The sequence below is a fragment of the Elephas maximus genome, chromosome 17 (assembly GCF_024166365.1).
Source record: "Elephas maximus indicus isolate mEleMax1 chromosome 17, mEleMax1 primary haplotype, whole genome shotgun sequence".
NCBI classification, from domain to species: domain Eukaryota; kingdom Metazoa; phylum Chordata; class Mammalia; order Proboscidea; family Elephantidae; genus Elephas; species Elephas maximus.
Window position 1 is genome coordinate 11,499,965 of NC_064835.1, and position 117,023 is coordinate 11,616,987.

Sequence of the window (117,023 nt, forward strand, 5' to 3'; positions counted from 1 at the left end):
GTAATCAAAAAACTCCCAACAAAAAAAAGCCCTGGCCCGGACGGCTTCACTGCAGAGTTCTATCAAACTTTCAGAGAAGAGTTAACACCACTACTTCTGAAGGTATTCCAAAGCATAGAAAATGACGGAATACTACCCAACTCATTCTATGAAGCCACCATCTCCCTGATACCAAAACCAGGTAAAGACATTACAAAAAAAGAAAATTATAGACCTATATCCCTCATGAACATTGATGCAAAAATCCTCAACAAAATTCTAGCCAATAGAATCCAACAACACATCAAAAAAATAATTCACCCTGATCAAGTGGGATTTATACCAGGTATGCAAGGCTGGTTTAATATCAGAAAAACCATTAATGTAATCCATCACATAAATAAAACAAAAGACAAAAACCACATGATCTTATCAATTGATGCAGAAAAGGCATTTGACAAAGTCCAACACCCATTTATGATAAAAACACTTACCAAAATAGGAATTGAAGGAAAATTCCTCAACATAATAAAGGGCATCTATGCAAAGCCAACAGCCAATATCACTCTAAATGGAGAGAACCTGAAACCATTTCCCTTAAGAACGGGAACCAGACAAGGATGCCCTTTATCACCGCTCTTATTCAACATCATGCTGGAAGTCCTAGCCAGGGCAATTAGGCTAGACAAAGAAATAAAAGGTATCCGGATTGGCAAGGAGGAAGTAAAGTTATCACTATTTGCAGATGACATGATTATACACACAGAAAACCCTAAGGAATCCTCCAGAAAACTACTGAAACTAATAGAAGAATTTGGCAGAGTCTCAGGTTATAAAATAAACACACAAAAATCACTTGGATTCCTCTACATCAACAAAAAGAACACCGAAGAGGAAATAACCAAATCAATACCATTCACAGTAGCCCCCAAGAAGATAAGATACTTAGGAATAAATCTTACCAAGGATGTAAAAGACCTATACAAAGAAAACTACAAAGCTCTACTACAAGAAATTCAAAAGGACATACTTAAGTGGAAAAACATACCTTGCTCATGGATAGGAAGACTTAACATAGTAAAAATGTCTATTCTACCAAAAGCCATCTATACATAAAATGCACTTCCGATCCAAATTCCAATGTCATATTTTAAGGGGATAGAGAAACAAATCACCAATTTCATATGGAAGGGAAAGAAGCCCCGGATAAGCAAAGCACTACTGAAAAAGAAGAAGAAAGTGGGAGGCCTCACTCTACCTGATTTCAGAACCTATTATACAGCCACAGTAGTCAAAACAGCCTGGTACTGGTACAACAACAGGCACATAGACCAATGGAACAGAATTGAGAACCCAGACATAGATCCATCCACGTATGAGCAGCTGATATTTGACAAAGGACCAGTGTCAATTAATTGGGGAAAAGATAGCCTTTTTAACAAATGGTGCTGGCATAACTGGATATCCATTTGCAAAAAAAATGAAACAGGACCCATACCTTACACCATGCACACAAACTAACTCCAAGTGGATCAAAGACTTAAACATAAAGACTAAAACGATAAAGATCACGGAAGAAAAAATTGGGACAACCCTAGGAGCCCTAATACAAGGCATGAACAGAATACAAAACATTACCAAAAATGATGAAGAGAAACCCGATAACTGGGAGCTCCTAAAAATCAAACACCTATGCTCATCTAAAGACTTTACCAAAAGAGTAAAAAGACCACCTACAGACTGGGAAAGAATTTTCAGCTATGACATCTCCGACCAGCGCCTGATCTCTAAAATCTACATGATTCTGTCAAAACTCAACCACAAAAAGACAAACAACCCAATCAAAAAGTGGGCAAAGGATATGAACACACATTTCACTAAAGAAGATATTCAGGCAGCCAACAGATACATGAGAAAATGCTCTCCATCATTAGCCATTAGAGAAATGCAAATTAAAACTACAATGAGATTCCATCTCACACCAGCAAAGCTGGCATTAATCCAAAAAAACACAAAATAATAAATGTTGGAGAGGCTGCAGAGAGATTGGAACTCTTATACACTGCTGGTGGGAATGTAAAATGGTACAACCACTTTGGAAATCTCTCTGGCGTTATCTTAAACAGTTAGAAATAGAACTACCATACAACCCAGAAATCCCACTCCTCGGAATATACCCTAGAGATACAAGAGCCTTCACACAAACAGATATATGCACACCCATGTTTATTGCAGCTCTGTTTACAATAGCAAAAAGCTGGAAGCAACCAAGGTGTCCATTAACGGATGAATGGGTAAATAAATTGTGGTATATTCACACAATGGAATACTACGCATCGATAAAGAACAGTGACGAATCTCTGAAACATTTCATAACATGGAGGAACCTGGAAGGCATTATGCTGAACGAAATTAGTCAGAGGCAAAAGGACAAATATTGTATAAGACCACTATTATAAGATCTTGAGAAACAGTAAACCTGAGAAGAACACATACTTTTGTGGTTACGAGGGAGGGAGGGTGGGAGAGGGTTTTTTATTGATTAATCAGTAGATAAGAACTGCTTTAGGTGAAGGGAAAGACAACACTCAATACATGGAAGGTCAGCTCAATTGGACTGGACCAAAAGCAAAGAAGTTTCCGGGATAAAATGAATGCTTCAAAGGTCAGCGGAGCAAGGGCGGGGGTCTGGGGAACATGGTTTGCGGGGACTTCTAAGTCAATTGGCAAAATAATTCTATTATGAAAACACTCTGCATCCCACTTTGAAATGTGGCGTCTGGGGTCTTAAATGCTAACAAGCGGCCATCTAAGATGCATCAATTGGTCTCAACCCACCTGGAGCAAAGGAAAATGAAGAACACCAAGGCCACACGACAACTAAGAGCCCAAGGGACAGAAAGGGCCACATGAACCAGAGACCTACATCATCCTGAGACCAGAAGAAGTAGTTGGTGCCCGGCCACAATCGATGACTGCCCTGACAGGGAGCACAGCAGAGGACCCCTGAGGGAGCAGGAGATCAGTGGGATACAGACCCCAAATTCTCATAAAAAGACCAAACCTAATGGTCTGACTGAGACTAGAGGAATCCCGGCGGCCATGGTCCCCAGACCTTCTGTTGGCACAGGACAGGAACCATCCCCGAAGACAACTCATCAGACATGAAAGGGACTGGTCAGCGGGTGGGAGAGAGACGCTGATGAAGAGTGAGCTAATTATATCAGGTGGACACTTGAGATTGTGTTGGCAACTCTTGTCTGGAGGGGGGATGGGAGGATAGAGAGAGAGCGAAGCCGGCAAAATTGTCACGAAAGGAGAGACTGAAAGGGCTGACTCAAGAGGGGGAGAGCAAGTGGGAGTAGGGAGTGAGATGTATGTAAACTTATATGTGACAGACTGATTGGATTTGTAAACGTTCACTTGAAGCTTAATAAAAGTTAATTAAAGAAAAAAAAACAAAATTACAAGAAATACTAAACGGAGTCCTCCAGTTAGAAAATCAATAACATCAGATAACAACCCAAGACTAGAACACAGGACTAGATAGGGAAGTCACAAATAAATCAAAGCTAAAATGCTGAAAATAGGGAAACAGAGATGTCAATATGTAAAATATGACAATATTAAAACAAAAAAAGAGGGACTAAATAATGTAGTCACAAATCTTTCATAATGAGAGGAAATCAAGGTGATATAAAGAAATAAAAGATTGGTTTAAACTTAGAAAAACAGAGGTAAATATTAAGTTATCCACAAAGCAAACTAAGAATCCTACACATCAATATAAAAAACAAGAAAAATATAAAGACTCAGTAAATACGAAATCAACAACAATGAAATGGATGAAAACACATAAAGAAAAACGACTCAGCACAGAAAATTAAGTAGAACAAAGAAACTGTCAAACACACACAGATCAAAATGACAGCACTAAACTCATACCTGTCAATAATTATGCTGAATATAAATGGCCTATAAACACACAGAGTGAGGCAGAACAGATTTAAAAAAACCGCCATCTGTCTATATGCTGTCTACAAGAGACACGCCTTAGACTTAAACACACAAACAAAAACTCAAAGGATGGAAAAATATATAAGTAAACAACAATCAAAAAAGAGGAGGAGTGGCAATATTAATCTTTGACAAAATAGACTTTGAAGTAAAATCCACCACAAAGGATAAGAAAGGACACTATATAATGATTAAAGGGTCCATACACTAGGAGGACATAACCATAATAAATATTTGCACACTCCAAAATACATAAAACAACTCTAACAGCATTGAAAAGAGATAAACAGCTCCACAATAGTAGTAGGAGACTTCAACACACCAGTTTTGGTGAAGGACAGAACATCCAGAAGGAAGCTCAAAAAAGACATGGAAGATCTAAATGCCACAATCAGCCAACTTGATCTCATAGACATATACAGAACACTTCACCCAACAGCAGCAAAGTATACTTTCTTTTCTAACACACAGTGAACATTCTCCAGAATAGACCACATATTAGGCCACAAAGTAAGCCTTAACGAAATCCAAACATTGAAATATTACAAGGCATCTTTTCTGATCATAAAGCCGTGAAAGTAGAAAGCAATAACAGGAAAAAAAAAAAAATCAAATACATGGAAACTGAACAACATCTTGCTCAAAAACTACTGGGTTATAGAAGATATCAAAGATGGAATAAAAAAACTCACAGAATCAAATGAGAATGAAAATTCTTCCTACCAGAACATTTGGGACACAGCAAAAGCAGTGCTCAGAGGTCAGTTTAGAGTAATAAATGCACACATCCAAAAAGAAGAAAGGGCCAAAATGAAAGGATTATCCCTAAAACTAGAACAAACAGAGACAGCAGCAAAAGAAGCCCTCGGACACCAGAAGAAAGCAAGTAATAAAAATTAGAGCAGAGTTAAATGAAATAGAAAAAGAATTGAGTTAACAAGACCAAAAGCTGGTTCTTTGAAAAAATCAACAAAATTGATACACCCCTGGCCAAACTGATGACAGAAAAACTGGAGAGGAAGTAAATAACCCCAATAAGAAATGATATGGGTGATATCACAACAGACCAACTGAAATTAAAATAATCATAACAGAATACTATGAAAAATTGTACTCCAACAAATTTGAAAACTTAGAGGATGAGGTGGGGCCAACATGGAGGAGTAGTCAGACACTTCTGGTGATCCCTCTTACAACAAAGACCCAAAAAAACACGTGAAACAACTATATTTATGACAAGCTAGAAGCGCTGAACATCAAAGGCAAAGTTAGCAAATGGACTGAGTGGCGGGGGAGGGAGAGACGACTCAGAAGCAGAGAGGAGTTCCCAGACCTGAATCACCAGAAACCCTCAGTCACCATTCCTGGGGGCGTCTGCGGCAGGCTGGTGGTAGCGTTTGGCTGCAGTTTCCTCTGGGAGAAACAGCCAGCTGCACAGCCTACTCAGACCTCCAGAACCAGAGAAGAACCGTGCTCTCGGCAAAAGCTAAGTACTTGAGTATATTTTACCAGACCACCCCGCCCCCAAGCCGGTTTCACTGGCTGTTGATTTCCCTAGGCCTGAGCCAGGCTCTGCTGAGTGTCCTGAGCCACTCTCCTTGCCTCGGAGAAGGAATAAAACACTTGGCATCAATACATTTGAAGAAAAATCAGATTTAAAAAAAAAATCAGAAAACCTAGAGGAAATGGACAAATTTCTAGAAACATGGTACCTACCTAAACTAACACAGAGATAGAACAACTACATAAATCTATAATAAAGGAAGAGATTGAATCACCCCTGCCCCTCTAAGACTGTAGTACAGAGCCTGTACCACACACTTGATGACCAACTACCTGGACACCTGAGCTGAATCCATACAAGAAAAATGAATGGACGCCTAGGCTTGTATACTTGATAACAGCTCTAGCCATCTGGTGACAGGATGTTAGAGCTTCCAAGGTGAAAATAATCAAGCTAGCTCAATCAAGCAACCTATTTGGGCAGATCAAAACAAAACAAAGCAAGAAGCTAGGATACAGTAAGCAAACATAAAATAAATCAGTACAATAACTTATGGATGGCTCGGAGAAAACAGTCGATACAAAATCACATAAAGTAGCAGACCATGATCGCTTCAACAAGCACTCAAAATAAAGAATCAAGGGATCTTCTGGACGAAGGTGCCTTCCTGGAATTACCAGATGCAGAATGTGAAAGATTAATATACAGAACTCTTCAAGACAACAGAAAGGAGATAAGGCAATACACAGGACAAGACAAGGAACACACAAATAAAGCAGGTGAAGAAATTAAAAAGGTTATTTAAGAACATTATGAAAAATTTAATAAGCTGCAAGAATCCATAGAGAGACAGCAATCAGAAATTCAGAAGATTAACAATAAAATTATAGAATTAGATAACTCAATAGAAAGTCAGAGGAGCAGAATTGTGGAAGTGGAAGCCAGAATTAGTGAGATTGAAGATAAAACACTTGGCATCAATACATTGAAGAAAAATCAGATTAAAAAAAAAATCAGAAAACCTAGAGGAAATGGACAAATGTCTAGAAACATGCTACCTACCTGAACTAACACAGAGGTAGAACAACTAAATAAATCTATAATAAAGGAAGAGATTGAAAAGGTAATTAGAAACGCCCCCTCCCCCCCAAAAAAAATTCTGGCCCTGACAGTTTCACTGGAGAATTCTACCAAACTTTCAGAGAAGAGTTAACACCACTACTACTAAAGGTATTTCAGAGCATAGAAAAAGATAGGATACTCCCAAACTCATTCTATGGAGCCATCGTAACCCTGATACCAAAACCAGGTAAAGATACCAAAAAAAAGAAAATTACAGATCAATATCCCTTGTGGATATTATGGATAACATTGTGAAGAATGGGAATTCCAGACACTTAATTGTGCTCATGAGGAACCTGTACATATATCAAGAGGGACTTGTTCAAACAGAGCAAGAGGATACTGGGTGGTATAAAGTTAGGAAAGCTGTGTCAGGGTTGTATCCTTTTGCCATACCTATTCAATCTGTATGCTGAGCAAATAATCTGAGAAGCTGGACCGTATGAAGAAGAATGGGGCATCAGGATTGGAGGAAAACTCATTAACAACCTGTATTATGCAGGTGATACAATCTTGCTCGGTAAAAGTAAAGAGGACTTGAAGCACTTACTGATGAAGATCAAAGACCACAGCCTTCAGTATGAATTACACCTCAACATAAAGGAAACAAAAATTCTCACAAGTGGACCAATAAGCAACATGATTAAGGGAGAAAAGATTGAAGTTGTCAAGGATTTCATTTTACTTGGATCCACAATCAATACCTGTGGAAGCAGCAGTCAAAAAATCAAATGCACATTGTTGGGCAAATATGCTGTGAAAGACCTCTTTAAAGTGTTGAAAAGCAAAGATGTCACCTTGAAGACTATGATGCGTCTGATCCAAGCTGTGGTGTTTTCAGTCAAATCATATGAATGCAAAAGCTGGACAACGAATAAGGAAGACTGAGGAAAAATTGACACCTTTGAATTGTGGTATTGGCAAAGAATATTGAATATACTGTGGACTGCCAAAAGAATGAACAAGCCTGTCTTGGAAGAAGTGCAACCAGAGTGCTCCTCAGAAGCAAGGATGGCAAGACTACAACTTACAAACTTTGGACATGTTATCAGGAGGAATCAGTCCCTGGTGACGGACATCATGCTTGGAAAAGTACAGGATCAGAGAAGAAGATGAAAACCCTCAATGAGACGGACTGACACAGTGGCTGCAACAATGGGCTCAAGCATAACAACGATTGTTAGCATGGCGCAGGACCAGGCAGTGTTTTCTTCTGTAGTACATTGGGCCGCTATGAGTCAGAACCGACTCGATGGCACCCAACAACATCCCTCATGAACATAGATGCAGAAATCCTCAACAAAATTCTAGCCAGAGTAGAATTCAACAACATATCAAAAAAATAATTCACTCTGACCAAGTAGGATTTGTACCAGGTATGCAGGGATGGCTCAACATTAGTAAAACAATCAATGTAATCCATCACATAAATAAAACAAAAGACAAGAACCATATGATCTTATCAATTGATGCAGAAAAGGTATTTGACAAAGTTCAACACCCATTCATGATAAAAACTCTCAGCAAAATAGGAATAGAAGGGAAATTCCTCAACATAATAAAGGGCATTTAAATAAAACTAACAGCCAACATCATCCTAAATGGAGAGAGTCTGAAAGCATTCCCCTTGAGAACAGGAACCAGACAAGGATGCCCTTTATCACCACTCTTATTCAACATTGTACCGGAGGTCCTAGCCAGAGCAATTAGGCTGGAAAAAGAAATAAAGGGCATCCAAATTGGTAAGAAGAAGTAAAATGTCTTAGTCATCTAGTGCTGCTATAATAGAAATGCCACAGGTGGATGGCTTTAACAAAGAGAAGTTTATTCTCTCACAGTCCAGTAGGCTAGAAGTCAGAATTTAGGGCACTGGCTCCAGGGGTAGGCTTTCTCTCTGTCTGCTCTGGAGAAAAGTCCTTGTCATCAGTCTTCCCTTGGTCTGTGAGCATCTCAGCACGGAAACCTCAGGTCCAAAGGATGTGCTCTGATCCTGGCACTGCTTTCTTGGTGGTATGAGACCCCCAACTCTCTGCTCGTTTCCGTTTCCTTTTATCTCTTGTAACATAAAAGGTGGTGCAGGCCACACTCCAGGGAAACGCCTTTTACATTGGATCAGGGATGTGACATTAAAAAGGGTGTTACAATCCCACCGCAATCCTCTTAACATAAAATTACAATCACAAAATAGAGGACAACCACACAATACTGGGAATCATGGCCTAGCCAAGTTGACAGATATTTTTCAGGGGGACACAATTTAATCCATGACATAAAAGTATCTCTATTTGCAGATGATATGATCTGATACACAGAAAATCCCAAAGAATGCACAAGAAAACTAGTGGAACTAATAGAAGATTTCAGCAAAGTATCAGAATACAAAATACAAAATAAACAAAATAAATATCCAAAAATCAGTTGGACTCCTCTACACCAACAAAGACAACTTTGAAGAGGAAATCACGAAATCAATACCATTTACAATAGCCCCCAAGAAGATAAAATACTTAGGAATAAATCTAACCAGAGATGTAAAAGACCTATACAAAGAAAACTACTGGACATTACTGCAAGAAACCAAAAGATACCTACATAAGTGGAAAAACATCCTTGCTCAGGGATAGGAAGACTCAACAGTATGAAAATGTCAATTCTACCCAAAGGGATCTACAGATACAATGCAATCGCAACACAAATTCCAACGATTTTTTTAAACAAGATGGAGAAATAAATCAACTTCATATGGAAACAGAAGAGGCCCTGGATAAGTAAAGCATTACTGAAGAAGAACAAAGTGATAGGCCTCACACTACCTGATCTCAGAACTTATTATACCACCAAGGTAGTCAAAACAGCCTGGTACTTGTACATGAACAGATTGAGAATCCAGACATAAATTCATCCACCTACGAACAGCTGATATTTGACAAAGGCCCAAAGTCAGTTAAATGGGGGAAAAGACAGCCTCTTTAACAAACAATGCTGGCATAACTACAAAAAAACGAAACAAGACCCATACCTCACACCATGTACAAAAACTAACTCAAAATGGATCAAAGAACTAAATATAAAATTTAAAACGATAAAGATCATGGAAGAAAAAATTGGGACAAGGCTAGAAGCCCTAATACATGGCATAAGCAGTATACAAGACATTACTAAGAATGCACAAACACCAGAAGGGAAACTAGATAACTGGGAGCTCCTAAAAACCAAACGCCTATGCTCATCCAAAGACTTCACCAGAAGAGTAAAAAGATTACCTACAGACTGGGAGAAAGTTTTTAGCTATGACACTTCGGATCAGTGTCTGATCTCTAAAATCTACATGATACTGCAAAAACTCAACAGCAAAAAGGCAAATAACCAAATTAAAAAAAGGGCAAAGGATATGAACAGGGACTTCACCAAAGAAGACATTCAGGCGGCTACCAGATACATGAAGAAATGCTCATGATCGTTAGCCCATTAGAGAAATGCAAATCAAAACTACAATGAGATACCATATCACCGCAACAAGGCTAGCATTAATCCAAAAAACACAAAATAATAAATGTTGAGGAGGTTGTGGAGAGACTTGAACACTTACACACTGCTGGTGGGAACGTAAAATGGTACAACCACTTTGGAAATCAATTTGGCACTTCCTTAAAAAGCTAGAAATATCACATGATCCAGCAATCCCACTCCTTGGAATATATCCTAAAGAAATAAGAGCCATCATATGAATAGATATATGCACACCCATGTTCATTGCAGCACTGTTCACAAGAGCAAAAAGATGGAAGCAACCTAGGTGCCCAACAACGGACTAATGGATAAACGAATTATGACATGTTTACACAATGAAATACTGTGCAACGATGAATCCAGGAAACATCTCATAATATGAATGAATCTGGAAGGCATTATGCTGAGTGAAACTAGATGCTTGTAAAAGGACAAATATCATATGAGACCACTATTACAAGAACTCAAGAAAAGGTTTAAATATAGAAGAAAACATTCTTTGATGGTTACAAGGGTGGGAAGGGAGGGAGAGGGGTATTCACTAACTAGATAGTAGACAAGAATTATCTTAGGTGAAGGAAAGGACAACACACAATACAGGGGAAGGCAATACAAATGGACTAAACCAAAAGTTAAGAAGTCTCCTAAATACAACAAAACACTACGAGGGACAGAGTAGTAGAGGCAGGGGTCTGCGGTCCACGGTTTCAAGAACATCCAGGTCAGTTGGCATGACAAAGTTTATTAAGAAAATGCTCTTCTCTGTATCTCACTTTGGTGAGTTGAGTCTGGTGTTCTAAAAGCTAGCAAGAGGCCATCTAAGAGACATCAATTGGTCCCAAAACACCTGGAGCAAAGGAGAATGAAGAATGCCAAAGACACAAGGAAAATATTAGGCCAAGAGACAGAAAGCTCCACATAAACCAGACTCCATCAGCCTGAGACCAGAAGAACTACATGATCCCAGCTACCACCAATGACCACCCTGAGAGGGCCACAATAGAGACTCCCTATTGGAGTAGGAGAAAAGTGCGGTGCACAACTCAAATTCTAGTAAAAAGATCAGACTTAATGGTCCAGCTGAGACTGGAAGAACCCCAGAAGACATGGCCCCCAGACTCTCTGTTAATCCAGAACTAAAACCATCCCCAAAGCCAACTCTTCACACAAAGATTAGACTGGACTATAAGACATAACTGTATGCTGAGCAAATAATACGAGAAGCTGGACTATATGAGGAAGAATGGGGCATCAAGATTGGAGGAAGACTCATTAACAACCTGCATTATGCAGATGACACAACCTTGCTTGCTGAAAGTGAAGAGGACTTGTAGCACTTACTAATGAAGATCAAAGACCACAGCCTTCAGTATGGATTGCACCTCAACATAAAGAGAACAAAAATCCTCATAACTGTACCAATGACCAACATCATGATAAATGGAGAAAAGACTGAAGTTGTCAAAAGATTTCATTTTACTTGGATCCACAATCAACAGCCATGGAAGCAGCAGTCAAGAAATCAAAGGACACATTGCATTGGGTAAATCTGCTGCAAAGGACCTCTTCAAAGTGTTGAAAAGCAAAGATGTCACCCTGAAGACTAAGGTGCGCCTGACCCAAGCCATGGTATTTTCAATCGTGTCATATGTATGTGAAAGCTGGACAATGAATAAGGAAGACCGAAGAAGAGTTGACGCCTTTGAATTGTGGTGTTGGTGAAGAGTATTGAATATACCATAAACTGCCAAAAGAATGAACAAATCTTTCTTGGAAGAAATGTAGCCAGAATGCTCCTTACGGGCAAGTATGGTGAGACTGCGTCTTATATACTTTGGATGTGTTGTCAGGAGGGATCAGTCCCTGGAGAAGGACATTATGCTTGGCAGAGTACAGGGTCAGCGAAAAAGAGGAAGACCCTCAACGAGGTGGATTGACACAGTGGCTGCAACAATGAGCTCAAGCATAACAACGATTGTAAGGATGGCGCAGGACTGGGCAGTGTTTCGTTCTGTCGTGCATAGGATCTCTGTGAGTCAGAATCAACTCGATGGCACCTAACAACAACATAAGACATAAGACATAAAGTGATACTTGTGAGGAATATGCTTCTTAGTTCAAGTAGATACACGAGACTAAATGGGCAGCTCCTGACCAGAGGCGAGATGAGAAGGCAGAAAGGTACAGAAGATAGTTGAATGGATACAGGAAATCAGAGGGGAAGGAAGAGTGTGCTATCACATTACAGAGAGAGCAACTAGGGTCACATAACAATGTGTGTATAAATTTTTGTGTGAGAAACTAAGTTGAGCTGTAAACTTTCACTTAAAGCATGATAAAAAAATTAATTAAAAAAAATTTTTTTAAGAATGTAACATGGGCCTGAGACCACTGGATTAAGGTGATATTCTTCTACACTAACCATCTACCAGAATCAAAAGTGATTTCTTTTTTGCCCTGACAGGGAACACAACAGAGAACCCCTGAGGGAGCAGGAGAGCAGTGGGATGCAGACCCCAAATTCTCATCAAAAGACCAGACTTAGTGGTCTGACTGAGACTAGAAGGACCCCAGTGGTCATGGCCCCCAGACCTTCTGTTGGCCCAGGACAGGAACCATTCCCAAAGCCAACTCTTCAGACAGGGATTGGACTGGACAATGGGCTGGAGAGGGATGCTGGTGAGGAGTGAGCTTCTTGGATCAGGTGGACACTTGAGATTACGTTGGCACCTCCTGCCTGGGGGGGAGATGAGAGGGTACAGGGGTTTAGACGATGGCGAAATGGACATGAAAAGAGAGAGTGGAGTGGGGGAGCGGGCTGTCTTACTAGGGGGAGAGCAATTGGGAGTATGTAGCAAGGTGTATATAAATTTTTGTGTGAGAGACCGACTTGATTTGTAAACTTTCGCTTAAAGCACAATAAAAATCTTTTTTAAAAGAAGTGGTTTCTTTTTGAAGGAAGATATCCAAAGCCTCAAATTATCCCTACAATACTTTTTACACAATATCTGGCACTCCAAAATAAATAGACATTGAAAAAGTCAAGAATTAAATGACCATCACAAAAATATATCAAATAGAAACAGATCTAAAGGAGGTCAAGATAATGGAGTTGTCAAACACAGATTTTAAAATAACTGTGATTAATACATCCAAGAAATCAAATGACCAGTAGAAAACTGAAAGTTATAAAAGAGCCCACTTCAATATTCTAAAACTGAAAAAATGCAGTAGGTGAAAATAGAAACTTTATAGACTAAATATAGATGAGAAGAGAATTGGAAGATAATTAAGTTCACTTTTGTCAAGGAAAAAGCAAGAGCCAAAACAAAAAAAAAAACTATATAATAAATCAGAAAGAAAATTATACATAATAGCAAAAGGGTAACTACAAGAATTAAGACTAAGGAATTTGTCTTGTTGAGGGGCTGATATCAATTGTGAAAAGTTTAAGGAATTGACAGAGAAAGAAATAAACATAAATATGGGTCTTAACAATTAAGAAGCAACCACCAGAATAATCGAAAGTGTATGTATCTTTTTAATAAGCAGTAAAATTTAAAAAATCAATCTATCTAATGGAAATTTCTTCTTGTTGTGTGCTGTCAAGTCTTTTCTGACTCATAGTGACCCTATATGACAGAGTAGAATCACCCCCATAGGCTTCCCTAGGCTGAAATCGTTACTGGAGCAGATCGCCAGGTCTTTTCTCCTGTGGAGCTGCTGGTAGATTCGAACCACCACTCTTGGTTAGCTAATGAGCCACTATGCCGCTTAACCAGAATGGTTAACAAAAATAAAACACAATCTCCTGACACTCAAGCAAGAAACTTGTAACATGTTACTCTAGAAAAGGGACCTGGATAGGTGGGAGATGGGGGAGCAAGTGTAGGAGAGGGGTTTTTCTCTGTACATTCTCAAGTACCTTCTGAATTTTGAATGTATTACCTGTTCAAAAATAAATTAATTAAACCATGCTCTGAAATGATGTGTGGATAAAAAAAAATCATAATGTATATTAGATAACATTTAGAATGAAAAATATTAAAAATACTACATATGAAAATTTGTGGGCCGCAGCTAACAGGATTCTTGGAGAAAAAAGTATAGATTTACATGCTTAAATTCGAAAAGTGGCTGAAAACTAATGAACAAAATGTCCAACTTAAGAATTTTTTTGAAAGAGAGTAAACCCAAAGAAAGTAGAAGGAATCAGAGATAAGAGAAGTTAGTGATGTAGAAAACAAATAATAATACCGTATATCAAAGCCAGGCTCTAAAAATGTTGATCAATAAAAAATGAAAAACAAAATCACTACCTCCCTGAAAATTAGGAAACCCTGGCAGTTCGAATCCACCAGCCACTCCTTGGAAAGTCTATGGGGCAGTTGGAATCGACTCCACGGCAACAGGTTTGCTTTTGGTTTTTGGTGGCGTGGTGGTTGAGTTCAGCTGCTAACTAAAAGGTCAGCTGTTCAAATCCACCAGGCACTCCTTGGAAACCCTATGGGGCAATTCTATGCTGTCCTATAGGGTAGCTATGAGTTGGAATCAACTCAATGGCAATGGATTTGGTTTTTTTTTTTTTCCTGCAAAATTATATACATTAGTGTCCCTAATTATAATACAATCATAGCCAAAGACAGAGCACATTTTAAGAATAAGGATACTATGTACCTATTTTTGTTAGATATAATTCACATACCATAATTTTCACCATTTTGAAGCGTACAATTCAGTGATTTTTAGTATATTCACAAGGTGTACAACCCTCACCACTCTCTAATTCCAGAACATTTTCATTACCCCAAAAAGATACTCTGTCCCCATTAGAGTCACTTTCTGTCTTCCCCTCCTCCCAGCACTTGGCAATCACTAATCTATTTTCTGTCCCTCCCCTATGGATTTGCCTAGTTTGAACATTTCTTGTAAATGGAAGCATATACCTAGTATGTAGCCTTTTGTGCTTGATTTATTTCATTTAGCATAAATTTTATGTACCTTGCTGTAGTACAAATTAGTACTTTATTCCTTTTCATGGCTAAATAATTTCCATCATATAGATATGCCCCATTTTGTTTATCCATTAGTTACTTGGTAGATATTTGCATTATTTCCACTTTTTGGCTATTGTGAATAATGCTGCTATGAATGTTTTTTTTAATTTTTTATTGTACTTTAAGTGAAAGTTTACAAATCAAGTCAGTCTCTCACACAAAAACTTACATACACCTTGCTACATACTCCCAATTGCTCTCCCCCTAGTGAGACAGCCTGCTCCCTCCCTCTACTCTCTCTTTTCCTGTCCATTTTGCCAGCTTCTAACCCCCTCCACCCTCTCATCTCCCCTCCAGACAGGAGATGCCAGCATAGTCTCAAGTGTTCACCTGATCCAAGAAGCTCACTCCTCACCAGCAACCCTCTCCAACCCATTGTCCAGTCCAATCCCTGTCTGAAGAGTTGGCTTCGGGGATGGTTCCTGTCCTGGGCCAACAGAAGGTCTGGGGGCCATGACCACTGGGGTCCTTCTAGTCTCAGTCAGACCACTAAGTCTGGTCTTTCGATGAGAATTTGGGGTCTGCATCCCACTGCTTTCCTGCTCCCTCAGGGGTTCTCTGTTGTGTTCCCTCTCAGGGCAGTCGTCAGTTGTAGCGGGGCACCATCTAGCTCTTCTGGTCTCAGGCTGATGTAGTCTCTGGTTTTGTGTCCTTGGTGTTCTTCATTCTCCTTTGATCCAGGTGGGTTGAGACTAATTGATGCATCTTAGATGGCTGCTTGCTAGTGTTTAATGTCCCAGATGCCTCTCTCCAAAGTGGGATGCAGAAAGTTTTCTTAACAGATTTTATTATGCCAATTGACTTAGATGTCCCCTGAAACCATGGTCCCCAAACCCCTGTCCCTGCTACGCTGGCTTTCGAAGCATTCAGTTTATTCAGGAAACTTCTTTGCTTTTGGTTTAGTCCGGTTGTGCTGACCTCCCCTGTATTGTGTGTTGTCTTTCCTGTCAACTAAAATAGTTCTTATCTACTATCTAATTAGGGAATACCCCTCTCCCACCCTCCCTCCCTCCCCCCATGATAACCATCAAAGAATATTCTATTCTGTTTAAACTATTTCTCAAGAGAGTTCTTATAATACTGGTCTTACACATATTTGTCCTTTTGCAACTGACTAATTTCAGTTACCATAATGCCTTCCAGCTTCCTCCACGTTATGAAATGTTTCACAGATTCATCACTGTTCTTTATCAATGTGTACTATTCCATCGTGTGACTATACCACAATTTATTTATCCATTCATCCGTTAATGGGCACCTTGGTTGCTTCCATCTTTTTGCTATTGTAAACAGTGCTGCAATAAACATGGGTGTACATATATCTGCTTGTGTAAAGGGTCTTATTTCTCTAGGATATATTCCAAGGAGTGGGATTGCTCGATGTATGGTAGTTCTATTTCTAGCTTTTTAAGGAAGTGCCAAATCGATTTCCAAAGTGGTTGTACCATTTTACATTCCTACCAGCAGTGTATAAGTGTTCCAATCTCTCCACAGCCTCTCCAACATTTATTATTTTGTGTTTTTTGGATTAATGCCAGCTTTGCTGGAGTGAGATGAAATCTCACTGTAGTTTTGATTTGCATTTCTCTAAGGGCTAATGATCGTGAGCATTTCCTCATGTATCTGTTAGCTACCTGAATGTCTTCTTTAGTGGAGTGTCTGTTCATATCTTTTGCCCATTTTTTACTTGGGTTATTTGTCTTTTAGTAGTTGAGTTTTTGCAGTATCATGTAGATTTTAGAGATCAGGTGCTGATCGGAAATGTCATACCTAAAAACTTTTTCCCACTCTGTAGGTAATCTTTTTACTCTTCTGGTGAAGTCTTTGGATGAGCATAGGTGTTTGATTTTTAGGAGCTCCCAGGTATCTAGTTTTTCTTCTGCATTGTTAATAATGTTTTTGTACTGTTTATGGCATGTATTAGGGCTCCTAACGTTGTCCCTATTTTTTCTTCCATGATCTTTATCGTTTTAGATTTCATATTTAGGTCTTTGATCCATTTTGAGCTCGTTTTTGTCCATGGAGTGAGGTACGGGTCCTGTTTCATTTTTTTGCAGGTGGATATCCAGTTATGCCAGCACCATTTGTTAAAAAGACCATCTTTTCCCCATTTAACTGTTTTGGGGCCTTTGTCAAATATCAACTACTCATATGTGGATGGATTTATGTCTGGATTCTCAATTCTGTTCCGTTGGTCTATGCATTTGTTGTTTTACCAGTACCAGGCTGTTTTGACTACTGTGGTGGTATAATAAGTTCTAAAATCAGGTAGAGTAAGGCCTCCCACTTTGTTCTTCTTTTTCAGCAATGCTTTACTTATCTGGGGCCTCTTTCCCTTCCATATGAAGCTGGTGATTTGTTTCTCCACCTCATTAAAGAATGTCATTGGAATTTGGTTCAGAATTGCATTAAATCTACAGATCGCTTTTGGTAGAATAGACATTTTTATAATGTTAAGTCTTCCCACCCATGAGCAAGGTATGTTTTTCTACATAGGTATTTCTTTTTTTATTGTGCTCTAAGTGAAAGTTTACAGATCGTCAGTCTCTCATACAAAAACTTATACACACCTTGCTATGTACTCCTAGTTACTCTCCCCTAATGAGACAGCACACTCCTTTTCTCCACCCTGTATTCCCCATGTCCATTCAGCCAGCTTCTATCCCCCTCTGCCTTCTCATATCCCTGCTAGACAGGAGCTGCCCACATAGTCTCATGTGTCTACCTGAGCCTAGAAGCTCACTCCTCACCAGTATCATTTTCTATCTTATAGTCTAGTCCAATCCCTGTCTGAAGATTTGGCTTTGGGAGTGATCCCAGTCTTGGACTAACAGAAGGTCTGGGGACCATGCCCTCTGGGGTCTTTCTAGTCTCAGACCATTAAGTCAGGTCTTTTTACAAGAATTTGAGATCTGCATCCCACTGCTCTCCTGCTCCTTCAGGGAGTCTCCATTGTGTTCCCTGTCAGGGCAGTCTTCAGTTGTAGCCAGGCACCATCTAGTTCTCCTGGTCTCAGGCTGATGTAGTCTCTGATTTGTATGGCCGTTTCTGTCTCTTGGGCTCATATTTTCCTCGTGTCTTTTGTGTTCTTCATTCTCCTTTGCTCCAGGTGAGTTGAGGCAAATTGACGCATCTTAGATGGCTGCTTGCTAGTGTTTAAGACCCCAGAGGCCACTCACCAATGTGGGATGCAGAATGTGTTCTTAATAGATTTTATTATGCCAATTGACCTAGGTGCCCCCTGAAACCATGGTCCACAGATCCCTGCCCCTGCTACTTTGGGCTTCACAGAGTTGCTATGAACATTCTTGTACAAGTTTTTATATGAACATATATTCGAAATTCTCTTCAGTATATACTTAGAAGTATAATTGCTGGGTCATATTGTAACTCTGTGTGTCTTAGTTATCTAGTGCTGGTATGACAGAAATACCACAAGTGGCTGGCTTTAACAAACAAATTTATTTTTTCACAGTTTAGGAGGCTAGAAGCCAAAATTCAGGACCCCGGCTCTCAGGAAAGGCTTTCTCTATATTGGCTCTGGGGGAAGGTCCTTGTCTTTTCAGCTTGTTTCCTGGTTCCTTGGAGATCTCCATGTGGCTTGACATCTATCTTCTCCCATCTCTTCTTACTTAAACTGCTCCTTTTATATTTTGTAAGAGATTGACTCAAGACATACCCTGGATAATCCTGCCTCATTAACATAACAAATACAATCCATTCCCAAATGGGATTATAACCACAGTCATAGAGGGTAGAATTTACAGCACATATTTTTGGAGAACATAATTCAATCCATAACACTGTTTAACTTTTTGAGGAAGAACAAACTTTTCTAAAACGGCTGTAGTATTTTACATTCTCACTAATACTACCACAAATTTTATTCTAATGAAAATTTTTTTTTTACTGTGCTTTAGATGAAAGTTCGCAGAACAAGCTAGCATCTCATTAAACAGTTAGTACAGATATTGTTTTATGACGTTGGTTGACAACCCCACGACCCCTTCTCAACCTTGGTTTTCCTAATTATCGGCTTTCCTATCCCCTCCTGCTTTGTAGTCCTTGCCCCTGGGCTGGTGTGCCGATTTAGTCTCTCTTTTTTTTAATGGGCATGTCTAATTTTTGGCTGAAGGATGAACCTCAGGAGTGACTTCAGTACTGAGTTAAAAGGGTGTCCAGGGGCCATGCTCTTGGGGGTTCTCCAGTCTCTGTAAGACCAGTAAGTCTGGTCTTTTTTTGTGGCTTAGAATTTTGTTCTACATTTTTCTCCAGCTCTGTCTGGGAGCCTCTATTGTGATCCCTGTCAGAGCAGTTGGTGTATTCTAATAAATTTTTAAACAGGAAATGAATAATTATAAAAAATTATGTCTTCCAAAAGCTGATTTCTTAAGAAATAGAAGAGCTGAACAAATTTGGAAGACAGTTTAATATCAACGTACTAAAGATATATATATGCCTATTGTATGACCCAGCAATTCCCCACAAAAACACATGCGCCACAAATGTGAAAGGCAGCTTTATGCATAATAGTCCCAACTGGAAACAATCCAAACATCCATCAACAGAAGAATTGATACCTTGTGGTATGTCTATACAATGGAATATTACAATGAAGAATATAGCATCTACTACTATAGAGAGTAGCCCTGGTGGTGCAGAGGTTAAGTGCTCTCCTGATAGCCAAAAGTTGGTGGTTCAAATCCACCGAGCAACTCTGCAGGAGAAAGACCTGATGATCAGCTTCTGTAAAGACTGCAACCAAGAAAATCCTATGGGGTAGTTCTACTCTGTCATACGGTTTTACTATGAGTCGGAATCCACCCGCTAGCACCTAACAACAGCTACTACTATAGGTAATCAAATGGATGAATTTCATCAACATGATGCTGAGCAAAAGACGTCAGACACAAAAGGTACATACGGTATGTTTTCACTGAAATTAAAACACAGGCCAAGCTATGGAGAAAGCAGTCAGAATAGCAGTTATCTGTGGGGTGCGTATCAACTGGGAGGCTGAAAGTGGGTCCCTCCTGGGATGTGAGAATGTTCCATGTATTGATCTGCTGATGATTACATGAGCCATAGACTTAAGATTTGTGCAAACTTTACTGTCCATAACTATACCTTGATTAAAACAAAAAACAAAAAACACTCCCTCCAGGCCCAGATGACATTACAGTTAAATTCTTCCAAACATTTTAGGAACCAGAAAATTCCAATCTTATATGAACTTTTTTGGAGAATAGAGAAAGAGACTGTTCTCCTACTAACTTCATAAGGCTTATGTAACTTTGATATCAAACCAAACAATAATATTATGAGAAAGGAAAATTCCAGGCCCATCTTCATTGTGACCATATATACAAAAACTAATTAGCCAACTGCATCTAATAAGGAATAAATGAATTTAACAACACTGGGTTTATTCCAAGAAGGCAAGATGGGTTTACAATTTTAAAATTACTTTAATTCAGCACATTGACAGATTAAAGGAGAAAAAAAATCATATGATCTTCACAGCAGATGCAGAAAAAGTATTTGCTAGAAATCAGTATCCAATGGTGTGTAAAACTCTTACACCCCCAGTCGCTACCGAGTCAGCTCCGACTCAGGGTGACCCCCTGTGTCAGAGTAGAATTGTGCTCCACAGGGTTTTCAGGGGCTAATTTTTCAGAAGTAGATTGCAGAACTTTCTTCCAAGGCAACTCTGGGTGGACTCTATCTCCAACCTTTTGGTTAGCAGCCAAGTGTGTTAACCATTTGCACCCCCCAGGGACTCCTTTAAAACTCTTAGCAACTAAGAAATGGGAACTTCCTAGCCTGTAAGGAGTATCTTCCCAAAACCTACGGCAAACATCATACTTAGTGGTGAAACTTTAGAAACATTCCCTTTAAATCAGGAATAGGTCAAGAATATATGTTGTCCCTGCTTCTATTTAACACTGTAGTTAGGCCCCTGACAGTGGTGTGGGAGAAGAACAATAAGAGTTAGGATTGGAAAGAAAGAAATAAAATATATTTGCAGGCAAAATATCCTACTTTCCATTGGCTAGCCTGATTTTTTTTTTTAGTTTTGCTGCTTATTTGAAAGGTAAACATTCTATTTTGATTATTCTGACGGTTGCTCCTTAATTATTAAGAACCATACTTACGTTTTTCTTTACATTCCTTGTTTTTCAGAATTGGTATCATCCCCTTAGCAAGGTAAACTCTTAGTCTTAATTCCTCCAGTTACCACCCCCATGTCGCTTTCATCTACAATGTCGTTTCAGGACTTTTAAACTGGTTAATAATCACAATGAGCCTTTAGACAGTGCTTATTATATGTGCAGCACTGTCCTAGAAGCTTTTCTAGATTATCTCAATTAGGCTTCACAACAACCCTATGAGGTAGGTACCACAGTTAGGAGAAAACTGGGGCACAGAGGTTAAGAACCTTGCCTAAGTCTCAGGGCTAATAAGCAGCTGTCAGGATTCAAGTCTCACTGCCTCCTCAGATAAGTTGACTCTCAAGTTCTCAGGAAAAATAAGCAAAAACAGGCAAGAATTTTTTTAAAGGGCAGTGAAGTTATTAAAAACTGTAAAACTACAATAATTAAACCACTGTGTTATTGGCATATGAATAAACAACTTATCGTTGGAACAGAATAAAAAATCCAGAAAAAAAGCCCAAATAAATGTGAGACCCCGTTATATGGTAAGTGTGGCTTTCCTTATTAGCTGAGAAAAAGATGAATTTCAATAAATGGTATTGAGACACCTGGCTAATTGGGTCACTAGTTCATAACTTGTACTGAAATAAATTCTAAGTGGATCAAAACACCGAAACACGTAAAATTTAGGTACTAGAAGAAAACTTGGGAGAATTCTTATAATCTCAGAGTGGAAAAGGCCTAAGTACAACATAAACCTAAAAGCCATACAAAATACTGATAAATTCTACCTAAAATAAATTTCTGTATGATAAAAATCATATGCACAATGGATAAGGGTGATGGTTGAACAACACGATGACCGAAGTTAATGCCACTGAACTGTACAGGTGAAGGATGCTGAAATGCAAATGTTTTCTTACATATATTATTTACCACAATTAAAAAAATAAAAATCACCTGCAAAGTCAAAATACTAACTGTGAAGAGTATATTTAGAACTCATGGACAAAGGACTGATTTCTTTAATTAAACATATAGCAAACTCTTAAAAAAATCATTAAGACCAACAACCTAATAGAAAAATGGCCAAGGATAGGAACCAAGAGCTGACAGAAAAGGGAAATGCAAATGGCTCTTAAATGAGATGCTCAACCTCAATCACAGTAAATTGCGATGCCGATTTTCACCTAGCAGACTGGCAAAATTGGAAGTGTTAATACTGTGTTGGCTTTAGAAACTCTGCAAGGTTGGGTCTCATCTTTCTTTAAAAAGAAAAATCAAAGCCAAGTGATTTGTCTCAGGAGCACAGCCAGGGGTGGGTCAGTGTCTAGTTCCTAATTTTTTGGACTCTAAAACCTATGCTCTTCGTCAGTGAATGCTGCTTCCCACACACACTCGCAAGGAAAGGTAATACTTGAGACCTTAAATCAAGGTTCCTCAAGATCAGCAATACTGACGTTTTGAGCTGCTAATTCTTCATGGTGAAGGCTGTCCTGTGCATTGCAGGATGGTTAGCAGCATCCTTGGCACCAACCCATTAACGGCAGCGACACTTCCCCAGTGTGACAACCAAAAATGCCTCCACTGGAGAACCGCTGTCTTAGATGCTCGTACTTTCTGTGTCCCTGGGTGGCACAAATGGTGAAGCGCTCGACTACTAGCTGAAAGGTGGTTCAAACCCACTGAGAGGTGCCTCAGAAGGCACACCTGGCTATCAGCCTTGAAAGCGCTACAGAGCAGCTCCACTCTGCATACACAGGGTCTGAGTTAGAACTAACTCCTCACCAACTATCAACCTTTTAGTGTACGCCAAGAGATCACGACAACAGCCTTATGTGCAAAGGTAGTCACTGTTTATAATAGTGAGAAGCAGGAACACCCTTGATGTGCCACAACAGAGGAAAGATTAAGTAAACTAGGGTGTTCAGTGAATTGCAAAGCCATTAACAATGCCCACCTGGTGATGAGACTTGAAATACTGATGAAGATGAAAGACCACAGCCTTCAGTATGGATTACACCTCAACTTGAAGAAAACAAAAATCCTCACAACTGAACCAATAAGCCACATCATGATAAATAGAGAAAAAATTGAAGTTGTCAAGGGTTTCATTTTACTTGGATCCACAATCAACGCCCATGGAAGCAGCCGCCAAGAAATCAAAACACATTGCATTGGGCAAATCTGCTGCAAAGGACCTCTTTAAGGCGTTGAAAAGCAAAGATGTCTCCTTGAAGACTAAGGTCCACCTGACCCAAGCCATGGTGTTTTCAATCGCATCATATGCATGTGAAAGCTGGACAACGAATAAGGATGACTGAAGAATTGACACCTCTGAATTGTGGTGTTGGCGAAGAATATTGAATATACCACGGACTACCAAAAGAATGAACAAATCTGTCTTGGAAGAAGTACAACCAGAATGCTCCTTAGAAGCAAGGATGGCGAGACTGCATTTTACATACTTTGGACATGTTGTCAGGAGCAATCAGTTCCCTGGAGAAGGACATCATGCTTGGTAAAGTATAGGGTTGGCAGAAAAGAGGAAGACCCTCAACAAGATGGATTGACACAGTGACTTCAACAATGGGCTCCAATATAACAATTGTAAGGATGGCACAGGACTGGGCAGTGTTTCTTTCTGTGGTACATAGGGTCGCTGTAAGTCAGAACCAACTTGACATCACCTAACAACAACCTGGTGATGGAAAATAGAGAATCAAAATTGACCCTATCGCCTTTTTCAAACATGGTTCAAAACCCACTGCTTTAATAAAATATGTAACTACATACACAGGACAAAGTCTACAGTACATTAAAAAAACCCGTTGCTGTTCAGTCAATTCTGACTCATAGGAACCCCACAGGACAGTTGTAGAACTCCCCTATAGGGTTTCCAAGGAGCAGCTGGTGGATTCGAACAGCTGGCCTCTTGCTCAGCAGCTGAATTCTTAACCACTGTGCCACCAGGGCTCCATATTATACAAAGCCAAGCCCAAAATGCTAATAATTATCTTTTGGTGGTAGCATTAGAGGAAACTTATTCAAACTTCTAGCTTACAAATCTTCTATAATATACACACATTATTTATATTCAGGAAATAAGCACCATGAAAAAAATCACAGCACACTGTAGAAAAGAATATTTTATTGAAAGTTTCTCAATTAACAATGGAGCAAAGTACAATTTGACTCAAACCTGTCCAACCAGCCTCAACTGCTAGTGAAAGAACTCAAACACACAGAAGGGGTGGGGGTAGGACCCTTAGGTCCCATTTCGCCAATGTGGCAAAAAAAAGGGGGGGGGGGCAGAATAAGACAGACACTACCAGGACCCCCTTGCCCTGGTAACTGGGGTGGCAGCCCTGGCTCCTGGCAGACGGAATACTGGAGGACAGGCTCCTTGGGCGTAAGTCCTGGTGGGTACGGGGCCCACCCTTCTAGCAGAGCAACGCACGCCACAAGGCCTGCCCTCACCCTCTTACTTCACCGCAAGGTCTGCCTCAGAGAGAGACCCAGGTGGCATTTCTACATTCACACCGAGGTCTCTCCTTTCCCCAGGGTCTTGGGATAGGGGCTCACAGTAGAAAGCACATTTTGGTCAGCCCAGGGTGGTGAGGGAAAGGCTCTGTCTGGGAGGAACAGAATAGCAAGAGAGCAAAGGCGACAGGTGGTTCAGAGAGACCCAGGATACCAGGCTACTGGGAAGATGCCAGTTTTGAGGGTGCCTGCAGGATGCTGGTGCCCCATGCCAGCCATCCACACCGCTGTCCTGGGCCCCACAGTCCACAGGTGGCAGCTACAGGGCTTTCCTACCTCTCACTTCCTGGCTAGGTGGCTGGATTCTCTTCTTCACTTTGTCCCTGCCTACTCTGGCCACTAGGGGGTCTAGCGTGTGGGCTGGAATGGATCTAGATTTACTCCAGCCAGTCTGGATGATATCTGGCAAGGGGCAAACAGCTGCCCATCTTGCACAAAAGCCAAGGAAACCCATGAGGAGAGGAGCCAGATGGGGGGCAGGGGCTTTTCCAAGGAAAGAGAAGACCTTGGAGGGAGAAGAGGGCAGAGATAGGTACTCAGAAACCAAACCTGGTAACCAGAATTCTGTAGACACTGGCTCCTCACAGGCCCCTTGCCAAGCAGGTATGGGACGCTGATTTAGCAGTGGAAGAGGAGGAGGGAGGGAAGAATGGCCAGAGAAGACGGGAGACTCTCCACCATCCCACGACATCCCTCCCACTCTGAGGTCTCAATCAAACACTGCCTGCCATTCTCTCACCTACCCACTAGCAGAGAATAAAGACATAATAGTGATTTTCCCCAAAGTTAGGGCCTGGATGGGAGGGAGCCGGGGGTGGGAGCAGGGATGAGACAGTTGCAGTTTTAACCACAGAAGTACTCCAGAAAGAACGGTGGGCTGCCCTTTCCTTTCCCTTCTCCAGCCTGCAGCTGTAGGTGCCAGGGAAGGAACTGAGCCCCTGGGGGCAAGACCAACCCCTCCCCCACCCTCGGCATGTAATAAATAGAGGCGGTGGGAGAAGGGGGTGGGGAAGACGGGGGAGCGGGAGAGGTGGGGTTATAGTTCATCGTTCTTCGAGTTCTTCGAAGGCCGCTTCTGTTCTGCAGGCTGCTCTTTCTGCTCAGATTCTGTGAGTCGAGGGAACGACACCAGGTGAAACGGGTTAATTAACCACTCCCCCCAGGCTTCCCAGCATACCCTAGCTCTCCCCTCACCTGATCCAGGACCACCTAACTCCAGGGGCTCAGCATCTGTCGGTTCAGATCCTGCTTTTTGGAAGGAATAGGTTAGTCTCTTAGGAAGAGAGGGAGGGGCCTGCTGGAGGGGTCAGCGAACTTTTTCTGTAAAGACCCAGATAATAAATATTTTAGGATTTGTGGGCTATGTTTGGTCTCTTTGCATATTATTATCATTATTTAAATGACTTTAAAAAAAAAATATAAACACCATTCCTAGCTCATGGGCTGTACAGAAAGTTGTGCCTGCCAAAGTTGGCCGACCCCTGGGCTAATGAAATTTCCACATTCCCAACCAGCTTCTCCAACTCACCAGTCTGTACTGCCTCAGGTTCTGAAATGGGCTTTGCATCCTCAGGCTCACCTGGAGGGAAACAGGAGTAACATGTAGCCCCAGGAGGGGAAGGAGGCCCTCTTCCCAGCCCAAGAGAACCTGGAGCCAGGCACCCTACCCTCACCTGGCGGAGGGATGGCCTTGTCCCCCTGATCACCGGCACTGGCATTGAGGGGGGGCTCTGCCCGGGTCCCATTCTTGTCCTTGGGCCGGGGCCGGGGCTTGGCAAACTTGGCCTTATTGAGCAGATACTGCACCTCCCGGTCCAGGGCCATCATCTTGGCCTCAATGTCTTTTGAGAGCAACACAGGCTTCTCTGTGGCGAGGAGCTTGGCTTGCTCGGCCATGGTTGTGTTCTTCCAGGCCTGTGGGTGAGGCCAGAACAGGCTCAGAGCTGGCCATGGAGAGAGGCAACATCTCCATCCCAGATGAACTTGTACCCCCAGCCAGCCTCAAGATCCCTCTGTCTTCAATCACTCTGCCACCTGGGCCATCTGCCCCATGGGAGTAAGCAGACTTCTGAGGCTGGCATTCAAGGTTCTCCACACAGGACCCCCAAACACACCTGTCCAGTTCATGTCCTCTTACTCAGGAAGAACTACAGCTGAGCTTCCCTCAATTATTCCCTTTTTCCTCTCCACTTCTGAGCTCTGACTGATGTTGTGCCTCCAGACCTGACGACTCATGTGGCTATGACCCTTGTTTGAGGCTAATCAGATATGGCCTCAAATGCAAACATCTACATCCTCCCAATTTAGAGGCTAAGCCAGTAGGCAGAGGCTGCTGTGCCTCCATTTCTCCACACCTCCCATGCCATCTAGATGACACATGATGCCAGGAAGTATTTACACAGAGATTACCCAGGTCTCATTGATGACTTTCTCTAACGTTGCCATCTCCACCTCAGTGAAGATCTGGTCCATCTCTGGGATGAGCCGGGCCCCCCTGGAAGCCAGAGAGGAGACAATCAGCCCAGGAGGGAGAAAGCTGGGGAAGGGGCCTGGGGTGTGGGCGTGTGGCCACGAGTGCCGGGAATGGGAAAAGACATGATGAAGCTAATGGGATGATAAAGTCAGCATCCAGGCAGGACTGGATATAAAAGGAAGGGCAAAAGGGTCACTCACTTGAGGAACATGCTGGAATGGTTGAGGAGGTTATCGAGGGCAGAGAGCCGTTCAGGCCACTTCTTGCGCTCTTCCACCCGGAAAAACAGCCCGTGGCACAGCTTCCTCAGCTCAGCCAGCTTCTCCTTCAACATCTGATGAGTTTGGGGAGTGGGAGTGGGAGCAGGGTTAGACCTAGAGTCAGACCCTTGTTCTTCTTTATTGCCTCACACCCCAGATTTTCTCACACTGTCAGACCCTCAGAGAAGGAGAACACTCCCAACCCACCCTCTGTGTCCTGGGAAGGCCCCTCACCGCTGTGGTGGCCCCAAAGCCCTCATCCTCCAGCCAGGTGGAAGCGGCGCTGAGTTTCCCAGAGATCTCCTCACGCTGCTCCTCAGTGGACACCTCCTGGTACTCGGGCTGGTATAGCTTTTCCTAGGGAGGCATACACATCACCCGTGCATGCACCGAGCCTCTGAGGGAAGGCCCACAGAGCTGGCCCTGCCCAAGCACAAGGCCCAGGGAGGGACTCTCGGCCTACCAACCTGGGTCTCAAAGATGAAAGCTTCCAAGCTGTTGGCAGCTTTCTCCCGTTCCTGCTTCTCTAGGTCTCGGACTGTCAAGTCCTGGAGTCTGTGAGACAATGGAGAGGTAGGGATGAGAAGAGAGATGTGTTAGAACTCGGATCCTGGGTCAGGGAGCTCCCTCCTCAGGAGCGTCATCCCGCACCCTCGCATTTGCACACACATTCACTTGAAACCCTTACTTCTGCATCGAACGAGCCAGCTCCTCCTCTGGCAAGTCGGGTAGATCCAGAACAGACAGCTCCACCCCAATCTCCTCCACAGTTCTCTGCTTCCGGGCAGGTTTCTGCTTCTTTTCTTCCTCAGCGGCTGGAGGGGCACCTTCAGGTCCTGCCTCCCCCTTCTCGCTTGGCTTCTAGGAGGGAAAAGACATAGATGTCAGGGAAAGCCTAGGCCCTTCTACTTTCTCCACAGGGCAGGGCTCCAGGGGATCAGAGACAAAGCAGGCAGCTGCTCCCTCAGCCTCTGGGTCCCACACCGGCCTCCATATGCCCACAGTTCACCTGGGCCTCAGACTTCTCCCCATTTTCCTTTCCTGCAGGCTTTTCTCCATCAGGAGCTGCGTCCTCCTTAGGCTCAGGGGGTGGGGGCTGAGAGGTATCCTGCGATGGGGTCTCAGCTTCTTCCTTGAGCTCTGCCTGCTCCCCAGGCTCATCCTTGCTCCCCTCAGCAGGGCCTTCCTCTTCCTCCTGAAAAACAATCACAGACAAACGCACACAGGCAACAGTCACAAGCAGAGTCTATGTATGGACCAGGACTGGCTTCAGCAATGCCACGTCTCCTAGGCTGCTTAGGAGTTCACCGCTCAGGACACCGGTGGAAGTAGACAGAGGACAACTATACGAAGAGTGTCAGTGGGCTGTCTGGACTGTAGCAGTCTAGTTGGACAAAGAGAGATAAGTCTGGAGATGAGAAAATGGGCCTTGGTACCTCTAGTAGAGGGAACAGCTCAGAGTCCAGAGGAACATGAGGGAAGTATGGTTAACTCACCATGAGTGGAAAAGGGAGGGGAGGGCTATTAAGTTCTAGGCAGCTGGGATGTTCACCCCAACTCCTTGCCTCTGTTGCTACTAGCTGCTCCCTAGAAGCCACCCTTCACGCTCCTCTGGCTCCATCCTGGGCTCACCTGAACGGTATCTGTACCATTTTCTTTGGCATCTGATGCGGTTCCCCCTCCAAACAGGCTGGATATGGTATTGCCGAGCTCTAGGAGGAAGAAAGCACAAAGATGCAAAAGGGGGCTGTAGCGGTGACTCCACCTCCTAGTGCAAGGGCAATGCCCTGCCCACCTCCCCAAAAGCACACGTGTGTACTCTCTCTCATACATGCACACACATATGTACATGCTCATCTTACTGGTAAGAGTGGATTCCTCCTCTGGGCTGTCCTCCACCAGAGTCTCAAATACAGACTCCACCTGAAAGCAGGGATTCAAAATGGAGACATTACAGTGCCCTCGCAGGCTAACCCGCCTTTTCTCACAAACACCCTGCCCAGTGGAGGCTGGCATGTGTGCATCTGCACAACTTCCAGCCCTGCTGTTTGTCTCTCACCTGCTTCCTTGTAAAGGCACCTATATCAAGTTGCCCAACCCCTGTGGTTATCAGCTCTAAGGACAGCATCATGGTGCCTCTTTTCTCTCCCAGAGCCCCACTTCTCTATTTAATAGCAGTATAAGCCATTGCCTCACACAGTATGTTCCAAAGGATATTAACCCCCACGACTGTTCTTTAAAAACGGGTTCCACGACCATTCCGTATTTCCCCTGGAGAAATTTACATTACCCGTAAGCACCAGATCCCTGGTTAGCTTTGTTTAGAGCCAAGATTTACCTGACTCCAAAACCCTTTTATCACATTCTAATACCACATGGAAGTGGAACTGGGAGAGGCTGGCAGGCCTGGCCCTCGCCTTGTACCCGGGCGTCCTCCTCTCACCCTGTCTAGGCTCAGCACACCACTCTCGTCCAGGTTGAAGTGGGCCTTGATGCCCTTGGACTCGTAATCGGGATACTTCTTGAAGCTCTCACCCACACCTTTTAGCTTCACTGTGGTCAGATTCTGAGAGCCAAATACCCTGGTTGGAGAGAAAAGGTGAATTAGATAGAACCTACCCAGCCTACCTCCTCCACCTCTAGACTGCAAAAGCTCCTGGCATGAGATGTCAGGGGACGTCCCCAAGGACATACTCAGGAGGGCAGAAGCATGCTGCAGGGAAGCAGCTCACAACCCAACCCTAACCCACAGCCTGCTTCCTGTTTCAGCCCTGCAGGTCTCAAAGCCTCCCTCATCCTCAGTCCTCAGGTAATGTGGCAGCCACGCCCCATCCCCATCCCTAGGACTTCCACCTGCCCCCCTTACCGAAGATCCTCAGGCCCCAGGAAGCCCAGGTCCCCGTAGTTGATGTGGAAGTTGAAATCATGACTGTAGCGGTTAAAGGTGATGACTTTGCGTTGAGGGTAGGGCCCCATTCGAGAGAAGAGCACGCGCTTGTTGTGCTTCAGGCTGCGAACCCCAGGCTCCTCCTCCATCTCTCTTGTGAACTCCACCTACATGGCAGGTGGGCAGAGAGAAGAGGCACTGGAGAACCAGAGCAGGTTCTGGGGTAAGAATGAGTGGGGAATATCTCTCGGCACAAAGGAAGGGACAGGCTAGGGCAGACAAAAGGGGAAACGACAGTTGAAAGGTCAAGGGCGTATCACCTGACAGGCAGACTGACTCACCAGGATGGGGTAGACCACTGCATCCCGGACTACGAACGGCTTCACCTTGAAGGCTTTGCTGAGTGCAGCTGCCTGGTACACAGCCCCCATTGCGGCTGCTTCATCTGCGTTGATATTCTTCCCTAGCTCCTCCCTATGAAAGTACCAGGTTTCAGCACCTGTTCACCCCAGAGCACTTGGCCTGGACTCCCTCCCCTCAGTCCTCCAGTTGCCCAGCCCTGGAGCCCTGGCCCCCAGGCAGAACCAGCCCAGATGGCCCAGCCCCGACACTCACTTGCCCACAGCTTTTAGCAGCACCTCCTGCACTTTGGGTACCCGAGTGGCCCCACCCACCAGGATCACCTGCTCAATCTCATCCTGCAGAGGGGGAAAGAACGCAGGGTGAGACAGCACGCAGTGAACCCTCTTTCTCAGCACTGACTTCCCTTGATATCTCCATTCCCTCCTCCACACCATCCAACCTCTTTCTCTCTCACTTGTCTCCCACCCCCACACCACACACCTCTCCAACTACCCCCTCACCAAACTCATCTCGGCACTCTGGAGTGCCTGCAGCACTGGCCTAGGCACCCGCTCAAACAAGTCCGCACACAACTCCTCAAATTCCACTCGAGTCACTTTTGCTTTGAAGTCCACATCGTCCAACAAGCCCTCAATCTGGAAAAGGATGAGAGGTGTCAGGAGTTCCCAGCCAGGTCCTGCTCTCTGGGTGCAGGACAGAAACTAAGGGACAGATGTTTGGGAGAATGGTAGGAGGAACGGCAAGAGGGGCATGGATCACACCAGGCACAATTAGCCAAGCTCTGGACAGTGGGGGCCTCCACCCTCTAGGTGGGGAACATTTGCCCACAACCGCATCCGTGGGCACCTGAGCCATGTGGTCAACATTGGCGCTCAGGATGGTTTTGAGCCGATTGGCCTCACGCAGCAGTTTGGCCATGGCACGGGGGTTCTCCCGCACGTCCTTCGAGCTCCGGCCCTTTCGCTGCTCATTGAAAAGCCCAGCCAGATGCTCACGCAGCCGGAGCTCCATCTCCAGGCCTCCCAGGGTGCGGTCAAATCTGTTCGGGAAAAGGAGCAGGGAAAGTGTGAGGAACACACAGGATCCCTTCATCTACAACGGGGCCTGATGTTCATCCCCACACGGCACCTTTCCTCTGTTTCAGGGGCCCTGTTTACCTGCAGCACACCAAGTGTGGGCACCTTTCCTCTGTTTCAGGGGCCCTGTTTACCTGCAGCACACCAAGTGTGGGCACCTTTCCTCTGTTTCGGGGGCCCTGTTTACCTGCAGCACACCAAGTGTGGGCACCTTTCCTCTGTTTCGGGGGCCCTGTTTACCTGCAGCACACCAAGTGTGGGCACCTTTCCTCTGTTTCGGGGGCCCTGTTTACCTGCAGCACACCAAGTGTGGGCACCTTTCCTCTGTTTCAGGGGCCCTGTTTACCTCCAGCACACTAAGTGTGGGCACCTTTCCTCTGTTTCAGGGGCCCTGTTTACCTCCAGCACACTAAGTGTGGGCACCTTTCCTCTGTTTCAGGGGCCCTGTTTACCTCCAGCACACCAAGTGTGGGCACCTTTCCTCTGTTTCAGGGGCCCTGTTTACCTCCAGCACACTAAGTGTGGGCACCTTTCCTCTGTTTCAGGGGCCCTGTTTACCTGCAGCACACCAAGTGTGGGCACCTTTCCTCTGTTTCAGGGGCCCTGTTTACCTGCAGCACACCAAGTGTGGGCACCTTTCCTCTGTTTCAGGGGCCCTGTTTACCTGCAGCACACCAAGTGTGGGCACCTTTCCTCTGTTTCAGGGGCCCTGTTTACCTCCAGCACACTAAGTGTGGGCACCTTTCCTCTGTTTCAGGGGCCCTGTTTACCTCCAGCACACCAAGTGTGGGCACCTTTCCTCTGTTTCAGGGGGCCCTGTTTACCTGCAGCACACCAAGTGTGGGCACCTTTCCTCTGTTTCAGGGGCCCTGTTTACCTCCAGCACACCAAGTGTGGCACACTCTACCCTCGACTCCCCCAATACAGCTGACACCTCACGGCAACAGTTCGTCCACCCAATCGTTCAACAGTATTTACTGAGCACTTTTCCTGTGTAGTCATCTCTGGGCGTACAACTGTGAGCAAAAAAAAAGTAGACTCCCTATTTTCAAGGAGTTTACAATCTAGTCTTCGAAAAACCATTTAATGTGAAATGACAACCACCCCATATGTTATAAAAGAGAGATAAATAATATTGAGAGCAGACTCATGGGAAATTTGGGCTATTCACAGACATCAAGGAACTCTTCCCTGAAAAAGTGATACTTGAACTGAAACCTGAGGGATCAGCCAGAGTTAACTAGGTGAAGAGGACAGGAGAGAACATTCTAGGCTGCAAAACAGTTTGCGTAAAGACTCTGAGGTGACAGAGAGGGTAGTGAGTAAGTTGGAAAGAACAGGAGGGCTCAGGATTAGGGACAAGCTGTAGAAGGGGTCAGGGCTAGACAGGTCCAGCTCCACGGGCCAAGGTAAAGATCTGGGGCCACTGAAGGATTTTTAAAGATACGGGTGACAACTCAACTGGCATTCTGAAAAGAACTCTCTGCAGCGTGGAGAAAGAACTGGAGGGAGGCCACACTGGAAGAAGGATGATCTTCTGTAATTCTGCAGGTAAGAAGTGATGGTAACAGGGACTAGATAGTAGTGGTGAAGACGGAGAGAAAAGGATGCGGTCAAGAAATAAGACAAGAGGGGACATCTAGGTCAACTTGCATAATAAAAACCATTAAGAATACATTCTGCATCCCACATTGGTGAGTGGCATCTGGGGGTCTTAAATGCTAGCAAGCAGCCATCTAAGATCCATCAATTGCTCTCAACTCACCTGGAGCAAAGGAGAATGAAGAAAACCAAAGACACAAGGTAATTATGAGCCCAAGAGACAGAAAGGGCCACATAAATCAGAGACTACATCAGCCTGAGACCAGAACTAGATGGTGCCTGGCTATAACCGATGACTGCCCCGACAGAAAACACAACAGAGAACCCCTGAAGGAGTAGGACAGCAGTGGGATGCAGATCTCAAGTTCTTGTAAAAAGACCAGACTTAATGGTCTGACTAAGACTAGAAGGACTACTAGAAGGACCCTGGAGGTCACGGTTTCCAGACCTTCTGCTAGCCCAAGACAGGACCCATTCCCACAGCCAACTCTTCAGACAGAGATTATACTGGACTATAAGACATAAAATGATCCTGGTGAGGAGTGAGCTTCTTGGCTTAAGTAGACACATGAGACTATGTGGGCAGCTCCTGTCTAGCGGGGAGATGAGAAGGCAGAGGGGGACAGAAGCTGGCTGAATGGACACGGGGAATACACGGTGGAGAGAAGGAGTGTGCTGTGTCATTAGGGGGAGAGCAGCTAGGAGTACATAGAAGGTGTATGCAAATTTTTGTATGAGACTGACTTGATTTATCAACTTTCACATAAAGCACAATTAAAAAAAAAAGTTACAACAGTTATAAAAAAAAAACTGAGTCTGATACACTACATGGCTTACAGCCTCATGGAATTCCTCAGAAGGGATATTCAGGGAGTCCTCTGATTTTCAATGTCCCCCAACGTCCTCCCCCCAACTGCATCTTCCCCGTGCTCTTTGGGAGAGGTACTCCACCGTGATTGATGCTTTAGCCAGGAGAACATTCCTGCAGGAAGCAGGAAAGTCAGGTACTTTTGCCCTTCCCGAGAAGAAACCTCCGACCCAAAAGTGTCTGAGCAAGACCCCCCCGCAGCACCTACTTACCCCACTCCCCGGATCTGCAGCTGTGGCTGCATCCCCGCCTCCTTAGTTTTCACTGTCTGGTAGGCCACGATGGTGCACACGGTGCTGCCTGAGCCCATGTCGTAGAACATGATATTCTGTAGACACCAAGGCAACGGTCACGCCAGGGTGCACGCTTGCCCACCTGCCTGCCTCCAAGGGGTTGCCCAAATCTCAACTTAAAGCAGAACAGCTCCTCAGGGGCTGGGAGGAGGTAGCTGTTGCATTTTGCCAGAGGCCAGCATGTACAGACAAGAGGCAAAATGAGTCAAGTGGCCTATGTTCTCCTCAGAATCAGCTGCCCAGTGTGTCTGTTCAGGGCTTCCTGCCTCACCTGGGCAGTGGTGTTGATATCTTTCCGGCGGAAGACACCGTAGCTGAGGGCGGTGGCAGTGTTGTCGTTGATGAGCTGCAGCACTTTGAGGCCAGCCATGCGAGCGGCCTGCAGCACGGCTCGGCGCTCGGCCTGGTTGAAGAAGGCTGGCACAGTGATCACTGCATCCTTGATGGGCTGCTCTACAGAGGACAACAGAACAGGGCTCCTACCAGCTCCATATCTTAGATGAGGGTTTCCCAATCTCAGTACCATCAGCATTTTTTTTTCTCTATCAACATTTTCAGCCGGACAATTATTTTTATGGAGAGCTATCCTGTGCATTGTAGAATGTTTGGCAGCATCCCTGGCCTCTACCCAATAGATACCAGTAACACCTCCCCAGCTGCGACAACCAAAAATGTTTCCAGACATTGCCAAATATCCCTGGAAGGCAAAGTTGCTCCAGTTTGAGAACCATTGCCTTAGACCCCGGGAAACGTGCCTCCACTGGCCCCACCTTGGCCACTCACCTGCAAAATCTTCAGCCAGGGACCGGGAGTAATTTAGAACCATGCCCAGAACCTCCTCAGGTGAGAACTGCAGCTGCCTGCGGGGGTGGGAATGAGGCAGTGAGAGGCAAGAACAGCCAGACACTAAGGCAGGACAATTATGAGCAAATGCCCATGAGGGGCCCATTAGGGCTGCTGAGCCCCCCTTCCCTGGAAGAGCACTCACGGGCTGATCTGGAAGTGCACAGTCTGCCTCTGTGGGTCGACGCCCAGCTCGTGCTCTGGGAAACGGGTCCGGTAAAGGGCCACATGGGGGTTATCTGCCTGCTTCCCCAGGAGCTGCTGGAAGTAACGCAGTGTAGCCTTTGGGTTTTTAATGGCCTGAGAGGAGGTGAAGAAGGAGCAGAGTGTTAGGTTGCCAAGCCACCTTAGCCTGTTTCTAACATCATAGAGATTGATAAGGAAAAAGACTCTAAAGTCTACATCATATCATCTTCTCTGCCCAGCACTCACCATGCTTGCTGCGCTGTCGCCAAAGAATCTTTCATTTTCTTTCAGGGTTACAGTTACTGGGGTTTTTCTCCGAGATTCCCTGAGGAAAAGATATTAGGCCCAAGTGACTAAAAAAGAAGGTTAACGCACTTGCAGTAGGATGAGGACTCAGGAGCCTCGACAACCCCACATACAATCAATTACTCAGATACCCACATCTGCTGTGGGCACTAAGATCACAAACACAATTGGAGTCTAGAGTCTCTTTTTCCCCATTCCCACACTGGGGCGAGTCTCACTTGTTCAAGACAATTTCCATGGGCACTCCAGGTTTGACAATGGCCACCTTCATGGACTCACTGCCCAGGTCCACAGACATTACTGCCAGCGTATCTGAAGAGGAAATAGGTTTGTCAGTTAACACCTCCTCTTCCCTCAACTTCCTGAGGCCCCTCTAATCAAAGCATTATCACTTTCTGTGGAAAAGTAAGATAGCAAAAGACACAGAAGAAAACCCTGGGTGCAGTAACTCAAGCGTCCGGAGTTTTCCAACTCAGGGGCCTCATTTTCCCTTTCAACCACTTATCCCCATTGTTTATTCTTCTTTTGATCCCTCTGGTAGGGTACATACCACTCAGTGCCAACAGGTCTGCCAACAGCACAGTCATCAAGACCCAACAGGCTGTCCTCCTTGGCCTCTGCCTTCTGATTGTGGCTGCCATTGTGGCCCTGAAAAAGAAGAAGAAGAAGAAAAAAAAAACACACCTGTAACTGATGCACTGAGTGAGACAGAAGCATGTCCCAGAAGAGAGAAGCTTAACATTCAAACCTACTCCATTCTCACCCAGGGCAGAGCAGCCTACACCCTATTTCTCCTTCCTTATGAGTACCGACCACTCTCTAATCCCCAGAAGTACCCACACAAAGGTCTAAGCCAAAGAGCATGGGGCCCTTGCCTCCACCACATCCCTAGAGAAGAAACTAGGACAGAAGGAAGGAGACAGGAGCCCTTCGTCCACCACAGGCAATAACTGGAGCACCCTGGCACTGCCCCTGCTGTCAGACACTTGGGGTGCGGCCAGGGATCCCCGCCCAGAGCTCAACTACCTCTCCGCACCTGGAGCTCCCAGGGAAAGCCAGGCTGGGCCTGGACGGAACAGAGATGGTGACGTTGCGGGAGGTTTGGATGGAAGAAGGGCCTGCCTCCTCCTCGGCATCCCTCCTGTTGGTCTCATCCCGCCCCGCTCCCGGCCTCGACAGCCACACAGTCGTGGTGCCTGTAGCGCCAAGGTTCGTCACTCGGCAGGTACCGACCACCCTTGTTCATCTCAGCCTCACCTGAAGAAGGCGGCGGTTTCCACTCCCGGAAACCAGCCCCAACCCACCCTACCGTGTGGGGGCGCCCCGAGGGCCGAGGCGCGGGGCCCGAATACTGGGCCCAAACGGGCAGGCGTCCATGGGGCCCTCACTCCCGCTACCGACCCGCCCCCGGAGCCAGCCCACTGTCTCCGCATGGAGGGGCGGCTGGAGCCCCTCTCCATCCCCACTCCCGCTACCTCTTGCCTCCGTTCCTCTGGTCCTAGCTTTAGAACAAACGCGACAGCTGACGTACCCACGAGGCCGGCAGCGCGCCCCCCAGCCCGCGCCCTTCACAACTCCCCTCGGTTTGCAAACTGTTACATTAGCCACCAACCTCTCGGCGGAGTCTCGCGCACCAGCCGGCCCCGGACGCGGCGCGCGCTCATTGGAGCCTGCGCTGCACGGACCTGCGCCGCGCGCCCGGCCCCGCCCCCGCCGCCCCGGCGCGCGCTCCCATTGGGCCACGTCCCAGGCCCGCCCCTTCCCCATCTCGGCCCCCGGGAGGAGGCAGTGGGGCCTGCACGCCGGTCTGGTTGAAACCGTCCACGTTTGCTGCGATTGGACCACGTCGGGAGCCGGAGCGTCACGCTGTCTCCTCGCCAGCGCCCGTCCCGGTTACTCGGGAAACTGGATGCATCGCTGGGGCTCGGGGTGACCGGTGTCTCGAGCTCAGTCTCGGGCTGGGACCTCTTCGCGACACCTGGGCCGCTCCGGCCTAGAAAGGAAAACGATGGGCACCCCCCACCCCCCCGCCGCCTCCCGCAGCCACGCGGAAGGGGCGCTTGCTTGCTGGTTGGTATTCAACTGCCTTAGGCTTTGGCTGGAAATCAGAATGTCGGCGCTTCGGGCTCCGTTCACCCCAACTCCTCTTTGTTTCATTGAGGAAACTTAGGCCACAAAAAAAGATGTTCGTTGATGGATCGGTGTTTACACAATGTATTAGCGGCGGAATTTGGCCTTGACTCCTTAAAGCCCATTGGTATGAGAGAGGAGTGCGAATTGTAAAGCTCTACAACAACAACAAAACGAACATCCAAACCCGTTTTGCCATCGAGTCAATTCCGACTCATAGAGACCTTATAGGACAGAGTACACCTGCCCCATAGGGTTTCCAAGGTGCGGCTGGTGAATTCCAACTGCGGACCTTTTGGTTAACAGTCGAGCTCTTAACCACTGCTCCATCAGGGCTCCCTACAACAACAAAAGACACTTTTATTTGTGAGGCTATAATTGGTTGAGCATATGTTTCACGCACTGCCTTATTTTTCTGTTCCATTAAATCTTGTAAATCTTCCCTTTTTCTGTTTCTGTCATTGAATTAAAGCACCTCGGGCAGGTGCTTGGCGCTCTTGTTACTTTACAGTCCAGAGCGCACTTTTCTTAAATGCGGACATCAGTTGCCTGTTTCCCCTCCCTAAATCAACGCCTGCCTTCCCTTCACAGAAAACTCTCTTGAAGGCCCTTGCCGAGCTTGTTTTTGGAATCTGTTCCTTTCTATACATTTCTCATGCTCAGGGGGAGAAAGTAGTCAGGAGTCTATGCTTAGAAAAGAAACCTACGGCCGGTTACTAGGGAGAAGCCTATTCTTTTAAGAGTAGTTCCGCCTATATGTAGTAGAGAAACTGGTAGAAATAAAGCCAAGATTACACGATAATGCACTTCAGTTTTTACCACAATGAATGTAATCCTAGAAAAAATTGAAACACTCCAGGTAAAGCTGAGTTTCCTTCACACCATTTCTAATCTCTCAGTCCCATCTGGAGGTAGCTTATCAGTTTGGTGTGTAAACTTCCAGGCCTTTTTTTCTGCATATACATACATATGTCTCTCCAAAAACGTGGTTTTTGTCTGTTTTTTTTAAACCATGTTCTCCATATAGTTTGCAACTTGCTTTATTCTATTAAGCGTATGCACAGCAAAACATACACCAATTCAACCATTCCTACATGTACAATTAAGTGACATGGATTATATTCTTTGAGTTCTGCAACCACGCTCAGCTCTTTTTCTGAGTTGTTTAGAGTCGGAATCGACTTGACAACAGTGGGGTTTTGGGTTTTTTTCTCCCTCATTAACATAAGCTAACTGCTCCCTAAGGTTCCTATCTATCAAGTTGCTGTTGTTGCTGTTGTCACTTAAATCCCATATACATAGTTCTTAAAAAAGCATAATACTCAAGGCAGACATTTTTTACTAGTTAAGCTAAACTATTGTTTGGTTTTAAGAAGACTTCAGGGGATATTTTTGGTTTAAGTTTTAAAGATTATCGTAAGGTAATAGTTTCAGGATTCCTCCAGCCCCCTTGAGCAACTTCCATTTTAAAAAACAAATCATGAAGCATTTCCCACGTCAGTGCACGAAGATTTACTTCATTATTTACTACTGTAGAATGTTCCATAGGATGAGGTTTGTTTAGCCAGGGACATACCAACTGTCAAGTTCAGTACCACAGAGAAAGATTTTGTTCCTCAGTAATTGCCTACTTTTGGCCAACTATCCAGTAGATCTTTTCTATCCATTTCAAACAGGAAGTATAGATTTTAACACTTCCTGGGCCTCTGTGAGCTGCAAGCACCCTGCTAGGTGGAGGGCTTTGAACCAGCTCTTTCCAGTTTGAACTCCTGCCAAGAATTTGTATTTCCATCCCAGATATACTGAATCAGAATCTACATTTTAACAAGATCCCCAGATGATTCTTACGTATAATACATTTTAAGAACTACTGCTCTACTAATGGTTCTCAGAATTGGTCCTTAACCAGCAGCATTAGCATCACCTGGGAACTTGTTAGAAATGCAAAATCTCAGCAGCTGTTGGAACCAGGTTCAAACCAGAACAAATCGGTTGGAAGCCCTGTCTAGGTGCAGGGAATCCAGGGGTGGGGATCACCTTGTCCCTGTCCTCAAAAATCAGTCTGATGGAAATTAAACATGTTCATGGCGTCACGCACTTATTAAAAACCTATTGAATGACTGCAGATTGGAAGACTAGGAAAGTCAGAGTCCCCTGCTTCTTGGCGAGCTCCCACTCCCAGCATACACTTGGTAGGAGCGCAGTTTTGCCACAGCCATGGTGAAGCAGCTCATGCCCTAAACCTGGTATCTGTCTCCCTGGGAGGTGCAGCAGGTGCGAGTGCTCTGGGGAGTCACTTGTTTTGTTCTCTGACCAGAGAGGAGTCAAGGGAACACAGCGTAGCACAGTGGGAAATGTTTAATATAAAACACCCAATTTATATTGACCCAGGCAGCTGAATCCATTATTGTTGAGAATAACTTGTTAACAACATTGACGACTGCATGTGGAAACCCAAGAAAAGAAAGTTGCTGTCTTGCAGGACACATGCCAAACTGACAGAAGATTAAAATGAACACAACAAGGGCATATGCATACTTTACAAACCAGGCAGATTATGTGATGGGCTGGGGGCAGTGTTGATCAGGGAGAAGAATATGATAAATGAAAAGTTAATTCGTCACTCAGCAATCCCATTCTCAGGTGTATACCTAAGAAATGCATACACATACGTTTACCGAGAGATTATAACAGCTTTATTCATAATGGCTCCAAATTAAAAACTACTGAAATGCCCATTAACAGTTTGATAGATAAATGGTGATAGACTGACACACTGGAATGCTGTATAGCAATGAGAATGATTTAAATGCAACGACCTAAAGGAATTCCACAATCATATTGTTGAGTGAAAGAAGCCAAAGAATATATACTGTATGATTTCACTTATGTTGTGTTTAAAAACAGGTAAAACTAAGCTGTAGTGATCGAAATTGGGATGGTACTTCCCCTTTGGGGGAAGGTAGGGTGTAGAACAGAGCATAAAGCTGGCTTCTGGGGTTCTGGAAACCCTGGTGGCATAGTGGCTAGGTGCTATGGCTGCTAACCAAAGGGTCAGCAGTTTGAATCTGCCAGGCGCTCCTTGGAAACTCTATGGGACAGTTCTACTTTGTCCTATAGGCTCGCTATGGGTCAGAATTGACTCAATGGCAATGGGTTTTTGGTTTTTCTGGGGTTCTGGTAATATTCTGTTTGCAATGCTGGTTGCAATAGCTTTATCCAGTTTGTAAAAATTAAGTGAGCTGTAGTTTATGCACTGTTTTGCATGTATACTTCCATAAAAATATAAAAGTGATTTTGTCTTTTATTTTTATTGCTTATTATTACGTATCTCATACAAAAGACTTGAGGGTTTGATTTTGTTGTAATCCTAGGCAGGGGGAAAGCCTACTTTTCAGCAGGAGAAGCTGCACCAGGATGAGTTTTTTTCTATAACAGTGTTTTTAAAATTACAAAAGAAATACAGAGTTAATGAAGAAAACTGGAAAAAAAAAAAGAAAAACCACCCACAATTCTATTTTCCAGATTAAATCACTTTTAGCATTATGAATATCAATCCACACACATGCTTTAAACTTTAATGGAGATAATAGTTTGTATCATGGATTGAATTATGTCCCCTAAAAATGTGTATAGCAATTTGGTTGGGCCATGATTTCCAGCATCGTGTGGTTGTCCTCCATTTTGTGATTGTAATTTTATGTTTAAAAGGATTAGGGTGGAATTGTAACATCACCCTTTCCCAGGTCACATCCTTGATCCAATGTAAAGGGAGTTTCCCTGGAGTGTGGCCTGCACCACCTTTTATCTCTCAAGAGATAAAAAGGAAAGGGAAGCAAGCAGGGAGCAGGGGACTTCATACCACCAAGAAAGTAGCACCGGGAGCAGAGTGGTCCTTTGGACCGGAGTTCCTGTGCTGAGATGCTCCCAGACCAAGGGAAGACTGATGACAAGGACCTTCTTCCAGAGCCGACAAAGACAGAAAGCCTTCCCCCTGGAGCCAGCACCCTAAATTTGGACTTCTGGCCTACTGGATTGTGAGAGAATAGCCTTCTCTTTGTTAAAGCCATCCACTTGTGGTCTTTCTGTTACAGCAGCACTAGATGACTATGACAGTTTGTAACCATTTTTCATTTAATTTATTGAGAACGTTTTCTCATGTCATTTTTTTCCTCTTCAGGATTTTCAGTGGTTTTTTTATACAATTATTTATTTATTTATTATACAATTATAGCTTAGAAAAACCAAAAAACCCATTGCTGTTGTGTCATTTTCAACCCTATAGGACAGATTAGAACTGCCCCACAGTTTCCAAGGAACAGCTGGTGGATTCGAACTGCTGACCTTTTGCTTAGAAGCCAAGCTCTTAACCACTGCGCCACGAGGGCTCCTATAGCATAGAGAATTTTTTTTTTTTTTTTTACCAAAACTAGTATTGTTTGATAATTAGGTTTTTCTGTTTCTTTTGCTATTATAAAAGGTGCAATAGATACTTTCATGGATAAATCTTACGCAAATCTATTCCTTATAATCCACTGGTGATAAATTCCTAAAAGTCAAAATGCTGCCTTAATGCGTGTCAGTTGTTGTGGAGTGGACGCCAGCTCATGGCAACCCGTGTGTACCTTCCTGTTCTTAGGGTTTTGATACATATCGTCAAATGTCCTTCCTTACCACTACATGCTCTCCAAAAACAGTGAATGACAGCCCCGGAATCCTTAATAACACTAGAATATTAATGCATTTTTAAAGTCTTGGTACGTATGACAAGCTCCAGCAAAAAGGACTGGGAGCATTTCCCAGTTTGCATTGAAGGTCGGGATTATTATGTGTCAGGAAGAGATGGAAGACGTTTAAGGCTCTTGAATTCTGTAACTTCTAGATCATTCAGATAGACTTATGGACAAGTTTATGCACTTAAGTGTTCCAAAAATATATAAAACATCCACAATACAGGGCTCTGGAGTTGGCCTAACCTAGGTTTGCCTGTGAACTTCCTACCTGTGTGACTCCAGGCAAACTGTTTAGCTTTTCTGAGCCTCAGTTTCCGTATGAAAAGAGGCTTGCTAATAGTGGCTCATAGGGTTGGTATAGAAGTTAAAGGAGGTAAAGGGCTCAGCACAATGCCTGGGGCATACTATGTGCCAGAAACGTATTAGTTAACTTATTGTTTTTGTTATTAGCCTAGAGAAACCACTAAAACACGGGGGCTACTGCTGCATTAAAAGCGTGGTTAAGTGCTTTGGCACATTCGTGAGGAATTTATTTTCCCTTTTGTAGGCCAGATTTTCACAGTGACTAATCAGCTAATTGCTTCGGTTTCACGTAGCTGTGGAGTCCTGGGTTCTCTGCATTGTAAGACATTGGAGTTTAGACTGCCCTTTTTGCGCCTAAGGTAAAAACTGCTGCTAGCCCTTTTGGAGGGCTAAGAGGTAAAAAATCAGACTTTTCAGTATTCTGGAAAATGGTTTCTACCCAGAGGGCCAGGTAAGAAAAGAAAAAATTGATAGAAAATGAAAGTTTGTATCTGGAGCAAGAAGTGTTCCTGTTTAGCTCCTAAAGATAATGACTGTTTTACATCACGGGTAGCAGTTTGCCAAAGGGGAAAAGACAGAGCATGGCAAGACCACTCTGGCTTCTGAGCTGTGACCTCTTCAATTTCAAACTAAAGACTTGAATTGCTTCTTTATCTTTAGTATGATCTTGACTTAAGTTCTCAGTATGCAAAACTATACCAAAATTCATTTGTAGTTTGCCTGCCTATCTTCCTCACTATACTGAAGTTCAGGATTCAGACAAGTCTAACTAAAAGACAAATCTGCTGTGTTCTGACAAGTGTAGCTTAGCTTCATACCCCAGAAAACCACCTAATTAGAGGTTAGGGGACTCTTGTTTTATTTCCAAAGATTGTTTGATGTTTTTGCCCAGAGAGTCACTTGAACCTCTATGAGACTTCGTTTTCTCATTAGAGGTAATGATACCTCTTCTGCAGATGGTTGCTAGAAGATTCCATGAAAACTGAAGGCACTTTGTTAGGTATAATTTGCTACATGAAATTAAGGGCTTGTTACTATCCTCTGTATGTCTGTCCCTTATAGTAGTGGTTGAGTCCCCTAAATGGCAAGGGCCATACCTTGTTCATGTTATTATTCTGGACATCTAGTACAATTCCAGGCATAGCGAGAGCTCAATACATGCCTGTTATAATGAGGAACAGAATGAAAGTAGTAAGTCAGTAGAGGCGATGTGGGAGTAGGTTGGCTCTGATGGCCCAATCGTCAATGAGAAGACCCAGCCGGTACAGGCTGAGCCAGATTCAGACAGCAGAGGAAGAATCCAGGCCTCCACCGTTGGACAGTAGGGGGAGCACTCACATAAACAACAAAGATACCACTCTATTTGCTGGTACATCTCTTTTTGCTTTTACACGGCTTTTTTTTTTTTTTTTTTTTTTAACATATATTGGGTCTTAGTCTAAACATCTGACATGTTAGCATATTATCTAAAAATTCTAATGAATAAATGCAGAATATGATCAACAGCTGAAAGTGATTTCAATCTACTTCCCATTCACGCTTCTGCCCATGAGCGGGATCCTGAAACAGTTCCAATACTTGTGTGACCAAGAGGAAAGAAGGGTGAGCTGCAAGTCAGGAAATCTGTGTGTCTGGTGGTGGTGGCTAGGTGGTTTCTCCTCCTCATTTGCCTCATCAGACAAATGGACTCTACCATCCTGTCAACCTGACTGAGGAGCGGGAAGGATGAGAGGAGAGTCATTCCAGCAGTTATTCCTTCAACCAAACATGGTGCCTCTACCAGGCTCTGTTAGGCCTAGTTCCTGGGAAACAGGACACAGTCCCTGCTCTCCAGAAACTTAGGAGGGTGGTGGGAATAAAGAATACAACATTCTGAATATAACCAGTTCTGGGGTGCTGGCAAATGTTCTAGTGTATATATTTTCATCACACACACACAAAAAAGTTGTGGGGGAGTGAATGCAGAAATAAACTTCAGAAATACTAACCACATGACCATGTTTTAATATGTCCATGCTAACTCAAAATGACTCTATGTCACTCCCACACACAGTTCCTTATGGCATGCAAACAGCGAACCTACAGTTGTCCTTGAGGACAGCTCCGGTCTGTACACAAAGCTGGTTTAGCCAGATTTGGGAATGGAGGGTGGTCATGCAATATCTTCTGCACTTATCACTCGTTAAATAATTCAGTTCTCAAAGCTGCCCCATCCTGGCTTTTTACTCTGTTCTGCTAATGTCCCAACACCTCCATTATGGAAAAGGGGCGGGGAGAAGGAAGCCCAGGGTCTTGGGAGTCCGTGTCCCATCAATATTTTTTAGCTTCTTTAAGAAACATGTTTTGAGTGTCTATTACATGCAACACGCTCTGACAAGGGGACACAATAAAAATAATTAAGACATTGACCATAGTTCACAATCTGTGGCAGACATACACTTCTTAATTTTATTTTTTCTGTCCTACAGCTGAAAAAACGGTTCTATATACTTTAATTTATGCCTCAAAACAGCCCCATGAGATCAGAACATACTTACTTAGGTCCAGCGGGTTCCAGTTCACAAAGCCCATGACATTCTTTATCTTGATCCCTCACATCCAGCGCCTTTTATAAAGGAGGAAACCGACGTTCAAAGAGGTGAAGGACCAAGCTCTTACGCACTTTAGCCAGCGCAATTACAGTAAACCAAAACTAAACCTGTTACTACCGAGTCGATTTCGACTCATAGCTACCCAGACACAGTAAAAGATCAAATTGGCGAACTGCGAAGCGAGTGGCAGGCCGGGACACAGCCTGAACGCGTCCCCGTCCACTCCCCCAGCACGGGGACCGTCAGCCCCTCCAGCGTCTCGGCCAAACTCGGGAGCGCCTGCGCGCCCAGGCTTCACAACGCTGCCGGGGCAGCCGACGTCCGCCAGCTCACGTGACCCGCCGTCTCCTCTCACGTGACATCTCTCCAGGAGGAGGGGGCCCTCAGCCAAGATGGCGGCCTACCTGCAGTGGCGGCGCTTCGTATTCTTCGACAAGGAGCTGGTGAAAGAGCCGCTGGGGAATGATGGAGCCGCCCCTGGGGCCGCGCCTGCCTCGGGACCCGCTGCTTCCAAGTTGCTTTGCCTCCCTCCTGGCATCACTGTCTGCGATTCAGGCCGAGGGAGCCTGGTCTTTGGAGATATCCTTCTTCTGGAGCTGTCTCTTCCCTCTCCAGATCCTTGAAGGGATCCGACTGGGATGGAGTCTGTCGGTCAGAGGGTTCCTATTACATGCCACTTTCCTTTAGCTAGGCGCCCAGTGCTCCTTCTGTAATTTGAGGGGAGAAGGAAGGAAGTCCATCCTCTAACTTGCTGCCAACTAAGCAATCCTGGGCAAGTCATTTGCCCTCTGCTTCAGTTTCCTTGGAGCCCTGGTGGCGCAGTGATTAAGAGCTCGGCTGCTAACCAAAAGGTCGGCAGTTCGAATCCAGCAGCCTCTTCTTGGAAGTCCTGTGGGGCGGTTGTACTCCGTCCTAATAGATCGCTACGAGTCGGAATCGACTCTATGGCAAAGCGTTTTGGTCAGTTTCCATATCTGTAAAACGGCTGTAAAATGCCATTTTGATAAGATTATTTTAAAGATAAGCCAAAAAAATGGATGCAAGTTGGTTTTGAAAGATGTAACGTGTCACTATTTCCCCTCCCAATATTGTGGGCAAGAAAGTGAGACAGGAATTTACTGCTTTGTTCTTCAAATTGCTGCGTCTTAACTCAGGCCTTCTTTCTCATTTTTTTTTGAGATGGGGAGGCCCACGTTATGATATGTGGAAAAATTCCTGAGAAATTCGAAGAGCTTTGTAAATGTTAGTTGTTATCTGGGTTCTAATCTAAATATCTCTCCTTGGGAAGGAGATTCCTTGACTACCCTGCACATATGGAAGGCCAGATCTGGTTCCTGCCCCGCTCACTACAGCTTACAGGCTTCCAGGCCTATAAGCTACGGGTGACACATCTGTACCAGCTGAAGCAACACAATATTCTAGCATCTGTTGGTGAGGATGAAGAGGGCATCAACCCCCTGGTGAGTCTAAGAAAGAAAATGGGAAAGACCTGGCAGCCTGGGCATGGTTGGTTGTCGGAGAATGACTAGCATTTACACTCCTGAGCTGGGTCCACAGGTAAAAATCTGGAACCTGGAGAAGAGGGATGGTGGCAATCCTCTCTGCACTCGAATCTTCCCTGCCATCCCAGGAACAGAGCCAACTGTCGTGTCTTGTTTGACTGTTCATGAAAATCTCAACTTTATGGCCATCGGTAAGCAGAAAGAAGGCAAAATAACACTCCTAAATTCTTTATAGATTTTCTTCAGGGTAGCTTCTGTGCCTCCTCTTTATTGTTTGTATGAAACCATTAGTACTGATCTAAGGCCTTGAGGTTTTAAAGTTTGGAATGAGAAGGCACTTAATTTTGTTCTTTGAAAATGGGTGAAAAATGAGGAACAGTCTTCATGTACCTCAGTTGTATCTTCATTGGAGAAGTTTGGTATGAGGAGAAAGCTTGTCACTTCTAATGGGTGCCTCACTTGGTCTTTTTTGTGCTTCCTGGTCTTTTTGGCCTTGCTGAAGTGCTTTTTCCTGCTCTCATACAGGTTTCACAGATGGCAGTGTTACGTTGAACAAGGGAGACATCACCCGGGACCGGCATAGCAAGACCCAGATTTTGCACAAGGGCAACTATCCTGTCACTGGACTGGCCTTCCGCCAAGCGGGAAAGACCACTCACTTGTTTGTTGTGACAACAGAGAACGTTCAGGTATGACCAGGGCCTCCGCTGTTAGGAGCAGGCCAGAAAGGCTTCTCCCATTGCTCAGGGGCCTCATGTAAGGAACTGACAGGAGAGGTAGGATTCTTAAGTTTTCATCAGCTAGCCTTGAGCCATTTTCCCTGCTCAGTATCTTTATTTCTTCATTTTGGAGACTGGGAAGAGTTAGAGCTGGGAGAGGAACTCTATGGCTATGAAAGAAAGACCTGAATTTTTTTTTAACCTAACTTGTTAAGCGATGTTGAAGAAGTTGATTTACATCTCCAGTTCTTGGTGTTCCTAATTTATAACAGAGCCCTAATGGTGCAGTGGTAAAGAGTTCGGCTATTAGCCAAAAGGTTGGCAGTTCAAATCCACCAGCCACTCCTTGGAAACTCTATGGGGCAGTCCTACTCTGTTCTATAGGGTCACTGTGCTAACAGCTTATAACATATTGCATTGGGCACATCTGCTGCAAAAGACCTCTTTAAAGTGTTAAAAAGCAAAGATGTCATTTTGAGGACCAAGGTGTGCCTGACCTAAGCCATGGTATTTTCAGTCAACTTATATGTAAGCGAAAGATGGACGGTGAATAAGGAACACCGAAGAAGAATTGATGCATTTGAATTATGGTGTTGGGAAAGAATGTTAATATACCATAGACTGCCTGAAGGATGAACAAATCCATCTTGGAGGAAGTGCAGCAGCAATGCTCCTTAGAAGGGAGGATGGTGAGATTTCATCTTACGTACTTTGGACATGTTACCAAGAGGGACCAGTCCCTGGAGAAGGACATCGTGCTTGGTAAAGCAGAGGGTCAGTGCAAAAGAGGAAGACCCTCAACAAGATGGATTGACACAGTGGCTGCCACAATGGGCTCAAGCATAGCAACGATTGTAAAGATGGCACAGGACCGGGCAGCGTTTTTTTCTGTTGTACATAAGGTCGTCATGAGTCCCCGCCGACTTTATAGCATGGAACACAGGCACACACAGCACTTTCTCAGGGATATTCTTTGGAGAAAGCAGTAAAAGATTAGTGCATTCTCTTACGTGCAGAGTTCCTGTACTAGGTAGTGATAGTTTATACAGAGGATGAGAATGTGGTCCCTGCTTATATTTAATCCCAAACCCGTTGCTGTCGAGTTGATTCTGACGCATGGGGACCCCATCTGTGTCAGAGTAAAAACGTGCTCCATAGGATTTTTCGAAATTAGATCACCAGGCCTTTCTTCTGAGGCACCTCTGGGTGGACTCGAACCTCCAACCTTTTGGTTAGCAGCTAAGCAGATTAACTATTTGCACCACCCAGGGACTCCTGTATATAATGGGTAGGAATGGGTAATGGAGAAGGCAAGCGGCCAGGGAAGTCTTAGAGTGCTAAGAGGAAAGGAGAGGGAGCCAGTATGGATGTGAGATTCCCTTTGTGTTAAGATGCTTCCTCCTGAAAAGAAGCCTATTAAGCCGTTTCTCATTTCTTCCAGTCTTACACAGTTTCTGGAAAGGATTACCCTCGCATGGAGTTGGACATCCATGGCTGTGGCCTGCGCTGCTCGGCCCTAAGTGACCCTTCTCAGGACCTGCAGTTCATTGTGGCCGGGGATGAGTGTGTCTACTTGTACCAGCCTGATGAACGTGGGCCCTGCTTCGCCTTTGAGGGCCATAAGCTTATTGCTCACTGGTTTAGAGGCTACCTTGTCATTGTCTCCCGTGACCGGAAGGTTTCTCCCAAGTAAGGACACCAGAGTGAAGGAAAAGGGAGGGGGCTGGATTTGTTCCCCAGAATTCACTGGATTTTAAAACCTTAATGCCTGGATCCTGCCAACTTTCTACTTTGATTTTATGTGGATTTCCCTACAATTGGACTGAGTTTTTACTGAAAAATGTGTGTTTTTGCAGCAGATATTTGCTGAGCAGCCCTGGTGCACTGGGAGACTTCAGGGAATTTTATTTATTTATTTATTTTTAACTTTTTAGTCAAAATTGGGCAGAGGAACAAGGGGTTGAGTAGTAGAGAAATTGAGAAGTGCTGGGAAGTGTGGGAGAGAGTACTTTTTTCCAGAGCAACCTGAAAGGGGAATGGGGTGTACGTGCTCCTTGATGGACACCCTCCCCGTCAGATGTTGACTTGTTTTCATTCAGTAGCAGGCACAGTGTCTCACGCGTACCAGGCGCTGGATGATGACTTGTTAAGTGAGTGGTTATCTGAATGTACTTAATGTTTTAATTTACTGTCTGCGTTAGTAATAGAATGCTAACGGGTAAGGTCAGGTCTGTGTGTTCTCGTCTTACAACTTCCAGCACAGTGCTTCGTATTATGGATGAACCGCTGGAGGGACCAACGAGGTGATTTGTTCTGGGTAGGATGGGCAGCACCAGAGTTAGCACGGGGAAGGCAGTAAAGGGAGCTGAGACATAGATGGTACAGATGTCTGGTGCTTTTTCTTTCCCTCACAGGTCAGAGTTTACCAGCAGGGACTCCCAGAGCTCCGACAAGCAGCTTCTCAACATCTATGACCTGTGTAACAAGTTCATAGCCTATAGCACCGTCTTTGAGGACGTAGTGGATGTGCTTGCTGAGTGGGGCTCCCTGTACGTGCTGACGCGGGATGGGCGGCTCCACGCACTGCAGGAGAAGGACACACAGACCAAACTGGAGGCAAGGCCACCAGGTTCCCAGAGCTGACCACAGACACCCGGAAGAAGCTGCAGGAACGGGCTCCCCAAGTCACCTTGGCTGGGGTGTTTCCTCTCCTTTGGGTCACAGCGTTACTCAGCCTCTTAGGGTAGGATGACAAGGTAAAAGGCCTGGGATGAGGCCTAGAAGGAAGTAATGACTGGCAACCAGAGCACACTATTGGGGTCCTCTTTGTGTGCAGAGAACCTTGTAAGGTGAGGTGATACGTCTAAGGGGAACCTAGGAGCTTTTGATCTGTTGGAGGATCTAGCTAGATTGGAACTCCAGGGCTGTCTGGCTTGCGTGTTGTGGGCACATTCTGGGAAGTGTCTTCTCAGGACCGCATCTACCAATTTTCTAATCTCTCTCCCCTTCCAGATGCTGTTTAAGAAGAACCTATTTGAGATGGCAATTAACCTGGCCAAGAGCCAGCACCTGGACAGTGACGGGCTGGCCCAGATCTTCATGCAGTATGGGGACCATCTCTACAGCAAGGGCAACCACGATGGGGCTGTCCAGCAGTATATCCGGTCAGTCTGGAGGTGCTTTGGGATAGTGCTCTGAATGCAGGGAAAGGTAGACAGGCTAAAGCCTGTGCTTGGCGCAGGGGGGCTGTTTTTTTCCTGCAGAAACTTTGATTCTTCAGAATGAGAGGATAAACATACCTTATTGGGAAAAGAATGTTTACATAACCAGAATGCAAATGAGCTGATGAGTACCTCTTATTTTAAACTTTAGCTTGGCCTTTGTTGATATTCATTATGACTTAGTTGTTTAAAGAGAAAAGGATATTCACATCTTGGAATTTTCTGCTGTGGTAAGGGTTTTTGGAACTCTAACCTCTTTCCCAGGCTATGTAGAGTTCCACTTTTCAGCCAAGCTTAAGAACCAGTGCTCTGGAGCCTCCTCGCTCAGTGTGGTCCACAGTCTCGTAGCATCGCCATCACCTGGGAGTTTGTTAGAAATGCATTACCTAACAGAAACAGAATTTGTATTTTAACAAGACAGGCAGGTGATTCCTGCGCCCATTAAAGTTGGAGCAGTACACTGATCCCGATGACATTTGACGCACATGTCTCCCTAGAACCATTGGGAAGTTGGAGCCGTCCTACGTGATCCGCAAGTTTCTGGATGCGCAGCGCATCCACAACCTGACCGCCTACCTGCAGACCCTGCACCGGCAATCCCTGGCCAATGCCGACCACACCACCCTGCTGCTCAACTGCTATACCAAGCTCAAGGACAGCTCAAAGCTGGAGGAGTTCATCAAGGTGCGGGGTGGGCTGGGCTGAGGGGGGATTCCTGGAGCGCCCACTGAGCAGGAGATGGCTCCACCAGGGCCTGCCCATCTTCAGCAGGATGCGGGGAGAAGAAAGAGCTGACCTTATTCAGGGACCAGGACCCACTACTCTATAAATTGGGGAGCGGAATAGCTGTCACTGTTAGTTGTCCTCCAACTCCCCTCTTGTTTTATGGTACCAGCCTTCCCATGATAGCCAGTCCCAGGGAGGTGGCATTGGGAAAGCTCTGTGTTTCCACAGGAATCCCTGTAAAGGGAGAGGCAGAAGACTATTTCTGGCCTTTAGTCAGAAACGTTCAGCGAGGCAGGATAACGATGTTTTAAAAGCAGGTACTCTGGAGCCAGACTCCTTGGGTTTGAATCTGGGCTCAGCCATTTACTGTCTTATGATCTTGGTCAGGTCACTTTGTGTTTTTCAGCCTCGGTTTCTTCATCTGTAAAATGAGCAAAATAATAGCCCCTACTTGTAATAGTTGTTTTGAAATTTAAATAAGTATATGAAACACCAGGTCCACAGGAAGTGCTACATAAGTGTTTGATGTTGTTATTCTTACTAATACAATCTTTATTTTTAAGGATCTAGTATTTTAGGCTCAGACGCACATTTCTTCTCCCTTCCCCAGCCACAACCTCTGTGCAAATGACTTTGTCTTATGTGTCTCTGGCAGACGAAGAGTGAGAGTGAAGTGCATTTTGATGTGGAGACAGCCATCAAGGTCCTCCGGCAGGCCGGCTACTACTCCCATGCCCTCTATTTGGCTGAGAACCACGCACATCACGAGTGGTACCTGAAGATCCAGCTGGAAGACATTAAGGTAGGTGGGAGTCTTGATGTGGGCAGAGCCCAGTTCTTTTTCTAGGCTCTCTCTGAGATGAGGAAAGTGCTTCCTGGTGGGCGAACTAGGAGTGTGAGCTTACTGCACTCTTTACCTCTCCACAGAATTACCAGGAAGCCCTTCGGTACATCGGCAAGCTGCCTTTTGAGCAGGCAGAGAGCAACATGAAGCGCTATGGCAAGACCCTCATGCACCACATACCAGAGCAGACCACCCAGTTGCTGAAGGGGCTCTGTACTGATTATTGCCCCAGCGTTGAAGGCCGAGGCGAGAGGGAGGCTCTGGGCTGCAGGGTGAGGCCTGTGGGAGAACATCTCTTGGACAGCAAGGATCACTGTAGGGGCCCCGTGGGTTCAGAGCTCACGCGCTCGGTCTCCTTTCTCCTCCCTTGCCATCCTAGGCCAACTCAGAGGAGTTCATCCCCATCTTTGCCAACAACCCGCGAGAGCTGAAAGCCTTCCTGGAGCACATGAGTGAAGTGCAGCCTGACTCGCCCCAGGGCATCTATGACACACTCCTTGAGCTAAGGCTACAAAACTGGGCCCATGAGGAGGATCCACAGGTGAGGCCTGGCAAAAGCCCACAGGAAGCACTGGAGGAAAGACAGCTCTTACTTATGGCTGCCTTCTGGTGCATTCCTTAGGAAAGACCAGTAACACCTCACCCTTGGGGGCTAAATGATCCTCAGTGAAGAAGAAATTGGACTGAGGGGAAGAGATAGCTGACTCGTGGTTTCTCCCTATGCCCAGCAGCTCTTCCCTCCTCCTTCCCTAGGTCAAAGAGAAGCTTCACACGGAGGCCATCTCCCTGCTGCGGAGTGGGCGCTTCTCCAATGTCTTCGACAAGGCCCTAGTCCTCTGCCAGATGCATGACTTCCAGGATGGGGTCCTTTACCTCTATGAGCAGGGGAAACTGTAAGGGTTTGGGGACTTTCCGGGGAAGGGGAACGGATCCAAGTAACTTCACAGGGACAGCCACCGAGGTGTGTCCTTGCTCCGGCCCCAGGTTTCAGCAGATTATGCACTACCACATGCAGCACGAGCAGTACCGGCAGGTGATCGCCGTGTGCGAGCGTCACGGGGAGCAGGAGCCCTCCCTGTGGGAACAGGCGCTCAGCTACTTTGCCCGCAAAGAGGAGGACTGCAAGGAGTATGTGGCAGCTGTGCTAAAGCATATCGAGAACAAGAACCTCATGCCACCCCTTCTAGGTACTTGGGAGGACAAGATGGGTGGGTGGCAGGTGGCTAGCCTTCAGGGGCTCTGGGGGCAGGGGCCCTTAGCTCTGTCCAGAGGGTGATGTTGACTCATCGTGCCATTTCCTCCTGGACCCTAATTTCAGTGGTGCAGACCCTGGCCCACAACTCCACAGCCACCCTGTCCGTCATCAGGGACTATCTGGTCCAGAAACTGCAGAAACAGAGCCAGCAGATTGCACAAGACGAGCTGCGCGTGCGGCGGTACCGAGAGGAGACCACCCGCATCCGTCAGGAGATCCAGGAGCTCAAGGCCAGGTAGTTGGTGTCTGGATCTGTGGAGGGGCCCCTCAGATAACGTCATTCTTCACAAGGTGTTATTACATCCCTTCCACAGACGGTATTATTGAGGCGTGTTTGAGCATTTCCATTCTTGAAGATCTCTTCTAATGGAGGAATTCCAAGTAGTTGTTTATTATGTAGATTGTTATTTATTGGGCTTTGGGGGGTGGCATGTTGCAGGTGCTTTTCTTTATTTATATGCCTTTCTCTTATCTTTTTTAAGCAAACACCTAAGTTGTGGTTGGAAACCATTCTGAAGTAGAAACTTGGCTTTAGAAAATGCAGAAGATGGATAATTTAGACGTATTTATAGTAGATATTGGGAATCTCAGTAGTGTAAATGGTTCAGCGCTTGACTGCTAGCTGAAAGGTTGGCGGTCTGAACCCACCTGGAGGCACCTTGGAAGACTGGCCTGGCGATCTGCCTCCAAAAGGTCACAGCCTCAAAAACCCTGTGGAGCTGTCCTACTCAGCACACATGGGGTCGCCAGGAGTTGGAATCGACTTGATGGCAACTAACAACAATAGATTGTTAATCCCTGCTCTTAAGTCTTATGTGCCCTTAATATTGTACAATATTTATTAGAGAGGAACAATTTCTTCATTCTACAAATATTTATTGAGTCTTTCTTGGGCCCCGCACACTATTCTGAATGTACAGACAAAAAGCCCTGCTTTCGTGGAGCTTACATTGATTACAGGGGGGAAGACAGACAGTAAACACATCAAATAAATAAAATACTTAGTATGTTTGGTGGTGATCAGTTTTAAGGAGAGAATTAACTGGGGAAGGGGAATGGGATGAGAAGTGTATGTATGTATTAAAAAAAAAATTTACCAAAAAAGCCCAGGAAAGGCCTCATTGAAAGGATCAAATCTGAGTAAAGACCTGAAAGACAAATTAATGGCAATTGAGAGAATTGAAAGAGAAACAGAAATATCCCCCTGGGCTACTTGGGCTTGCTGTGAGCAGACTGAGACTCACTGTAGGTCCAGGGCTGACCCCATTTGGGTGGTAGTAAGATGGACAGAGCCCATGGTTCCTTAACAGGGACCTCTCCTTGGCAACTTCAGCTGCCCTCTCTCCACTTGGCTCTTAGCCCTGCCCTCACTGTTGGCCACGCATTGCCTGTCTCCCCTGCCTGTAGTCCGAAGATTTTCCAGAAGACCAAGTGCAGCATCTGTAACAGTGCTTTGGAGTTGCCCTCAGTCCACTTCCTGTGTGGCCACTCCTTCCACCAGCACTGCTTCGAGAGTTACTCGGAAAGTGATGCCGACTGCCCTACCTGCCTCCCTGAAAACCGGAAGGTCATGGACATGATCCGGGCCCAGGAACAGAAACGTGATCTCCATGACCAGTTCCAGCACCAGGTGGGGATGAGTGGGGCAGAGGACTCCCACCAGGGTCCCAGAAATCCTGGTGGGAGCACCTGAGGGCGTGGCCCCTTTTCTCCTCTCAGGTTTGTGGGCTGGGCGGGGCATTTAGGAAATGAACACTTCAGTTCTTCTTGATTCTTTCTTCTTCCTGCCTCTTCCCCTACAGCTCAAGTGCTCCAATGACAGCTTCTCTGTGATTGCTGACTACTTTGGCCGAGGCGTTTTCAATAAATTGACTCTGCTGACAGACCCTCCTACAGCCAGACTGCCCCCAAGCCTGGAGGCCGGGCTGCAGCGGGACCTGCTCATGCACTCCAGGAGGGGCACTTAAGCAGCTCATGGGCAGGGATACGATAGTGGAGGTACAGCAGTGTGGACACAGGGACGGAGGCTCAGCTGTTGCCCAGGAGGCAGATGTGCCAGGACATCACTCTGATCTGATGCTGTAGCCTCAGGACTAACGGGGACTTCCTTTTCCTGACTCCATCCTGTGGCAGCCCACTGTTGCTCCTCTTGACTGTTCTCGGCTGTGTAGGTCATTCCAGACCAGCGGGGGAGGGCATCTCAGCACCCTCTGAATATGGACAGTAGCACCTTTATTCTCCGTCCTAGAGTATCCGCTGTGCTTGGGTCCTTGCTCCCACAGTATATAAATAAAAGAATATAATGATTTGGGGGTTAAAGGATTTATTCGGTGGACTTCATGGTGATTCTTAACCGTACATGATGTGCTTCCTTACCCCTGTCCTCCTGGAGTTCCACTTCCCTTCCCACAGAGGTGGGAGTAAGTCCCACTTCCCTTCTTTGAAGATCATGTGGACGCAGCCTCTTTCCTATAAATGGGTATCGGCTGCGGCATCCAAGAACAGCTCAATTTACCAAAGAACCTTCGCGAAAGATTTGATGATTGAGCTCCAAAAGTAGCCTGAAAGAAGGCATCCCAAATAGCTCTTCCTCTTTAGGTTTGCTGTCTCCATGGCTCTTGCTTGGGCAAAGTATCCAAGCTGCAGGCAGATTCTGGTAGGGAGCCTTGGGCTTAAGCCTGCTTTCTTATTGGGTAAGTTGGTGTCTTAGCAGGATAAAATGTCCTTTTTTGAAACACGTTTCCCTCTTTGAAGTTGTCAGCTGAAGTTTGTGTTGCTGTGCTTCTGTGTGTGATTTGGGCTAGACTGCCTGTCAGAAAATTTCTCCTATGGGCTTGATTTAATTGAAGGAAGTAACTTGGACATTGTGGTTTTAGTCATATTTAGAAGAGGCAGTTTATAGTGTCTAAGAGTACATATGGAATCAGCTAACTCATTTGAATCCTGGTGCTGCTGTTTGACTTAACGTAAAACTCTTACCTGCTCTGAACCTCAGTTTCTTCATCTATACATTAGGGGTTATAACACCTACCTTGGAAGGCTGTTGTGAAGGCCTGAGATGCTAATGGGTGTCTAGTTCTTTGTATAGTGATTAGCACATTGAGGGGTGGGGTGGTCAATATGTGGCTATTATTGATGTTAATGGAAAAAGCAAATCTAGGAGAGCCATGGGATGCAGACCCCAAATTCTCATAAAAAGACCAGACATAATGGTCTGACTGAGACTAGAAGGACCCTGGTGGTCATGGCCCCCAGACCTTCTGTTGGCCCAGGACAGGAACCATTCCCGAAGCCAACTCTTCAGACAGGGATTGGACTGGACAATGGGTTGGAGAGGGATGCTGGTGAGGAGTGAGCTTCTTGGGTCAGTCAGGTGGACACTTGAGACTATGTTGGCATCTCCTGCCTGGAGGGGAGATGAGAGGGTAGAGGGGGTTAGAAGCTGGTGAACTGGACAGGAAAAGAGAGAGTAGAGGGAGAGAGCGGGCTGTCTCATTAGGGGGAGAGTAATTGGGAGTGTGTAGCAAGGTGTATATAAGTTTTTGTGTGAGAGACTGACTTGATTTGTAAACTTTCACTTAAAACACAATAAAAATTATTAAAAAAAAAAAAACAAAAAACACTTCTAACAAGTACGTTTCCTGTAGCAATATTATGGTTTTGGCACTGCCACTTCATAGTTGTCATTTGGCAGGACATTTAATCTCTGAACCAGTTTCCTCATTTTTAAAATAGAAATGTTGCCTACTTCAGGCCTGTAGCAAAGCTAAGGTTGAACAAAGCAAGAGAAGTGTCACAAAAGCAGCCCTTAACTGTTTGTGCCATAGCTAGGGAGAGAAAGCTGAACTCTGGACAACAGCAAGCTCTCTGGAGGAATCCCTGAGTAGTACAGATGGTTGATGTGCTTGCTGGCTAACTGAAATGTCAGAGGCTTAAGCCTACCCTGAGGTGCCTCAGAAGAAAGGCCGGGTGATCTACTTCTGAAAAAAAACAGCCATTGAAAACCCTATGGGGCATAGTTGTACTTTGTCACACCTAGGGTCACCATGAGTAGGAATCTACTCGACAGCAACTCGTAAGCTTTCTGCAGCAGCCCTTTATTTGTAAATGATGAGTCCAGCGTAAGGGGCACGGTGACTGTTCAAGGGTTTTCCTCACTTGTTAAAACTGCATTATGGTGAAAATATACATAACAAAACGTACACCATCTCAACATGTACAATTTTGTGACATTAATTACATTCTTCAAGTTGTGCAACCATTCTCACTGTCGTTTTCCAACTTTTCCAAGTCATTTCACCACTATTAACATACTCAATGTCCCCTGAACAAAAACTTCCCCTCCCCCATCCCTGATTATTACTACTAATCTTTGGTTTCTGTTTATTTGCTTGTTTTACATAAGTAAGGTCAGACTGTTTTTCATTCACTTCTAGAATTTTTGAAGTCCTGGTGGTGTAGTGGTTAAGAGCTCGGCTGCTAACGAAAAGGTCGGCATTTCTTATCTACCAGCCGCTCCTTGGAAACCCTGTGGGGCAGTTCTACTCCGCCATATAGAGTCGCTGTCAACTCGGCGGCAACGGGTTTGTTTTTCTTGTAATGGGTTAACCTAGAATTTCAGGGTTAATGCATCCTCTTGGGCATGGCTAATTTTGACTTAACTATCTCCTTGGATGGTGGTTGGAACTGCAGACAGTTTACTTCGTGCATAAATCTGTGGGAAACAAGTCTTAGCCACTGACTATCAGTATTCCTGGCTCAGAAATGAGTGGTAGGTTTAGATCTCAAAGAATGACTGGGGAGGCGAACGGGAACCAACACCTCCTGCCTGCCCGGAGGCGCAGGGACGTAGCAGGTAGGTAAAGTAAGGGTCAATCGCAACCTTTCTAATTCCCGCCCAGAAGAAAGTACCTCCCCTAAGGGAGGGCGCCGGAAGTGACACAGACCCTGTGCAGATGCCGGAGGCTGGGGCTGTGGGAAGAGCTCGAGCTCACGTGCCTCCAGTACCTGCCGGCGGGAGCTTCTGGCTTCCGTAGATCCCGAAGGGACCTTAATGACACCCCCCCGGACTACTTCCCAAGCAGAGCCATGTCGGGTAACGGTGACGCGGATGCAACAACGGTAAGGCCTGAACGGGTGACACTTGCAACTTTGGGCTTTCGTAAGGACCAGCTGTGCAACGATTGGCCCCAGATTGCCATTCTCCGTCGTCTATTGGTTGGAGCGGCTATCCGTCACTTTTTTTTTTTTTAATCCCAATTGTTTTTAAAGAGCCAGTAGCTGAGTTTTCCTTAGGAGGGAGAAGGAATCCGAGAGCGCTGGGGGTGGGATTAAGAGCTGAAGGGGTCGTCTCGGAGCGAGCCCGGATTCCTGCGGGGATGGGGGGCTCCCCAGGGGGGGCTTCTGGGATCCAGGGCTCTAAGTTTAATCATCCAGCCTGGGAAAGTTCTTCTGTATAGAACGGGGCGCTATTCCCCGTGATCCTTCCACAGTAAACAGGGCCGAGGCAGTATGCAGTACTCCTAGGAAGATGTTCCACTCCGGATTCGGAAAGGAGAGCATACCCCCCAGTCTCTTTACTGCACACAAGCATCTTAGAAGTGCGCCCTACCATACTCTCAGTTTTCCGTTTTACCGGTCACCTAGTAAGCCCTAGGCTGCTGAGGTTGGCAGTTCAAGTTCACCTAGAGGCGCCTTAGAAGAAAGGTCTGGCGGCGATATACGTCGGACATGTCACAACCATTGAACCCTATGTAACACAATTCAACCGTGACACACATGGGGTCGCCTTGACCCCAAATCGACTCTGTGACAGCTGGTTTTATTTTTAGCCCAAGCCGATTCTCAGAGCCAGTGAGTTACTACTGTGTGTGTGTGGTGGTGGTGGTCGTGGGGCACCCTTGGGGCCCCCCAGCCGGCCTCTCAGCTCTGGCCTTGTGCAGATCTAAGCTACAGAGCTGGTGGAGGCCACTGCCAGCCAGCGATAAGAAAGAGGTGGGGCAGCTGCTTATCTCTCCTTCCAGCCTGCTGGTGCCCAGTGGGATTGTTGCCCTTACGGACATGTCAGAGCATGGGACTAGGAGTAGGAAGACCTGGATTCTAGCTTCAGCTCTCTGCCAATGTTAGCTTTGTGACCCTGGGCAAGTCACTGCACCCCTCAGAGCCAGCCTTTGCTTATGTAAAATGAATGGCCTCAGAGATGCCTGCCCTGAGGTTTGAGATTCCTTTGAGGATTAATTAAAAACCATAAACACTTAATAAATACTTCATAATGGAACAGTTTGACTCAAGTATGAGGTACAGATTCAGTGAGCATAAGCGACTGTTTGAACCTAACAATTCTGGGACCTTAGATTCCTTTGTGTGGGCTCCCAGTAGCCCAAAATTTTAGTGGCAATGTTTGACATTTCAAACCTAGCCTCATTTGCTCAGGGTCTCCCAGCTCTGATTTATTGGAAGAGTGGCTGTAATGGAATGCACTAGAGCCTGAAAGCAGCAAGCTGTTACCTCCTCCAGCAACAGAGGCCCCAGATGCCTGGCTGCAAAAGAACTCCATAGGGTGAAGACCCCAGAACAGGGAAAGCTGATAGTATCTAAAGCTACTGTCTGACCTAGAAAGAAAGGGGACCTCTGGCTTGGACTGTAAAGCCAGTTCTACCTGCTTGGCACTGGTCACCTTTGCCCAAGGTGCTCTGGCAGGAGGAAGAGGTGTGTTCCTTTGAGTTCTTGGCTAGGGCTCCGTATTTGTTTGTTGGTGAAACGCGATGTTTAATATTAACTTATTGGTGAAATCAGAGGCAGCACCCCAGAGGAATGGACTTTAGGCAGCTCAGCCTCTCATTCTTAGAGAACATCAGAGGCATTAATTTGAGTGCAACCAAACCTCTTCGTTTCACAGAACACACAGATCTAGATGGGATGATGTCCCCAAGGTCACCCAGTCAAGAGGCGGAATAGTAATGTACATCAAATCTCTTCCAAAAAAAAAAAAAAACAGTTACCGTTGAGTCACTTCAAACTCATAGCAACCCCGTGTGCATTTTCAGTGGCTAATTTTTCGGAAGTAGATCTCAAGGCCCTTCTTCTGAGGTTCTTCTGGGTAGACTCGAACCACCAGCTTTTTGGTCAGTAGGCTAACACATTTCCTGTTTGTGTGACCAGTCCTTTCTGTGTGCCTTCCAGCCAGACTGAGGGACCCTCGGTGTAGGAGCTGTGGTGGCCCATGGCATCTGGGTGCTTGCTCTGCTGGGAATGCTTAGCCTCTCCTCCATTGACTCAGCGCAAGCTCTCCTGTGTAGCCCCAGCTGCCTTGCCCCTGCCTACTGCAGGCCCCACCCTCCCTGTGGCCGGGCTGATGGCCTTATCTGCGTACCCACCTGGCTCTGTGCAGCACTCCTACTGAGAACTGCCTTGGCCAGCGTGGGCTTCAGGGCTCAGTGTCCTGGTTACTGCAGTAGCAGCAGGCCCTACTGTCTCTTCCCTCTAGTCCCTGCATCCCTGGCTTCCTGAGGAGGGCAGAAGGTCTGGAGGAGGGGAAAGGGACCAGTCTTAGAATATTTCTCCACCTGGAGGCTTAGCTGGCCATAGGCCAGTGGCTGAGGTTCCTTTCTTCCAAGCCAGTGATTCTGGTTCTTGGACAAGGTATTGAAAGAACAGAAGAAACTGTGACCTGGGAACTTTTTTGCAGGAAGAAAACGGCCCCAAGATGAGAGTGATTCGTGTGGGTACCCGTAAAAGCCAGGTGAGTGCAGGTACAGGGATGAGGAGGTTTGTCACAAGAATTCTGGTGCCCATGGTGTCACAAGTTGGGGGCCCAGAGTTAGTTCCCAGCAGCTCTGGGATGAAGGAAATGGGGTGGCTGGAGAAGATAAACTGCATCAGATCTGACATGGAATGGCAGGTGCATTCTGTGGAGGGGGTCCCTGGGCTGGGGAAGTTGTCGAGCTGCAGAGGACTCCCAGATCAGACCTCTTCCCCCTCCCAGGTGGGCACTCAGCCCCTGTCCGAAGTCTGATCCCTTCAGAATCTCCCTGACCCTCGTAGGGTCTGAGCTAGGGGAAGGGGCCAGGGGAGGGCAAGACTAATCAGAATCTCTGCCCCCAGCTGGCTCGTATACAGACAGACAATGTGGTGACAACGCTGAAAACCTTATATCCTGGCCTGCAGTTTGAAATCAGTGAGTTCTATGAAAACCTGGCCCCGTTGCCTCTGGGAATCCTTTTTGGCTGTCCCCAGTTGCAAGGGCTCTTCCTCCTCTAAACACCTCCAGCTCTAACTACCTGGGCCAGCCTGGCAGTTGTTTTCTGCTTTGGGTCTTTTTATAAATGTGTGTTCTTCCCTGCTAGATCACAGTTCCCGAGGGCAAGGTTTGGGGCTTCTGTACCCACCATGAATCTTAGCACTGGTGCTGGGCCCAGAGGGGGCTCCCTAGATGCTGATTAATGAGTGACTGATTGATTGACTCTCTACTCAGTTGCCATGTCCACTACTGGGGACAAGATTCTTGATACTGCACTCTCAAAGGTAACAACATCTTCCCCCAGTCCTTGTCTTCCCCCTCATGTCTTTCTCTAAGACGTTCACTGTGAGGCTCATTCTTGCCCAGCAGATTGGGGAGAAGAGCTTGTTTACCAAGGAGCTGGAACACGCACTGGAGAAGAACGAGTAAGTGAGAGACAGAGAGCCTGGCACCCTCCCAGAGTCTTGCTGGAAACCCAGTGCTCTACAGACCTGGATATCACCTAGGCTGCTGGGCTTAAGCCCTTGGATGGGCTGGAGGGGGCTCATAGGTGGGGTTTTTTCAGGCTTCAGAAGAGGAGCCATCTGGCTGCCTGAACTGCAGGGCTGGTGAGGGGCTGGGCGGGGGTGAGGGGCTGGGCGGGGGTGAGAGGGAACGTCTCAGGCCTGAGGTCTTAGGGCCTGCTTCCTGAAGTGTCCTCAGCTCCACCAATGAAGTAGAGGCCAGGGTAAGTAAAGAAGGGGTAGGGGACTGCTGCTCAGACCCCTTCTCCTTGCTTCCCTCTTCCATCTCTCTCTAGAGTGGACCTGGTTGTTCACTCCCTGAAGGACTTGCCCACGGTGCTTCCTCCTGGCTTCACCATTGGAGCCATTTGCAAGTAAGAGTCCTGCAAGTGAGGGGGCCTGGCCATTGGGTGGGTGTCATGTTAACCTTCCATTTTCCCTTTGGGGCTTGGCCTTCTGCCACTAGGGCTGTTCTTCCCTGCCTTGAGGGGTGTTGAGCATGGCAGAAGACTCAGAAAATGCTAGTTAGTTGACTGTCGTTAGTTGTTGTCAAGTGGATTCGAACTCACGGTGACCCCATGTATGTCAGAATAGAACTGTGCTCCATTGTGTTTTCAAACTGTGACCTTGCCGAAGCAGATTGCCAGGCCTATTTTCTGAGGTGCCCCTGGGTGGGTTCAAACCACCAACTTTTCGACTAGTAGTTGAGTGCTTAACTATTTACTCCACTGAGGGATTCCAGTTAGTTGGCTGTTGAGAGAGAATTGAGGTTATTCTTGAACTGAAATCTCTCTCATTCTATGACCTTTCTTCCACACCCAGGCGGGAGAGCCCCTATGATGCTGTTGTCTTTCATCCAAAATTTGTTGGGAAGACCCTAGAAACCTTGCCAGAGAGGAGGTGAGTGGGGCCTGGAGAGGCTCCTTAGTGGGATACGCACAGAAGATGGAGGGATGGGAGGAAGAAGAAAGGAACAGTGCCTCCCTGGTGTTGACTCTCATTTTATACTCTCTCTGAGTAGCGTGGTAGGAACCAGCTCCCTTCGGAGAGCGGCCCAGCTGCAGCGAAAGTTCCCACATCTGGAGTTCAGGAGTATTGTATCCTTTTAGAGGAGGGAGGGGCAGGAGCCAAGGAGGAAGATAAGGTCCAGAGGGCCCTGGGGATCCTGAGAGTTGAAGGAGCTCCAGAGCAAGTGAACCCTGGAGAAGCGGGCTGTCTGTCTTTCCATCCACCAATCCAAACATTCACAATCCTTTAATGTTTTCTTAGCCCCAGGCAAGTGCCTGGCACTGAGGATAATGGTGAGCAAGATAACATTGTCCCTGCTTACATAGAGTTACATTAGTTAGGGAGACAGACAAACAGGCATTGATAATACAGAGTCATACTGAACAGTGATTACTTCAGGGGGTAGGGGGATAGAGGGTGCTTCCATTTTCATTTTATATGCCTCTATTTTGTTTTTATTTTTATAGCGAATATGCAGTGTGTTTTGTAAAACCTAATTTTATTAATACTGTGCAGTAAATGCTCCAATGGGAGAAGTTGGGAATGTTCTGGAAGCCTCTAGCAGGAACATTTAAACACAGGCTTGGGGGTCAGGAAAGGCTTCTCAGAGGTCTTGTAAGCTTGGGCAAGTTATTTAACCTGTCTGTATCTCATTGTCATTGTCTGTAAAATGGGGATAATAATAATCCCTACCTTATAAAAAAAAAAAAAATTTTTTTTTTTTTAGGTTGTGAAAATTAAATGAGTTGATATATATAAAGCACTTGGAACAAGGTCTGACATGTAGTAGGTGTGTTGTGTTAGACTCCCTAATACTCATGGTCCTTAGCACCTCCTTCACAGCGGGGAAATCTCAACACCCGGCTTCGGAAGCTGGATGAGCAGCAGGTGTTCAGTGCCATCATCCTGGCCGAAGCTGGCCTGCACCGCATGGGTTGGCAGAACCGGGTGGGGCAGGTAGGGGCTGCAGCCTCCCCTCCGCAGTTGGTCTTCATCTTTTTCCTACCCTATTCGCCTCTTGGGAGCCCTGGTGGCACAGTGGTTAAGCCTTTGACTGATAACCAAAAGGTTGGCAGTTTGAATCCACCAGCTGTTCCCTTGGAAACCATATGGAGCAGTTCTCTGTCCTATAGGGCCACTGTAAGTCAGAATCGACTCGAAGGCAATGAGTTTGGTATTCTCCTCTTGAATACCCTACCTCTAACACTAGTTGGAAAACAAGTCCCAAGTGGGGAAAGTTGGGCGACAGAGGCCAGACTCCCACTTTTGCCTGCCAAGGTTTCCTGTATGATAGGGAAGCCCCATCTCACTGCCTCTTTCCCCTTCCTGCCTTTTCTGCCTCCACAGATCCTGCACCCTGAAGAATGCATGTATGCTGTGGGTCAGGTATGCCTGACTAGGGAAGCCAGCATATTGATGTACCCTTCCCTTTGTTCTCAGCCAAGAAGCTGGTCTCACAACATTCCCAGGGAGGGGTAGGCCTGGGGAGGCCACTGGCCCAAAAGTCCCTGGGGAGCAGGGGGAAATGGGTCACTTCCATCCTTAGCTCCACTGATTGGTGAAAAATAGGACCTGATGTCCTAGGCTGTTTTTTCACCAGGGGGCCCTGGGCATCGAAATCCGAGCCAAGGACCAGCACATCCTGGACCTGGTGAGTGTGTTGCATGATCCCGAGACTCTGCTCCGCTGCATCGCTGAACGGGCCTTCCTGAGGCACCTGGTAGGACCTGTGTTCTGTCTGTGGAGCGCTGGGCACTGAGGAAGCTGGGAAGGTGGTGGGCAGGTTTCTCAAATTAACGCTGTGTACGTGGTGGTAGGAGCCCTGGTGGCGCGGTGGTTAAGAGCTACGGCAACTAACCAAAAGGTTGGCAGTTTGAATCCACCAGCTGCTCCTTGGAAACCCTATGTGACAGTTCTACTCTGTCTTGTAGAGTTGCCATGAGTCGGAATCAACTCAACGGCAGTGGGTTTGGTTTTGGTTTTTGGAATGTAGTGGTAACTCATTCTTGTTGGAGGTTGTGTATGGAGAGGACTCAGGTCTGGGTCCCCTCAGAGGTGTGTCTGTCTCTGAGGGCTGTGGTCACAGGGTGGTAAGGGCCCTTGGAGCTCACAGGGAGAACATCTCCTTGCAGGAAGGAGGCTGCAGTGTGCCAGTAGCAGTACATACAGCTGTGAAGGATGGACAAGTAAGCAGGGAGAGCTGGGAAGGATTGTGGCATTGAGCTGTTGTTAGCCAAAAGAGCCCAGGTTTCTAAGCAGTTCCCTCTCAGGATATGCTGAGGTAGTCGTTTTGTTTCCCAGCTGTACCTGACTGGAGGAGTATGGAGTCTAGATGGTTCAGATAGCATGCAAGAGACCATGCAGGCCACTGTCCATATTCCTGCCCAGGTACCAGGGCTGGAGGGTGGGGGAAGGGACTCTACATATGATCTCTTTTCATTCTCACTGAATCCCACTTTCCCTCATGCAGCATGAGGATGGCCCAGAGGATGACCCACAGCTGGTAGGCATCACTGCCCAGAACGTTCCACGAGGACCCCAGCTGGCTGCTGAGAACCTGGGCATTAGCCTGGCCAGCTTGTTGCTGAACAAAGGAGCCAAGAACATCCTGGACGTTGCACGGCAGCTTAATGATGCCCACTAACTGGTCTGTTGGCCACTGGTGCCCGTGTTCCAGCCCAGTGCCCCATTCTCACTGCTAAATGGGGAGTGATTGCCCAGGAGATGAAACTGCTGAGACTAGGGGGTCTGCCTTGCCTTGGGGCCTTGGTGACAGCTTGGCCTCCTCAGTAGGTGGGGGTTTCATCTCTTGTAGAGAAGTCTAAGCCACAGCCTTTGAATGTAACCAGTTCTACTAATAAACCAGCTCTGAAGGTTTTGTTTGTTTTTGGTGGGGTTGGGGGAGACATAAGGGCCATTAAGTAGGTAAGTGAACAAAAACCCTTTACTCCTTACTTCAGAGGCGAGGACCTCTATCCAGTTTTCCTGAAACATCTTTTCTGTGTCTGCCTCAGCACTCATTTCAAACCCAATGACTTGCCCATTCTTCCGTTAACAGTAGAGCCTCATGCTAGATAGTCCCCCACAGTACCTCAGGAGATTGTTACAAACTCGTCAATCCTACAATTCTTTGACAAAATGAAAACAGACATTTCATTTTTAAAAAAAAACCAACCATTTAATAAACAAAATTAGTCCACCTGAAACACCCTAAGGTATTAGTCATAGATGGGTTATCTGCAAAATTCCAGTTCAGAAGCCAACAGAGGCTCAGTTCAGACAGGGCTTAACTGACTTTTGCTGGTATCTAGTAAGTAGGTGCGTGGGTTGCTGAGTTGAGTTGCCGGGAGGGACATCAGGGTGGAGTGGGCAGGCCTGGCTGCCGGTCTTGCAGGCACATCCACGACTCGTGCTGGCCACGCCGCTAACCGTGAACCCCAACAGCAGCCACCTCTGGAGAAAAGATGGTCACCTTAGGACGAGTTTGACCCTGGCCCGCCGGACAGGCCTGCGAGTTAAGACGGAGAGGATCTGATGTGAAAGCCCCATGATTTGGCAGCGAGGGGGGCACCAGAGCAAATTAGGGACCGACTTCTCTCCCGTCGAAGCCTGGAAATCAGAGGTCCTGGGCTGAGCACCAAGCTGGAGGAGTACCGGGGACGAGGCTGCAGCCGCTGGGGGCCGGGCTGGCTGCTCGAACCGACTCACCTTCAGGCCGCGGCGCCGCCGGCCACGCGCCTCGCTCCGGCGCGTCCGGGGCCTGGCGGCGGCGAGCCGCGAGCACGGACAGCAGGTGCTGGCCCCGCTCGTCCCCGGCACCACGCGCCGAAGGGCCGCCCCAGAGCGCCGCCGAAGCAGGCCGCGCAGGCGCGAGAGCCGAGTCCCAACAGCCGCGGGCTCCTGCAAGCGCGGCCTGGCTGTCCCTTTCCCCGCGGCCGAGGGCGAGGGCCTGCACCCCGGCTCCGGGGCGGGCAGCGGGCGCGGGCAGGGGACGGGAGGGGAGCGAGGCCGGCGGGGCGCGGGGCCTGGGCGGCGGGAGACGAGGGCGCGGGGGAAAGCGGAGGGCCGGGGCCGCCCGTCTCGGGGCCAGCCGTGGCTCAGCTCTTTCCGTGAGGGCGGTGGTGGCCCTTAAAAGGGCCGTTGTGGTGGCACGGGGAGGGCCGGGACGCCCCGCTACGGGCGGGCGCCCTCAGTACTCCTGAGAGGCCTGCGTGGTCTTCTTGCCGCCCGCAGGCGCCTTAGGCCCCACGGTGGCGCTGGTCTTCTTGGGCAGCAGCACGGCCTGGATGTTGGGCAGGACGCCTCCCTGGGCGATCGTCACGCCGCCCAGCAGCTTGTTGAGCTCTTCGTCGTTGCGGATGGCGAGCTGCAGGTGGCGCGGGATGATCCGCGTCTTCTTGTTGTCGCGGGCCGCGTTGCCCGCCAGCTCCAGGATCTCGGCAGTCAGGTACTCGAGCACCGCCGCCAGGTACACGGGCGCGCCGGCGCCGACCCGCTCGGCGTAATGGCCCTTCCGCAGCAGCCGGTGCACCCGGCCCACTGGAAACTGGAGGCCCGCACGCGACGAGCGCGACTTGGCCTTGGCGCGGGCCTTGCCGCCGGTCTTGCCGCGCCCGGACATGCTGCGCGAGGTAGTAGATCGTTGGAGAACGCCTCAACAGGCCGCCGGCCAGCTCCCCGCCGCAGTCAACTGCTGCCCCCCTGGCCGAGGGGCCGCCTTTATAACCCCAGGGCGCACCGCCCCCACGCCCTCCTGATTGGGCCTTTTCTCTAATACCCGCCTCTGATTGGTTGCTGTTAACCCTTTGGCGACGCGCCTAGGCGGAGGAACGACGCCAGCTGATTGGCCGAATTTGAAAACCTTTTGCCCGGGTAAAAAAGCGAGGAGAAGTGGTGGCTCGCAGACGTCCAACCACGGTGTGATATAGCCAATGCATGTGAAGCGCGCGAGATTTAAACGCTAAGGCCGGGGAACAGAACCGGAAGACAAAAGGGGTGGAGTTTGAAGCTTCCTAAAGCGTCTCTGGGAAATCTGGGCTGGCCTAGGATTTTTAAAGGAAAAGGGTCAACACTGAAACTACTTCTGTCTCCTCACTCCCCACTCCCTCCTCCTATCTGGCAAAGGGAGATTGAAAAAGGGAAGAAATGAGACCCTGGAAGTTCGACTCCATGTTAGAAAACAGATAAATCCAATCTTATGGCCCTCAAGTATTAGCGCTTAAAGTATTACGATCTCAATATTTATTCAACATGTTCTGTGTGGTCTCAGTTCTTCCTGTTCACTTCTTGCTAGAAGGGGCCTGGTGTACTGAAAGAAAAAAGGATGGAGCAAAAAGACGGGCGTCCTATTAGGGAAATGCCCCCACCAAAACTCTCATCCTACTCTAAAATGCCCATATAAGAAATACACGCATAGGAACAACAAGGAAAACACATCACTTTATTGTCACCATTGGGAGCACCTAGCCCCACCCAGTCTGCTCTTACTAATCAGAACGCTTAATTTATAATTAAATGTCAAGTCACCTTCGGAGATGTGTCCCTATCCCCTGCGCAGGTTCTATCTCAAGGCCCAGCATATTCCTTGGAAGTCAGGACTCTGAAAGCTGAGTTGTGGATAATTGCATAAAAGCTGCCATGTCCCACCTCAAGAGGCTGCAAAGACAGGATGGAGAGGGAGAGTGGCAAGCTGAAGAAAGCCACAGGCAAACCTCAACAGTCATTAGAGGGCAATAATGGCCCAGCATGTCAATGGTCACAAGGGAAAGGAAATGCTGAGAACAAACATGGAGGACAACAAAGGGTGGGAGAGGCCTGGGTTCGGAGGCAGCCTTGGTCCAGAAAGAGCTCCTCTTGAGTCAGGAACCCTGGAGACTGCAGATAGAGGTGAATAATCAGGGGAGTCAGACATCATAGAAGAGTCGGACGAGCTGGTACCGAATGGAGAAGGCGACAGCACTGCCCAGGATCTGCCAGGAGAAATGGACTGGAGTAAGAACCATGGAGAAAGTGAGATAAGGTGTAGACCCCATCCCCAACCTCACCTGCAGTAGCAGCAGAAGCAATGTGAGATTTCTCTCATGTATGGGCCCACAGACTTTGAGCAGCAAGTTGATGAGGGTCATGTTGTTACACTCGGTGACGGTACCATCCTCACTCTCACCCTGGTGCACTGTCACTAACCGAAGGCTCTCTGCTACCTGGAAAGACCAGAGGTGGAGAGAAGCTCAGCTAATACCTATGCTCTAGGAATGAGGACTTGCCTAATGCTTCCAAATTCCCCCTGCATATGATGCATGCCTAGGGTCCCCACGCCCCAGTTTCAGGATGGCTGCCTAGGGCCTTACATCCTTGTTACCCTGTTACCTTAAGAATAAAGGTGCCCAAGAAAGAGAGGCTCTTGGTCTTGAACTTGGAATAGCTCATCTCCAGTTTGCCTGTCTTGGTATTAAGTCTGTGGGGGAAGAGAGCTTTATGTGACTGGCCCACTACTCAAAGACCTCTCCTCCCAAAGTGGTTAATTAATAGGCACAGCCCTGAATCTGGAGTCCACCTGAGATCTGTGTCTGGCTCTGCTGCTTACTACTGTGTGATCAGAGCTGCTGTGAGCATTAAAGGAGATCACCTAAGTAAATGTGCTTTGTAAATTATAAAGGGCTACCCGCATGGCAAGTCTGTCCTTCTTTGGGCCCACTCCCTTTGCACAGCGTGTGTGTAAGGCTCGCTTTGGATATCCCAAGTGAAAAGGCTATGATGTCTCTTCCAAGCTTCAATGCCTATCCTTTCCTACCCTGGTACCCAAAGTGGCTACCTGGGCATACGGTGGCGAGGGCAGGGGATGAAATGCAGGAGCTGAGGCAGTGAGTAGAGGAAGTTGAACACCTGGGGCATGAAGAAGAGTAGCATGGTCTTGCTGAAGTGTCCCAAGATGCCCACCACGGCAAAGGTCATACCGGCAAAGTAACAGAAGGTATCACCCACAAACACCCGTGATGGGTACCTGTGTGGGGGAAAGACTCTAAGCCAGTGGCAAGAGGCACTACTAATGCCTCTAACATTAGGCATCATTAATGCTAGCCCAGTGCCCAGGGCGTGATGTGTGAGAAAAAGGGTTGATAACACCCAGGGGCGGATTAACCGGTAAGCAAGGTACACATGGGCTTACTTATGCTTACTAATTGGTAGTGCACAATTTCACATCAAGATGTGGTGAAACTCATGTGAAATTGTGCACTACAGATTAGTAAGTAAGCACAAGTACGCTTGTGCATACCTTGCTTACCAGTTAATCCACCCCTGGGCGTTATCAACCCTTCTTCTCACACCTCACACCCTGGGCACTGGACTAGTTCAGTTCGGACTTGGAGAAGACTCCAGAGGAGATTCCCGTTCTCCCAGCAACTCTGCAGGACCCAAGGCCCTGAATTTATCTATTCCTGGGGCCGCACAGCACTACTGCTGGATAGAGAGCAATTTCACAATACTACCAATCGAGGACTCAGAAAACACTCAACGTAAGTATGCACAAGCAGCCACTCCATCAGGAGGTGGGTCATGAATAGGTCCATCCTTGTCACAAGTTCAGATACTTGTTCCCCTATCCTCAGGCCTACTACTTACCAGTTATGGTAGAGCAGTCCCAGGGTGGTGAAAAAAAAGGGTATCATGAAGTAGAGGGAAAAGACATGATCATCCCGATATTCACCTTTGGGAGCAGGGACAAAAGAAAGGGAAAGTTAAGTAGCCACTTCTCCTCAATACTTTGGTCCTATTTTTGTCTGCCTCTAAATTCCATCCCAAGCTTTATCGTCCATCTCTCCCAAATCACTTTCAAGAACTCACTCACTACCCCTCTACGTCACCCAGGCAATTCTTGATACCCCACCTCTTTCAAGAAACCTTCCTAGTCACTGTCTTAGATCTGGTTTAGGCCATTCAAACCTAGGTCTGAATACGAACTTTTACTTCCTAGCTATCTGACCTTTGATCATGACACATTTAACTTCCCTAAGCCTCAGTTTTCTCACATAAAATAGGGCTGAGGAGAACACCTGCCACATGGAGCTATTATGAGGTTTAAATGAGATCATGTTGAAAAAGTGCTTAGCCCTAATAAGCACTTGCTGATGTCCATCAACTATAGACCAACAGAAACAACTGAAATCAATGTTGGGTTCATTAACTTGTTGCAATAAAGGAGACTGAGGAAGCCACACACCATGGGGAACCATGGGACACCTCACTAAGAGGGTGTTAGGAGGGGCTTGTTATAGGATTTAATAATATCTTACTGTGTTTTTGTCGAAAGCTTACACACACAAATTAGGTTCCCATTTAACAATTACTACACAAACTGTTCAATAACATTGGTTACATTTTTCACAATGTGTCACATTCTCGTTAATTCCATTCTGGATGGTTTGTTTCTAGTAATCTGGTTTCCTCGTCCCCTTATCCCTTCATGTTTGCTTTAGAGTAATTGTTGACCATTTGGTCTTGTATACATGATTTTTTAAAGGTGCACAGTCTCACTGGTAATATTCTTTATTTTATGGGCCCATCTGTTATTTAGCTAAAAGGTGACCTTGTGGGGGAGTTTTAGTTCAAGGTTTATGGAGTATCTCAGGGCGCTAGTCTCAGGGAGTCCTCTAGTCTCCATCAATCCAGCAAGTCTGGAGTTCTTAAGAATTTGAGTTCAATTCCACATTTTTCTCCCCTTCTATCAGGATCCATCTACTGTGGCCCTGATCAGATCGGCTGTTAGCGGTAGCCACACACCATCTAGTTCTGGTCTCAGGGTAGATGAGGGCACGGTTCACGTAGACTGTTGGTCCTGTAGACTAGTTTCTTCTCTGAGTATAGGATTTGTTTTGAGTCACTTTGAAGAGGATGCAATGAAGCAGTTTTGCTCTGGACAGGGTGCTGTCAGAAAGTGAGTAATTCTATGATTGAACACCTTAATAGTTTTTATCTAAAAGGTAGGAGGAACTGAATTGTTCCTGGAAAGAAGCAACAGTCACTTTTGTTAGCCAGGATGTTTGGTCATTTTTGTGGTTTGCACAGTGTTCTTATGGTTTTCTTGGTGCTGAAACATGATTATGGAGGGGTCTGGTTTTTGTCTTGCTCCATCATGGTCACAGAGTGACCTTGTCTGATGCTGCGGTACTGTGACATTATTTATGTTCAATAGGAGAACATCGTGGCCTAGCTATTAGTGCCAGCTTAGCTATAGATGACAGAGCTGCTGTTTTTCTTTCTCATGTTTAATACCAGTTATTCTTTTCAAAGTAAATAGCTTCTCTTATCTTCTGTAATGACTCACGTATTGCTTCTTTCTGAATCCCCCAAAGCCATATAACACTCAGACTTCTTTCTCTCCCTACCCCCAATCCTACCTACCATTCAGCTCCACCAGGTTGAAGACAATGATAGAAGCAGAAATGACTAGCGACTGGCCAGCCTCTAGCCCGTTAATTCCTGCTAGGATATTGATGGCGTTGGTACAGAACACTGCCAGCAGCCCCATGTAGACATAGTACAGGATCCCTTGGGGAGAAAAGATAGTATGGAAAGAGGACTTATGGATATTCTTCCGGGAGAAATGGTGAGGACAGAGGACAGAATGAAAGGTCACCAGAAAGGGAAAGAACAGGGACACTGGAGGAGAACAAAGTAGGGGTCACGGATCGACTTGATGGCAAAGGGTTTTGGTTTACAGGGACAGTGGTGGTAGGGCTACTCACCCAAGTCCAAGTGCAGGCCAAGAATTGGGCGGAAGGGCTTGGGTACCACAATGGTCGTGTTGCCAAAGTTGGTGAAATAGACCATGAGGAGTGGTAATGAGGCGGCTGTGGGCAGCAGCAGCTTATGGCGCCAGCGCAGATTCAGTACATCATCCGCAAAGCCCAGGAAGATCATGCAGCAGATGGCAAGGAGGGCACCTATCAGGGCCACAAACTGGGGGAGGCTCGGGGCAGGTCCAGATTCCAGCCTACTCCCACTCCACCTCTCCTTTCAAGGATTCCTCTTTTGTAGTTCCTCAGCCCCTCCCTGAAAGCCCAAGTAATTAAGCTCTCTCAGGTACCTCCCAGCTCCCAACCATAGGCAGCCGCCCCCACTAAACCCACTTACTTCATGGTGGGGGAAGGTCTTACACTGCTCCTCCTCCACAAAGCAGTTCAGGAAAGGGAAAGGGATGAAGCAGAAGAGGATGATAAGGAAAACAGCACCGCTGATCACTCCCTGAGATTCTGGGCTGTGGCCCAGCAGCAAGGGCGGGGGCACGGGGGGAGCGGGGAGGAAAGGGGGCGGGGTCACTCACTAGCGCAGGTGTTACAGTAACCCAAATCGTCTTTCCCTTCCCACATTTCCTTTGGGGTGGGGGACACCACTGGCGGAGTCCCTGACACATCCGAGGGTCCCCCACCCACTTCTTCCCCAGTGCTAATCACTTCTGTCCTTCACCGTCCAGAGTCCCGGGTTGTCTGGGTCAACGCTCGGTCACCGCCCGTGCCCTGTCCACCCCTTCCCCAGCCCTTGTCCCCTGCCCAGGACCCGTGTGCCGCCCCTCACATCTGCTGCCGGCTGGATTTGTTGAGGTCCAGGCCACAAAGACGGGCGGCGATGAAGTGGCCACGGAAGGCCGGAATAAGGGTGAGCGTGGCCACTAATCCCAGCAACGAGCCGATTAAGTTCACCAGTAGCGGCAGCGGCAACTCCGGAAAGGCCCACATGGTGACCCGCCAGGGAACCCCTCTACCGCCTCAGCTAATAGTTAACAGCTAATAGCTGGACAGAAGCCCTGAGGCCTCAGCAGTAAGGAGTGCCGGCTTCCCACACCCCAGGGCTTTCCACAGCAGCCTGAGCAAAACCCTACAACTCTGTCCCGAATCGCCCGCGGGATTCCCGCGAGCGTGTATAAAGTAACCTTGGCTCTTCCTCGCTGCACTTGGTCACACTGTTTCCGCCCGGATCTTTTCCAGACAGCAACTATCGCTTGGGAAGGCGGTGGTAGCCATTTTTAATATGGGCATAAGAGCGGGGACAGCGGTTATTTTAAACTACATCTTTCGTTTGAGAGTCGAGTCGGCACGAAAGTATTGGAAAGCAATTTTAAAAAGGGAAATACAAGCGGATACTCTCCTAACTTCATATTAAAAGCGTGCAGCCTGGAGCGGAGAAACTTCTTGCCCAGTTCCAAGATGAATTCCTCCTAGTACCACGTGTCTGACACCCAGTTCTAGCAGGGTCCACGTCAGTTCAGCTCCGTCGGCCTCTGCAGGTCACGTTTAAAGAGCCAGTACCCCTCGCTTAATTTGGGTTTTTTTTTTTTTTTTCTGGAGCCGGGAAGATGGCTACTGGAAGCAAGGGGGTGGGCAGGAAGGATGAGGAAGTGGAGCAACGCCTGGTCCTTGTAGAAAACCTGTTTCCAGCGTAGTCAGAAGCCGAGGTAAACGCAACCCAGTTCCTGGAAACGTAGCTACAATTTGGAAAAAGGATTATGTAAATTCTAAAGGGTAGACGCCCGAAAAGTCCCTCCCATCCCATGTTGTTCTTGCCCTCAATCCAAGTAGTTTTTCCTCACCATCCCACCCACCTTCTGTCCCTGCAGTAGCAGTTAGTTCCCGGGCAACCCAGTGGGTCACTTCATCACCACAGAGCCTGGGAGTGCCCTCAGGTGTTGGTTTTAACCCAGTTCTTCATGTTCGTTAGTCCTGGATTACTGCATCTGTCGTGCCAAGCTCCCACACGGAGTAGGTGTAGGGTGAGGCGATCTGAAGAGCTAAGGACTCAGGAGAACCAGACTTAACACGTGGCTTCTCGTGAGTTGGAGGAACTCCCAGTCAGGTTTCTTTCTTCTGCTTACTGTGCCATTTGCTTGGCCTGTTTGCCTACAAGTAACAGTTCACCAGCATCTTCATTCCCTTTCATTCTGCCCCAAGCTCTTAGGTGGCGAATGATTTCTGTTCCTCAGAAAGGCAGTTATCAACAGAGATTTAAAGTGAGGACACAAATATTCTGTCCATTCTTCCCAATATGGCGTACTCCAGGAGTCAGGGCTGGTTGACTTTCTTCAGGCCAAAGATAGTTTCTCCATCTCCCTCAAAGCCGGTGTGAAATGTCCCTTCTACTTCACGGCTGCTGTAATTTAAAAAACATATAAAATACAATAATCAAAAAGACCCCAGCGATAATAGATAATAGTAGTGAACAATAAATGACTTTATTATATATAAATATATAATACATAAACATGTATATCATACATTTATTCATTTTGTAAGTAAATAATAATAATAATATATATATTATAAAGGGGAGCCCTGGTGGCACAGTGGTTAAGAGCTCACTTGCTGACCAAAAGGTTGGCCGTTTGAACCCACCCAGCAGCTCCACAGGAGAAAGATCTGGTGCTCTGCTGCGGTAAAGATTACAGCCAAGAAAACCCTATGGGGCAGTTCTGCTTTGTCACATGGGGTCACTATGAGTCTGAACTGGATGGCACCCAACAACAACGATCTTGTATATACATGGAAACCCTGGGTGATGCAAACAATTGAAGTGCTTGGCTGCTAACCAAAAGGTTGGCAGTTTAAGTTCACCCAGAGATGCCTGAGAAGACAGGCCTGGCGATCTACTTCCGAAAAATCAGCTATTGAAAACCCTGTGGAGCACAGTTCTGCTCTGACACACATGGGATCCCCATGAGTCGGAATTGACTCAATGGCAATTGGGGATATACACAACTGCCAGCAATTTCCTTAATAATATTTCACCAGATTTTCAGTAATTATTATCCTGTAGATAATGTTTTTCTTTGTGTGTCTCTGCCCCTTAGACTGGAAATCTCTGGAGGCAAGTGTTTTCTATTCCACAGGGTGTCCCCACAGGGCTCAGGACAGGCAGATATCTGTATACAAGGCATCATCACTCAATGAATTTTGGTCTCTGAAAGCGGTATCAAGGCCATTCAGTACACACGGAGGTAGTAGTGATTAGTTGTGATCAGAGGCAGTGAGAAGGTCTTGAGGAAGAGGAATATTTGAAAGGTTTCAGCAGGTGGTAAGAGTAGAAGAGCCTTCCAAACAGGAAGAAAGTGAGACACCAGGAGCAGATGGGAAGGAGGAGCTTGTGGGATCCCCAGAGGAGGCAACAGCTTTTGCCTCTCTTGAGATGACCTATACATTCAGTTATCTTGTTGATCAGGAGTAGGCTGAGACTCCCTGGAGGTCTGAGGGACAGTCTGTATCTATTTCCTTTTTTATTAGGGGGCCAATCCTAATAAATCTGTCTTCCCAGCCTAGCATTGGAAAGCTTTGTCTCTCTTCTCTGGAGACCATTAGCACCACCACCACTCCCCCCGCCACCTCCCAGGAACAGGGTGAGAGGATTTGTTCAAAAACAAGACACTAGGGATTCATCCACCTATACATGTTACCACCTGAACTTGGTTACTTGGGTATAATCTGAATATTTTTGTTCCCATGATGGCAAATCCCCAGATGATTATCAGACTAATCAGAGGGAGAAAACAAAACACCTGACTACTGATTTCATTTGAATTTTTGTGCTTTTCCTGGTAAAAGTTCAAAGCATTTGCCTGAATGCTGAAGTTGGCCCTAGGACTCACATCACACATCAGCTGACTTGTCAATGACCCTGGCTGGTCACAGGCTGAGAAGACAATGTCTTAGATGCACATCTCCTCCTAAGTAGCCCTGAGTGCCCCACAACAAGGAGGGCCAATCCACTATTAAATTGAATTGCCAGACAAAGTCTGTCCCAAAAATGTTTTTCACAGCCTAAAAAGACTGTGAGATGGCTCTAGGTGGTTTGGGGCTGTGACACTTGCAGGACCACATCTGTGGCCTGTCCATGCAGCTGAATAACTCCTTCTCCTTTCCTTCTGACCCCTCCACTATCAGTCTGTGAAAAGTTCTTAGCTGAAAGCAAGCCCAAAAGCACCTATTCCAGTGGGTGACATGAATGATTTTTCAAAAGATGGCTACAACACACATGTAAATTCTCAGTGTTTACATGTATATTGGAATATTTTGTTAGACTTCTTAAAATTACAAAGAATTTGCTAGTCCCTACTACGTGCATCCAGAAAAACCAAACCAGTTGCCGTGGAGTCAATTCTGACTCTTGGTGACCCCATGTGTGCCATAGGGTTTTCGAGGCTGTGACCTTTTGGAATCAGATCTCCAGGCCTTTCTTCCAAGGCACTGCTGGGTGGGTTTGAACCACCAACCTTTCAGTTTGCAATACCCAGGGACTCCACTATGTGCATAGGAAACTCTTAAGGACAGTGGTGGACACAAAGTGATAGAGATGCCGTTGCTTCCCCCAAGAAATCTATTTCGGCGTATTTAAAGCACCTTGGTTGAATATGAGGGAGGGAGATGAGTCAAATAGGCACCACTCTTAAGCACTTTACTAATATGTGGAAAAATCAGACATACAAACAAGCAGCTAGACTATAAAGCAGAATGACATGGTGCTAGAGGTCCAAGTAACTTGTGGAAGGAAGATTGGGAGGACCGATGAGGGAGGCTCATGGAAGACTGAATTGTGCACCTGTATTTATCTGGCAGCATAAGACAGATATATAATAAATGCCCAGTGGAGGAGTTGAAGGAATAAATCCAAGAGCTCAGAGAACTGAGATCCCTGGGAGGTTATAAGAGTTGGAGAATGGTTCTTGGAGGAAGAAGGTCTTCATGGTAAAAACCGTGCACCTGAAAAACTTCCCACAGAACCTGCTACCAGGCCTAATTGCTTTGCCCACTGACTGCTTCTCCCTGGTCCCTGGGTTCTTGCCCCTAGTTCTCTCTTCTCTTGATTTCCTGTCCCCTCTTCCCCCTGAGATTAGAAACCCAGACTCTAGGGATCTCTATTGTTTCTGGAGCCCAGGGATGATGCATGAGCATGACTACAGCAAGGTTACCCCATCATCCCTTCATCTTTCCTTACAGTGAAACCCAGGGACATGAAGTTTACCTACACCACCCTCTTTGGCTCAGGCACCCTATTGCTGATCTGACAGGTTGTGGCTAGCCCTGCAACCCCACACTCTAGAGGGCTTTGTTAACTCCCATGTGGCCATTCCTCAGATTACTAACTGGATTTGGGGGAGAGGGATTTAACACCCTCCCTGCCCACCTCTCAAAGAAAAGGACTGTGTGCCCAAGACCTTCCCATGTGTATGTGGAAGAGGCTTTTGGGGAATGGGGATTCCTTTGAATTCTTTAGTAGTTTTTTCCTTCCCTTGCCCCCTAGAAAGCAATGACCAGCCCTGTCCTATAGGGATTAAATCCACTCCCTGAAATCTAGAAAAGGGGATGGATCCTGAGGCCAGAGGTTGGCAGGGTGGACCTGTACCATTCCTTGGGCGCTAGTTGAGATTTTTCTCAAGGTCTTGTGGCCGAATCTATTGATAGTCCTGTGCTCCATTGCCAGCTCCCCCATCATTACCACCCCCTCTACACGTGTTCCATAGGCAGGAGCTGTTACTATGGAAATACATTATTTTTAAAAACAGAAGCAGCCCTGGGCTTGGGAAATAGCTCCAGTACAAACCCACACTAGCACGGTGGTTCATAGGGGTGTTCCTGGGTCCTAGCTCCCAGAGGGGGTATTGTGGTGGAGGGAGTTCCATAGTCCATGTTCTAGACTCAACCGAGCTCTGGTGGCACAGTGGTTAAAGCACTCGGCCACTAACCGGAAGGTCGGCGATTCCAACCCACCGGAAGCTCCGCAGGCAGAAAGATTTGAAAGTCTGCTTCCATAAAGATTTACAGCCTTGGAAACCTTCTGGGGCAGTTGTACCCTGTCCGATACGGTCACTATGAGTCGGAGTCGACTCAACAGCAGTGAGTCTGGTTTTGGTTTTGCAGACTCAACCTCTACCATGTTGAGGTTCCGTCTCCTCTCTGATCGGTATCTGCTGGAACTCTGCCAGGCATTTCTATCTGGGAGGGATGCTCTGCATCTCCTTGTCCAGAGCCTAGCTTCAGTCCGGAAATGGGCACCAAGAGGCTGCTGAAAGAGGGGGTGTTGGGAGAAGGGGGTGGTGCCTTCCACAGGAGTCACCTCCTTCTTAACCCCACAGACGTCCAACCTATGGAAATCTAAGGAGCCTAGTGGAAAGCAGGGGCGGCAACTCAGGTACCTGAAGCTATGCTTGCCCACTCTTGCAGTGGGCTGGAGGAAGCCGGATACACGGGTTCCAGGATGGGGAGGGGCGGCCAGAGACACCACCTATTTTCCACCCCGGAACCTCCTCCCCTCTCGCGTCGTCCCTCAGCCCTCTTCTGAGAGTTGAACGCCGACTCGCCAAGCCCCGCCCCGCGCGGGTGCGGTTCCTTTAAGGCCGGGTGGGGGCGGGGCGGCCGGCGGTGTTGTCAGTGTCAGCTCTGCGCACGCAGCTCTCCCTTGGCCGGTGTCGGCTCCCGAGCCCCCGCGTCTCTGCAGACGAGTCCCCGCCCGGGTTCGGGGGACCGTGCCGTGGGAGGAGTCGGGCGCTGGCCGGTGACTAACCCGGGCTGGACTACTGGACAGACGGAGGAGGGACTCCGGCTGCGGGGAAAGACAGACTTGGGCACTGCGACCCCCCAGCATCTCTTCCCTTCGGTCCGTGGCACCCAGTTGTCCCCGGCACTTAACCCCGGAGCGCCCCCGAGCCCGCGCGCCCGGCCCGGGGGAGGCCGCCCCCGCCCCGCGGCCCGCCCGGGCCATGCTCCCCCGGGACAGCGGCTGAGCCCGAGCCGGAGCCGGTACCGGAGCCCGCGCGGAGCATGGATCCGGGCTGGGGGCAGCGGGACGTGGGCTGGGCGGCCCTGCTGATGCTCTTCGCCGCCTCGCTGCTCACGGTGGCGGGCTGGCTGCTGCAGTACGCCCGGGGCTTGTGGCCGGCGCGGGCTGGCGGGGGCCAGGGCCTGGGGCCCGCCTTAGCCGCCGAACCCGTGGGCTCCCCGCGGGAGCTCAGCGTGTGGCGCTCGCTGCTGAGGTTGCGGGCAACTCGAGCTGGCGCCCCTGAGGAACCAGGCGTCCGGGGCCTTCTGGCGTCGCTCTTCGCCTTCAAGTCTTTCCGGGAGAACTGGCAGCGGGCTTGGGTGCGAGCGCTGAACGAGCAAGCCTGCAGGGACGGGGTGAGTTGCAGAGGAGCACCGAGGTGGTCCCTTTAGCCTTTCCTTCCAGGCGAGGGACTGCTGGTGCTAAGAGGGTCGGATGGGAGCGGGGATCAATTGGGGAATCCCGTGACTCCTTTCCCCTCCGGGATCAGAGAAAAGGGTGCTGCGGATGCGTCTGGGGGTTGTACAAATCCGGCTATGTTCCAGATCTTCTATTCCTGTGGGCAAGGTACTCTCTGGGCTCCAAACCTGTTCACAAGTTGTCTTTCTCATAGCAACCCTAATCCCTTTGCCTGATGGCGCTTCCACCTAGACTAGGTGCTGCTGGTTGGGTTGGGGGTAGGGGCAGGTGCATAAGGAATTTGCCTGGTCCTCATGCCACCACTCCCAGTTAACAGTTCATGCCCCAAATCCTTGCAGTGGCCAGGCAGATCCCCAAGGAGCCTGAATTGCCTCCCTACCCCTTACTAATTTCACTGCTACTGTCAAACACTTCCCCCTCCCTGGCTGGCCTGCAGTGTATTTGGTGGGGCGGGTAGGGGGAGGTGTTCAGGTGGAAACCAAATTGACAATCCATGTGTCTCCCGGTAGATGAGCCTGGAGCTGCCCCTTGAGGGTCAGTCACAAACCAGCCCAGCCTACTTCCTCCCATTGCACCATGGGCATCTGGCCTCCCAGGAAGTGGGGCAGGAAGCATGGTCGTGGTCATGAGACTGACTGAGGTGGGGTGGGAGGTAGAGGCCTCCCTTTTCTGGGGCTCCCCTCCCATCCTGGCCCAGCAGCCTCTCATTGCCATCACAGTCCATCAGCCCCTTGCTCAGAGGGTTCTCCTTTTCCAGCCCCCGCTAGTCTCGGAGCTTCATATCCTATTAGCTCTTTAGATTCCTGGAAGCAGAAGTGACCACATAAAATTGCTTTCTCTCCTCTGGCCAGCTGGCCAGCCAAAGGTCAAATGGCAGCTGTCAGCCTACACCTTGAATTCACCCCTCCACCCAGCTCTGCCTGCACCTTGTCCCTGGGTCAGGAGCAACTCCCCTGGACAGCTGACTCAGCTGGACATTGGCCTGTTCTGTAGGAAGTGGGGAAATTGAGGTTCCAAGCATCCATCTCCCCATCTCCCTGGGCCTGGCTATTGAACAACACAGCTGCAGGAACAGAGATGTTGGCTGCTGCTGGTTTGCCAGGGAAATGAGCCTGTTTCCTCCCCTCCCAAGATCTGACAGTTCAGTTCAGTTTGGGCCCCCTCCTCAATTCTTCCCATTCTCCTGTCTAGACAGGGCTGCAGTAAGTTGTCCCACCTCTGCTCTGGAAGAATTAGGAAGCAGCTCTTTTAAGGCCTGAGCTAAGCGGCTTTCTGCTCCCTAATACTACCGTGCTGTCTGCCTGGAGGAATTAACCAGGCCTCTAGGCCCTTGAGCCCTCTGAGCTCGCTTTTCTTCCCAGCCCCTCTAGTCAAGTTCCCCAAAGATGTGCTGAGCTAGTCTTGAAGATCCAAAAATATGGATAGAGTCACACTCTTGAGCCTCCAGATACTCAGTGTCCCGCATCCCATTTATCTGGAAGAAGGCTTAGCCTCGTTTCTTCAGCTCTTATACTAACTGCCATCATCCTTAACTCTGTCCCACCTCTCCCCAGCTATTATATATAGGAAGCAACTTTTATATATATATACATATATATATATACACACACACACACACGGATTTTTTTTTTTTCTTCTATAGACAACTTCTTTTGGTGGTGAGGGTGGGGGAAATAAAGAGGGAAGAGGAGGGATGCTTCTGGAGGAATCCAGGGTCTTTTGCTTAAGGTGACCTCGTCTCTGAGGTGGTCTAGCTCCCAAGTCCTCAGTAGTCCTAGCAGCTGTGGGTCCCTGGGGAGGCAGAGTTTGAGGGAGCACCTCCTCTCCTAAAGGCCTGAGCCAAGGAGGGGCCAGAAGCCAGCCTGCAGCTGAGGCCTCCGCAGTGCCAGGGCCCAGCCAGCAACTGAGCAGGCCAGCCCTGTGGGGGGCAGTTCCAGAGACCTGATCCTGTGCCTGCATTACTCCCTCAGAGCTCCATCCAAATCGCCTTTGAGGAAGTGCCCCAACTCCCACCCAGAGCCAGCATTAGTCATGTGACCTGCATAGACCAATCAGAGCGCACCATGGTAAGGGTCTAATGGGCATTGCCCTCTTTGGGGCCTGAGAGGGGCTGACTCCAAGGGTTTCCTTAAGTCTGGGTGTTCTCAACCTGGAGTTTATGAATGCCTTGGTGACCCAAGGATTGGCTTCAGGAGGTCTGGGAATGCCCCTGAAGTTATGTGCAAAATGTACGTGTGTGCATATCTACAGTTTTCTGGGATGAAGAGTCTTTGGCTTTTACCTGGTTCTTTTAGGGGTGTGTGACCTCAAAAAGGTGAAGTTCCAAGGAAAACTGTAGCGGGGAAAGGTCTGCTGAACCATTACAGGGCAGGGCAGAGCAGGCTTGAGGACCCTTCCACCATGCCTGACCCTGTCTTGCCTGTCTCAGGTGCTGCATTGCCAGCTCTCTGTTGAGGAGGTGCGGTTCCCAGTCTCTGTGACCCAGCAGTCCCCCGCTGCTGTCTCCATGGAGACCTACCACGTCACTCTGACACTGCCACCAACACAGGTGGAGGGGGACGTGGGAACAGAGTTGGGTGGGGCTGTTATTGCAATGTGGTTCCTCTCAGGGATGGAATGTGGGAAGGGAGGGTCCTGGGGAATTGGGGGTAGTTGGAGGAGGAGAATAAGAAAACCAGTCCCTTTGTCCCTTGTCTGCAGTTGGAAGTCAACCTGGAGGAAATCCCTGATGAGGGGCTGCTAGTATCCTGGGCCTTCACTGATTCCCCAGATCTCAGCCTGACGGTGCTTCCCAAGCTACAGGCCAGGGAGGTAAGGGGTCAGGGTTGGGGGAGAAAAGGCTGAGCAGGAGGGTGAGGCCGAGCTGCGGGCACCACCTCTTGTTCTCCTCTTCCCTGCAGAGAGGTGAGGAGCAAGTAGAGCTCTCCACTATCCAGGAACTGATCGAGGATGCCATAGTCAGCACCCAGCCGGCCATGATGGTCAACCTCAGGGCCTGCTCTGCCCCTGGAGGCCTGGTGAGCAGGCACCCAAAGCAAATGGTTTTCATCTTGTCCCCAGCTACTATGTCAGGATTCTTACACTTTTTACCTCCTTCTGCTCTTAGACACCCAGTGAGAAGCCACCCATAGTGGCCCAGACCCAGCCAGCCAACCCCAGACTCACTCGGTTATTCCTCCGGCAGCTTCGAGCATCGAACTTGGGAAGTGAGCTGGGAGGTGAGAGCTAGAAGGGGCTGGGGAACTGCCAGGGCAGCGGTAGCAGGTGCTCCCTGCCCCTCTGCCAAGGGTCCATCCTCTCTCTAGTCCTCAGTGACTTTCTACCTTTGATCTAACATCTTCTAATTTCTGGCTCCTTACAGGTACTGGGGAACTGTGCTGTGTAGCTGAGCTTGACAACCCCATGCAACAGAAGTGGACTAAGCCTGCGAAGGCTGGCCCTGAGGTGGAGTGGACAGAGGACCTGACACTGTAAGAAATGACCTCCACCCGCAGCCCATCAAACCCTGGGCTGGGTCCTAGGGACATAGACATGACCAAGACACAACCCCCACCCTTGGGCTGAACAGATGCACATAAATAAGACGGTACGAGTGCTCCAGTCAAGGTTGACACAAAGTGCTGTGGACCATTTAGGTGGGGAAGAGTCGTTGCCATAGGGTGAATAAAGATCAGAGTGGGCTTCGTGGAGGAGGTGGCATTTAAACTGCATCTTAAAGCAAGAGTAGGATTTCAACAGAGTGGAGAGAAAAGTATTTTTGGCAGAGGGAACAGCTTGAGCAAAGGGAAGAGGGTGGTTTGAGATGAGGAGAGAGACTGGAAAGGCAGGGAAGATTTGAATGAGGAGTGGGGTCCCATTCTCTTGGAAAATGGGAGTATCAGGAAGGCAGGAATTAATCTGATGGAGCACTTGTACCATCTTATTTATGTACATCTGTCTCTGCCTCTGGCCTGGGATCAGCTCAAGGGTGGGTTCACTTTGCTAATATTTCTCCTGGTCCCCCAATCTCCTCTTGGTCCACAGGGATCTGGGCCCCCAGAGCCGGGAGCTGACCCTCAAAGTGCTGAAATGCAGCAGCTGTGGAGACAGTGAGTATGGGGCAGGAGAGAGTACCTCTGGGTGGGTGCTGCTGGGGACCAGTCATGGGCCCAGCTCACAGTACCACCCCTGTCCTTAGGCGAACTCCTGGGCCGGGCCACACTGCCTGTGGGCTCCCCTTCCAGACCACTGGCCCGAAGACAGGTGTGCCCACTCACCCCAGGGCCAGGGAAAGTCCTGGGACCAACAGCCACCATGGTAGCAGAGGTGAGAAACTGACCATAGGGGATGGTGGATACCAGAGAAGGGTCGTCCCTGAGGCCCTGACTCTTTGCTTTTCTACCCTTGGCAGCTTCAGTATGAGGAGGGCTCCCCCCGGAACCTGGGCACTCCCACTGCTTCTACTCCACGCCCTAGCATCACACCTACAAAGAAGATTGAGCTGGACCGGACCATCATGCCTGATGGCACCATTGTTACCACGGTCACCACTGTCCAGTCCCGGCCCCGTGTAGATGGCAAATTAGGTAAAGAGGAAGCTCCTGGGAGCCCAGCTCTAGCCAGGGGCCCTGGACTGTAGAACCATGGCAGGACAGGGAAAGGGAAAGAGAACCTTAATTCTAGCCCACCCTGTTTTCTGACATTCCAATCAGATTTTACCACATCTGCCTCATAATCTGTGTCTCAGACTTTCCCTTACATCCTTCATTTCCTCAACCATTCCTCTCATCCATCAATCATTCTGGCTCTGCTAAGCCCTCACAGAGGCCCCTTGCATTTCCATATCCCCAAGTTCTTGTCTATCTTTTCACATATATTTTCCCTTTCCCCAGTCCAGCTGGCTGATTGTCCCTCCCTCTACCCTCAACTCTCTAGCATGCTGTGGAATCCTCCAACAAACCCAGTGGCCTCCATGGCATTTCTCCCACCCTGGGGACCCTCCATGACGTCTTGCCTATCTCTAGGGGTTCCAAGGAATTTCCTCTACATCCAGTGGACCCCTGTACCATCCTTGCACACTGAATATTTTCATGGCACTTCTTACACCCTCAGTGGGCTCCATGGCACTTTCCCATACTCCCAGTGGCTCCTGTGGCATCTTTTTGTCCCCAGTGTCTCCTGTGACCTCATACTCTTAGTCGCTCCCATGGCATTGTCTTAGTCACTCGTCTCCTGCCCTGTGAGTCAGCCAAATTCTGCGTCTCAACAAAGACAGTATTGGGTGGGGGCCACTCTAAAGTCCCTCCCAGCTCACTGACCCTCCCCCACCCACCAGACTCCCCCTCCCGCTCCCCGTCCAAGGTGGAGGTGACCGAGAAGACGACAACTGTGCTGAGTGAGAGCAGTGGCCCCAGCAGTACCTCCCACAGCAGCAGCCGTGAGTGGGGGTTGGGATGGGTGAGGGTTGGTTCGTACCGGGACCCCGGAGTCAAAAACAACTGTAGGGCAGGAGGAATTCAAGGCCAAGAAGGCACTGGGGACTAAAAGTCACGTTATCCATCCTCTGTACCCCAGCAGGGGAGAGCCACCTTTCCAACGGTTTGGACCCTGTAGCAGAGACTGCAATTCGCCAGCTGACTGAGCCCAGTGGGCGGGCAGCTAAAAAGACACCCACCAAACGTAGCACTCTGATCATCTCTGGTGTTTCCAAGGTAACGGGGCTCTGGGGAGAGGAGATGGGGTAGGGAGAAAGCCCTAATGGGCCACTCACTTAGAAGTTGTCCCTCCTGCCAGGTGCCCATTGCGCAGGACGAGTTGGCACTATCTCTGGGCTATGCGGCATCCTTGGAAGCCTCAATGCAGGATGACACAGGGAGCAGCGGAGGTCCCTCTTCACCTCCCTCAGACCCACCAGCCATGTCCCCAGGACCCCTAGATGCCCTCTCCAGCCCCACAAGTGTCCAAGAAGCAGATGAGACAACACGTTCAGACATTTCTGAGAGGCCATCTGTGGATGATGTTGAGTCAGAAACGGGGTCTACTGGTGCCCTTGAGACTCGCAGCCTCAAGGACCACAAAGGTGGGGAGATATTGGCATGACCCCCCTGCCCCCGCCTCTTTTTTAGGTCCAGTATCATGACCTGGGAGCCCCTGGGTGGTGCAAACAGTTAAGTACTCAACTACTAACCAAAAAGTTGGCAGTTCAAACCCACCCAGAGGCACCTCGGAAGCAAGGACTGGTAATCTACTTTAGAGAGGTCACAGCCTTGAAAACCCCATGGAGCACAGTTCTACTCTAACACACATGGGGTCACCAAAGGTTGGAATTGACTCAGTGGTAACTGGTTTGGTTTTCTGGTTATCATGGCCTAGGTCCCACTGGACACTTAGGGATATGGGAGCCACAAGCCAACTTGCCTTCTTGTTCCTCCCCTAAGGGATTGTCAGACTTCCCAGTCTGGTTCAGCCACACTAGAGTAGGATGGGCCTGGGTCTGACAGATTTAGGTGACAGGAGGGGATGCCAAATGATTCTCCTTTGCCTGAGTTTTTCCTTTTTTCTGGGTCTAAGCACCTGTCTTCCTTTTCCTTCCTTTTTTTTCCCCCCCTTTTCACTCTGCACCCTCTCCCGAGTGTAAAAAATCCTACCCCAAGTGAACTCTAAGACTGCCCCTCCAGCAGTGACACAGTCTGTGGACAGCTGTGGTATTTCTTCTAACTTGCTTGCCCCAGACATCTTCATTCCTCTGCCATTGAGTGTTTCAGCCACACATTTATCTATTTATGATATAAGCCTGCATCACTTCTTGGGATAATGAGATTCCTAAGTCCAAAGCCTGCTGTGCAAGCACCTTCCTCATTATGTTGGTCCTGAATTTCCCTCTTTGAAGCTTCCAGAGCATTGTCTCCTGCTTACATCCTAGAATTTGGTAAACAAGTCAGTGTTGACCCGCCTGTTCCTTCATGATTTTATAGGCTTTAGGAACACCCTCGGTTCAGCCTTTGTCTTTCCATACTACAGAGGCCCAGTCCTCTCGGTCTGTTCTCATGGAGCAGCCAACCCCATAACATTCCGCCTCAGGGGCAGAACTCAGAGGTGCACACAGATTCCCATGAGCACCATTTTTTTCCCTCAGGAAAGATAAAGAGCATGTTTTGCTTCATTCTTTCCTACAGAAGCCTGGCTTCTAGGCCAAGGCACTGGTTTTGTTCCACATCTTATAGCCCTTCATCCCCCGTCCTTTCTCGGCTCCCCACCTCACCCCACCCCGTGCATTCCCTTCCGGCGGCCTCAGCCTCCCTTCTTCCCCACAGTGAGTTTCCTGCGCAGTGGCACTAAGCTCATCTTCCGCCGGAAGCCCCGACAGAAGGAAGCTGGTCTGAGCCAATCACACGATGACCTCTCCAACACGGCGGCCACACCCAGTGTCCGCAAGAAGGCCGGCAGCTTTTCTCGCCGCCTTATCAAGCGCTTTTCCTTCAAATCCAAACCCAAGGCTAATGGCAACCCCAGCCCCCAGCTCTGATGGTCCTCCTCACCTCCTGAGCTAGGAGAGCGCAGGAGTTTTCTGAGCCCATTCCCCACATCCCCTTCCACATTTCTCCCTGGACTTCCAGGCCAGGAAAGCCCTCTGGGTTTCAGGAAGCCCTGTCTACCCTGGGCCGTGGGGCCAGTTGGAAGGGTACTTGCAATGGGAAGTGGTGAGAGGTGGGCACCCGTTGCTGAGGACAGAGGAGAGGGAGTTGGTGGCTGGGAGTAAGGAGGGCTGTGTTCTGGCACATGTGGGCCTTCCTCAGAGCCGTTTGTCTCCTGTCGACACTCACTGGCCGGTCAGAGGAGTCCCGGGGTGCGCAGCTCCTCAGATGGTCCTCCCTCCCTTATTTATTGTCTTTTCTATTTATATGTGGTCCAGGACCCTCAGCAAATAGGCGATAGAGGGCATCTCTCCCAGGTGACCCTTCTTTTCTATCCCCGAAGGGCAGGCAACTCCCTTTGGAATGGAGCTCCCACACCTCCCTCAGGTCCCCACTCAGACCAGCACCGCCGTCTGCCTCTGAGGACACGGGCAGCTCCTAGAAAGCCGAGCCAGCGCCCGGGATGGGGGGCAGGTACTCCCCGCGTCCCTGCCTCCCCTTCTGCTCCTCATTCCTCCCTCCCCCTTTATTACTGTTTTTGTACTTGATGCCTTCTCTGTGAGCAGTGGCTCTGATGGAAGGAGGGAGCCAGGAGCCTGGTGGGAAGGCTTCCTCAGAGAGATGACTTCAGGGGGCTTTATTTAAAGACTATGATGATGGAGCAAGAGCAAGGCTGCACCTCTGTATGTGGGAGATGATGACTTCCATTGCTGCGTGATGGCTTGGAATTTAATTTATTAAAGTCAAATTGGAGTTTATTTGCTGGATAACTGGTTATTTTTTGAAAGGGGAATAGGTAATGAGGCCGTGGTGGTGATGGAGGGGGATGATCAGAGACAGGGACCCAGATATAGAGGTGGGGTAGATGACATACATAATGCGCCGGTTAAGAAGTTCCTACAGGGAAGACAGGACATGTAGAGAGAGGATGGGAGAGAGAGAAAAGTCTCTGAAGGATGAACTTGTAGTCAAAACGTCAACCAGAGAAAAAAGTCAGTCGGCTAGTACAGTATCTTCACTCCTCTTTCTTGAACGGGTTCCTCCTTCCAGAATGTAATAGTGTAATCCAGAGCATGGACGATGGGACTAGACTGCCTGGCTTTGAGTCCCAGCACCACTAATTATCTGTGTGATCTTAGGCAGGTGATGTAACATCTGAGTGCCTTAGTTTTTTCATCTGTAAAATGGGAACTATGATAATAGTTTTCTCATTTGGTTATGGGAGAGAAGTAAACATAAAGTGCTTAGAACTCTGCGGGCATATAGTCAGCGCTGAGTAAGTGTTGGAGTCTTGGTGGCGCAGTGGTTAAGAACTTGGCTGCTAACCAAAAGGTCGTCAGTTCAAATCCACTAGCTGCTCCTTGGAAACGCTATGGGCAGTTCTGCTCTGTCCTATACGGTGACTGTGAGTTGGAATCAACTCAATGACAATGGATTTTTGGTTTTTTTGAATGTTAGCTAGTGCCCCAGAAAAGACAGATAGGAGGGGGAAGTCTTTCATCATCATAAAAAGTCTTTCACTTGTAAACAGGGACAAGTGGCAAAGAGTTATAGATACTAGCAAACTGTATGTCCCCAGTTCCTGTTTTCTGGGACCTTACAAAGCACACAGACCAGATAAGCTGCTGCAGGATATCAGGGGCAGAGCACAGGACCAGGAGACAGGAACCCTGGGTCTGCCACAAGCACACTGAGTGACCTTGAGTAGACCACTTCTCTTTTCTGGGCCTTAGCTTCCTACTCTCTAAAATGAAGAGTGGCCTAGGTGATCATTCAGGTCACAGCCAGCCCTAACATTCTATGACTCATCTACATCATAGGGGGCACAGGGCACATGCCTTTGGGTAGACAGGATGGAACTGTTAATATTCCCATGCTTATGTCCACACCAGCCAACAGGATATGGGATTTTTGGAAGGAGCAGTAGAGTATGGCCATTTAATTTTTGTATAGTGAAACGCCTGACTCTAGGTCATGAAAACTCAATGAGATTTCACAAGCTGTTTTCCCCTAGGAAATGCAACTTTTAGTGGTTCACAAAGGACCAGTTTGTTTGTTTACCAATATGACAACAAAACACAATGGACTTGAAATTGCACAAGAAGCTTTTGTTAAAGGGAGGGCAGATTCCCACAGGACCTGTGGATTGAGTGGAACTGGAAATTGTACTCAGCTTCCAGGGCTGAGCTGCCCAGAGCTCGATGGAATCACATATTTTGCAGTGAAGAAGAGCCTGATCAGTTTTCAAAAATAGGCATTTAAAAATTGAATCCAAAAGAAACACAAAACACAGTTTCATCAACTTTATCCATTTTACCCTTTTAGAAGAGATCCATGCTTTTGATGAATATGAATTATGCTTTAAGTTTCTGTGGTAACTTTTGAAGAAAAATGGATTATCAAGCCAAAATTGTGGCTTGTTTTCAAGAGAAGTAGATTGAGATGAAAATAAACTATGCTAGACAGCTGCACTTATAACTGAAGCTGGTGGTGCAGTGGTTAAGAGCTCAGCTGCTAACCAAAAGATCAGCACTCTGAATCCACCAGCTGCTCCTTGGAAACCCTGTGGGGGAGTTCTGCTCTGTCCTATAGGGTCGCTATGAGTTGGAATTGACTTGGCGGCTTTTTTTTTTTTTTTTTTGTGGTTAGACAGCAGTAAGGCATTGCCTCAAATTTTGGAAACATATAAATCCCAGAGCTATCCTGAAAGTTTTTTTTTTTTTCTACTTTAGATAAAGATTTACAAACTAGTTTCTCATAAAACAATTAATACACATATTGTTTTGGGACACTGGTTGCCAGGCCCACGACATGCCCCTTCTCAAGTTTGGGTTCCCCATTACCAGCTTTTTTTCTCCCCTCCTGCTATAAAGTTTTGCTCTGTAAGATGTCTTTGAGTCTACACAGCTCTGTGAATGAACTTTTTTTCATGAAACTGCTAAATTAACACTGAGAGTCATCATCAGTGGTATAAATCTGAATTAAGATAAGCTTGGCATTTGTGAAGCGTACTATAACTATGCACTTCGAATGCATAAAGTTGATAAAATATATTTTATGTTACTTTTGAATTATATTTTAAAATCCCTATTTTTAATAAGGGCCAAGCTATAATTCACAGTAATTGATAGCAAAATTCATGCACAAATTTCCGATTGCATGATCTTACTATTTTCAATGGCATCTTTAAATACATTTATATTGACTAGTTAATGTGTGTTCTGATTACGAAATTTATATAGCTAAGTTAGAAAATAAAGAAACATGTAAAGGAGTAAAATAAATATCAAACCTAATGAACTTGACTAGGGTACATAATTCATTTAACAAATATGTCTTTAACCCTGAGTTTCAGCCCCTAGGCTGAGAGGCTGTGAAGATGAAGAATATAGATAGGACCTCTGCCCTCCCTCACTGAACATAGTCTAGTGAAGAATGCAGACAAGAAAACAAATACTATGTGATAGAGCTATAATGGGAGAAAAGCAGGAAAAGGATGTTAAAAAAGACTGGGGGGCGGGGGAGACATCTAAATTCAGTTCAGAATGAGTAGGAATCAGCCAGGCAAATAAATGTGGGAGGAGAAGGGGAATGTTAATCCAGGCAGAGGAAACAGTAAGTACGCGGAACGAGAGGTAAGAGAGGGCTTGGTGTGATGGATAAACTGAAAGAAATACGGGGATGGAGCACAGGAAGTGAGGGGAAGAAGGACTCTAGGTAAACTGGAGAAGTAGGCAGGGCCCGAGTGCTAAACGACCTTGAAAGCCTTTGCAAGGTTTTGAGGCTTTAACTAGAGGGCAACAGAATGCCTTTGAGTTAAGGCAGAGTGGTGACTTGATCTGATCTGCATCTTGTAAAGATCACTGAGTGTTCAGTGGAGAACGGTTTGGACGGAGGCAGAGTGCACCCAGTGGGACAGGCGTAGAAATCCGGATGGCCTTGCGTGGGCGGGTGAAGATAAGGAAAAATGCATGGACTTGAGAAATTCTGTGTTTAAGGAGGAAGAACCCACAGAACTTGGCAATAGATTCATGTGACAGGTGAGGGAGGAATCAGGTATGACTCTAGGTTTCTGACTTGAACGAGTGGGTGGATGCCGGATGCCAGGGTCGTTTACTGAGCCTGGGGAACATAAGAGCAGAGGTTTGGGGGTTAAAGAAGACTGCATAGGAAAATCGATATTTAAGAGACAAGGAGAACGACTGGGTGAATAATAGAGGTAAGACCCCCAGTTAGGGCGGAGCGGGGCTGGCAACGTTGGGCGCCAAACGTCCCACGCCTTTCTCCTTGCAGACCACGCCGCCAGCTAACTAACGCAGGAAGCCACAGGAGGGAGACCCTGTTCGGCGCTCAGCCTGAGATCGGCGAATACCCACTGGACCCTGTGCACCGAGTCTGCGCAGTCGAGGGAATTCAGGCTCGTGAGATCCCTGCCTCTGCATCTTTTGGAGCACTGCCACGCCGGCAAACGCCACCTTTTCACGCATCCCGCGGCTACGTACTCCCGCCCCGGACGCCGTGGCCGCCCCTTCCGTGTTTTGGTAGCGCACGGGTTCCGTCAGGCGCAGCGGCGATTGGCTGCTAGTTGGCTCGGGGAGCGGCGATTGGCTGTCGCTGGCCGTCGCTCAAGCTCCCTCTCCGGAGATGGTACTAGGTGGAAAGAGAGCTGGAGCGACCTGCGAGGGGAGGGACGGTAAGCCGGGGCTCTCGGGTTGGCTGGGTCGCAGTCGGGGGCTCGCTCTGTGGCGGCTGCAGAAGGTCAGGCTCTTCGGGAGTCGCCTCGGCTAAGCTTCCTCTTGCAGCACGGCCACGCTTGTCTGTCCCGGCGCCCGTAGTGCCCCCGTGCCCCAACCGCGAATCGAACCTCTCTGGCTTCTCGTCTGGGCGCTTAGGTGTAGCCGAGACGCGGGCACCGCAACGCCTCAGAGGGAAGGGTTCCGGAAGCCCGCGGGGCTGGAAGTGAGAAGCTTCACCCGCCCGGACGGGCTCCTTCGAATTCCGACTGTGCCTCAAGGTTTGGCCCGAGCCCCACCGCGTAGGGGCAGCCTTCTGTGTTTCGTCTGCCCTCGGGGATTTCTCTTCCTGATCTCCCTCTTCGGGCGCTTTGTTTTGGTCATTGTCTTCACGCTTCGGAGTCTTACCTCTTGGGCCAAGTTGTGAGTGCTTAGGCGTTTCAGGACCCGGGTCCCCTCTTTTTCTCGAATACTGTTCAGGGTCCATTCGGTGTCTCCCGTTACAGTGTATGCTCCCTTTTAGGTATTTGCTGTTTCTTACTTTTGACTCTTGATGAAAATAAGTGTTGGAAATCCCTTAGGTTGCACTTTTGTTGACTTTTTTTGCAGAGTTGGTGCTTAGGTCATCTAATTCTTAGAAGCAAAGGTACACTTGTTGAGTTCTAGCCATGTATTATGCTAGGTATTTTAATATCGATTATCTATTTTAATCCTTAAATCAATTCATCGAGGTAGTTATAATTTTTCCTATGCCACGTTGGGGAAATTGAGGCTGAAGTGATTTGCTCAAAGTCAGGTAGCTAATAAATGTTGGAGCTGTCTGTCTAACTGTGCGGAATCCGGTCACTTGTGGCTGTGATGTTGGCATCCCAGTTTACATTTCTGAAACAGGTTCAGAGAAGCTAAGTGATTTGTCTGAAATAAAGTAGTAAGTTACAGATTTACTTAAACATTAAAGAGCTCACATTAGATGTGTGCTGGCCCCGTGGATAGACCTGAACAAGGGACAGGCCAGCCCACAGCTTAATTCGAGAAACTGACAAAATAATTAATTCATAAAACGTGTTCTGGTTATTGTGTATACAGATATGACGACTATGGGAAGGAGAAAGTCAGACAAGAACAGGTAAGACAGACAGTTATAGGAATTAAAAGGGAGCCAGACTGCCTGGGTTTGAATTCTGTCTCCATCACTTCCTAGCGTTGTAACCTTGGGTGAATCACTTAACACTCTGAGCCCATTTTCTCATTTGTAAAATGGAGATAATAAATGGTACTTACTCTGCAGCCGATCATGGGGATGGCACAGGACCGGGCAACGTTTTGTTCCATCGTGCGTGGGGTTGGCATGAGCTGAGGACTCACACCATGGCCGCTAACAACAACCTCAATAGGGTTGTTGCATTCGTGAGTTTTCATAAGTGTAAAACTCTTGGAGCAGTGCTTGGCATGTAGTAAACACTTAATAGATGTTAGATTATTTTAGGCAGAACAAAATCATTGAGATAGGAGACTTGAACAGAGACAGCTGGCCCCGTGCCCTTACCAGTGCACAAATTGCCTCATTTGCTTTCTCTGCCTACAGAAAGTGGAACGATGGCCCTGTAGTCATTCTGCTCCAACAGCTCTGCAGGGTTGAAACAAGCAGGCACAAGGAGAGGAATTAAAGAAAGTTGGGAGACAGTGAAAGAAGGAGTCAGGGAGCTTTGCCTAAGTTTCAGGTCATTCTAGATGTCTAATTGGCCTGCCTCGTGAGTCTTACCCACAGTCTGATAACAGGGATGCATCTAGGATATTTGTACTCAGCGTTATGTTTGGCACAGTATAGGAATGCAGACAGGTGTGCTAGGGTGTCTACCCAGAAGCAGCTTATACTGCAGTTGGGTAGACGAGAATGGAACACATAAAATGACCATGAGTGACCCTGGGCAACATAAAATTAGAGGTGAGATTTTATGGTGTCAGCTATGCCAGCCAAAGGAGCAAGAGTAATCACCGAGGTGTAGGGTAGTTTAGCAAGTCTTCTGGAATGTGATCATATCCTGGTATTTATTGGACATCCAGGGTGTACAGAGCTCTGTGTTGACAGAGACTGAGAATTTCCTAGTCTAGGGGAAACAGACATTCCATTGGATTGTAACAATGCGGGTGTGTACAGAGTGCTGTGGAGGCAGGAGGTGGGATATTCCAGCTCTGCCTGGGTGAACTGGGAAAGAGGTGGCCAAGAAGGGGACATTTGGGCTTGAAGTGTGAGTTGCTTTGTCAGAGAATTTTAGAAGAATGTAGTGGAGCCCTGGTGACGCAGTGGTTAAGAGCTCAGCTGCTAACCAAAAGGTCAGCAGTTTGAATCCACCAGCTGCTCCTTGGAAACCCTATGGGACAGTTCTGCTCTGTCCTATAGGGTTGCTATGAGTCAGAATTGACTTGACAGCAATGGGTTTTGGGTTTAGTGTGTTTAGGGACAGGGATGATTGAATCAGAGAGGAAACCAGAGAAGCAGCATGGTGTGGGGCAAAGAGCGTGAGCTTTGTATTGGGATTGGAACACCTTTATACCAAATGAGATACAGTGTGCTGAGGACTCATCACAGGAGTGACACACAGTAGGCCCTCAGTACATGTTAACTTTTTTATCCAGACCCTGTGGAACGGAACCTCCTGCTGAGAATTTAAATTTCCAACAGGTTCCCAGGTGATGCTAATGCTGCTGGTTAGGGACCAAGTCTGAGAGCCACTAGTAGAGCAGTGGTTCTCAAAATTTATTATACGAAGGAATCACCTGGGGATTTGTTAAAATGTAGATTCAGATTCAGTATATCTGAGGCAGAAATGCAAATTCGCGCAGCATGGGTTTGAACTGGAATGAACCGGTTCAGAGCCCTGCAGTGAGGCCCCTTTGAGAAGGGCCTTGCATTGCCATACTAAGTGGACTTGATCGTGAAGGTAGTAGGAGTCAGAGGAGGTTTGGGATTTTATTTCTGGCTTGGGAAGGCTTTCCCTACTTTTCCTAGCCAAACATCATAAAAGTAGTCTACGTTGTCTCCTAATAGGACTTCTCTGTTGGTCTAGGGGGCGCCTAGCGAACCAGTGTACACCCCAGAGTGTCAAGTGTGACTGGGACTCTAAGGAGGGGAAAGGCTAAGGATTGAAGAGGGGTTTTTGTGGTCAGTACTTAGGTATTACACATTGCCGTCGAGTCCATTCCAACTCATAGCAACTGTCATGGATTGAATTGTGTCCCCCAAAAGTATGTATATCAATTTGGCTGGGCCATTATTCCCAGTATTGTGTGATTGTCCACCATTTTGTCATCTGATGTGATTTTCCTTTGTGTTGTAAATCCTGCCTCTCTGATGTTAATGAGGGGGGCTAGGCAGCAGTTGTATTAATGAGGCAGGACTCAATTTGCAAGATTGGATTGTGTCTTGAGCCAATTTCTTTTGGGATATAAAAGAGTGAAGTGGGCAGAAAGACAAGGGGACCTCATACCACCAAGAAAGCAGTGCCTGGAGCAGAGCACATCCTTTGGACTGGAGGTTCCTGCGCTGAGAAGCTTCCAGACCAAGGGAAGATTGATGACAAGGACCTTCCTCCAGAGCCAACAAAAAAAGCCTTCCCCTGGGGCTGATGCCCTAAATTTGAACTTGTAGCCTACTAGACTGTAAGAAAATAAATTTCTCTTTGTTAAAGCTATCCTCTTGTGGTATTTCTGTTATAGCAGCGCTAGATGACTAAGACAGTGATCCTTTAGGACAAAGTAGAACTGCCCCATAGGGTTTCCAAGGAGTGGTTGGTGGATTTGAACTCCTAGCCTTTTGGTAGCTCTTAACCACTGTGCCCCGCACTTAGGTATAGTAGGTTCAAAAGCCTGTACTCGTAGGCGCGGATATTATAGTTGTTGTATTTTCTGGATTTTTTTCCCTTTCAGTATTTAGTAGAGGCCTTTTTCAGAGTTCCTGTCTGTCTTAGAAAACCCCAGTGGTGCAGTGTTAAGAGCTACAACTGCTAACCAAAAGGTCAGCAGTTCGAATTCACCAGGCGCTCCTTGGAAACTCTCTGGGACAGTTTTCCTCTGTCTTATAGGGTCACTGTGAGTCAGAATTGACTAGATGGTAATGGGTTTGGTTTTGGTATGTCTGGGGTGGGCCGAAGGGAGCAGTGCTCCACCCTCTTCCAGGGATCACTATAGTAGGGATAGCAGGAGTCAGTGAGAATCCCCAAGAAGAAACTGACACTTAGGGGACAGAGTCAGGGCTTCTTAGTGTCCCCTCTCTCCCCCCAGAACTTTTGCTTGCAGTCATCCTCTGCTGCTCTGTGTTTTGTTTTAATGAGGGAAACTCTTCTTTTATTCCAGTGTTCCTCAAAGCATGCTCTTGGAACTGCCTGCATCAGAACTACATCGGTGCTGAGTTAAACAGGCAGATTTCTAGGCTTGACCCCAGCCTTCCTCAATCTGGCGGTCCAGGGGAGGGGCTGTGGGGATCTGCATTTGTATGCATGTTAAAAATTGAGACCTTTTAGTTTTTCATTCAGCTTTCTTCAGCAAGTTTTTTTTACATGCCTAAGCACTGTATGGAGCCCTGGTGGCACAGTACTTAAAAGCTTGGCTACTAACCAAAAGGTCGGCAGTTCAAGTTCACCAGCTGCTCCTTGGAAACGCTATAGGGCAGTTCTACCCTGTCCTATAGGGTTACTATGAGTTGGAATCGACTGGATGGCAACAGGTCTGGTTTTTTGGAAGCGCTCTATAGGCACCAGAGATGCAGTATAAGGTAGACAGCTATGATCTCTGCATTCATGGAGCTTTTGTTCCAAGGTAATCTACCTTTTCGTCCAGAGTGTATTCGGGGAGTGGTGGAATAAACAACTGGCCAGGTAAGGCAAAGACTGATTGTGTGGCACTTTGACAGTTTGGCAGGGGAGTTATGACAGGAAGCAGTAAGAAATAAGGGGCTTCTGGGCAAATACGTAGGCTGTGTAGAGTAGAAAGAATATAGACTTTGAGTTGTCCAGACCTGACCGTGCTACACCACTAGCGTGTGGCCCTAGGCAGGTTGGTTAACGTCTTTAACTGGGTTAAAAATAATGCGTGCCTGATAGGGTAGTGTTGGGGATTAAACAACATAATTAAGCAAGGCCCTTAGTATGGTGGTTGGCATATAGTAAGTGTGAAATTAAAAACATAAAGAGTTGTCATCCCCGTTTTTGCAGATGAGGAAGTTTAGGAGTAGAAGGGTTAAGGGACTTGGCCGAGTCACACAGTTAGTAGATGAGGGACAGTGGAGCAGGGATTTGAACTTGGGTTCCTCTCCAAAGCCATCTCTCTGAACCTCAGCACTGTACTGCCTGCCACAGAAATAATTCCTTCTGGGTGGCGTTGCTCTGAAGCTTAATGAGAAAATGTCTGGTAAAGTGCCTCGCTCAGTGCCTGGCACATGCTTAATAATGTTAGTTTTTGTTCTCTCTTCCCAAGAACACCAGACAACTTCCAGGAGTTTGAGGAACTGCTACTTCACTTTTACAAAAAAGTACTCGGTCCTTAGGGTTATTGGAAAAACGCCTGCCGATTCTAGGCAGGCTGCTGCCCTGGCTCTTGACTTGCAGCGGGACTCGGGTGGAATCCTTGCAGCTGTGGATTTCTTCTTCTTGCTCTAGGGCGAAGGCCATGCCGCCCCCTGGGAAAGTTCCCCGAAAGGAGAACCTGGGGCTGCAGTGTGAGTGGGGGTCCTGCTCCTTTGTGTGCTCGGCCATGGAGGAGTTCTGTGAGCACGTCACTCAGCACCTGCAGCAGCACCTGCACAGCTCCCAGGTGGAGGAAGAGGAGGAGGAGGAGGACCCCCTCGGTAAGGGAGCAGGATTGGGGAAGGGCAAATCTGACTTCCTCTCCCAGAGTGAAGGCAGCCTGTGATAATGGTAGTGGTTTATTTTCCTAATTGTGGTTTGTTGTTGTCGTTCGTAAAAACATTGTAGACTTGTAGAAAACTTAGCCAACAAGGATGTAAGGAATGAATCTGCCATCCTACCATTAAGAGGCAATTACGAGCAATACTTTAGTGAACGTCGTTTTTGACCTCTTTCTGCATGTGTATACATATCTAAGATAATAAATATTATTTTATTTTTGAAAACAGCAAAAAAGGATCATTCCGTACAAGCTTTTGGAAGCCTGCATTTTGCACTGTCTGGTAGTGTTTCCCCAACTTTTTTTTTGTTTTTTTAACCGTTACCCTGGTTAGGAATACATTTTATATTGTGACCTGGTACACAAAAGTTACAGAAAAAAAAATACTTGAAGCAATACTTATTCCATGATCTTTGAAACTTCTGTTCTTTTTCATTAAAAAAAAAAAAGGGGGGGGTTGCAGTTCGCTAAATTAATTTCATCACCCACTAATGGGTCACAGTTTGAGAAACTCTGATCTATAGAAAGTGTGAAAGGAGCTCTCCGTCCCTTACCCTCAATTCTGTTTTAAGTCTAGTGAGTATGAATTATAAGTTTCGAAAGTCAAATAATATTTATACAAAAGTGAAATCAGGGAGTGATTATGTGTTTTTAAAGCACTTAATTTTTCAAAACAGGTAAATTCCTATAAAACATTGAAAATATGATGCTTGGAGAAGGATTCATGAGAGAAAGGAAGTGGATTAGATTGGTCAGTGGGACCTTCCTGGGGATGGAAGGAGAACTCTTGATCTCACAGGGAGGAGTGGAGAGTGTCCCATGTTGGGAGGTAGTGCCTTTCTCGGGGAACAGTAGAAGCCCTGAGCCAGAGGTAGTACATGCCAGCCACACTTGCCACCTGAGTTCCTGCCACTGGGCCTTTGCATGCACTGTTATCTCAGCCCAGACGACACTCTTCTTCACCAAGTTTACAACTGCTTATCCTTCAGGTCTCAAGGACACAGGGACAGTTTCCAACTTTTGTGAACATTCTTTTTGATCTCTGTGTGTGTGTGATCAAATTACCTCTGTTTAATACTTTTGTAACATCATGTACTCCCCTCCTTCATAGCACTGGATACAGTTTTATATTTATGAATGTGATTATTTGGTTAATGTTCTTTTTCCCTGACTGACAGCTACATGAGGGCAAGAAATGGGACTCTGTGTTCATTGTCATATCCCCAGTGCCTGGCATTTCCTTGAATACCGGTATTTGCTGAATGAAGTCCTGGTAATTTGATCAGAGCCAGGCCTCCCTTACTCCCTGTTAAGTGCGCAGGTGGAAGGAACGCTGAGGCTTGGAAAGTACCAAGCTCTTCCTTCTCAACCTTCTTCTGCAGAGGAAGAATTCTCCTGCTTGTGGCAGGAATGTGGCTTTTGTTCTCTGGACAGTTCTGCTGACCTCATCCGCCATGTCTACTTCCACTGCTACCACACCAAGCTGAAACAGTGGGGGCTGCAGGCCTTGCAAAGCCAGGCTGACCTCAGCCCCTGCATCCTGGACTTCCAGAGCCGGAATGTCATCCCTGACGTCCCTGACCACTTTCTGTGTCTGTGGGAGCATTGTGAGGTCAGTAGGCAAGCAGTGCCAGTAGTAGGGGTAGAAGTTGGGGGTCTTAACTCAGGATGCCTGGACCCTTTCAGGGATGCCTTGTATCCCCAAGAGTCCTGCTAGTACTTCTCCTCTATTTCTATACAGCCCCCTCCCTCAGACATTCCATCCCCACCCAGTTAATTTGGGAGAGAGCCAAGAAGCCCCTTTGGACACATAGGGATAAGAGTCCCTCCAGCTACCCTCGGTCCTTAACCAAGTTGCCCTGGCACAGAGCTCCTTCGACAATCCCGAGTGGTTCTATCGGCACGTGGAAGCGCACAGTCTGTGCTGTGAATACCAAGCTGTTGGCAAGGACAACCATGTGGTGCTGTGTGGCTGGAAAGGTAGGGCCACTCCTTAACTTCTGGCCTCTGGAGGAAACCCTAGGGGTGCTAAGGTACTAGGGCAGCCAGGGATGGGACCAGTTCTGAAGGTCAAAGTTGGCTTCTGGCTGGGGAGGCTTGGGGGTACTAGAGCCTATTCTGGGGGTTTATAGCTGAATCCTGACTGGGTCTTCCTTCCCAGGGTGTACCTGTACCTTCAAGGACCGCTGTAAGCTTCGAGAGCACCTCCGCAGCCACACCCAGGAGAAGGTGGTGGCCTGCCCCACATGTGGAGGCATGTTTGCCAACAACACAAAGTTCTTAGATCACATCCGTCGTCAGACCTCATTGGATCGTAAGTAATCAGAGAAGGAGGGGCGTGGGTGCAGACTGTCCTGCTTGCGGTGGGGGTCGGGAACATGTTTCCAGGGGAGGTGGCTACTCAGGGTATCTGCCACTTGGCTGCATCTACCTTTAGGGGTCGGCCACCTCCCACAGTCTTCCTGCTGATTCAGGTTCATTGGATGTTTTTATTCAGAATCTACTCTGTGCCATATTATCTCAGTTAATCCTTATAGCAGTCATATGAGGTAGGTTTCTTATCCCCATTTTTGCAGATGATAAAACTGAGGCTCAGAGAGGTTAAGTCACTTATTTGTGATCACACAGCTACTAAGTGCTGAAGTGGGGGTTCTGAGGTTCTTGACTCTTAGCCCCATGCCCTTTCCATAATTCTATGGCCATCCATAGCTCTCTGACCTCCCTTTTTCTTCCTGGGCGGTTCACTTCTGCCTGGGAAGGTTGTCCTCTCCCTGGCTGTCTTTTCTCCTTGTGCTTCCCCCCATCCCCCACAGCCATCTCTTTCTTCTACCTGCCTCAGAGCAACGCTTCCAGTGCTCTCACTGTTCCAAGAGATTCGCCACGGAGCGGCTGTTGCGAGACCACATGCGTAATCACGGTGAGTATCCTGCCACCCCAGCCTCCTTGCACACCCTCCATGGTTCCATGAGCCCTCCAAGCACAGCCTTCTCTCTTCTCCTCAGTGAATCACTATAAGTGCCCTCTGTGTGACATGACTTGCCCGCTGCCTTCCTCCCTTCGCAACCACATGCGCTTTCGCCACAGTGAGGACCGGCCCTTTAAATGTGACTATTGTGACTACAGGTAAGGGGAACCAGAGGCCAGGAGACAGCCTGTGTTCCAAGGTCCCCCATGCCCTCCAACCCCACCTGTCCTCTCCTGGCAGCTGCAAGAACCTGATTGACCTTCGGAAGCACCTAGATACCCATAGCAAGGAGCCAGCCTATAGGTGTGATTTTGAGAGCTGCAACTTCAGTGCCCGATCCCTGTGCTCCATCAAATCCCATTTCCGCAAAGTACATGAAGTGAGTGGGGCTGGGTGACGAGGAATGATTCGCAGAAGTGTGGGGGAGCCCAGGGTGAAGAGCCAGCCTCACCTGTCCCTCCTCTTCCCATCAGGGAGACTCAGAGCCAAGGTACAAATGTCATGTGTGTGACAAATGCTTCACCCGGGGCAACAACCTCACTGTGCACCTTCGCAAGAAGCACCAGTTCAAATGGCCCTCAGGGCACCCCCGTTTTCGGTATGTGTCTCAACCCTCTCCCCTCCCCTCAAGTTCACACACGTTTTTCTCCTGTACCTTTTCAGCAAGTCAGAAACTTTAAACTGGATGGTGCTTTGATGTCTACCATCTCCATCTAGACTCAACCCTGAGAATAGTGGTGGGGCAAGGATTATTTTTCTGATTTTTGAACCCGAGGCACTGTCAGTAAATGGGGCTAAAAGTCCTGTAGCCAGAACTAGAACCTGATGCTTAGCTTCATGGCCTTTTCATAAATCCTTCCTTGACACCCCCACCGTCATAACTCTCTCTCTCTCTCTCTATTTGGGTTGCGTTTCTACATAGAATCTTCTATTTTGATTAATGATCTTTCTATCCTGCCTTTTCTTCTGCATATTCAATAAAAACCTTTTTGGTCTTCAACTCCCATCACTTAGAATCCTAGGACTTCTACCACTCCTCACCTTTGTCCCTTACCTTGCCATCTTCAGGCCATTTTAGCCTCCCTCTGCCTGTGTTTACTAGCCGTTATGCTCCTGCTTCACCAGGTACAAGGAGCATGAAGATGGCTACATGCGGCTGCAGCTGGTTCGCTATGAGAGTGTAGAGCTGACTCAGCAACTGCTACGGCAGCCGCAAGAGGACTCGGGCCTGGGGGCTTCGGTGAATGAGAGCAGCCTGCAGGGCATCCTTCTAGAAACAGTGCCAGGGGAGCCAGGACCTGAGGAAGAGGCTGAAGAGGGTGGGGGTGGTGCGATGACAGCCCTCTCAGCCCCTCAGGACACTCCTAGCCCTGTCATCCATGTGGTGAATCAGACCAATGCCGAAGGTCAGCGAGAGATTGTCTACTATGTGCTGTCTGAAGCCCCAGGAGAGCCTCCCCCTCCCACTGAGCTACCCTCGGTGGGCATCATGGAAAAACTTCAGGGAACAGCTGAGGAGCCCAAGGTCCAGATGGTGTGAAGGCTACAGAGCCTGACCATTCCTACCTCAGGCCTCGAGGTTTGGGCCAGGTGGTGGCAGCATACCTAATGGGCAGCTCTCGTCAATGGATGCCTCTCGGAGTGGTGCTGGGAGCAGCATCCTTCCAGTCTGGACTGGGCTTGAATTATTCTTCTGACTAGGGACTTATTTTGCTGCCAGACCACATCTTGTGGGGATCCTGAGGAGTTTAGATTCTATAAGGGAGACATCATGGCTGTGTGTATTCTTGGTTAGAGGAGATATTATCAGGCTTAACCATAAACCCCCTACACATGCTGGACAGTAATTAAAATCCTTAGTGAACCCACCCTCACTGCCATCTTTAGGGGTACATAGGCCCAGGGATGACCTGTAACTGCCCTACAAGGGCCCTTTCCTTGCAACCAGCCAAGGCATTGAGAACCAGACAGCCGTTTCCTTCTTAAGCGTTCTTCCAGCAACCCCAAGGAGTTTCACGGTTATCCTCAGGGAGGGGATTGGAGGCACTGAGTATGTGTGTAGCAATTGTTTTTTGGTAATAAAAGAAACACTTGAGCTGTTACTCATTTCTTCTTCCTTACGTTTGGTGGCATTTAACTAGGTAGTGAGGAGATACAGCCACCCAGGAGTAGAGTTGAATGATTAGGCTTCTTCGCTTTTCAGTGACTAGGCTTTTTTGGTTTTGTTTTCAACTGTCTTCTTGATCCCTGCCCCTCTTTTGCTGTGACTTCATGTCTTCTCGGAGCATCTGCCATCTCCAGGGAGGTCCCAGGCATTTGGCCACATGTGGGCAGTAACAGCAGTGTAGAATGGACAAGAGTGGGCTCACCCAAGAAGACAGAGCAGCTGACCATGGCCACACCCTCTGAGTATCAAAGAAGGGGATAGGATCTTGATTAGAACTCTGCCTTTAGGGTCAGCGTTCCTTACCTGTGGTGCTGTGGGCTGAGAAGGAAGCAGGGGTGGAGGGTGGGTTGGAGGACATTCCATGACAAGAGAAGCCTCTGTCCTCATCTATTTGGTGGCCTGTTTAGGGGAAGAAGGGCTGGCTATACTTGTTCAGTAGAGGGGCAGGGCATGGATGGTGAAATTAGTGCAAGATCCCAGGGAAGTGAGCCTGGAAATGAGTGGCTTGACTTGTAGAACAATTTTAATTCATGTTTCCAGGCTCCTCCATATCACCATCTCTCTCTCTCTCTTTTTAAAGTTTTATTTATTTTGTTGTTGAGAACATACCGCTATCTCTTGAAGGGGCTTTTGTGGCGGCAAACTAAGACATCCACATTGACATAACCTGAAAGCCCTTGTGATTTCTTGCCTGAATTCCTGTAGCAGCCTCCTAACGTGTTTCTGCTTGCAATCTATCACTCTTCCAATTTATATTCCCTGTCATTAGCAGAATTGGAAAACACAAGTCAGAACCTTAAATGGTCCTCATGTGTGGCCCTTCTTTCTTTCCAGCCTGGTCTCCATGGTCTACTACCCTCTGCTGCAGACCAAAAAGTACCATATCTCTTTGTGTTTGCTTAGAGACCTAGTTTCCTCTGCCTGGAATGACATGCCTGTTTGTAGACATGGTAAACACATCCTTGTTTAAAATACCAGCTCTAGTCACTTCCTTGATGAACCCTTTCCTGGGTAATACTGTCTATGCTTAACTTTGAGCAGCCTCACTACCCTGATGGGCTTCTGTCACTACACTCAATTAGGTCTTTCCTTCTTGTGTACTTCAGGTCCCTTAAAGGCAGGTCATGGGTTTTATTCATCTGTATTCTTAGCACCTGCCACAATGACTGGATTATAGTGGCAACTCAGTAAATGACTGATAGAATTAATGAAGAGATTTTTTTCTTTCCTGACTGTTTCTGCAATAAGCACATAGGGTTTTTATAATAAGACTTAAATCAGGGCCTTTTAAAAAGGCCCAAAAATCCTTTTATGGCAGCTTCCTGTCCAACAATGACCCCTGAGAGGATTTCCTTTACCCTTCCAGAGTGGCAAAAGACCCTAAGAATGGACACAGGGAACTGAGAAGTGTCTGGACAGACATAAAGTGGTTCTTATGTTTCGGGGCTTTGAACCTCTTTGAGATCTAATTAAAAAATAGACACTTTCTTGGGGAAAATTCACATTGAGACATGGTTTTCTAACTTGGTTCCTGGACCTGCCATTCTCTACGAGGCCTCACAACCCACTCTTAACCCCAGCCCATAGATTTGATAATTTAGCTGAAATGGACCAATTCCTTGAAAGACAGACTATCAAAACTCACACAGGGAGAAAGCTGAATAAGCATATATCTATTAAATTGAATCAGTAATAACATTCCAAAAAAGAAAGCACCAGTCCTACACTGTTTCACTGGTGAATTCTACCAAACACTTAAGGAAGAAATGATGTCAATTTTCTGTAATCTCTTCCAGAAAATACAAACTGAGGGAATACTTCTTATTCTGTGAGGGCAGTGCTACCCTAATTCCAAAACCAGATGAAGGAAAACTGCAGACCAATGTCTCTGATGAACATAGATGCAAAAAACTTCAAAAAAAGCAAATCAAATCCAACAACGTGTAAAAACAATCACCGCGACCAAGTGGAATTTACTCCAGATAGACAAAGCTGGTTCAACATTAAAAAATTAATGTAATCTGTCACATCAACAGCTAAAGAAAAATATGATATCAATAAATGCAGAAAGAGCATTGACAAAATCTAACACCTATTTGTGATACAGAGTCATCAGACTAGGAAGATGGGAACTTCCTCAGCTTAATAAAGAACATCTACAAAAAACATACAACTAAAATCATACTTAGTGGTGAGAAACTGGATGTCTTCTCCCTAAGATTGGGAACAAGGCAAGGTTGTCCTTTTTTACCACTCCTATTCAACGTTGTACTGGAAGTCCTAGCTAGTGCAACAAGACAAGGTATTACAGATTGGGAAGGAAGAAATAAAGCTGTCTTTGTCTGCAGATGACATGATTATGTAGGAAATTCCAAAGAATAGACAAAAAATCTAGAACTAATAAGTGCTGTAATCATAGCAAGGTCACAGGATAAGGTTAACATACAAAAGTCAAATTGCTTTCCTATATAACAGCGATAGACAATTGGGATCTGAAATTAAAACCATTACTATTTACATTAGCACCAGAAAGTAAAATATTTAGGCATAAATCTAACAAAATGTACAGGATTTATATGAGGAAAACTACTAAACTTTAATGAAAGAAATCAATATTAAAATGTGAGTTCTTCCCAATTTAACATATACAGTCAATGCAGTCCCAGTCTAAATCCCAGCAAACTATCTTGTGGATATCAACAGAGTCCAAAGTTTATACAGAAAGGCAAAAGACCCAGAATAAACCAGCACAATACTGAAGAAGGACAAAGTTGGAGGACTGACATTACCTGAATTTGAGACTATAAAGCTACAGTAATCAAGACAGGGAGGTACTGGGAAAAGAACAGACAAATTGATCAATGGAACAAAAATAACCCATAAGTAGATCCACACAAATATAGTCAACTCAACTTTGACAAAGGAGCAATTCAAATTCAAAGGAGGAAGGACAGTATTTTCAAGAAATGATGCTGAAACAATTGGACATCCATATGCAAAAAATGAATCTATATACAGTCCTGGAGCCCTAGTGGCGCAGTGATTAAGAGCTACAGCTGCTAACCAAAAAGATTGGCAGCTCAAATTTACCATCTGCTCCTTGGAGACCCCTTGGGGCAGCTGTATTCTATTGTATAGGGTTGCTATGAGTTGTAGTCAACTCAACAGCAATGGGTATGGCATATAGAGTCCTTACACCTTTCACAAAACTCAACTCAAGATGGATCTTAGACCTAAATGTAAACACAAAACTATAAAATTTATAGAAGATAACATAGAAAATCAAGGTGACCTTGGGTTTGGCAATGAGTTTTTAGATACAACATCAAAAACAATCATGAAAGAAAAAATTAGTAAGTTGGACTTTGTTAAAATTAAAAATGTCTGCTCTGTGAAAGACACTATTAAGAGGATGAAGAGACAAGCCATGGACTAGGAGAAAATATTTGCAAAAACACATAAAAGACTTGTGTCTAAAATATACAAAGAACTCTTAAAATTCAACAATAAGGGAGCAACCTAATTTTAAAATGCTTAAAAGGCTTGGACACCTCACCGAAGAAGATACGTAGATAGCAAATGAACGTATGAAAAGATGCTTGACATTATATGTCATTCCAAACCAAACCAAACCCGTTGCCCTTGAGTGGATTCCGAATCATAGCAACCCTGTAGGGCAGAATAGAGCTGTCCCATAGGGTTTCCAAGGCTGTGATCTTTACCTGAAGCAGACTGCCACATTTTTCTCCCATGGAGTGGCTGGTGGACTTGAACCGTCAACCTTTCAGTTAGCAGCCAAGTCCTTAACCGTTGTGCCACCAGTGCTCCTTAGATGTCCTTAGGGAATTGCAAATTAAAACGGTAATGAGATGCCACTATATGCCTATTAAATAACCCTAACCTAGTGCCGTCGAGTCGATTAGAATGGCTTTAAAAAAACAAAACCTGACAATACCAAATGCTAGTGAGAACACAGAGCAACAGGAGAGCTCATTCATTGACTTGGGGTGGCGGGATGCAAAAGGGTACCATCACTTTAGAAGACAGTTTGTCAATTTCTTAGAAAGCTGAACACAGTCATACTTTATGATCCAGAAATCATGCTCCTAGGTTACCTGTTATGGATTGAATTTTGTTCCCAAAAATGTGTTGTAAACCCTAACCACTATACCTATGGTTGGAAACTCTGGTGATGTAGTGGTTAAGAGCTATAGCTGCTAACCAAAAGGTCAGCAGTTCGAATCCACCAGGCGCTCCTTGGAAACTGTGGGGCAGTTCTACTCTGTCTTATAGGGTCACTATGAGTTGGAATCAACTCGACCACAATGTTTTTTTTTTTTTTTTGGTTTATGCCTGTGGTTATAATCCCATTTGGGAATGGGTTGTCTTTGTTATGCTAATGACCAGGATTAGTGTAGAGTGTATCTTGAGTCAATCTCTTTTGAGATATAAAAGAGATTAAACAAAGGAGCAGAAGAGAGATGGGGAAGAGGAATGCCAAGCCACATGAAGATTGCCCAGGAGCAGAAGCTCAGAGACAAGGATCTTCCTCTAGAGTTGACGGAGACAGAAAGCTTCCCCCTAGAGCTGGCACCCTGAATTGGGTCTTCCAGCCTCCTAAACTGTGAGACATTTCTGTTTGTTAAAACCATCCACTTGTGGTGTTTCTGTTACAGCAGCATTAGATAACTAAGACCCAAACGAGCTGAAAACCTGCACACAAGTGTTTATAGTGGATGTATTAATAATCACCAAGAGCTGAATGCAACCAGGATGTCCTTCAATAGGCGAATGGATAAAAATAAATGAATTATTTAACCCACAAAAAGACATGGAGGAATTTTAAATGCATATTGCTAAATGAAAGAAGCCAGTCATGTGGCATATGAAGAAGCTATATGAAAGAAGCTACATGTATGATTCCAGCTATATGACATTTTGGAAAAGGCAAAAATCATAGAGACAAAAAGATCAGTGGTTGTTGGAGCGAGTCTGCCTGAGGTCTCTGGCAGATCAGCGAAGGTAATCAGTGTATGTCCCCCTCCACATGCCAACTTGGGTGCCCAGGCCCATCTTCACTGCCTACTTCAGGGAAGTCAGTTGAGGTGGTGGGCTCTGCTGGGCAGAGGGAGGGATAAGGGCTTGGTCAATCTCGCTCTTTATCCACTCCTTTCCGGGCCTGGGCTGCATCTCTCCAAGTGGCCAGCAGAGGGTCCTTACGCTGACAACCCTTAACCCTTTGATGTATAAATTATTATTATTAATTTTTTTGGTGATGCCATGTTTTTCCACTAGTGGAATGGATGTTGAATCATTGTTGGTAGTTTTTATTATGTGAAAAAATGGGGTGCTAGTTGGAAGAGGACACAGACCCATGTTCCATGAAACACATCACGCACAAGGGACATAGGGGTCCCATGGTGCATCACACTTCCTGGTTACACTTGGGCCACAAATATCTTACTCAACTTTCCAAAATATACACAAAATCCTATATAAACTTTGCACTTGCTGCACACGATTGTTAGCAGTGTGATTTAGAGTGGGCCATATCGGTACCATGTTTCATGAAGCACATCACATTCGTGGGACATATTGGTTCCACGGCCCAGGAAGTGGATCACAAACTTTCACCCCCAAAATAACTCATTTACTTGAATATTTCTGAATGCCAGTAACCATACCTTCCCAATAACACAAAGGAAATAGTAAGTGTACTTGCAAGCCTTATCTTGCAGTACAGAAGCCAAAAGACACAAAAATTTCACACAATCACTCCTCCGGAAAGCATCCTCTCATACGAATGGCTGTCACCACTCAAATGTGGTGCAGACCAACTGCCTTGTTTTTTACGCAGTTGCATCAGTATCTACTAGGATGCCAGAACATTCTAAAGTGGCTCAAATGCCTGCCAATAAACCTCCAGGGACAGAAAAATGTAACACGGGCATACATACCCCCTGGTCCATGAAAGGGCTAAAGTCAGTCTGTCCAGAGACAGAGAGTCTGTTCATGGTGGGCGAGGGAGGGTGGGGTGGTGGAAGCGGAATTGAGTCAGTTCCAAAGCCCCATTCGAACGCCTAACAAGGTCCTGGAGCACCCTGCTACTCTCTTCTTTCCATAGGCCCACAAAGCTCCTTACCAACTGCTTCTCCCACAAATCCCTGACCAGAGCAGCAGATTAGCTCCGGCACTGAGCTGCGAAGGGAATTTTCAGCTCCTGCCTTGCTCCTCTGAAGCCAATTATCTTCAACTTTACATGCTGGATCTAGAGAACCTGCCCTGGGTGGAGGCTTTGTTTACATGCTAGGGGGTGGGGATGAAGGGGTGTGAGTTGGGGAAGGAGCCTAGACAAAGGGGAGAATCTGCTCTGAACGGGGGTGTGAGTGTGTGAGTGTCTACTTGGGGAAATGGGGGAGGGTCTGTTTGGGCATTGAAAGAAAGCCTGTGGTGGGGAATAGGGGGTTTGTTCAGAGGATGGCGAGGTCTAGACTGGGGAATGAAGGGTCTCCTGAGCAATGGTTCTCAAAGTGTGGTTCCTAGACCAGCCCCATCGGCATCACCTGGGAAGTTATCAAAGATGCAAATTCTCTGGCCCTATCCCAGACCTATACTGAATCAGAAACTCTGGGAGTGGAGCCCAGGAATCTGTGTTTTAACAAGCCCTCCAGGTGACTCTCATGTGTGCTGAAGTTTGAGAACCGCTGCTCTTGAGTAACAAGGTGGGTCTATTTTAGGTCCATCCAGTGGGATATGTGGTGGGAGTAAGGGAGTATCTCCCGGAATGGGAGGGTCTGTCCTAGCGGATCTCCGGGAAGATAGAAAGGTTCTATATCCTAGGACAGGACGAGAAGAGGTCTACTTAGGGGAACGGAGAAGGATCTGTTCTATAAAATGGGAAAGCGACAGTACTGGGGGATGAGGAAGTTTGGCATAGTAGAATCAGTAAGACGAGGATTTGAATCTCTGGATCCTCATTCCAGCTGTGTGAACTTGTACTTAATATTTCTGAGCTTCAGTTTCCTTATCTGAAACCTGGGAAAATAATACTGGCCTCGTAAAGTTGTTGTGAGGACTGGTTAGACAGTTCGATCAACAGTATTTGTTGGGCGCATTTTCTATGTAAGAGCTCTGGGGGTGCAGCAGAGAAAGAGACAGACCTAGCCCCCTCCTCAGAGAGCACAACTCCATGCTGGGTGCCTAGCACATAATAGGCACTCAATAAATGTTGTTTTCCCTCCTTCGCAAAGGAAATGGGAGGTTCTTCTGGGGAAAGGGGGTGAGCCTGAACCATGGTAAGCCTGACCTGGCGAGTAAAGGTGTAGATCTATTCCTGAGAACAAAGAATCATCATCTAATACTAAGCACCTGGACTCTTGAGCAGGGACTCTGGGGTTGAAGCCCTGCTCTACCACTACTAGGTGTGTTCCCTTTGGCATACTGCTTAACCTCCCTAGGCCTCAGTTTCTTCATCTTTAAAAAGGAGATAATAAAAACCTGCCTTATAGAGCTATTGTGAGAATTAAATGAGATAATGCTTGGTACATAGTAGTTGCTTGATGAATGCAACTGTTGGTGGGTTGGAGGAGTCTGTAGTATAGCATTGGAGAATGGAAGGTCCATCTCCATTCTGGGAGAATGGGAAGGTTGGTCCTGAGGAATGGTGGTGATGTGGGGCATGGAGTTGGGGGAAAGGTAGGGAAGGCTGAATCCCAAACCCAGATAAACCTTACAGTGACAGGATGGGAGCTGTAGACGTCCTGCAGGGGCTGCCAGCCACTAAGACTGTGGAGAGGCCAAGGTATGGGGGCTGCGGGGGAGAACCTTGACTACTAGTAACCTCAGACTGTGCGGTAAGGAGAAGCCTCAGGGTGGCAGCAGCGGCAGCAGCCTCCCCTCCCACTCTTCTCTGCTGGGTGACAGGTGGGAGCTTAAACACTCAGGTCATGTGTCTCATATCTTGATTGGCTAACCTACTAACCCCTTGAAGACACAGAGGCTGGGGCCAGCAGGGGCCAAGAAGAATTACCTAAGAAGGGGGTAGAGCAGGGGAAAGTCCCAGGGTGCTCGGGGACCTACATTGGAAGTGAGTGAGGGTGAGAACGCAAATGCGTATGAACTGGCATGGCATTGTGTGTGAGCCTGTGTGTGGTCTTTGCATAGTCAATGAAACACAGCTAAACAGCTTTCTGGTATTCTCTGCTTTCAGCCATGATCCATCTGACATCAGCAAAGATATCCCTCCTTCCACGTCCTCTGCTGAATCCGATTTGAATTTTTGGCAGTTCCTGTTGGTGTACTGCTGCAACTGCTTTTGAATTACCTTTAGCAAAATTTCACTTCCTGTGATATTAATGATATTGTTTGATAATTTCTGCATTCTGTTGCACCTCCTTTCTTTGGAATGGGCACAAATATGGATCTCTTTTTTTTTTTTCCAGTCAGTCGGCCAGGTAGCTGTCTTCCAAATTTTTAGGCATAGATGGGTGAGTACCTCCAACACTGCATCCGTTTGTTGAAACATCTCAGTTGGTATTCTGTCAACTCCTGGAGCCTTGCTTTTTGCCAATGCCTTCAGTGCAGCTTGGACTTCTTCCTTCAGTACCATCGGTTCTTGATCATATGATACCTCCTGAAATGGTTGAACATCGATCAATTCTTTTTGGTACAGTGACTCTGTATATCCCTTCCATCTTCTTTTGATGCTTCCTCTGTCATTCAGTATTTTGTCCACAGAATCCTTTAGTATTGCAACTCGAGGCTTGAATTTTCTCTTCAGTTCTTTCAGCTTGAGAAATGCCAGGTGTTTTCTTCTTCCCTTTTGGTTTTCTAACTCCATGTCTTAGCACATTTCATTAGATACTTTACTTTCTCTTCTCTAGCCACCCTTTGAAATCTTCTGTTCAGCTCTTTTACTTCATCATTTCTTCTTTTCCTGTCCTTTTAGCTGTATTAGATTCAAGAGCAAGTTTCAGAGTCTCTTCTGACATCCATTGTGGTCTTTCATTCTGTTTTTTTAACGACCTTTTGCTTTCTTCGTGCATAATGTCCTTGATGTCATTCCACAACTCGTCTGATCTTCCACAACTTGTCTGATCTTTGATCATAAGTGTTCAGTGCATCAAATCTACTCTTGAGATGACCTCTAAATTCAGGTGAGATATACTCAAAGTTATACTCTGGCTCTCATGGACTTGCTCTAATTTTCTTCACCTTCAGCTTGAACTGATTGATTGTCCCACAACCAGCCCTTGGCCTTGTTCTGACTGATGATATTGAGGTTCTCCACAGTCTCTTTCCACAGACGTAGTTGATTTGATTCTTGTGTATTCCATCTGATGAGGTCCACTTGTATAGTCAACTTTTATGTTGTTGAAAAAAGGTATTTGCAATGAAGAAGTCATTGGTCTTGCAAAATTCTATCATGTGATCTCCAGCATTGTTTCTACCACCAAGTCCATATTTTCCAACTACTGATCCTTCTTTGTTTCCAATTTTCACATTCCAATCACCAGTAACTATCAATGCATCTTGATTGCATGATTGATCAATTTCAGACCACAGAAGTTGGTAAAAATCTTCAATTTCCTCATCTTTGGCATTAACGGTTTGTGCATAAATTTGAATGATAGTCGTATTAGCAGGTCTTCCTTCAGGTGTATGGATACTATCCTATTATTGATAGTGTTGTACGTCAGGATAGATATTGAAAGGTTCATTATGACAATGAATGCAATGCCATTCCTCTTCGATTTGTCATTCCCGGCATAGTATACCATATGATTGTCCGATTCAAAATAGCCAATACCAGTGCATTTCAGCTCACTAACAACTAGGATATTGATGTTTATATGTTACATTTTGTTTTTAATGACTTCCAATTTTCCTAGATTCATACTTCTTACATTCCATGCTCCTATTATTAATGGGTGCTTGCAGCTGTTTCTTCTCATTTTGAGTCTTGCCACATCAGCAGATGAAGGTCCCGAAAGCTTGACTCCATCCATGTCATTAAGGCTGACTCTACTTTCTAACCGAGAGGTCGGCAGTTCGAATCCACCAGGTGCTCCTTGGAAACTCTATGGGGCAGTTCTACTCTGTCCTATAGGGTCGCTATGAGTCGGAATCGACTCGATGGCAGTGGGTTTGGTTTTTTTTTTTTTGTTTGTTTGCTACTTTGAGGAGACAGCTCTTCCCCAGTCATATGTCGAGTGCCTTCCCGCCTGAGGGGCTCTTCTTCCAGCACTGTCTTAGACAATGTTCTGCTGCTATTCATAAGGTTTTCACCAGCCAATTTTTTCAGAAGTAGACTGCTAGGTCCTTCTTCCTAGTCTGTATTGGGCTGGAAGCTCCACTGAAACCTGTCCACCATGGGTGACCCTGCTGGTATATGAAATATCAGTGACATAGCTTCCAGCATCACAGCAACATGCAAGCCCCCACAGTGAGACAAACTGACAGAGGAGTGGTGGACCAAAGGCATAAAAAAAACAGCAACATGCAAGCCCCCACAGTGAGACAAACTGACAGAGGAGTGGTGGACCAAAGGCATAGAGGTTAGGAATTACAATACATATTTTCTGGGGACACAATTCAATCCATAACACCTAGCATTTGCCAGTTCATCTTTTTTTCTTATGTACAGCCTATTGACGTCAATTATATTAGTCAAGCTGTGCAAATTTCACCCTCTTTCAGCACCACCTTTCCTATCACCATAAGCAAGAAGTGACTACTACCTAGGTAATACTTCCTCCCATCCGTGTTATCCACCAATGAACATTAGTCTCTATATTATATTTACCTATTTTTGTCATTTCATAAGAGTGAGAAAGACAGTGCCTGTCTTTTTTTTTTAATAATTTTATTGTGCTTTAGGTGAAAGTTTATAGTGCAAGGTAGTTTCTCATTCAAAAATGTATACACAAATCATTTTGTGACATTGGTTGTGGCATTGCCTGTCTCAAAGGCCCCAACTGGGCTGGAAGAATAAAGGTTTCTACAGTCAGATTCTGATGTCACTTTGAGAACTAAGGTGCACCTGACTCGAGCCATGGTCCTTTCAATTGCCTCATATGCATGCGAAAGCCAGACAATGAATTAGGAAGACCAAAGAAGAATTGATGCTTTTGAATTATGGTGTTGGCAAAGAATATTGAATATACCATGGACTGCCGGAAGAACGAACAAACCTGTCTTGGAAGAACTACAGCTTGAATGCTATTAGAAGGGAGGGTAGAAAGGCTTTAAAGTGTGTACTCAGTACATCTTATCAGGAGGGACCAATCCCTGGAGAAAAACAACATGCTTGGTAAAGCAGTGTCAGTGCAAAAGAGGAAGACCTTCAAAGAGATAGACACACTGGCTGCAACAATGGGCTCAAATATAACAAAGATTGTGAGATGGCACGGGACTCGGCAGTGTTTGTTTTGTTCTGCTGCACATAGGGTCACTATGAGTCGGAACCAACTGGAGGGCACCTAACAGCAGCAAGGACAACAATGACAGGGTCAGGTCAGGCTGAGCTCTGAATACCAGTTTAATCTTGGAGCTGCCTGCAAGCTCTCCCAAAGCTGCTCCCCTTTTTCCCTTCTTAAGTAGTCTCTTGGTCCTTAAAGATAAATGAAAACCGGGATTGAGGAAAAAGGTGTACATGGGGGGAGGGGGAGAATGTCCCAAGACCTTGCTTTCAAAGCTTTTTTTTTTTTTTTAACCTAGGGAGAGGCCGGAGCGAGCGGAAGGGCCAGAACTGAGGGAAATTGACTCGGGGGTGGGGTGAGGGCAGACAGGCGGACAGCTCCGCATTCCCTTGAGAGTGAAGGAATTCGCACCCCAATTCCCCACCACCGCCACCATTGTCTAGGATGTAATCTAGGGAACCCTCCGCACTGAATAACTCCAGCTCTCCTCTCCTCACTGCTCCCCACCCCACCCCCAGTCAGTCCTTTGCCGCCAGCCCCCACCCCGGGATCCACAACTGAGTCCCCTCTAGCCCCCGCGTCGCGGGCGCCGCTCCCCTCTTTGCCATCCTCGCCCCTCGTGACGGCGCGGGGGCGCGGGCCCTTTAAGAGCAGCGGGACCTGCGAGCGGCGGCTTGGAGGAGAGCGCAGTCGTCCGGCGGGCTCGGGAGGACACGGCGCCGAGGACCGGGCTCGGGAAGCCCTGTGTGCGCAGCCAAGCAGAGTCGGGGAGCGCGCCCAACTGCCTCTCCCCAACCTTGTCATCCCTTCTGACTCCTGGCCGGGGCCCTCCCCTCCGCCCGCCCCGCCCTGGCCCCGCCCCGGCCCGGGCCGCGGGGACGAGGAGCCGGGACGCCGGTGCCGCAGCCCCAGGCAGGTGAGAAGAGCTGGGCGCCTCCATCCCCAGCCTGTGGCAGCGTTCAGCAGCTCGGCCCCGCACCGGCCCGGGGGCGCGTCAAGGTGACTAGCATGCGGGAGATAGGGGTTTCAGCCTGCCATGGGGATGCTTAGCTGAGAAGGGGGTTTGGATGCTCCTGTCTTTGCGGAGAGCCCAGGGCGCGCGGGCCCAGGAGCGCCGGCGGGAGGGACCGGCCAAGGCGTCGCTCCCAAGGATGGTGAGCTGGACGCAGCGGGAGGCCCAGAGCCTCCT

At 47.1% G+C, this 117,023-nt stretch overlaps 7 protein-coding genes across 18 annotated transcripts; 4 read left to right on the top strand and 3 right to left on the bottom strand.

Moving 5' to 3' along the window:
- Positions 1 to 24,481: 24,481 nt before the first annotated feature.
- HYOU1 (hypoxia up-regulated 1) lies at positions 24,482 to 46,074 on the bottom strand. The gene is made up of 26 exons (XM_049856722.1): positions 45,748 to 46,074; positions 36,595 to 36,692; positions 36,263 to 36,356; positions 35,985 to 36,063; positions 35,698 to 35,852; positions 35,493 to 35,569; positions 34,981 to 35,162; positions 34,629 to 34,744; positions 31,717 to 31,909; positions 31,371 to 31,505; positions 31,123 to 31,205; positions 30,849 to 30,981; positions 30,487 to 30,674; positions 30,064 to 30,202; positions 29,483 to 29,543; positions 29,253 to 29,332; positions 28,630 to 28,815; positions 28,309 to 28,481; positions 28,088 to 28,175; positions 27,855 to 27,977; positions 27,561 to 27,694; positions 27,297 to 27,381; positions 26,561 to 26,801; positions 26,416 to 26,466; positions 26,082 to 26,132; positions 24,482 to 25,994 (listed from the first exon to the last, which is right to left on the bottom strand). The coding sequence occupies exons 2-26, from the start codon at positions 36,683 to 36,685 to the stop codon at positions 25,924 to 25,926; spliced, it is 3,009 nt and encodes a 1,002-aa protein (XP_049712679.1). The 5' UTR covers positions 36,686 to 36,692; positions 45,748 to 46,074; the 3' UTR covers positions 24,482 to 25,923.
- A 92-nt stretch (positions 46,075 to 46,166) lies between these two features.
- On the top strand, positions 46,167 to 57,594 carry VPS11 (VPS11 core subunit of CORVET and HOPS complexes). 2 transcript variants are annotated; one of them, XM_049856720.1, is made up of 16 exons: positions 46,167 to 46,380; positions 47,113 to 47,261; positions 47,359 to 47,494; positions 47,829 to 47,992; positions 49,464 to 49,711; positions 50,437 to 50,638; positions 51,035 to 51,186; positions 51,741 to 51,927; positions 52,625 to 52,771; positions 52,897 to 53,085; positions 53,193 to 53,354; positions 53,567 to 53,706; positions 53,798 to 54,000; positions 54,132 to 54,303; positions 55,428 to 55,698; positions 55,871 to 57,594. In XM_049856720.1, the coding sequence occupies exons 1-16, from the start codon at positions 46,194 to 46,196 to the stop codon at positions 56,033 to 56,035; spliced, it is 2,874 nt and encodes a 957-aa protein (XP_049712677.1). In that variant the 5' UTR covers positions 46,167 to 46,193; the 3' UTR covers positions 56,036 to 57,594. The 2 variants fall into 2 exon arrangements, with proteins under 2 accessions (XP_049712677.1, XP_049712678.1); XM_049856721.1 differs by having other exon boundaries at positions 55,476 to 55,698; positions 55,871 to 57,593.
- Positions 57,595 to 58,987: 1,393 nt separating this feature from the next.
- HMBS (hydroxymethylbilane synthase) lies at positions 58,988 to 66,695 on the top strand. Of its 2 annotated transcripts, none has more exons than XM_049857402.1 (14): positions 58,988 to 59,189; positions 61,756 to 61,809; positions 62,172 to 62,244; positions 62,542 to 62,591; positions 62,677 to 62,732; positions 63,107 to 63,184; positions 63,633 to 63,710; positions 63,832 to 63,907; positions 64,662 to 64,775; positions 65,166 to 65,204; positions 65,419 to 65,538; positions 65,951 to 66,004; positions 66,120 to 66,206; positions 66,289 to 66,695. In XM_049857402.1, the coding sequence occupies exons 1-14, from the start codon at positions 59,157 to 59,159 to the stop codon at positions 66,460 to 66,462; spliced, it is 1,086 nt and encodes a 361-aa protein (XP_049713359.1). In that variant the 5' UTR covers positions 58,988 to 59,156; the 3' UTR covers positions 66,463 to 66,695. The 2 variants fall into 2 exon arrangements, with proteins under 2 accessions (XP_049713359.1, XP_049713360.1); XM_049857403.1 differs by lacking the exon at positions 58,988 to 59,189 and adding an exon at positions 61,471 to 61,589.
- A 969-nt stretch (positions 66,696 to 67,664) lies between these two features.
- Positions 67,665 to 68,501, bottom strand: LOC126061182 (histone H2AX). The gene has a single exon (XM_049857521.1). The coding sequence runs from the start codon at positions 68,437 to 68,439 to the stop codon at positions 68,008 to 68,010; it is 432 nt and encodes a 143-aa protein (XP_049713478.1). The 5' UTR covers positions 68,440 to 68,501; the 3' UTR covers positions 67,665 to 68,007.
- Positions 68,502 to 69,221: 720 nt separating this feature from the next.
- Positions 69,222 to 74,917, bottom strand: DPAGT1 (dolichyl-phosphate N-acetylglucosaminephosphotransferase 1). Of its 2 annotated transcripts, XM_049857123.1 has the most exons (9): positions 74,391 to 74,916; positions 73,950 to 74,073; positions 73,562 to 73,775; positions 73,218 to 73,364; positions 71,439 to 71,523; positions 70,630 to 70,818; positions 70,185 to 70,272; positions 69,863 to 70,018; positions 69,222 to 69,787 (listed from the first exon to the last, which is right to left on the bottom strand). In XM_049857123.1, the coding sequence occupies exons 1-9, from the start codon at positions 74,549 to 74,551 to the stop codon at positions 69,722 to 69,724; spliced, it is 1,230 nt and encodes a 409-aa protein (XP_049713080.1). In that variant the 5' UTR covers positions 74,552 to 74,916; the 3' UTR covers positions 69,222 to 69,721. The 2 variants fall into 2 exon arrangements, with proteins under 2 accessions (XP_049713080.1, XP_049713081.1); XM_049857124.1 differs by lacking the exon at positions 73,218 to 73,364 and having other exon boundaries at positions 74,391 to 74,917.
- A 5,289-nt stretch (positions 74,918 to 80,206) lies between these two features.
- C2CD2L (C2CD2 like) lies at positions 80,207 to 89,396 on the top strand. 4 transcript variants are annotated; one of them, XM_049857119.1, is made up of 14 exons: positions 80,207 to 80,971; positions 83,006 to 83,101; positions 83,464 to 83,583; positions 83,736 to 83,846; positions 83,936 to 84,052; positions 84,142 to 84,253; positions 84,397 to 84,505; positions 85,059 to 85,123; positions 85,213 to 85,340; positions 85,426 to 85,600; positions 86,350 to 86,451; positions 86,589 to 86,725; positions 86,808 to 87,093; positions 88,328 to 89,396. In XM_049857119.1, exons 1-14 carry the CDS (start codon positions 80,618 to 80,620, stop codon positions 88,537 to 88,539), a joined length of 2,124 nt encoding a protein of 707 aa, XP_049713076.1. In that variant the 5' UTR covers positions 80,207 to 80,617; the 3' UTR covers positions 88,540 to 89,396. The 4 variants fall into 4 exon arrangements, with proteins under 4 accessions (XP_049713076.1, XP_049713077.1, XP_049713078.1 ...); XM_049857120.1 differs by having other exon boundaries at positions 86,592 to 86,725; XM_049857122.1 differs by lacking the exon at positions 80,207 to 80,971 and adding an exon at positions 80,978 to 81,675.
- A 3,842-nt stretch (positions 89,397 to 93,238) lies between these two features.
- HINFP (histone H4 transcription factor) lies at positions 93,239 to 104,883 on the top strand. 6 transcript variants are annotated; one of them, XM_049857262.1, is made up of 11 exons: positions 93,634 to 93,662; positions 98,197 to 98,255; positions 99,036 to 99,223; positions 100,665 to 100,894; positions 101,151 to 101,262; positions 101,444 to 101,596; positions 102,122 to 102,199; positions 102,285 to 102,405; positions 102,488 to 102,626; positions 102,721 to 102,845; positions 103,373 to 104,883. In XM_049857262.1, the coding sequence occupies exons 3-11, from the start codon at positions 99,046 to 99,048 to the stop codon at positions 103,785 to 103,787; spliced, it is 1,551 nt and encodes a 516-aa protein (XP_049713219.1). In that variant the 5' UTR covers positions 93,634 to 93,662; positions 98,197 to 98,255; positions 99,036 to 99,045; the 3' UTR covers positions 103,788 to 104,883. The 6 variants fall into 6 exon arrangements, with proteins under 6 accessions (XP_049713220.1, XP_049713216.1, XP_049713215.1 ...); XM_049857259.1 differs by lacking the exon at positions 98,197 to 98,255 and having other exon boundaries at positions 93,243 to 93,662; XM_049857258.1 differs by adding an exon at positions 93,243 to 93,341 and having other exon boundaries at positions 93,451 to 99,223.
- The last annotated feature ends 12,140 nt before the right edge of the window (positions 104,884 to 117,023 follow it).

Coding starts and splice junctions, on each gene's coding strand:
- HYOU1 (XM_049856722.1), bottom strand. CDS start 36,685: ATGGCAGCCACAATCAGAAGGCAGAGGCCAAGGAGGACAGCCTGTTGG. Junction 28,176..28,308: donor CTGGCTCGTTCGATGCAGAA/GTAAGGGTTTCA, acceptor ATTGTCTCACAG/ACTCCAGGACTTGACAGTCC. Junction 25,995..26,081: donor GTTAGGTGGTCCTGGATCAG/GTGAGGGGAGAG, acceptor CTCGACTCACAG/AATCTGAGCAGAAAGAGCAG.
- VPS11 (XM_049856720.1), top strand. CDS start 46,194: ATGGCGGCCTACCTGCAGTGGCGGCGCTTCGTATTCTTCGACAAGGAG. Junction 54,001..54,131: donor CCTCATGCCACCCCTTCTAG/GTACTTGGGAGG, acceptor CCCTAATTTCAG/TGGTGCAGACCCTGGCCCAC. Junction 55,699..55,870: donor ATGACCAGTTCCAGCACCAG/GTGGGGATGAGT, acceptor CTTCCCCTACAG/CTCAAGTGCTCCAATGACAG.
- HMBS (XM_049857402.1), top strand. CDS start 59,157: ATGTCGGGTAACGGTGACGCGGATGCAACAACG. Junction 61,810..62,171: donor TGGGTACCCGTAAAAGCCAG/GTGAGTGCAGGT, acceptor CTCTGCCCCCAG/CTGGCTCGTATACAGACAGA. Junction 65,205..65,418: donor GCATGTATGCTGTGGGTCAG/GTATGCCTGACT, acceptor TTTTTTCACCAG/GGGGCCCTGGGCATCGAAAT.
- LOC126061182 (XM_049857521.1), bottom strand. CDS start 68,439: ATGTCCGGGCGCGGCAAGACCGGCGGCAAGGCCCGCGCCAAGGCCAAG.
- DPAGT1 (XM_049857123.1), bottom strand. CDS start 74,551: ATGTGGGCCTTTCCGGAGTTGCCGCTGCCGCTACTGGTGAACTTAATC. Junction 73,776..73,949: donor AGACCTTCCCCCACCATGAA/GTAAGTGGGTTT, acceptor AGCCTCCCCCAG/TTTGTGGCCCTGATAGGTGC. Junction 70,273..70,629: donor CCTCGCCACCGTATGCCCAG/GTAGCCACTTTG, acceptor CTTCCCCCACAG/ACTTAATACCAAGACAGGCA.
- C2CD2L (XM_049857119.1), top strand. CDS start 80,618: ATGGATCCGGGCTGGGGGCAGCGGGACGTGGGCTGGGCGGCCCTGCTG. Junction 80,972..83,005: donor AGCAAGCCTGCAGGGACGGG/GTGAGTTGCAGA, acceptor TTACTCCCTCAG/AGCTCCATCCAAATCGCCTT. Junction 84,053..84,141: donor GCTCTGCCCCTGGAGGCCTG/GTGAGCAGGCAC, acceptor TTCTGCTCTTAG/ACACCCAGTGAGAAGCCACC.
- HINFP (XM_049857259.1), top strand. CDS start 99,046: ATGCCGCCCCCTGGGAAAGTTCCCCGAAAGGAGAACCTGGGGCTGCAG. Junction 99,224..100,664: donor GGAGGAGGAGGACCCCCTCG/GTAAGGGAGCAG, acceptor CTTCTTCTGCAG/AGGAAGAATTCTCCTGCTTG. Junction 102,406..102,487: donor TGTGACTATTGTGACTACAG/GTAAGGGGAACC, acceptor CTCTCCTGGCAG/CTGCAAGAACCTGATTGACC.